General features: G+C 36.1%; 1 protein-coding gene and 1 non-coding gene across 2 annotated transcripts; one reads left to right on the top strand and one right to left on the bottom strand.

The window, feature by feature from the left end:
- The first annotated feature begins 1,730 nt into the window (after positions 1 to 1,730).
- Positions 1,731 to 76,651, top strand: LOC139971505 (EH domain-binding protein 1-like). The gene is made up of 21 exons (XM_071978049.1): positions 1,731 to 1,924; positions 17,751 to 17,972; positions 20,438 to 20,495; positions 21,583 to 21,678; positions 26,782 to 26,838; positions 28,974 to 29,155; positions 31,180 to 31,400; positions 32,852 to 33,182; positions 33,944 to 34,073; positions 35,650 to 35,828; positions 37,792 to 37,840; positions 38,320 to 38,916; positions 39,308 to 39,433; positions 40,721 to 40,853; positions 50,705 to 50,878; positions 52,441 to 52,565; positions 53,863 to 53,977; positions 60,212 to 60,311; positions 67,149 to 67,222; positions 68,032 to 68,146; positions 73,204 to 76,651. Exons 2-21 carry the CDS (start codon positions 17,869 to 17,871, stop codon positions 73,283 to 73,285), a joined length of 3,048 nt encoding a protein of 1,015 aa, XP_071834150.1. The 5' UTR covers positions 1,731 to 1,924; positions 17,751 to 17,868; the 3' UTR covers positions 73,286 to 76,651.
- A 25,704-nt stretch (positions 76,652 to 102,355) lies between these two features.
- Positions 102,356 to 102,437, bottom strand: Trnal-uag (transfer RNA leucine (anticodon UAG)). The gene has a single exon. It is a non-coding gene; the product is annotated as a tRNA-Leu (tRNA).
- Between the last annotated feature and the right edge of the window lie 1,043 nt (positions 102,438 to 103,480).

Genomic DNA, 103,480 nt, shown 5'->3' on the forward strand with positions numbered 1-103,480 from the left:
CCACATTTGAGTTAAAATGTTGAATTGGAAGCCACCCGTCGTGTAAGTTGTAATACATGGGCCCTTGCGGGTTTCTCCCACATTTGTGGTCGCTTAAAGGCATTGAAGACTCGCGCACAAAGAAACGTCTCATGCCGGTTAATCTGACCTAATTTTAAATAAGGTGTAACAGAAGTGTTAGACACCACCATCGATCCCAGAAAATACACACACAGCTTGCTACCGTCGGTAATTAGACACTAGTGCACAGTCAATACATGCAGCTACCGTCAATACCCATAACACAGTGAACATAACAGCGATGGACATCTTAGGTCTAGATAAAAGATAACAAGGTATCACGTTTCATTACTGTGTGCATTTTGTAGCCACACGATAAAACTTGCAAGAAACGGAAAGTTAACCTTTTCAGATGGCGGCACCCGGTTTGTGGCGAGTCTTCAATGCCTTTAAGCGTCGTAACTTAAGTTAGGAGTTAACACATCTTCTGTAAATCGCATATTTTGGACAATGCCGACCACCCTTTAAATGGTGTCTTTGCATGACCAGAAATTTAGTGTTGGTATCTCATATATTTAGTCAAGCAAAGCTGTAAATTTTCAGTGCAACTTAAATATTTCCTTATTCCTATTTACAAGATATCCACCATTAGAAGATGCTAAACCCATTGAAAGCTCTTTAATAAAGGCTATATATGATAAAGCCTGCTAGTCTGCTACTAAGTAAAACTGCAACCTTTTTGATGGAGGACTTGACGTAACGATCTGTGTGGCACTTTGTATAAGTATAGGCCAGCCATGTGATGAATGATGAACCACTATAATGTTTAATGGCTCGTTTCACAAAAAGTGGTTAACAAATACTAGCCTATTCTATATACATAGATGGATTGTGTGCGTGGTGTTTGCTAACGGTCTACAATATATCAAATCAATGTAGATAAAATGAATTTGTAAAAATAGAAACCTTGTCCAAATACTGGAATCTTTAGGCACGTACGCCACTGTGCGTGTTTTATCGCCACTGGTTATACAAGCGAACGGGGTCCTCAGTCCGGTTGTAACACTTTATAGTCGGATTGGGAAGCCAACATATGTTATCATACAATACTATCATTGCAGTGATGACATTTCGTAACATAAATAAGAAACAAGGAATAAAAATGAAATTATTCAGAATTAATGGCACTCATTAATTCTTGAGATAAGATGCATCGATCATTTTAAATGTAATATACATTTTAAGGTATAATGCAGTTAAAGTTCACCATCGATCACCATTGAAACTTATGAACCTTCAACTCCGAATTAATTATTCAGATTTGTTATCAACATATAATGCTTTAACTGTGTAAAGCCTTTCATATTTCGTTTTCCATTGTCATTATATCATGCATTCGTCTGGACCTGCCAGCTGGTCGTTTGACTAGGAAAATTACCGAGCGTCGCTACCAGTCGTTCCCTGCTTTTGTATCCCATTCAACATGAAATTATTGAATATAGAATATATTTTTACAAAATAGCTAAGTTCTGTGTTTCGTTGCCCTGGTTACCCTGTATCATATACAATAGTTAGGACATTGAACTGATCCGTTAACTAAATTTTTAAATGAAGTCATAAATGCGTTTAGGCAATGAATGTATATACCGCCACCTAAAGGCTACCGTTATATTTACAAGGTGAATGTACTTCGTGGAATTGCCGACTACGATGAGTCGTTGTTTATCATACACGATTTCAAAGTATACTGTATTGAGTACGGGTACTGCGGGCCAAACCTAGGCCTAATGTTATTTCCAATAGTTACAGTATTTCGTAATGGTCTAAGGTTTTGAAACTCCCTGTCTTTCAGTTTGATATACATCAGGATATTACACACGTCACAGAAGCCCCATTCAAGTTAAACAGTTCTGCAAAGGAAGCGGTAAGTAGACCGGATTTTGTTGGAAGGTTGTGAAAGACCATAGGCCTATAATTCACAACGCTCAATTCTTTCATTCGCTATTTTACTTCGGGCTTGATAATACTGTTACTGTGTTAATGTTAGGAGAGCCTCTCTCTCAACCATAGCATATGCATAGGCCCGACACAATAACATTTGGCCTGTACCTTATAACCACACTGCATTGTTTAGGCCTATACTACTTAAAGTTAAAGAATCTCAGTACAAGATTAACATTAGGTATATAATTACATTACATACTAGGAGGTAGTTTTCATAGCAGCTACTGTAGCTAGCTTTAAACTGTCATTACATGCTACGAAACAAGTAGGCCTAGGGCCTACATACAGTATCATAAATTTTCAGTTGGTGACGTCTTACCATAAGTAATTCCTATCTGTCACGTTATTGTTATAATATTCAATAGGTAAGTAACTTAGTCTATGGTTAAGATTCGGCCCAAGTTTGGATTTAAATCTTTTTATGTAGCGTAACATTATTCTTGTCAATGTTAAAGTTATGCACAAAGCCAGCACAGAGTTTCCAAAAATTGATAGTGCAATTCAGGTGCTATGGTGGTGTATAGAACTTGTGTTTCCTACTGTAACTTTGCTTACTTGTGTTACACATATGTATCTGCACTGATACACACAGTGTAACCACTCTTCAATCACAATTTTAATCCACAAAACCTTAAAACAGCCAAAATTGCTGTGCATTGAAACAAGGCAATATCATTTTTGCATTTTGAGGCATTTTTGTGGATTTTTCCTATCATACTATGAACTAAATGCATGCTCAAAGCTAGAAAACCTTTCCTTGCTTCAAACAGTTTGACTACCTGCATTTACAAGTATAATTCTTTCTATTTCTGGTGGAATCTGGTTAACCCATCGATGGAATCAAATCGGTGGAACTAAACCACTAAGAAGATCAGAGAGATCATCATCAGAACTATCCCTTAAAAGAGCATTAATACCCTTACTATCACAAATTTTTGGTACTGTACACCATCATGCAGATTTAATAAACTAAAGCTTAACTTGACTAAAGTGTTTCTAATAGTAATACTGTACAATAATGTTAATAATATCACTAGTTTATATCAAGTGATGGCTCTTTAGTCAAATTTACTCCATTGCATTTTCATTTAGCATCTGTCAATTATAAGCTATGCAACCCATTAAGTTATAAGACATTATAAGGCATTCTGTGCAACATACTGTATTAGCATTATGATTGATGCATGTTGGTGTACAAGGGTGGCTTTTAAAAGCACAGGCGCTCCCAACATATGCCACACAATACATGTATAAAGGAAAGGCAAGAATCTCTCAAATTTGCATAAGTCCAGCACGAAAAATTTGAGCGAATTGCATGATATAAAAGATGCAATATCATGAGTATTGCATTCCATCAGAGTTGTATCTGATATACATGTGTTTTTGCGATTTCAAATTTTGTGGATGGGTCATATGAAAAAACAACGAAAGACAAAGACAGTTTGATGTGTTGTGCATAAATTACATCTCAAATTATTGTGCAATGTACTCATCCAAATAAAAATTCAAATTTTATATGTCAACAACATTTATACTTTTTTTCTTCTTTTTTTTTTTACTTCTACAATATGTTCATTTTGTAAACTGTTTGATATGAACAGCATAACACCCAGGTTGCATGCCATTCAACCATCATGTATATAATTGGGGGGATGCTGATTATAAGGTCACAACTGAAAGAGCGATGACAGGTTTTGGTTTGTGTGTGTTTGTGATAGAGTGCGTAAAGAGAATGAAGGGCACAAAAATTAAAATGTTCTACTTGTTATGAACTGGTGCAAAAGTCTTGTATTCTTTGTAAATAACTGAGTATGTGTGTCGAGCTAAGGCTTTGACTTTTTTTCTCTTTCTTAGTTTGATCAATTGCCATTTAATTCTGAAAACTTGAAAAATACTTGAACGGTTTGATGAAATTGTCAATGTAGAGCAAACTACTTCCATTGCCACGGTGTTTGACAGTACTTCAAGTTGAACTAAGTATGCCATAAGGAAGAAATTCCCTTTTATCAATAAATGTAAATTAACAAAAGTGAAAAACTTTCAAAAAAGAGGAAAACAACAGGTGAAGAAACTAAGACATTTAGACTGTGCTAAAGGTGTACATATGGTACAGTAGGTCAACATAAAAGTTCAGCAACCCAGAAATTATGTATTATAATATTAAAAATTATATATTGAGAATTAAAGAAAAACTGTACAATGGTAGGTCATCATAAAAATGCAGTTACCCCAGAAAGTTGAAAATATATGCACACTGTTCTGTAAAAGATTGAATAAAGGACATTGAACTATGACCACTTATCACACATTCCTTGACTGAATTCTTTGCAACAAGATTTGTTCAAGTCAACAGGGATCAAAGTCTGAAAGTTTGTCAACACAAGAAACCCAGAAATTACTGTACCACTCAGTTAGACTTGATACACATGACAGTAGAATAGATCACCTTTGATCAGCACATTAATGCTATTGAGATTGAAAGTTAGATTAGGGTCACCTATAGCTCAAAGTTCAACAAGGATTTTATTGCCATTCTCAAAGTAGTTTTCCACACTGAGATATTTAATTATCTATTTTAATAATCCTCAAATGGCTATTGTAGGACTATTTTGGAGGATCAGAGCCTCTAGGCAATCCCTTTTGAAAACTAACTAGTAATTTTTTGCATGCTAAAATCAGGGGCCAGCAGTGATGACCTTTTAACTTTAGTTTTGCTTTGAAGAGAGCAGTGGCATCGCCAGACATTTCAATCTTGCGGGCCACAGGGGGGAGGGGGCACAGCACTTAATACTGTATGGGGGGCACAATGTTTATTTGTGAATGCCATCCTGGGGTAGGGGTCTAAGGGGAGGAGGTGTGAGAACTGTATGATTAATTTAGGGTCCTTAGATGCAATATCGTACAATATTTTGCAACTTGACGTAACTTTATTTTCAAGAATTTTCGGGCTTAGTTTGTCCGATATTTTTGTTTTTAATTGAGGCAGACAAAAAAGTTATAAAAAATGGAAATTAACCCTTTTGCTTTTATAATGTTTTTAAATAATTAAGGGTCATGACATGCAATTTGGTGCTATCTGGTGATTATGAGAGAACAAACAGATGTTTTCCGCTTGAAAAGTTGAGGGGGGGGAGCATACTTGAGCTCCCTCGGGTTTTGAGAAAGTTTACAACGTGAAGAAGAGAGTTGAAAATTGAATTGAAATTCATGTTGGGTAGTGAAGTTTAAACACTAGCGGTTCACGCGGGGGCCTCTGTGACCTTGTTAGTGAGAAAACAACTGGTTATTGTGATAGTGGGTGGAAAGAAGTTTTACTGATGAACATTAAAGGTTTCGTCCTTGTAAAGAATATTTTGTTTGAGTATTTTTGTAACACTTCAAATCGCATCGGGGGGGCACAATGTTTGTGGGAGGGCCCGTGCTCCCCCAGGCCACCCCTTGGCAACGCCACAGGAAGAGAGGAAGCTGTTGGGCAGGTTATGCAGTTCATTTAGCCACTGGATTGACTGGCCCGTTTTCATCCTTGGGTTTGTATAAGGATATTGGATCATGCTTTGTCTGTTACTGTGTGTTACAGAATCTGAATGAAGTGTCTTTCAAACTAGTCTTGTAGACTCTTGTTTGCTTCTTTAATTTGTCTCATTTATAATAACATCCTGCGTTCTAAACGCTGTTCTTCCTGGTAGGAGGTCATTTGAGCAAACATATCTTTGTTGTCAACAACTGTAACTAACCGAGATTTGACTCCACCCAAAACTATATACAGTATATACCTGTATAGTAGTGTAGAAGAAAACTGATAGGCCTGCATATATGGAAAAACTACATGCACAAATACTGTATCTCCATAACCAAAATCCTTTAATAAATTGTGAAGAGAACTCCTTGTGGATTGGGTTACTTGTGACTCAAAATTTTACATGTTTGATATTGTTGCCATTGGAAGGTAGGTTTAGTGACAAAACACAGGCATCTTATGTTTGTTGCTGGTTTTCTTATTTAACGATATATGTGCATATTTGTGGTCACAGAAGGTTATACACTGGTACAGTATATATGAGAAACAGTTTTTGAAAATTGTTTAATCATAATGTTCAACCTCCAGATTATCTTGTTCGATACTCCATTAAACTCTATGAAGGTAATCTTTTCAGTCAAAGTGATGCGACTAGCTCATTAATATTAGAACCTTTAAGAGCTAATGAGTATTATGTTGACTTGTTAATAGTTGGTGCATGTGCTATGTACTGAAAGTACCAAGAGAGAAGTTGTACTTAAAACACATCTGACCGCCCAGTAGCAGCTTTGTATGCATAATTTGGACGCCATTTGTAGAGAAAGTCACCATACTGCTATTAACAAATAATTTGGTAATCTGTACATGATTTAGCTGAAGATGATATTGCCTAAGTTATAAACTCTCATGCCCCATTTTTAGAACATAATCCCTTTCAAGTTGTGCTTACATTCCTCTCACAGACACGTTAGTGTCCATGCATAAAATATTATTTTATATTTAAATTATCATATATAGAGTTTTCTTCCACTCATATTATAACTGTCAAAGCCGTACTGTACAAGTACTGTAGCGTTGCGAAAATGCACACCTCAAACGAATGCTGCTAGTACTGAGGTGACAGTGCAGTTAGATTGCATGATGGGATATATATTGCATCGTGAAAGTTCAAGTCACTTTTCACGTGTTTACCTTTGTCTATAATAATCGCCGTTTACACAGTATGTTGATCAATTTCTTTTTTTTTACTACAGAGACATCCCTTTCATTGTAACAGCAGTCAAATTAAAACTTCTACAACAGGGAAACCAGCTATATATATATTATTAGCGTATATGGTATCCAGAGCGAGTCAATAATCTGAGCCATCAATGGTTGGCATTAAATTGCATTAGCAGATATTGATCTGATTGATTTCCAAGGTGAAAAAAAATAAATAGTAAAGTAAATTTTGGATTCTATGCCAGTGAGTATGAGGAATATGACAAAAGTTTTTTCCTCATGCTTTTATCCACATTCCCAGAGGAGCTTATATAAGAGCTCCAAATTCATTTCATTTCTGGGGGCTGTTTGAGAGGATATTTATTCACTTTTCCATTTCTCTGCAATCTCTGTTGAAGGAGATGTTCATCTGGGAAACACTTCTTGTGACCTTGTCTGCAGTATTAATTAAATCTCTTTAAAGAAGCAAAGGGATTTAGAGAGTTAAGAAAAATCTATTAATGAAAATATTGGACATTGTTGATGGTTGAACTGCCAAAAAAGTAAAATCACTATAAAACTTTATTATAAAGTAATGGCACTTTACTGTAGACGTAGAGTAAGACAGTAATATTCCTGTATTCCTTTACTGTTCTGAAGTTGCGTAGATTATAAGCCATCCACTTTAAGATGTTTGAAGGAACTGGAGTTGTCTTTGTCACTTGTTGTTTTCATTTCATTTGGACCAAAGAAGTAAAGAATTGACTCAAAACTTGCCAGAAATGTAGGTTATTGACCGCAACTGACAGTAATTGCATCTGATCAAGTAGGAATCATGTATTACACAAACACTTCTTTAGATAGAACAAAGGTTTACCATACAGTTGAGTACGTGTGTTACTTCATTGTGGTCTCATTTAACATTTTCTTTATTTGTTCATTTGATTGTGATGGACTAAGTTTGTTTTGTTTAGCGTCTTGTGCAGAGCTCTACTTCTTGTTTCTGATTTAGCTCTATACATATCCACTTTATTATGATGTATTATCTGTACAGTGTAGCTATACTCTGTTTGATTGGGAGGGGTGGAAATGGATAGGAATGGGGATGGGTAGGTGATGGGGATAGGTAGGGGATGGGGATGAGATGGGGATGGGGATGGGTAGGGGATGGGTAGAGGATAGGGATGGGTAGGGGGTGGGGATAGGGAGGGATGCGGAGGGGTAAAGGATGGGGATGGGTAGGGTATGGTAGGGGATGGGTATGGGTAGGGGATGGGTATTGTAGAGGAAGGATTGGGAGGCAACAAATGAAACAGGCTTGCATAATTTATAATTGCTACCAAAGCACAGTACTTTTTAATTATTTGGAAGGGCCAAGGTGTGCTGAAGAAATCAAATTTTCAAGATGTTATTGACATCCATGGTTAACCTGTAGGCTTATATATATACTGTAGGTATGATCAATTGTTTTGTGTACTCTGTAGGTATAGCCTCAAAGTTTGTTAAATCAGGTGTCTTAGTCACAGTTATAATCTGTCAAATTCATATAAGATTTGTATTTTTATTACTTTCTTGACAGCACTCTGCAAAACACATTCGAAAATGGGTTCGTGTGACATTTCCACTCAGCAGTGTGCTTTATCAAGAACTATAAATCATATAATATTAATTTACATCTGTATTATCTGGGTGAACAGTTTGTCAGATCTACATGTAGTCATTAATTATTCCCTAAAAGTCTGTGAGTGAAAAGTGTTTTAGTCATGAATAAAATCTTGTTTGAACAATCCTAAGTTCATGGACAAAAATATAGTAAACCAGCAACTAAACTCACAAATGCCTCAAAAAAGCATGTACCATCTAGTCAATCACCTTGATGTCCAATATTATTGTAAAATGTCTAGAATCAGTATAATATATCTTCTAGAGCTCTGACTCTATCTATACCGTATATTTTTGCTTTTTATGACCATTCTGACGTGTTTCTTTGTAAGTCTTTGCAGAGCTGGTATGTCACCGGACACTCTCCTTCAATTGTAATATGATTGTGTCTTCATTCAACACCGTTTAATTTTACGTAGGAGGGGAGATCTGTGCCGATATTTCTCTGCTCCATAATTGTGACTTTCCGCTACGAACAATCGCCAGGAAGTTGCAATCATTATCAATCAGCAGTGAGTTTGTCATATATATGCTAGCCCTCCTTAACAACATCTTCTTGCGAAGAAGAAGATTGGCCTAGGTAATACATCAGTCTGGGTATTTCAGATGTGTACCAAACATGAACATTGAAAAAAATAGAAAAATGTACAGTTACGCTGTAGAAAATACATGGGATTATGTGGGTGGAAAGTGACAGTGATGATGGATGTACTTAGATATTGCAATTTGAAAACTGTATCAAAAGGAGTAATGATAGTATGGCCAGTATGAATTTGATATAAATGAATGTAATAAAACATCATGACAGAATTCTGGTCCGTCACAACGTAACTGATTACATTTTGACGAGTTTGGTATATATTTGATGGATAAAACCAGATATGATATAAATTTGAGGAGAGTGAAATTTTTTGAAATGACGTCGAATAGATGCATAGTTTTGGAGTTGAGATTTGACTTTGAAGCGAAGTGTAGTGTGTTTTGATCAATCCTTGGTCGACAAATATTGAATGTTGAGCTTTTTTCTTGTTTGTTTGTTTGTATTTTTTGCAACAGTTTACCATGTTATAGAATGGAAAATATGGCCTTTTTGTGGAGATTAGGATATTCAATAAATGTAGTTCATTTAACAATACAGATCTCCCTTGATTACACAAGTTTTAAACCATTCAAGTTTATATAATTTCAGTAAACTTAGTGTGATGTAGTGGATTAAAATATGACATTGGGGGAGAGCATATTTAGAAAGAACAGCTTAGTGAATATTGTCTTTTTTTCAATCTGGTTTTAGTCGGATTAAGAATTATTCAGATAAAAGTTTCAGGAATGAAGCTGCTTCACACAGGTCTATGATTGTTAATTAAATAATAAGTGGCTTCCCCATTGACACCAGTACATAAGACTCATCATCCCAGTTTTCGACCAGAAACCTGTCTCTTTCCAAATTAAGGTTGATCTTTTATATATATATATATATATGCAGTATTAAATCCACCTCACCTCACCTGTGCTTCTGCACCAGTGGAAGACAACTTATTTCATTTAGTAAGATCAACAGTGAGTATAAAGCCATATATTGTAATCATTTGGCATTCTATCCAAAAGGCATTTAGCTCAAAGGAAAGATTTGGAGTTGAAGGTCGACTGGGAATTGACCCTGTGTTGACACCCCCACCAATATAAATCAGGTTCCCTGTGTAAAGCTACCAGCATCAAAGGAGCATTTATAAGGTACTTAACACAGACTCACAGAAGATAGGAGTATATTGTGTGTAAATTAAACATTCCTACATGTACAATGTATGGTGAACATACAGTATGTAGTCAGTATAGTTAGTGTTCAGTACCATCACCTACTGTACCACTTGTCAAAGATTGTGCTAAGCTATGCAGTCATAAGTTGTTGTTGTTGTAATTGGCTGTTTTTGTGACTTGGGTGGGGGTGGGGAGGGGGGGGGGTTGCATGATCAGTTAGCTTTAACTATATATCTTCATATCCAGGTTGCGATATGTGACATCCTGAATGTCTGTGTTTGTCATTACTCATTAGAGCTATCTTTGATACATATATAGCGGTGTTACTTTTATGAAAAGGAAGGAAAACACACAGTTAACTTCATTCCTCTCTACCTGTCTCCTATACTTGTATACACTCTGATCTTCCAAGCCAATCACAATTGGGGTAATATTATTGCACCGTACTCCCAATGACCCTTTCGGGGTCACAGCCCTCTTCTTCCAAATCTGCCATTCCATACGCTTATTAGACGGCGTTTTTCGAGCAGGATTTCAAACCATTTGATACAACATTCTACAGATTCCTACGTAAGAGTCTTTGAAATCGGAATCATTCATACTCTTACACCTTTCTCACCTACTACGAGCACTGCATCGATACATTTATACATCCTTGAAAGTTTCCATCATTCACATGTATTTATTTCAATCAGTTACCACGTGCCTTTTCTCTAATATTACTCGTTAGGGGTAAGTATCGCCAATTCATAAATGCCTAATCCAACTTTCTGTATACTGGACCAGTCTCGAATGCGATTTGAGACTGGTCGAGTGTATAGAGAGGAGAATTGCTTCAGGATCGAAATGTTAGACAAACACTGGTTTGTTGCCGTGGCAATCATGAAGTCATAATTAAAAGAAATGAAGACATGGTGTACATTGCCATGAGTATATGCAGATATGTTTATGGGCAAAGAAATTTTCAAATTGCAAAAGAATACTGTACAGTATATATAGCCTACTTGCAATTAATTACAGCAGTAGTACTGTATATGTTTTCACACACACCGAGTCTCAATACACACGGTACGTACTTCTTAAATCATCCAGCTAAATACTTAGAGTAACATGAAAGACTTAGGGATTAATTTTGAGCTTCATTTTGAGCTAGAGTCAATGTCAGCAACCTTATCGAGGTGCTTCAACGAAGAACCGAAGCGTAAAGCGTCCAATGTTGACACTATAACAGAGAAAACCTTGTCGCTAAGCCTAGCAATAACGTAAGCACTAGGCCTACTACTACTTATAGCAGTAACGACATGACTGACCAGGGACTAGGCCTAGCGATCTTTCATACTCGCAATAAAACTGCGGTTACTACAAGTCCAAACCTGTCGAACAATCATGCAATGGGGCTCGGAACCTCTTAAAAAACTGCTCATTCTCAGGCCCAGTAAACGTTTATTTGAACGGTTCATCTACCGACCAGGGATAGACGAGTTCTTCTCAAAAGAATGTTAGCAACAGGCAACGTTGCTAGCCTAACTGTTGTAGCGTTTACGGACTTTCCAGAACACACACAACTCAGCATCTGTTTATTGCGCAATTTGGCCTGGTAGGTCAAAAATAAGTTTTAAAATGTTATCTTTAGAAATTTGTTCATTTGTTCTTATTTAATTGACATTTCCCTCCATTTTTTAGTGTTTGCATTGATTAAAGTACCAAAATTTAAGACCAAACGATACTGTTTCATTCGTATTTTTTTCACTCTTAATGTTTGTCGGAAGAAAATGCTGTTTTACATGAGGTGACTATTACGTCATTCAGGAAAAAGATCAAGGGAGGCATAAGGAGAATTAAATACAGATCAGCAAAAATTATCGAAAAAATGCCGTTTTCTAACATTTGTGAGGGTCATTTATGAATGGGGATAAAAACGAGGGTACCCGGTCTTCAATTTGATTTGAGACCTCTGATGACGCTATCGCCTCGGTCCGCTCAGCCTCCTCGATGACGTCATCATCGGTCTCAAATCAAATTTAAGACGGGTTCCCCTCGTATTTATCCCCTAATTGATACCCAAACCAGTAAATGCTTAGATCATCATCTCACTGAAACGTGAACATCATAAGACGGTATTGTGTCCCTTCATAAATCGGAAGGTGGATAAGAAATGTCGGTGTGCTTATCTTTACTTTCATAGATAACGTACGATCGGTTTTAAAATACGGTATATTTCTGTTGTCGACTGAAGCCTCGCAGTTATTACAGCACACTTGTCACTTGTTAGCTGCATGTGTATTAGTTACAGTACACACAAATGGATAAACCTCAATGTCACTAAGAGACTTACTGTATAAATTTTCTTAATGGCCCTTTGGATGCTCGTACATTTAGCAAGTTATTGGATTCAAAACAGACAAAGTTGTAGTCCACGGTCTTCATAAGTTTAATATTTTCCGGTTTTAGTGGACTACAATGTACAGTAACAAGTATATTTTTCCACTTTCTAGGTTTCTGATATCTTTTCTTTTAGTGGTTGAATATATATACAGTACCTAGTAAAAGATTGTTAACACTCAACGCAAAGTCCAACCTGCGGATGATATGCTCACTAGTTTGAGGAAGAATGTTCATCACCCATAATACTTTTTACCTGGCAAGTTTATCCTCCATTCCTTCTCTCATCTTCATCTTCATCTGTCTACCACTTTCTCTTTCCTTATGAAATTTATCAACAATATGTCTATATGTAACAAGTGGTGGAAAACTACACAGCCATTGAGAACTATACTGTGGGAGATCTGACTTCTGGCATAATGCTAGACTCGGACTTGTTGTCAACATCGACGTTAATAATTTAATATACTGTAATCCTGTGTCTTTAATAGTCAAGTACAGTATGTCCTGCATAGTCAAGTATGGCTGACCCCAACCTCCTTTTCATCGTGCAGATATAAAGTGCAAAAACGTGACTGAAAATTTTAATGGAGGAATTAATTAAAGATGAATATTGAATGATATATGTTTGGCTGAATAAGAGATTTGGTTTTGTCATTGTTGTGTTATGGTTGTTGCAAAGGCAATGCCTTTATTGCATATAATGATAAGTGGAAAAATCTAGGTATTGATCGCAGCTGTATGTACTGACTGTACACTAGTGTCTAATTACCGACGGTAGCAAGCTGTGTGTGTATTTTCTGGTATCGATGGTGGTGTCTAACACTTCTGTTACACCTTATTCGAAACGAGGTCAGATTTCCAGCATTAGACGTTTCTTTTTGCGCGAGTCTTATCACCCTTTAAGCACCAAAACAATGATAGATCCTCAAAATTCAAAAATCCCACCCCAAGGTAACTCTCTGGCAGCATTATTTGCATATATACACATTATTGAAAAATTGAAATACTGCCATAGGTATTAGAAAGATTGATGTATAGCACCAAATCTGGGATATAATTCATCTTTGTTCAATATATTTTGTTGTTGTTATGCGTTACTGCAAAATTATGAAATGAAAAATGGCAATAAAAGAGGTGAATCAAATTGTAGTATCGTGCTTCCAAGAAAAGATTATGCTTAATTTGTCAAAGGGGGGGGGGGGGGGGAAAGGAAGTCCCAACTTTATTATAATCTTCTTGGTTTGTGTCCTTCTTAAACCAAAAAACAAGAAGCATCAACAATATTCCTGACCAACCATTGTATTTGTCAAATTAAGTGATATTATTGTAATTGTTTCTCAATATGTGACAAACATTTACAATAATATAATGTCCGTTGGATCATTGCGGAATAATTTCACCAAATTTTCAAATGTTTGAAGTCCAACTCAAGCTATGATACCCTATAGCTGTTAACAAACACATACATATATTTCTGCTCTTTATTAAAGCGACACCAGTAGTTTGTGGCAGTCATTAATTAAAGACAGCCCCATCTTCATGAATAATTACTGTACAACCTGTCACTTGCAAAATGAGATACCCAAATAAATCAGGCCTTTGAAATGATCTACTGTAGAAATCTATTTCCAGAGAGCTGTATAAATTATCACTGTCAATGGCAGATAAATTGCATGAGTGGTCTCATTTGATGTCAAATTGATGCTTTGTGTGTCAGATCTCTAGATGTTGGTAAACATTTGGTGAGAAAGTGCAAGTGGTCTGATATTGATTGAAATCGACAGTTCAGTTCAGAAAATAGCAAGGTATTGATTTTATTTGATTGTTGTTCTCACAGTTAATAATGTGTAAAACAACAAAACAACATCAGCTTGTCTCTTTGAGTTATTACAGTGATATTTTTTACTGTAGTTTGTTTTTATCTTTTGTTGTTGTCGTTGCTCTCTTTGCTTTGCTGCCTTGAGGAAGTGTATCTAAGTTTAGATACCCAGAAGAAAGAAGAAGGATCAGATAAACCTGAAGTCTATTACTATAGATAAGCCAACAGAATGAGTTTAAGTGCTTCACATTTTAACAGTTTCCATTCACAAATTGTTATGTTAACCTGTCTGTCTCTATACACTACTGTTTTGTACCCAAACTGACTAAAATTAAAATTAAAATGGAATACCAGAAGTTTGTTATTGTTCGATTCTGGTTAACTGTTTGTAATTGCATCGTACAGCTAAATGGCTGTCATTAAGAACCAAATTACTGAACCATGTACAGCGCATGTTTAGTAGAGTCTTTAGTCTATGAACCCCAACAGGCTAATTTGCTGATATTTCTCGGTGATTGAAGTTTTGAAATAATTAAAAATATATTAAAAATAAGATAAGAACACTGTGATATCGCTCTAATAGATTATCATTTGGATAAGAACATCTTGGAGTAGTTTGTGTGTCTTTGATCGATAGCCGTCTTGTTGTTTTTGTTTAAACACTGTATGGGTGGTAAAATAATTGTACTTTGGCGCCAAATGCAAAAAAAATGCTGCTTTGAGCAAGACGATACAGTCTACTGCACTGTTTATTGTATAAACTTGGCAAACTGTGAACAATTTTCATAGAAGAGCCAAAAAAAAAAGAAAAAGGGGGGGGGGGAAGATATGGTAAGGTCATATCAGAGTTTCATTCTGTGAATATTGCAGACAAAAAAGGAATTTTCATCTAAGAGCCAAATACTTTAAACATACGGTAACATACAGTGAGACCACTATATGAGTGGGACAAACTTAGTAAACATTGTCATTGTACCTGTACTCGTGGTCAAATAAGGTGAGATGATGTTACTGTACAGTCTCACTTATGAGTAGGACAAACTTACTAAGCATAATCGTTATGAATACCTGAACATGGTCACATAAGGTGAGACCATGTTATAGTTTCCCTGTATGAGTGGGACAGACTTATTAAGCATTGTTGTTACGGAATCAAAATACCTCTACATCGTCACATAAACATGAGACCATGTTAACAGTCCCTCTTAATGAACACAACAAATGATCAAGCATTGGGAATAAACATCACAACAAAACTTTAAACATGGTGATATGGTAACATCAAATTACAGTCTCATTCTAGATATGAACATTACAAACATTCTTATCTTATATACCAGTCCGAGTGGATAAAGACGGTGGCATTTGAAGCAATGAGGCTTAATAATCAGGAGGTTCCGGGTTAGATTCCCAACCGGGTCATAGTAAGGTGGGTTTTTCATCCAAGAGCAATCTATGGTTTTCCCACCTGAAATGACTTTCTAAATTGAAACAAAGATTCCAAATTTGAGTTTAAATGTTGAATTGGAAGCCACCCGATGTGTAAGTTGTAATCCAATTATGCCCTTGCAGGGTTCCTCCCACATTTGTGGTCGCTTAAACGTTATAAAAATAACTGCTGATTTATCAGGCAATAGTGCCAAAATATCTTTGTACACATGATCAATACAGTATGGTTACACCATGTTTAATACAGCCTACAGATTATCATGCAAGACACTACAGTAAGTAAGGCTCAAATTTCTTGAATCATGATAATACATTACACATTACACCCTAAGAAGTATGAACCTCCCAAACTACCAAATGACACATGAAATATTTGGTTCATCGGACTATTTGTTACATGATTTAGTTTCCCAGCCTATCCTAACCTCAAAGTCAGTCATTTTGACTGGACATAAATCTGCCGGCCTAGGAATTTCACTGGTCTCAATGTGTTATTCAAAGCCTCTTATTATAAGGAGGCACTTTCCATGAAGCTGTATTTCCACCGTCCTGCTGGGCCTGTTATCTAAATTGAAACCTTCTACAACCTAGAAAAAATTAATTTCCTTGAATTATTCACGGCAGTGAATATAATTGTTGTATTTTTCTTAGTACATATTTTATGTGTTTTAATATTTAGGCACTTGAGTAGTCCCTCCTCTGAGTTAGTTTTTGTTTCACAGAATGAAACAAGTATGACTCCCTGCCCATCTCTCCCCCCCCCCCCCCCGGAAAAAAAACAGGGTACCTCCTCCCATAAATAAATGAAGGAAATCTTGCATTACTGTATAGATAATTATTTATGCTAGTCTTTGGATATGATAAATAACAAACTTGACCAAAGCAATAAATTTGATCAATCAGAACAGAGTTGTTAATATTTTGCATTCATTAATGTCAGTTCCATAGTAAAAGAAAAGAAAAAAAAACCCTAAGCAATGTGATTTATAGATTTATAGAACCATTTTTGTCATCATTTTTTAACCTAATTTTGTACTCATTTTCCAAAGTATTTACGATATATTGACTGAATTCAGCAAGAGCTCTGTCTCTATCCAGTCATTAGCAGAATTACATATCTACAGAATCAAGTATTATGGAATAAGAAACAGTTTGAAGAAGAGCAGGGATGTGCTCAAGAATATATGAGTGCCGGGACGGATTGGTGCGATAGTATGATCCACGTCCTAGGGGAGGGGTCTAAGGTGTAGGAGTATAAAGGGTAGGGGTATACCGTATACCCCTACCCCTACCCTTTTGAAAGTTGTGCAAAATGAAGTATGCTTAGATGGCAATTGGTGCCATCTTTTTCCTAATCTGGAGCCAACTTCTGTGCCAATTATTCACTCATATTTTGGTAACAGTAAAATTTGTTCAATTAATCATCAAAAAATAGTGCCAGGCGGAAATGTTGAAATTACTGTTTGTGCTGGGTGGGATGCTGCCGTTTGCCGCGGCCCCGGCCCCCTGCGTGAGCACACATCCCTGGAAGAGTATCCCATGTCACACAACTCTCTCTCCTTGATCACAGTGTTGCATGACCCCGTTTATAGATGATTGTTTCAGCACTACAACTCGCATTGTTTCCAACCTGGTTCATAGCAACTTCTAGTTTCAATGTTACTCAGAGAGAGAAAGCGCTATTGTGTCCAACCTGGAAACCTACACTCGAACCCACTTGAAGTATGAGAGCACCAGATTGCACAATCACGAGTACGAGTAGTACTAGTGTTTACCGTATGAGTTTCACAATCTGGTAAAGTGCTCTTTTCGTTCTTCTCTTTTTGTCTTTGAACTCATTTTTTATGCAAAATACGTCAGCTGTTTCTAATGCACTACAATTGCTCAACATTGGATTTGAAACTAGTTTTAATTGTTCTTATATTCTTCTTCACTTCTTTGCTGTTTTTGTTTTTCCAGGGCTTTCTTCCTGTTTTTCCTTTGAGGTTCTTAGGACACCATCGACCTTGGCAGAGTCGGCAGTAAACATCCCTTGCCAGCGCATCCTCTGGGACTGCTTGTTTGGTAACCGTCTGAGATGGCCTTAGTCTGGAAGAAGCTGCAGAGGGTCGGCAAACGAGCAGCCAAATTCAAGTTCACTGCATCGTTTCATGAATTGACATTGGAAGCTACAAAGAAATGGTAAGGTTTCTCCAGAATTGCTCAAATATTTGCAGCTCAGGTAGAATAATTCAAGCTATATCAGTAGGAAAAAAAATGACATGGTAAGTTTGGAGGGCAGTTTGCAAATTCTCGCAGAATATTCACGGGGATTGTCTTCAATATTTCCTTTAATTCTGCATCAATTCTGATTTCAATAGAGTGAACGAAATTGAGGTCGTCCGCCTGTCAGTTGCGTCCTCGGTGTTGAGACAAGTTTCTCATCTATCTACTGCGTTACATTTGGGGAGAGGCAGGGTCAAATATCAATATGAAACACTTAATGAGGTGCTAATAATAACAATAATAATAACCTGAATGAAGACACACTGGCTCGCATAGTTACTTTGTCTCCGCACTTACCTGTCTCCTCGCAATTTTAGTAGCTGCACTCTAGAGTGATGTGGTAGCCATTTAGCAATGTTCTCCCTTAGTGACCTCTCACCACAGTTCAACACATCGACCTCTCATTCTACCCTCACAAATTGCCTGGACTTGTTTTGTTATTTTCCTTATGGTTAATAATAATCTTGTTCACTGGTAACCATCTGATATTGTGTTTGGAAATCTTCCAAGTTTTATTTAGAATTTTATAGGGATTAACTCATCTCATCCGCCTGGTATCATATTGTACTTGACATGCTGATGACCCATCCTGGTTTTATAGGTGTCAAAGTTCATTTGAGTTCAACAGAGTTCAAAATATGACAACCATGTGAAGCCCTATATGTATATCTAAATGATCTCATTAGGGTTGTGCGGGATCCTGGTAGTCAAGTGAATCCCGGTATCCCGATCCCGGTATTGACTAATCCCGATCACAAAGCAATGTGTAAATACTACCGGTAGTGGGAAAACAACCGGTTATTGCATTCGTTTCAGTATCATTCCCGGGAATCCCGGACATATTAAAAATATCTACGTGTTACTATTTGAAATAAAGAAAACAAAACACAATTTTTTCTGGTTTCTGTGTTCTTAGTTTGAATAATATCTGACCAATTTACGTACTGGCCTAGACCTATATATTAACAAATCAACTTTTCACGTAGTAATTTGCACCTAGGCTACACCAAATATCGAACGTTTCTTGCGCTCAGCATGTTACGGGACCTCAAAGTTATTCTGAAATTTTCGTTATTTATTCTTCCTTCAAACAATGATTGTCAAGGTTCCCATGTACAAAATCTTACTCTTATGCATTTCACCTCATTTTGTTATAATAATTATAACGATTTAATAAATTTTGAGCCAAAACCGCAGGGAGTATATCCAGTTTAAATCCATCTTCGCACGGGACTGTATATTATTATAGCCTAGGGTACGGTACAGGTACACACAGCAGTTCTTGAGATTTGATGATGTAATGAAATGGATTCGTTTATTAATGCGGGGGGTTCCACGATGTCATTTATATTTATTTTTCGCTACTTTTTTAATTTTCAAGATCTTTTGTACGAAAGATTGATATTGTACGTATTGAAAGTATATTTTCTGGAGTAAACAAAAGCCGATTAACGATATAAATAAATCTGTACTATTCTTATGTATGTAGTTTATAATCCCGTATTTACGTAGCCCCTATGTAACATTCTTATTGTCTGAAGTTCCAAACACGTGGTGACTTGTTGATAGTTAAAAACTTTTCATTGTGAACTTTTGAACTTGAAGGGGTTGCCCTATTCCAATATCATGGATTAGTGGGGAACTCCCAATTTATGTTTGTGTACGGATTACAAGTTTAATCCACGTGCGAACGTGTTAATCTAATATCGTACGTCGAGTATGAATGAAGGATGGTGTGGGTTGCTTTTTTCCAAGGTTTGTGCTTTTCTTTTTGGAAGTGTATGTTAAAAAACAAAGGCCCTAATATAGCGAGTTATTTTTTTTATTTTTTTTTATGAACGTGCGTGTAAGAGTATGTACATAACCTATATGCTATGTATATTGAATGTATGACATTGATAGTCTCGTAACTAAGTGCTTTGAACCGTAGATGAAAGTTGAAGAAAATACCGGTTGTAGTTACAATACCGGGATTCATGTTGCAACACTACCGGTTGTGTGAAATCCGACTACCGCACATTGCTAGATCTCATCATGTACAAATCTCATAAATAATTAGATGCACATGAATAAGTTGATCCAGCTCTGCAGATTTTGCCGGCGGTGAAATCATCTTTTTTCATACTCAGCACAGTCAAACTTTCAACACCATGTAAATATTATATAATTGATCAATATGGGATGGTCCTATTTTTGAAACTTCCATTAAAACGAAACAAAAAAACACCTTTTCTTTAAAAAGTTTCTGTGAACAGGTAACACTGAAGTGTGTGCTCATTCTTAGAGTAAGTTGTCCAAATGTAAGACAGTATATCTGCTTTGTTTTTTAATTAAAGGGTTCATTAGTATTCTTCATTAACTTCCTTGTTATTCTTTTCCAGGCAACCTGATAGGTTATCCGTGATATGGACTAGACGAGGAAGGAAGAGCTCTTCAGATGTACGTATACATCGTGTCAAATATGCCGTTGTTAAACGTGCATAACTTTCCACTATTAGTACTTACAGTAAATCATCAATGCATCTGTTATTTTGATGTGCTCTGCTCTTTTCATTGAGTGTTGTACTGTGTTAATATATACCTAATCAGTTTCCATTGGTGTTTTAGAAAAAGAGAAGAAAAAAAAACCTTGGGAGATGGTTTAGAAGGGTGTTAAATGCACGTGTAGCATTTTACTGTTGTTAATACTGTAGTTTGTGTTGCAAGCTGCCGTGGTTACATGTAATTTAAAATTTCCATCATTTCTGTCCTTGAATTGAATCTAACATTTTACTCTGATTGCATTTATGACAACAGGTTTGTTAAACTCTCTGTTAGCCTTGCAGGGGAATATGCCTGGGATGTGTGGGTGGGATGGGTGGGGGGGGGGGTGGGGTGGGGTTATTCATAAACTTAATATAGTTGAATTGACTGCAGCCTGGGCATATTTTGTAATATTACAACCTATGAAGTGACCGATAGGTTAAAATATTGGGGATTTTAAATTTTCTGATATTAAATGATAATTTATGATATTTATATGCAAATAATGCTGCCATTTTTGTTGGAAGGGGGGGGGCGGAGGTGGAAGGAATGACAGGTGCATGGTCTTCCCATAAAAATACAATATTTATGTTGTCATGAAAATGTTTGCCTTTATGGATGAAAGTAAAAACTTCAGACTTGCCCAAGTCACTCATTCAAGGTTTTAAGCAGCTGTAGCATTAAATTAACAGTTACATTTTTTATTTGAGGTATATTTTGTTGGAATGAGACAGTAATAATACACACACACTGCTGGTATCTCAAAAGGTAGATTCTTAAGTATCCTTGAATTAGTGAAGATTTTAAAACTGCATTTTGTGTTAAATTTGCTACAGTCTGATGGTACCATACAGGTCTGTAATGATTGAACAGGGACTTAAAAACATAATCTTAATCAACAATCTTAGTAAACAAACATTTAAAAACCATTGTTAGTATCTGTTTAGGCTCATCTAGACTGTTCTACATACTTTCTTATTTGATCATTTTTCTTGATTTTTAGCTCCATAAGTGGGTGCCTGGTATCAAGGATCCATTCAAAGGGTCTGTGGTCTGGTCTGTGCCTGAAAATGTAGAAATCACTGTTACTCTTTTTAAGGTAAGCTGATTCATTGTCTGCATGTAACGTAGTCAGTGCATGTGACTGTAATTGCAGCTCTTCTCACTTGCCTGTTGTAGTACCATAACCTGGTCCTTCGCCTTACAGGTTTCTTTACCTTTTTTTTTTCTTTATTTTATTTTATCTTTACCTTATTTATTCTGGCCATATAGCTTATCAGTCTGTTTCCATTTGCCTGTCACATCATCCTACCATTCACCTTACCTAACCTTACGTTTTCATGTCTCCTGTTATCTGACACAAGTCTCCCCTTACCTATGTCTCCTTACCTTTCTCCTCACTAGTCTCTCCTTATCTTGTCTGTATTCCCTCAGTTTACCTCTATCCTCTTGTCTTGTATCCCCTTACCTTACAAGTCTCTCCTAACCTTACCAGTCTCTCCTTACTTTACCAGTCCTCCTGTACCTTACCAGTCTCCCACTACCTTACAAGACTTTCCTTACCTCACCAGTCTCCCATTCCCTTACAAGTCTCTCCTTACATTACCAGTCTCCCATTACCTATACCTTACAAGCTTTTCCTTACCTCACCAGTCTCTCCTTATCTTACAAGTCTCATCCTACTTTACAAGACTCTTCCTTACCTTACTAGTTTCCCAGTACCTTTACCTTACAAGTTTATTCCTTACCTTACCAGTCTCCCATTACCTTATCAGTCTCTCCTTACCTTATCAGTCTCTCCTTACCTTACCAGTCTCCTATTACCTTTATCTTACAAATTTTTCCTTGAAACGTCACCAGTCTCCCATTACCTTACCAGCCTCTCCTTACCTTATCAGTCTCTCCTTACATTACGTCTCCCATTACCAATACAAATTTTTCCTTACGTCACCAGTCTCCCATTACCTTACCAGTCTCTCCTTACCTTACCAGTCTCCTATTACCTTCACTTCACAAGTTTTTCCTTACCTTTATTAGTCCTTATCCAACCTGTCTTTCATTATCTTGCATTTATCTTTCATTTCTATTTAACTCCCTCCCCCTTCCTTTAATCTTTTACAGTATTGATTGAAACATACAGTGTCAACCCCTTTAAGCAATCCCGAGCAAATGTACCCATGTGATGTAATATTCTGTATGTTCATGTTCATGTAATGTTCTCAGCAAATGTTGCAGATTTTTAATGAGAACTCATTATAATATTGATGTTCATGGGTCTGGTCTTGTTGTTATGCACAAGATGTGAAGATTACAACATATGGTTGTAATTAGATGAGGGAAACAAAAGATATGAATTGGTTACAATGATTGACTTTAACGACGACAGTAAGTTCATATGAAGGTCTTCATTTTATACTTCACAAGGTCTTATTCCCAGTGCGCCTTGTTTATTCTCATGTATCATAGGGCATGAAAGATTGATTTATACATTCCAATTTTTTTTCCTTTTCTTATTTTGGCAATGATGGTATCTGCCATTATTATTGCGCGTGAAAGTCATTTCACTTGGTTTTTTTTCCTCTCCTTTTCCAAGTTATTGGTTATGTTTGACTTTAACTTCATAATATAAAACAAAAATTGACTAGTCAGACTAATAAGCTAGATTGTGAAATTTTATGATTAAATTGGACAGCATTGGAAATTTGATCCAAATCAAATCAAGGTTTTGTTAAAGGTCCATCTTTGCTGCTATCATGTCTAGAGTACTTCAGAAATGATGTCATTTTTTTTTTGTATCTGACATTTGTGCTTCTATACCATGGCTTTGTATTAAACTTTTGCATGAAGAGTATATATCTTCTTAACTGTATACATTAATATGATTAACTAAATTTGTCATCCCATCATAGGCGTAGGAGGCGGGAGGGCTGGGGGGGCTGCAGCCCCCCCAACCAAATTTTTTGGTGAAAATTCGGGCAATATACTGAGAATTTTTCGGGCACCTACTGAAAGAAGAAAAGTTTGCAATAAATTTTTCAATTTTTTGGGGGTGAAAATTCGGGCAATATGCTGAGAATTTTTCGGGCACCTACGGAAAGAATAATAATTTGCAATGTGTTTTTCAATGGTTAAACTGAAATAAGTTTTATCGTTATTATTGTAACGACTTCCCCAATAATTATAACCAATATGGAAGGGTAATACCAGGGAAAATACAACCAAAATTTTTCGCGTTTACCATCTTATTGTGCATATCATATATGCGTTCATCGGTTATCGTCATGTGATATAATAACCGATGAATGCCTATATGATAGCACAACAGGATGTTGAATGCGCGCGTAGCGCGCGAAAAATTTTAGTTATATTTTTCGGGCAAGTCATTACAGCCCCCCCAAATCAAATCAGGCTCCTACGCCTATGCATCCCATTAGTAGTTTCATTAACCTTTTAATTTTTTTTTTGTGTTAATTTTAGCATCTCTATCCTCAGTACTTATAGACATTTTAATATTTGAATGTTACTGATTGGAAAAAAGTAAAAGACAACTGTCAGAGTGTATAAAAGAGGAAAAAATTAAAAATTGCACAAGAATGTAGTAGATTTTGGAAATTCTCTATGTAGACCTCTGACCACCAAGAAAAGAACATTAGATATCCAAACAAAATTCCTAAAATAGAAAGTGATAATTATAATAACTTTTATTCACTCATTTGAATGCTCTAGTAAATTCTTTATGTGGTACTGTAGTTAATTAATCAAACTAAATTTACATAAAAAATATCATGCATATGCAATACTCTTTAACACTTGTTTCCACCATATAACTCTTTAATCTATCTGGAACAGTATGGTTGAATGGCTTTATACTGTGCAACTTTACATCATAGCCTTTATCAGATTTCGCATTATTTTCTTTACTCCTTCCTTCGCTGTCTCCTCACAACAACTTCACTCCTCCCTCTACAATGTCGAAAGCACTCTTTAAGATTAGTAGATACTCTCCCGATGACCAACCCATTCTTGTCTACTGCCCTCATTCTCATTCTACCATCCAAAGTGTCTTTACCAGATTTCACACTATTTTCTTCACTCCTTCCTTCTCTGTCTCCTCACAACAACTTCACCGCTCCCTCTACAATGTCGAAAGCACTCTTTAAGACCAGTAGATACTCTCCCGATGACCAGCCCATTCTTTTCTACTACCCTCATTCTCATTCTACCATCCAAAGTGTCTTTATCAGATTTCACACTATTTTCTTCACTCCTTCCTTCCCTGTCTCCTCACAACAACTTCACCCCTCCCACTACAATGTCGAAAGCACTCTTAAAGTCAGTAGATACTCTCGCATTGACCAGCCCATTCTTGTCTACTGCCCTTATCTTTCTCATTCTACCATCCAAAGTGTCTTTACAAGATTTCACATTATTTTCTTCAATCCTTCCTTCCCTGTCTCCTCACAACAACTTCACCCCTCCCTCTACAATGTCGAAAGCACTCTTAAAGTCAGTAGATACTCTCGCAATGACCAGCCCATTCTTGTCTACTGCCCTCATCTTTCTCATTCTACCATCCAAAGTGTCTTTACCAGATTTCACATTATTTTCTTCACTCCTCCCCTTCCCTGTCTCCTCACAACATCTTCACCCCTCCCTCTACAATGTCAAAAGCACTATTTAAGATCAGTAGATACTCTCCCAATGACCAGCCCATTCTTGTCTACTGCCCTCATCTTTCTCATTCTACCATCCAAATTGTCTAGAGCTCTTACCAAGTGTTTCCGACACATTAAAGTGAGAGTGACTAGCCGTTGTTACAAGGACTCAGATAAGACGGTCCATTCATAAATATAGCTAAACCAGGGGTGTGTTTGGGGATATTTGTTTTAAAAGACTTGATGGGCAATTTATTTTACGACACTCATCGGTCACGTAGGTGTGTGTTAGGCCAAGCAGAATGGCTTGTAGGGGTACTTTTCTCATTACTCTGGGTAGAAATATCGTGAACAGGTTTAGCTCGTCATAGAATTTGTTACAATTTGAAAGACCATATCGTATGGGGAAACAAGGATGAAACATTTACTTAGCTGACTCAGGTAGAACCACCCATTATAATCCAGTTTCTAGGTTTCATTGCTTCCAATGTAGCGCTGCTGCTGTTATCCACTTGACGATAACGCCAGTGTCAATTTTACATAGCCCTCTTCCTTTAATGACGGAAATTTGGCCTCTAATTAGGTTAACAGGTTCCTTTGGCTTTAATAAGGCTTTCTTCACAATGTACACAGAGCAAAAAGGAAATCTTCTCTCCTATTTTTTTTTATACCCTTTTTCCTCTTTCTTTGTATTTTCTCAAAACGAAGGTGCAACCTTGTTTTATTATGATTTCATTTCTTTTTTGTCAGGTTACATCTCTCATTTCTTAAGATGTAAATGTTAATCTATGGTACATACGATCTGCAAGATTGCAGTACCAAAATATCCTGTTGTAAATGGGATGAAAATAAAATTTGTTATTAGTTATAATTTTATAGAAATGTTTTGCCCATGCAAGCTGTTTCCAAGGCAGGAACTTGGAAGCTATAAGTAAAATTTTATGCGTGCACAGCAGTAGTTATGTCTGCTTTTTTTCGATAGGTTAATTTTGTATTCTTTGCAAAAAAAATTCCAATGGTAATGCATTTTATGAGCCTGAGTAGTCAAGTTTCATTTGAAATAATGAAGAAAAAGGGCAAAATTTTTGAAAAATTTACAAAGATTAATACTACGGGTGAAGCACTCTCGAAGAAAGAATGTTTTTAAATCAAAGATAATCACTCATATGCCTATGGTTCATTTGTCTCTAACAATCAGCCAACTGCAATCCTATTTGGAGTATTGGTAATATGTAGATTTATCCTAAAACATTACCAAAAAGAATGAGTACGTCCAGACCTAAAACTCGAATCAACTTTTATTCGTCATCAATTTGCCCTAAAATAAAGACTTCTTATGGTTCTGTGAAATACGGTTTTGTTCTCCCGTAAATGTTAAAGAAGAGTAATCCTCAAGCATGGACAGGGTTGTCTCTTATTTATAACAAAAAAAAAAAAAAATTGGGAGCTATTTTCAAAGTGATCTCTCTCAGTCTCGCTTTCTAATGTTTTTATTTTGTATTTGTATATTTGTATTTATTTATTTTTTATTTCATTTTTCAAAACAGGAAAATAGACAAGACGCTGAATTCGAAGACAAAGAGTGGACTTTTGTGATTGAAGATGTAAGTAATGATTTCTGAGGAAAACAGGATATTCCCCCCTAAAATTCTATCTCCTGGGGCATGGAACATTCCACAAACCTTGACTTGTCCCAATTCCCCCAACGTGAATCATATATTTATGCAAAACAGGCGCACATACTGTACATTGTTGCATGTAATATAGAGTTGTCTATGTTGCAAGTAAAACTGAAATTTTCATTCATCATGGAACATTGTAATTTGTTCCAAATGTACTGCAAAGTCAAATAATGGTCACTTGTGTTTAAAATTATTATTATTTCATGGTCTAATTTTGGCCCTTTTTTTGATGCGTAAGAATAATCTGGAGGGTGTGACCCTCCAGGAAAGTAATTTTGGAAAACTGAAGATTAAAACATTAAAAAAAAAATGTTGATATTTTCTATAGATAACAAATTCTTACTTTTTGGTCAACATCCATTGCAATCAAAATGCTACACTAACTTTTGACCACGAATATATAGAAACCTGAAGATGAGCTCTTCCTGTTACTGTGAGAGGTGTTTTGTTTCGATAGAGAGGAAACAAAGAATATCCCTTTGTTGATATTTTCTATAGATAACAAATTCTTACTTTGTGGTCAACATCCATTGCAATCAAAATGCTACACTAACTTACAAATAGGCAGGGGAGAAAAAAAACTTGACTGTTTTTGACCACGAATATATAGAAACCTGAAGATGAGCTCTTCCTGTTACTGTGAGAGGTATTTTGTTTCGATAGAGAGGAAACAAAGAATATCCCTTTTGCCATTTCGCTGTGAATCTTCCTGTTATTGAGTGTAGGTCTATGCAATGGTTTGTTGCACAGTATCAGCTCCTGAAAAGTTTTTTTTTTTTCTTGCTCTTGTGGTTTCATTCTGTTGAACCTCTTCATGTCATATCTCAATGAATTCTTGGCAGATTTTGGACAGGTTACTTAGATCGTGTTACCCAAAACTGCTGAAAAAGTTTGACATTGAGGATGTCAAGCTAGGAAAGCCTGTATAACGTTCGTTTCTAATTTCCGCCTTCTGCTTTTATAATTGACTCGGGGGCCGTTGTTTCGACTTTTAGATGTTGCTGTTAGATTAGAATTACTATAATAGAGTACTTAAAGAAGCAGAGTATTGGGGTTATTTATTCTAAAACATTACGTTATCCATGTTCCATTTCTTACAAGATCTCTATGACGCACATGAAGGCTTATCCAGGAAGGTACACTCAGTACTAGTCATTTATCACTACAGCTTGTGTGAAGTTAAGTTTGTCTAGGACCAAGCTTGGGATATATTCTCTAGAAAGTGGCCCCTAATTTACAGGTTCTTTTTCAGTAGGGGCCTATCTTGTGTAAGCAGAGGCCATGTGACATTTTGAGATCCATCATTGATACTGTTGTTGATGGGTAAAGAACTATGCAACAAAGCCAAGTGTATGTGTAATTTATTGTTACTAACTTTTTGCTGTTTATTTTTCCTTTGAAAAAATTGAAAATTTGGTCCACGATTGGTTGATTGGCTTGACTCTACCAACCTTTGGAAAAAGAAAACCCTTGCTCCTGGCATATTTTTTCAGATATTACAGGAAGCTGTGTGCCAAGTTACTGGGGTGGGTGGGCCCTGGCTCCTGTGTATTTTCAGCCTTTGACTAACAGTGAACAACAATAACAGCTTCTACCCTTATTACAAGGTATAGGTATTTTTGGTAAAGCATTATAGCTCTAGGCTAAATGTGACCATTTATGACCCACTTTGAGTCGGGCGCAATGGTTTGGAGAGGGTCTACAACGAATTATTACTTACAACAGTATTGAAGGGGTTGGTTACCCATTTCCAATTACAATGTATTTTTCTGCCCAATATTTATTAATATGAGATGATAAACGAAGTTTCTAACTTCTATTTCTTCTCAAGTCATCTCTGCGAGGAAATCTTTATACTTCTCATTTTCCTTACAAGATTAATGTATCACAGAATACTATAAAATCTTGCCTGGAGATGAATGTACCAGCTTGAGACATTTTACATATATATGACAGTATTTTGCATATATCTCAGTAAAACTCTCCTTTCCCTACAGTCAGCCTTTGACGTACATAAATGAACTACTTACAAATGTTGAAAATCTGATTTTGTACAGGAGGACAAGAAAGGGCGGCGTAGGGCGTTAGCTCAGGGTAACGTCAACATGAAGGATTTTGCAAAGTCGTCGCCTACCCAAGGAGAGAGGATGATACAACTAAAGCCATGTAGTAAGAAATGCAACAGGGCTGTCTTAACATTCACCATAACCAGCGTATTACTGAGAGAGGGCGCTGCCACGTGAGTTCTTCAATTTCTTCGTTATTTTGTTTATATTTTTTTTTAAATAAATGACAAGGTTTAGTTTGATACAAATGATTTTTCTCTTATTTAGTTTAATCCAAACCCCTGTTCTTCAAACTGGGGTTGGGACCATTTTTGGGTCGCCCAAATATTTTTTGGGTGGGGTGGAGGGGGGGGGGGAGAAGGGAGATAAATCTTTAACGAAAATTGTTCAAGTTAAGAAAGTTGCAAAATATAAGTCCATTTTGCAACTAAGCATGCTTGAATGATATTAATATTTCTCAAAGAGGAAGGGGATACCTCCTACGCATAGACCCCTTCCCGCCAGGCCACAGCTCCCGCCACTGGAAGGTTGCCAAGGCGATGGAGGTCAAAATTGAGGTCATCAAGGAGAAACAGTTTGAGTACCATATGAACTTCATATTTGAGGACATATAGATGGGTTGAAGTTGTTCTATGTGAGCAAAGTAAATAAGGGAATATTTTTGTTCCTGGTTCGACATACTGATTTAATTGACAGGGCTTAAAGCAGTTGCTTTTGTTTCAGTTGGTAATAATTCAAAAATGTTTAATGTTATTAATGCCAAACTAAAATCAGTGTAATGAAGTGTGATATTGGTATGTTGCATATTTGACTGTGTGAAGTTTGGTCATTTTGGCTTTTGAAAAGGAAAAAAGAAAGAAAAGAAAACACAATTAAACCTAATATCCTGCTGACAATACCATGGCAGCTTGTGACAATACATCATAGAAAATTAAAACATGTTAAGTGTGTCTCTTTTGAAAGTGCGAGTTGAATTGAGAAAATTGGTCTAATTTGAATAGGAAATGTTGCATGTAGATAACCCTGCCAGACTACTGTGGTCAAGCTAACCAACTGGGCTATGTAGACTGCTGTTATGTCTGGAGGATTAAAACCAGTTAAAGGATTTGCTGATAGAGTATATATATATGCTTTCTTCAGTTCTAGAACTAAGAAAACTAACAGTTTATTAATACATTGTGCTCAAGCCAACACGTTTACGAAAATGTTCTGCAAAACATTATCACCTCCTTTAAGGTACGAGAGTAAAAAAAATTAATCTACAGATGTGTCGAGTTTCCACTCAACTGCTGTCAGTTTTCATTTGTGAAGTCAAGTGAGCTGACAATTTGATTCAATGAGTGCTTATTGGGTATTGTTGTGTAGCTAACAGTAATGCTGATGACACCAGTCTGCATCAGATTATTCGGAGCAGATCTGAAACAACAGCCTCCCTCTATTGTTATGTTATGGGTGACACTTAATGCATTCAAGATTCTGACCAAACAAAATTTGTGTGCACTTTAATATTTAGAAGTGTAGCACTCATGTACCCTCACTACATTGTGTTCAATTGTCGCTACCTCATTTAGGGATAAGTACCGTGTTGTCTTGACATGACCTTACTTGTATTACTGTTGATTCAGTTATGACTTTTTCTGTTTAATAACCTTCTTCTAATTAACCTGGAAGTCACAGAAGGTGTGTTTGGTGGGATCAATCAGAATCAATAAAACTCAGTTGTCTTTTCCTCTTATTAAACATTCAGCTCTTTAATTTTCGCACGATTGCAACAATTTTGTTAATTAAGATCATTTCAAACCACGAGATGTCTGTCTACACATCCAGTATTTTAGTGGCTTTGTTGGATATTGTGTTTTTGAAAGTCTGTGAGCAGAAAATGCAGGAAGTGTTTTAATAATTATTTGTTTGCAATAAAGGAGACAGGTGTGTTAACTTCTTTGTGAGTATATTGCTATTTTGACATATAATGATCAAACACAAAAAATCATTATATCGTTTCAAGTTTTTAATTAATGATTTAAAAGAAACGAAAAATGATAAACAGTTTTACCCTTCTCCCAAAACACTCTGCTTACCCAGTAAAGGCAGAAAGAAATTTGTGAGAATATTTTTGATTGACCTAAAAACGATCCACAGGATATCTTCGCAGTGGGACATAAAACAATAAATAACGTCCTCCCTTGTGTCTTAACAGAGATGACGATATGCAGTCTTTAGCGAGTATATTGAGCTACCATCAGCCAGATATTGCAAACCTGGACGACTTTGAAGAGGATGACGACGAAGACGATGAATTTGACAGAGAGCTCACCCCGGGAAAGATACACGAGCTGACCAGTCAGTACCACTTCTTGGTCCCGACCATCGAAGAAGAAGATCCCTTCAGCAAATTAGACGACGAACTCGCAGAAACAGGTACGATCATCCCGTCTTTGTGAAATTTCGTAATCGACAGTCAAGTTTGATGAGTTTGAATTTAGGCAGATATAGGGTTAACACGATTCGAATGACTTTTATTCCCCCCAAAAATTGATTTTTTAATTTTTAATATCGAAGCAGCCTGCTATGTTTCCTTGATTGCTGCATTACCAAGCCCGTTTTTACTTCACGTACCAGTTTCAGGCAGGTCACTTGTGCAATGTTTCATCTAAGACTGAAAACAAACAAAATTTTTCTCACATTAGAAATGGTTTTAATCACCTGGCAATTAGCCTCAGAAGTCAATAACAATAGACATTTTCAGCCCGATGTTTATAATTCTTAGATATATGTTATTAGTAAGCCAGGCCTTGGTACATCTAGGTCGCTGGAAGTCTTGTAGACCTTGGCTAATATTGTTTAAGGAATGGAAAGCCCTCTCTTTAAGGTATGATGCCAATTAAAGATTTGTTGTAACATTAATGAAACAGATGAATAGTAACTTGAATTATGCTTGAAGTATATCTCTTACTGAAAGAAATTACATTGCAAAACACATCCAGCCTCTTTGAAATGACTCTTTCAAAGCAGCCTAAAATATGATCAACGTTTTCTTGATGTTGTTCTTTTATAGATTGTCTTATCAATTCATTAGGATTTGGCTTATGTGAATAAATGTTGATGTCAATGCTCTGTAAAATGTGAGTAGCTCACAGCTAGCAGGGATAGATAACCTGAGAAGCTAAACTCCTCGTAGGAGGAGACACAAAGAATTCCATCGAATGTGACAAGCCATGTGTTAGTTTTGTGTCTCGTGGGAATATATTTGTGAATAATTTGAATTTCTCAGAAGATGGGTAGATTCTGCTTGATTAAACCTTGTCGGGTTTCATCGCTATCTCTCCTCTGCACATCTCGGCTCAATATTCTCGTGGAAAATTGGAAAAGGTTGCAAATTTGATATAAGCTCAAATTTTTACAGTTTTGGAGATTAAGGTATGTGTTTTGAAAGTTGTGGCTCTGTGTTCCTGACAGCTTGTAAAACTGTCGAGGTGAGCTAGCATATGCTACAGTCGTGACAATACGAACCTGTTGAGATAGGATCACATGACCAGTATTGGCAAGTTTTGTGTATTTCTCTGCAAGTTTTGGCAATTTAGGAAGGCAAAAACAGAGGCCCCTAACAGAAGGCCACAATTTATTCCCAGCGGTGTATCAGGTTCATTTCGGAGGTGATAAACATCTGTTGCAATTTGTATTTCTTTCCATAACAGGCTAGCTTAACAGAGTAGCTCTAACGAAGGAGGGAAAAGATTTTGGATTTTGCAATGTGTGTGCCTGTGATGAGGCTATAGTGTTATGAAAATACATGTTGAAGTCGGCTAGATGTAGTTCACCATTAACAACTGTCCGTTTTTTTACTATTTTATCTACATGTGTGTGATCAGATCCATTCGCAAAGTGTAACGCAGACAGGACGCTTTCGTTTGAAGGAAGTTTCCAGTCCGAGAGCCACAGTCCAGGGATAGAACCAGAGGACCCGTTCGCCATTCTGGAGGAGGAGAATACAGTCACCATAGACGAGAACGCATCTGGTAATCCATTTGAAGACGAATTGCAGAACCCATTCACCGAAGCAGAACCTACTGCCATGTCGACGCCGGAAACGAGGAAAACTTCAGAGCCCACAAATCCATTCGAGGAGGAGGAGGACGAGAAAATGTGCAATAAAGATGAAGAGAGCAATGTCCTAAAAGAATTGTTGTCAAAGTCTGATGAGTGAGTACCTCGGAATTGAGATTTTATTTTGGCACTTTTTTTTGGTTTCTTAGAAATGTCTGTTTTTGATCTCTTCTGTTTTGTGTAACATGTCCATAAGAGAACAGTGAACCTGTCAAAGTGTTTAAATTTTTGTAAAAAACTAGTCTTTGCCATTTTTTTTTGCACAATAGAAAGTATGTTCTGACATAATGTATAGTATGAGTACATAACTTCACAGGTGAATGTTAACATCACAAACCACTAGGACTGAAAAATTACAAAAATTCACATAACAAATTTTTGCCAAAGTATGTTTTCATTCATTCTGTTAATTCTGAGAATCTGTTTCAACCAACACAAAATAACAATAATTTTGAGAACAGGGATAGTTCACAACATTGATTTCCTGTTAGCCATTTGTGACAGTGACATTTTTTCGTGCAATCTGCAGGATGCTTTACTTCAGGATGTGCCAACTGCCACAACAAAATTGCAGTACTTCTCAATATGAGAAAGTGTTTCATGTTGCATCTGTTATGTTGAACTATTCTGTCACAATTAGGCCATATAAGTGTGTGGGGGTGGGAGGTGGGAAGGGGAAGGCATGTGATTCATTAGAGCCCCGGAAGAATGTTAGTCTGACAAACATGTACGTACATATTGTGCTCATGAATTTACAGTGTTAAGTCTTGTAGGCTACCATTTATAGATTGTATCAGCTCAGTTCAACTCAGTATATTCGGCATTTAATGATTAGAACATTTGATTTTCTTCCATAGGAACCGTAAGCGGAAGTCACCTTCTCCAGATGGTTTGAGGTCATCAGAGGACCAGGTTGTTCCTCAACAGAAACCAGCCTCTGTCACCCTCACACCGAAACAGAGAGACCATACCTCTAAACCTGCCATGGTAGTCATTACTTTTCTTTGCTAATTACTTTCTAATAGTTTGTATTGTTGGAATTGACTCTTTGACATACATGTCTAATCAAGTTTATAGGAAGTTTGCTGGTTGTACTTTGACTTTTTCCTGAGAGTGGTCCAAACTGGAAAGATGGTTGTCAGTTGCCCTCATGATTAATGTGTATTGTAAGGTGTGACTGAATGCTGAAAACCTGACTTGTTGTTTGGTTGTCTAACCAGAAATAAAGTCACCTTCCATCGCAGAATCAGCACTGCATTCTAAGAATTGTACTTGAAAGGTTGACAGACAAAAATGTGTATTGCATTGCATTGTAATGTATTGAATTGTAGTGTATTGTAGTGTATTGTATTGTATTACATTGTATTGTATTGCATTGTATTGTATTACATTGCATTGTATTGTATTGTAATGTACTTTATTGTATTGCATTGTACTGTATTGTACTGCATTGCATTACATTGCATTGTTTTATACTGCATTGCATTACAATGCACTGCATAGTATTGACATTGTATGACCTACATGTAGGTGAATATTTGCAAAAGGCACTCTGAAATGAAAATGCAGTTTATAGACATATGCAGTTTTGAAAACTATTTTTCCCTAGTTGACAAGAATAAACTCTTCATCACATCAAACCGGGCAGGTAGCTGCTCTGTTACTGTTGAATGTGATTTCAATCCATTGGTACTGTACGCACCAAAACATGACAATCCTGTATATGAAGTTCTCCCAGATTATAGGCAAATATGCGCGTCAAATACTTTCACTATCAAAAATCATTTTTAGCTTAGGTTATTTTAACCTTTTCTTTGTTTTTTATTCATTTCTTGATTTGTGTATGTTAACATGCTAATACTGTTTATGTTAAACAGAATGTCATCAGTGTTATGATTGAAGAATAAGAAACTGAAAATGTATATGGAAACATTTCCAATATAAACACATATATCTATTAAAGAGTATAATGCCTTTTTCTGTCATGCCTGATCTGCATGGGTGAACAAGGAGTGTCTTACTTTCATAATTGTTAATTAGAAAATTTATTGATTTTATGTAGTAGTGGAGTAGAAAGCCACCAAATGAGTCTGATCACATTGCAAGAATGAGACTAGTTTTGGATATTAAATTTCATATGGTGGATTTAATTAACACACAAAACAAGAACATTTTCACTCTCATGATCAGTTCCATAGCCTTGTACATCCTGTCACGTTTCAAATAAAACAATAAAACAACGACATATCTTTTCCAAATCAAGGACTATGGTTAACCTTAGAAGTGTTAGGTTCTATTCAGGTTAGCATGTTTCCATTTTCAACTTTACAAGTTGTCTAGGAAGTGAAAACATTCACCTTCACTAGGAATACATACTTTTTCAGATGAATGCATGTTGTGCAAGTCAGACTTTGTTCGTTAGATGTATCCAACAATTGTATTAATTTATATCTAATTCTCCTCAAAGTCCTTTTTGAAAACTTTTAAGCAACAACTGGTCCCTAAAAAAATACTCTGATTTATGATTTTTTTTTTCTCCTCCCCCCCCCTTCTTTCTATGAAGCCCCTTACAAGCGGTCCTCGAAAGAAAGCCGGCAAGAAAGCTCCCTCTCAGGATCTCTTGCAGTGGTGCAAGGAGGTAACAGATGGCTACAAAGGGGTCAAAGTCACCAATCTCACAACCTCCTGGCGGAACGGCCTCGCCTTTTGTTCCATCGTCCATCATTTCAAACCCGAGCTCATGTAAGTGTCGTTTCTTTTTAAAGGGAAGTCACATAAAAAATGAATTCAAGTTTGAAAACGGACAGACATAGACCAATGAAAATGTCGTCCCTTTTTAAAAACAGTTGCAAAATGGAATTTGGAAGTAAAATGAAAGTATGAATCAAACATATAAAAGTATGAGAAAATGTGAAAGTTTGTGAGGCAGCAGAAAAAGACAGTCAAATGAATAGAACCATGAAATAATAAAGGTTATGTTATACCAGCCAGCCAAAATGCTCTGGCAAAATTACATTACATACAAATTTAGCATCAGGACTTTTGTTTAATCTACAGAGGAGGGTGTTAAGTTAGTGTATGTTGCAACAAGGATTGTAGTTAACTAGTTTGTCAGTTACATTTAACTGGATAGATTAAATGCAAAACATAATTATTCAGTTTTTATTTTTATGCAAATCACTTTCAAAGGGGTACTCAATAGGTGACCCTTCCCTCTCATCTCCCCTCCCCCCCCTCCAAAAAAAAAAAGGAAGAAAAGAACTAATTTACCCACAATCTCGCACTCATTAGGTATTTGGACCTTTATAAAAAAGACCTTTAGCTTAAGCACTGTACTGGTCTTTCCGTCAAATTGGTTAAACTAGGTAAAAGTGAGATTTTTGTGTATATTTGTCACTATTGCTGTCTCTAACATGTGGAAATGATTGCTTGTACGCCATTTGTAAAAATTTAAATTAACTTTTAATGCATAGCCAACGACAAGCGTCTGGCATTATTTATTGTATAACTACCCATTGTAATCGAGAGTTGGCACCCCAAGAAGTGGACCGATGAATGTGTTTTTATATACACAATTTCCTAGTCGTATTTTTTCCTTCTTTGGAAAAACGAAAAAAACAACTTAAAATAAAGATTTGCCCATTGGGAAGTAAAGTTGGGCTAGGTTGCTTTCAAACCTACTTTTCATCATTCCGGAACATATCCACAAGCCTTTTAAGCAGTTTGTTAGTTCAGTCAAGATATTCAATAATGCCCAAGCCTGTTAAAGCCAATAGCTGTAAAACCTTAGACTAACAAAGTGACAGGTGTTCTTGACAAATCAAAAATGAGATTTTTAACATCCAGACATATCGCTTGGAATCATCGAAAACTTTCAAAGATCGTTGCATTGTAGAAAATGAGTTTGAATTTCAATTTGGTATCTTTGAAGGGATTTTTGCGACTTCTTTGGGGGGGGGGGGGGGAAGGAGTTATATAATATGTAGGTGTCTTTTCTACAAACATTTTGACATCATCATTGCAGTTGATGTGAAAAGATTTTGCTTCTTTTTTGCTAATTTACAAATCACATTTCCAAAGACTCACCATCACTGCAAATGAAATGTGGGGCCAAAAATATACAGACTTTGTAAATGGAACCACATATTAAGGAAATGCTGAATGAAAAATGAAATCAGAAAGTTATTGAAAAGCAGTATGAACATAATTTGTAGGACGTTTGTTCTGCTAACATCAAACTTTCCACTCAGTTGCTGTTCTGGGCATAACTGAAGCGTATCTCGCAAATCTTTGGCTACTTCAAGAACCATGTAAGGAGTTAAGAACAAGATACTTAGACAGGGTTTGTCAATAGTAGCATGGAATGTTTTGCCTGTGATCATTTCTGTTTAATGTTTTTTTTAGTGGATGAGATATTACATAGTTAAAAACAGGAGATTTGATAAAAACTTTATTTTACCTTCTTGCTAAGAACTTTTAACATTACTAAATGCTGTAAACCATGTCAGATATATACATGTCCTTTATGATGACTGAACGATTGCAGCAAAATGTCATGTTGTTATAAATTATTTCTGTTTTCAATACACATATGACTAAGTGGGATTTTTTTCAAGTTTCATCTAAGCAATTTTAAAACCATAAAGCTGATTGCTAACGGCACTTCTTCTTTTTTCTCTCCAAACTCTCTCATTTTCTGTTGCAGTGACTTTTCATCGCTTTCTCCACATGATATTAAAGGCAATAATAAAAAGGTAAGGTGTCATGTTCGAATGAGTCTGCGAATATATAAAAGTTTGCTTTTCAAATGAGACTCCTGTGTATTTCATAAAACAATATACCCTCTCCTCCATTTGCGTAATTATAGCCGGCGATGCTTTTTAAGGATATTAATTATCCTTTAATTGTTCCATCTAATTATGAAGTAGACTTTTATTTATCTGTGAGGCTGCTGGTTCATGTTGGAATGGCATTCTGGAATTCTGTGTGTTTAGGAAGTTTGTGTACAAGTTTGCAACTCAGTTTACTGTTTGTCCTGTCATTTAAAAAACAAGGAATACCAGAACATTTACCAAACCTATTCACTTGTTTACATTATAGTCACTGGTAGTTTGATTTTCTTAAAATTTCTTTCCAGTAAAACTTCTCCCATCTCTTTTTCCCCTTATTGATAGTAATTTGCTTTCTAAATGTTTTCAGTGAAACTTTCTCATGACCTTTCTAACCCATTTAGGCATTTGATGCTGCAGCAACTCTTGGTATTCCCAGATTATTGGATCCCAAAGATATGGCGATACTAGCCATGCCCGATAAACTAGCCGTCATGACGTATTTATTCCAACTGAGAGCTCACTTCACTGGACAACAGATGGAAGTGCAGACGATCGGCGACACCGAGAAAAAGAGCAGTTACATCGTCGGGAACTTCAGCTCCGACAAAACTGTCAGTGAAGCTATATTTGCTCAAGAGGCACAGGTTTTAGAGACGAACGATACCTCTCCCATGGAAGAGGCTCCATCGACCCCCTCCGCAGCAGGGACAGAACCACTAGAAAGAACTGCTATAGAAACGGAGGAGGTCGATTCCTCCACACCTGAAACGGTGGTGTCGGAAGAAGACAATGTAGGGGAGGGTAAAAGTGAAGTAGAAACTATAAACGAAAGAACTGGTGAAGAGAAAGATGTATCGATTGAGAAGGAGGAAAAGGGAGAAATCATTGTCCCAGAAACGACTGAAATAGCGGTGCAGGACGTCGGAGAGGCTCAGAAACAAGAAGCTGAAGAGAAAAAAGATGAGGCGGAGAAAAATGTCAAATTTGAAGAAATCAAGGTTTGAATGATCAATAAAATTTTGAAGTGGTGATGGTTTCGTAAAGTTAACTAGTTGGTTGGGAAGGTTAGACAGAGAAAAATGGGAAAAAATGGATATCTGAAATTGTCTAGGGGTGAAAGGAAGGTAAATATGATGAGGGTAAAATTGCATCCTTTTGGCCAACTATTGGTATCAAACTATTTCAAGTCTGTTATCAAGCAAATGGGTAGGGTTTCTCCTGGGATTTAGGGAAAAGAGTGGCAAAAGCAAGAATGGGGCGTCTGCTCATCGGTGGGGTCCAGTAGTAACTTTTATTTAAAACTTAACTAGGAATGAGATATATATTACTGTTTGAGTCTACTTGGCCTAACTTTTGAAATACTTTCATGTTTTTTTACTAATCATGTAGAGACCACTTTCAAGAAGTGAAGAATTAAAGGAACGAGCAAGAAAGTTATTAGAACAGGCCAAGAAAGAAGCAGCGACCAGACGACTAAACAGAATACAGAGCAAAACGGAGGACAGCCCAAAAGAGGTATATGACATTTGTGATTAGACATCAACAAAATAAACCCCCCCTCCCCCTCCCCCCCTCCCATAATGCCTTCCAAAGTCTTAATGTGTATATCTCTCAGAAAAAAATTCACGTCAACATAAGAAAAAAAATATCAATCTCATGTAGGGTTACTGTATAGTAGATTGTTTTGGAATTCTCTGTCACTTCTAAAAAGGCCCATAATTTTTATATTTATTTATGCTCTTTGATGGTACTTCTAAGAGAGAGAGCACATAATATTTTTGGTTCATTGGAACAGGATTTAAACCAATGAACTGATGATTATAAGTGTTGTGGTATGCCAACTAAGCTATCCAGCCCTCAGTTGGGTTGTTATCACTTTAAGCTCTACCATTTTAACCATATTATATATCATATGTGACATGCTGATGAATGTACTTGTAATGTCTTGACAAACAATGCATGCACCCATCATTGCATTTCCCAACATGGTCATAATATTTACATCATTCAATGTCAAAAGATAAATATAGTTTCCATCTTTCAAAAAAGATGGAAATCATTAGCTTTACACTTTCTAATTGAATCTCTCATTTCGAAAAAGTCATTTTGTAAAGGGACTGGAGACTTGGTTAATAATTTGAAGGCTTTGAAGGCTATTTATCCTTATTACATATCTCCCAGACTCACCTGAAATATGCAACTCCGCTGGTGATGTAAACAGAATTTTCGAGATATCGAAAGACTAAAAAAAAAATTAATAATTTGGCTAGTGCTTGGATAGTTTGATGATGGTCGGAGCATATTTTATAAATTTTCCTCAGGTGTTTGGAGATAAACTTGAGACTAATGTATTTTATAACTTGTTTTTTTTCTCTCGATATTGTTACAGATTGTTCTATAGACTTGAAACTACTGAAAATTAGTTGGTTTATTGATACACAGGTATAAAAGAAAAATACATCAGCAAATACATTCAGAAAAATTTATTTTGAAGCATACATATTTCATAATGCAGGTTATAACTTTGTAAAAAGTAAAAGTTAGTAAATTAACTCTAAGCAGGTTGAATACAAAATGCTCATGTTCTACTACAGAAGTAGTTAGAATGTTCTAGATTGTGCCTCTCTCATCCTCCACCCACCCTTTCCACACTCCCTCTCTCTCTCTCTCTTTCCAGAGAGAGAAGTAGAAATATGAAAACAAGCATATTTCCAATTTGTTTGATGTAGTTTTTTGGTAAGGTCGAGAAGGTGTTATATGTTTCATATATCCTCATTCTTTCTCCACACTTTCAATCTATAGGAAGATAAGAAAAAGGAAGATTTGAAACAGAGAGCCCAGAGGTTGATCGCTCAGGCAAGACAAGGCATCAACAAACCTGAAATTGAGGGCATCGAGGAAATGGCAGAGGCAGCCAGATCGCAGAACGTTGACGGTAAGCTTACCGAATGGTTTTCGTTTGTTGTCAAAGTATTTACCTGGCGATTCTCATCGTATAAAATATTCCCAGTCCCGTAGGAGATGATAAAATATGGAAAAAAAAAAAAAAGTTGGATAATTAGAATAACCAAGTGAGGTGACAAGATTTGAAAGTGGCAGTAAAATGCTGTTTGAGCTTGAGTGACCACTTTTGGGGGTTTTCTAGCATTATTTTAGGGCGATACTTCCGACCTGTAAGAATACCCCAAACACTTGGGGACCTGTTTTAGGAGCTTGTTATATTTTAAAAATTTGCCCATTTTAATTTCTGCTTTATAGTCCCTGGAGACCTAAGATGCATCCCATTAAAGTTCCTGTACTCCCATAAGGTTTGATTTCTCTCATTATTTGTAAAGAGGGTTTAAAGGGCTTGCAGGGGAAAAAAAGAAGTACCTCACCGTGAAATATCAGTCGTAGGGCACCTGTAAGTGCTGAAGGAGATGATCAGATGTCAGGATAGGTTTGTGTGGAATACATAATGGAATATTTTGCGTGTACTGTAAATGTTTTGTTGTTTTTTTGTGTCATGAAATCATCCTGCTGCATCTTCTTAGAATTCATTTTAGGAAGAAACAGCCTGGAACACTAGTCTACAAAATATGTGATTAAGTATATGGTCTCCGTTCTGTAAGCTTGATATAAGATTGATAGTTTGTCAGGTTTCCAGTTATGAAGGTCAGTTGGACGTTCCTATTATAGCACATGAATGGAATGATGAAAAATTTTGAACACAAAACTGCAACATTAAAAGATCCTTGGCATGCATTCAACTTCCGACGACTTTGAGTGGACATTTGTATATTTTGTGTATGATGTGGTTTAACATCCAAGCACCAATACAATTTTCTTCCCCCAGTGAATTTATTGTGGAAGTATATTTCCTTCTCTACAGAATGCAGACATGATACTTAGATTTAATAATGAAATGGAGGGTGGGGGTGGAGCCAGGGGGGAGGAGTGGAGCAGGAGGTAGGGGGGCATAGTTGGGAAAGTTGCAAGAGACGAATGGGCCATTAAAGGCTTACCATTTCGGTAAATGGGTAATTGCATGAAATCCTCCCCCAGCTGTGAGTTTTTCAATTCTGTCCAATACTTGCTGCCTGAATAGAATATTGATTTGTTTGCTGGGTATAGGTGAGCAGTGGTCCTTAGAGAGGGTTGATTTAAAGTGGCATGCCCCCTGTGAGTACTTATTGATTGTTTTCTTGGAGAAAGTTCTGATAGATGAAAAGGGGATAAAATAATGGGAGGAAGGAAGGTTATAATTGAATGGGTGAGATGGGTTTTTTTTCTTTTCTTTTTTTTGTTGGGGGGGGGGGTTTCTCAGTGAATACAGCTTCCACCATCAGAACTATTGTAAACAGGTTTCTTTTCATTCTGACAGAAAGAAACTTGACCGAAGTTGTTATTGATTTTTTCTTTCCGTTTATATTTTGTACCCTGTTATTTTGCAGAAGAAAAGAAAAAGGAGCTAATGTACAGAGATTTGTTTGAACTGATTGAATATAGAGACACAATTAGAGTCTGAGAGGAGAATTGCCCTCTTTGAATAGCTGACCCAAGTATAGAGGTTATCGTATCTATTGACAGAGAAAGTTCCTAATTAGAATTGTCTTGTTCAAGACCAGGCTTGTACTGGTTTGGGTGTTGACATCAAATAACATAGGGATGTATTATGGTGACATTCTACAGTTACAAGAGAAACAAGGTTCCTGCAAAATGAAACATGTTAATACCTTAGCCAAATTCAAGTGGAACAGGAACAGTTTTTGGCATGGGGCACGAGAGGTTTGCCAATGAAAAATCTAGAACAATACATGACATTTGTGAGACACAAAATCTTTACTAGTGGTATGATTGATGAATAACTCAAATATATAAGTTGCAGAGCTGTTGATTGTAACAACCCATACTCAACCCTGATCCATTTCACTCCCTTTCATTCAACCACATCACCTCCCATGTCAAGCCCAACATCATCCTTACACCAAACTAACTCGCCCTTTATCAATCACCCACTATATCACACTGATTTCACCCCACTTACTTGACCCCAGTACCATTGCCCCCTCCTGCTCTCACCCCAACTCCCACCCACTCCATCCTCGACCTACTCTGACTCCGATCCCCTCTTACACCCACCCACTCAAATACTGAGCCATTCAAACTGTAGGAAATCTCCCAGGAACCCATTCAGCAATGTTTCTCAATATCATGACAATAGTAGCTTTGAACAATTTATAGTGGACTCTCCCTAGCTACAGTAGTAGGTCAGATGGGAGAAGAGCAACCACCTCGAGGCAAAGTTAGTCCATGGAAGCAAATTTATACAGGACGGGGCTGTTTGGAAAGCTGATCCCAAAATAGGAGAGATTCCCTGTTAACCACTTCTTTGCTTTGGTTACATTTTCTTTGGACACTGCATTATTCTAGTTTCTAAAGGACGAAATAAAACATAGTTATGAATTATTCATTTTTACTTATATTTGTAAGGTCTAATGGGTTGAAGATACTGCAGTTGAAAGTCTGGTTTTATGTCCACCCTCCCCCCTTCCAACACTAAGATCCATCCAAACGGCAAATAGCAATGCAAATACAAAAAGAAATACAAAGAAATGAAATTACCTTAAATGTTCTCACTAAAAGAATTTAATAATCATTTCAGTATGTTAAAGCAGAAATCACCTGCTAAAGTCAATGATAAAATACAATCAGTTGAGAATCAGTTAACATTCAGATTTGATTCCTTTGTAAAAGCAGAAAGAAGAAGTGCATCGATTGTCGCAGCATTGTAATCAATTATATAAAATCACACATCTTTATCAAACAAAAAAGGAGGGCTTCTTTGACTTGCCCCAGGTTAAGGTTAATATTCAATGTCTCGTATCAAACTGTAAAAGATCCAGGGATCTCAAAATCCCTCTCATTGACTCCACAGTCATACAATCCTATTGTCAATCATCCATATCTCTCCCTTTCTCAATCGAGTCCTACGTCAGTTTGATGGTCGTAGATGGATTTGGCAGATGTAGTTGTGGCTCGCACGATTCACCTTTTGTCAGAAGACAATTACCTCTTAAACCTGAAAGGGGGTTCTGTCTTTCACTTTGAATTGTTCTATTCGGAGAGGGTACTACTTGTGACCGATATGATAGATTTATGAAACGCTTCTCCGTCCATTGTCAACAAAAGGGGGGGAAAAAGAGAGAGAGAAAGAAATCCTTAAACAATGCTAGTAATCCTACTCGGTTGACTTATTATCCTATTGTCTACTGAGTTTTAAGCTTTTCAAGTCTTCACGCTTGAGTAAACTTTCCAGACCAGTTTTAGAAAGTGATATGATTTATAGAATCGCCCGTTCCTTGAACGACAGGAGGATTCCGTTTTTTTTTTTTTGCATGGTCTTCCATGGTTAATGAAAGGATGATTGCAAATTATGAACAATTTTATGGCAAAATGAAGTTATTTTGGATCATCAGCCTTTGATTAAGACATGATAAAACTGTGTTCTAAATTAAAATCTGCCATGATTTGAGTGTTTCGAGATAAGCTAAATGGTCCCCCCACACTAACTCCATTTGACCTTTTAGCAAAGCTTGAAAAGCAACTGTTGACGTTATATATTTCTTTGGGAGTTGTTGGACTTACGTGTGGCACTTATTTAAAAACTGGATTTGAGTTTACTCTGTCAGAAACTGGTTTTATAATAGATGGTGTGGTAGAAGAAATGTTATCAGTATAATGAAGGAAAGATATTATCATAATGTAGGAAAGATATGTGCATAATGTAGGAAAGATATTAGCATAATGTAGGAAGATATTAGCATAATGTAGGAAAGATATTAGCATAATGTAGGAAAGATGTAAGCATAATGTAGGAAAGATGTAAGCATAATGTAGGAAAGATATTGTCATTTATAATGTAGGAAAGATATAAGCAAAATGTAACTGGAACTGTCGTATGTCACATTAACCTACCAAAATCACACCGGAAAAGCTTAAATTAGGCAAAAAACATCAAACAGGCAAAGAGGAGATTAAAAATTGACACAGAACATTAAATGTGTGTGATCACACACAGTTACAAAAAGGTCAGCATCATATTGTTCTCAGGGGAAAATTTATACAAAATGCTAAAAATGTTCAAATTGCTACACAAAATGAAAGTTGTAGCAGTTTTTTGTACACAGAACCAAGTTCAGAAGAGATTGTAGTCGAGAGAGCCTTGAAAACTGCTATGCCAGTGTAATGCAAATGTTTGAATGATTCAATTATTAAATCATTATTAAACAAAGTTTAAACACTAAATGATTCTACGACTCTTCTTGTTAAGTAAAGCCCTGTAGGATTTCCTCCCGTCAATCGTGGTAGGCTAGAGATCCTATCCAATGTCATTTATTGTGGTATATCATCCGTCAGGCGCGGCGGAACGGAAAAATTATTGGGGGGGCTAATGTGTGGAGACTATCTAAGCGGAGCGCCACCATCGGTTGGCGCGGAGCGTACAAGAAAATTTTGGGTTTTTTCAAACCCCCAGATGGCCGGAAACGGCACTTCCCGAGTGTTTTATGCTGCGAATACCTGGCCCTAAAATATGGGTCTCAAGTCTGCAATTTCTCAGATTGCACGTAAGGTCTGTAAAAACATTGTAATTTGTATATTCGATGGTGTTTTAAGAGAGTAGCTATTACTCGTAGTGTACTCGCAAAGACGTTTTTGAGTGTAGTAAGAGCAGTGGCGGGGCTAGGGGTATTGGTCGGGGGGGCAAGAATGGTCTGTAGGGGCGCTTTCGACACTATCTAAGCGGAGCGCCACCACAGGTTGGCGCGGAGCGTACAGAAAATTTTTGAGTAAAGATACTCCCGAGATTGCAGGAAATGACCCTTTCCGGGGCCTTGCTAATTTGCAGATAAACGGAGAAAAAATAGGTGTCGTCGCCATTTTGTCGGAAAATACACCGACAGAATATGACAAATGTCAATAGGTATATGAGAGCGCAATAAAATAGTCAAAAATCGCGAATAAGTAAAAAGTAGTGAAAAGCTGAAAAGGGCGCCAGCAGTCCATTTGAGTCCGTAAGGGGGGGGGATCCGCCCCTGACTGTATATATGGACGCTCGATCCGCCACTAAGTAAGGGGATGTTGGAGAACTGGCTGAAATGAGGCAAGTCATTGGCCTAAGACGAAGTTGTGTTACGCTTACCGGTACTCACACTCACTGCTTCCACTTTTCACGGGGCGTGAAGACGCGGTTGGGATGACAATGTGGTCTATAGCCAAGGGACGGGCCGAGGGTCCCCCAGCAATTACTAAAATTATTACACCTATAGAGTATACGTGTGCATCGGACAGATCGACAAGTATGCATTGAAAAATGGGCAGATGTACGTTTCGGAGCCTTGGTAAATATTGGGGGGGCTAATCAAGCTTTTGCCCCCTCAACTTTTTTATTGGGGGGGCTGAGCCCCCCCAAGCCCCCCCGGTTCCGCCGCCACTGTCATCCGTGGTACTATTTCACAAGGAACCACTACCAGCACTGAAAGCTTAAACATAGACCACTGCTTTAATAGATTATCGTTTTCACGCCGTAACTATGCTTAAGTAGAGCATCCTGAAAATATGTTGCAAATTGCTTAAAACTGGTGGCAATTGGTAGTTAAAAAATAGTCTGAAATTGTAGGTTCTCGTAAAATTATATTTTGGAAGCCTATGGGATAGCAGACAAATTGATCATACCCTTATACATGATATTAGTTGTGCTAATATAGAAGTTGTCCCAAAAATACCTGTCAATTTATGGAACAAGCAATAAAAACATTAAAATTTCATTTTTCAAATCAGCTGCATTAGTCTCTGGTTGTTTTCTGATCTGCAGTGTTATTTACAAGGAGATACTTTTCACAGATCAGAGTTTCAAATATATACAATTTGTTTTCCTACTCTTCTTGCGCATCAGTTTTGGGGTTACCCAAACATTTTTGCTATCTGTCATCGTGCCAGGCATCCCCCTTTCTTTTTTCCTTTTTTTTTCTTTCTTATTTTCATCCAGGTGCCTCAGTGTGAAATACAAAAGACATGATCTTAAAAGCTTTATTCCCTCCTCGATGTAATACTATTGTAACTCCTAGGTTACGTTTCTTTTTGTTTGCTGATAAACTGTGCTAGGGAACTGAAAAGAAGATTAAAGTTTTATTGAAATTAGTAGGTTGTGCTACTATTGTACTGTATGATGAGTCATCCCTTAGGAATGCGTTTGATTGCTACTCTCCCATTGTTCCTACATGTATCCCTGTGATGAGGTACAAGATGGAGCTTTCAACCCCCCTATGTTCATCCCTCTTCAATATGGTACAGATTATCCTCTCAAGAAGCTGAGAGATTGAAACTAAGCACTAAAAAAAAAAGAAGGAAAAAGAAAAAAGGCAAGGCCTTCATTCTCTTCTCACTGGCTTATTACTGGAAAGGAATTTACAGTTGGGAACATAACTCTATTAACAGAAATCTTTACAAACTCTATTCAACGTGGCTTTGTACCTCTTCCAGAGTAATCTGTTAATATTTCAAATAGTTCCTTCTTCATCTTCTTCTTTTTTGATCTCTTTACCCTAATCATACTTTTTACCCAGTTGTTCCCTCTTTAAAAACCTTAGAGGATAACACAATGCCCATGAATAGAATGGACGAAACACTGGGACACTCTAGACAATTTATAGAGATCCGTCAGAAAATCAGATTTTCAAAGATTGACGCACCTGATTCCCAAAGTTTTTTTCTCTCTTTTGCTTTTTCCTATGTCACCGATCTGATTATATCTCTTTTAAAAAAAGACAACGAAAAAGAAAAAACCTCTTTTTTTTCTCATACGAGCAATTGTTGTCACTATAAGGAGAAAGAATTTGTCTCTTCTGAAAGGAAAAATAAAAGGTTAGAAATTGAAAGATGCCTAATATCCCCGGGGCTTTTTGAGAATTGAGAGATCCAGATGCACCTTGGATGATTCTGTCCCCGTTGCGGTTGTAATGACCAGGAGCCTCAGTCTGAGCGGATAACGTCCATTTATTTTATTTTTTAATAGCGAGCAATAATTTTTCATGTTTTTGTTTTCTGTCATAATTTAATAATGAGGAGATTGTTAGTCGGGATCTTGATAGTCAGATTCCATGAGGACGGTTCAGATTCGGGAATAATTTATCAGTTTTTGTCAGTTTTCCCAAGTTTTTGGTAGTGATTTGTCATCACAAGTATTTCTGTCCCACAGGGTATGGTTGATCTTCTAAAATAAAGTGACATGCATTTTGTTTTTCTTTTACATTTTTGTGGAAAAACCACCGTTACCATGTAGCAATTGGCATTCTGTTATCATGTTTTAAAACAAAAATTCTGTCATGCATGCCAAAAATAATCTTTGTTAGATTTGAGAATTTTTAAGATTACATCTACTGGTAAGGTGGTCTTGACAGTCCTTATAAATAAAATTAGTTTTCCCCACGGCCCTTTTTGGGACATGAACATTTGAGAGTTTTGATTTGAATTCCAGCCGAGTCAAAAGTATTGTCCTGTCCTTTCATCGTTATTTTATAAATATTCAAAGATTTTGCTAAATTACAAAATTTGCTACGTTTTAGAGTTTGCGACAGAGCTGTCCATGGAAGGGTTCTGGGCCAAAGTAATACTTTGTATGCAATCTGGAGGAAACAACACCTATTAAGGGATGAAACAACATCTAAGAATAAACAACACTAAAGGATTTACCTACTCCAGTGAAATGGGATGAGAAAGTTCTAATTATGCGGCATTGTCCTTCTTTTATGTTAAAATATCAATATAAACTAGAACTATACAAAATCCCAACTTTTACATATTTCATGGTTTTCCCTCTCATGAGAAAATTTTCCCGAGTGCTCCATGGGACCACACTTTACCAACATGTGGTTTAAAGTATTAACAAAATTTCCAAATTTGTTACAAAATTTACATTTTTGCAATTTGTTGATATATAATATTTTTTAAAACTGTTAGAACATTTCCATGTTTTACAGCATTTAAAATGTGAGATAATATTCAGTTTTCAGTATTTACAATGTTTACATTATGAATAATGTTTACAGTGTTTTAGAGCATTTTTTTTCAGTTTTCACAATTATGTCCAGTTTATGATCTTTACAATGTTAAACTTTACATACGGTACTTGTAATGTCTACAGTGTTATATGATATTTTGCAATATTGACAAAATTAACACAGTATCTACTTAATTACATTTACAATATATATTTTACACCCTTCGTCTACAAAATTGTTAATTACCTGAAATCTATGCTTTCACCACTTCCTGTGCAATACCTTACCTCTTCGTGTTTGGTATCGGAGTCATTAATTTATAGAATGCGATATTCCAATTTTTTTTATTTTTTTATTTTTTTATTATGTATATAGTTTACTACATTGAGTTTGACATAATTTACAAAAGGGAATTTTTTTATTTTTATTTTTCAGTTTGAGTTTATTTCTCTTTTATCTCTTTATATCCTCATAGAGGTGTAAGAGACTGGTATAAACATAAATTTACACAAAACACAAAAAATCAAACTGATGGCATTGTTTAATATATATTACTTAAGTAAACACAGAAGGAGAAAGGGAAGGAAAGAAAGCAATTAAAGTAGAAAATCTTTCATTCATGGAAATAATTAGATGTTAACAAAACTTTGTATAAACAAGACTTTGTTGACATTTAAATCACTTTGTTTATTCATAAAATGGTGACATTTTACGCAGGTCTCGAAGCATCGTAACAACATCGTAACAATTCATAATTACCATTTGTCATTCACATAGAGCTTTCGTCTGGGGCCCTAGAAGAAACTATTCCTTATTCCGTCATTTTTATTGTTCTTCAGTATTTAATCAAAGAGTTCTTACAAACCAATCGCAAGCTAAAAATAGTTCTGTAGAATAGTTTAAGATACTGTATATATATCTCAGATGTTTTATAAATTTGTAAAATACTCCGCAATTTTTACGTTGATTATGCAGAATCCCATTATCGGTTCGTGGTCATATAATATTATGACTATCGTACGCATTCCTGGACGCATGGGACAATAAAACCATGTGACGTCCACGTCTGCATTATTTTTTGTTGTGTAATCATAAATTATTCTGGGGCGCAAAGATAGAAACGTCAGGAATGATTTGCAAGCTTGAGTTCTGTAACACATTCAAGAAGGTGGGCAATGTAAAATCAAGGTTCAGCCTTTTATTTTTGTGAAGCCTATATCAAGAGCTATTTTACTAGTTTAGAAACAAAAATTTCTTCCTTTATGTGCATATAACAGTCTTTCTGTGCTCTTACAGTTTTGTAACAAAACTTGATGTTGAACTGTGGAGTTGTTTATCAGTTAAGTCACGCTATGGTAGAGGGTGGGGGAGGGGACAGGGTTTTATTGAAATGAACGCATGACTCATCTGATGAGATTTGGAGGCTGTATCATACCCTTGCTAGTCTTCCACTGTCAGTGTGAACATTGAACAATATTCATTAAAATATTTAAATGTTTTCTAATGTCAAGTTATTCAATTTCTACAAATATTGTAAGCCTTTATGTGGATTTTTGGGTGTTTATTTATCAGTGGAAAACAACTTTCGAATTTAGTCACAAACGTTTCAAAATATTGCAGCATTGTCATGTTGTAACTGGCTGACGGTTGCAAGGTGTGCGGTATCGCGTAACGGGGGGTTCTCAAAGTATTCGAAGAAGTCAAAATGAAGACATATCTCTCTCTTCTCCTTTCCGTTGAACTCCAGAACAAGATGACGTCACATCGGACGATAACACGTTAACTCCAAGCAATTTATCTGGCGAAGTGCAGCAGGCTGGTGACACTAAGCCGACAAAGCCCAGCTTAGCCGTAACCAAAACACCATCTTTACAATCCTTCTCCGATCTGGTAAACCCTCCTGATGAAAGATTCAAAGAAGGTAAGAGAAAAGGCACAAAGTCATCGAGGTTCAACATTTGTTTCATTTAGGTACATACATGTGTGCAGAGTTAAAAATCGTACATTTCCCCCGGAAAATAATTTTCTGCTGCGAGATCCTCTATGAAATCCCTTCCACTATCATCGACTAAAACTGATGAGAGTAAAAGAAAGAGAGATAGAGAGAGAGTTTAAGAGCAGAGTAGATTAAATAAGAGAAATCTACTTATGGGGTTTATGAGCTTCTTAACTGAAATAGTAAGATCCTTAACAAGTATTAAATCCCTAAGTACATGGTCATATAGAAATTTAGCCATCAACGTAAGTTGCAGTATTTTGGCACACATATAGTTGTAGAGGTATTTAAGGGATTTTAATTTTTTAAATCGTCTTCGTAGGTAAAGTAGGATTGTGGGCTCTAAGCGTTCTGTAAATAATCAGGTTTTTCTCAGCTGTATGTATTTATAAGGGTGTATGGTGATGGGGCCAAATTCACAGTATATTCAATATCAGTGGAGAGAAGGTCGGACATATATATGTGTGTGTACCTATGTTGTCATGAGAGCACACAGGAAATTTATCCGCCAAGTTCGTGCTGAGTGACTATTTTGGAAGGTTTTCTTAATTTTGTTTCAACTGGTATGTTATTATTTTTTGATTAGTAGTGTATTACACTTAAAGAATTTATGTACAAGTAAAGAACACAGTCTCTTTAGGACGGTAAATTTGCATGTGTTAGAGGGATATATCATATAACGTTGTCTGACCAAATCTGAACTTTGACCTTTCAGGGGTGAAAATTGCAAAAGAGTATGGATGAAGGTTTAATTATTACTCATATATAAGTTATGAAACTGCTGACTTGTTAAACTAAAGAGGTAGACTAAAGAGGTATAGGGCAACAGGATGTGGGGGTGGAGGGGGGGGTGAGGTGGGTGTGGAGGGGTAGGAAAGTATTCAAGAGCAGGCAGCTATTAGTTTTGAAAGGGGCCAGGTCAGGCGATTATCCCATACGTGGAGTTCTAAAAAATGTTTTCAAAGATTTTAAAGTATAAGAATGAAATCAGTGGTTTGTATGACATCATCAGAAAAATCATTGTTGGTAATGAAATCATTTAAAAGTTTTATTAAGAAGTAGTCCAAAGGCAAAACCAGTAGAATTTCAGACAATCCCAAATATATCTGCAATTATGGTAACTTCCTCTGATATCATTATGGCGAATAAGTGCATATTTCTTTATGAAGCAGCTTGGAGTGTCTTGAGTTTTGGCGGTGCTTAGTTTTTTTTATTTCCTAATTCCAAATGACATGATATTGCTTTTTTTTTTTGGCTTAGCAATTTGCATTCTACATGTGATTGATACCACATGGTGAAAACTTGTCTTGGCAACAAAATGTCACCACATTGAAGTAGAGAAACTTTCTTTGACATTTTTCGTTCACTGAAACCTTCATTTGCTGATACTAAAAAAGGAGGTAGGGTGTCTTAAATTTGATGAAATTAAAGTTTGTTCTGAATACTACTGTACCTGGTATATTTCCCCTGTTTACCATCTTCATCAGGGAAAGCCGATGGCCTGGGTGCTCCTTCGGATTTGGGGGTTTCCCCCACGCCCAAAGAAGCAGAACAGAAAGAAATTGAGATTGTGGATGCTCATCCGGAGATAAAGGAAATCCTTAATAATGAGGTTTGTCAACAATTTAATCTTTGTGCCATCACATGGCTTTCCTCTTTGGCAGAGATTATCTTACTCTTTAAGACCAAAATGTTAGAAACTCTCCTGTGAACCTATTAAACTTCATATAATTTTTTTTCTGATAAATAACTTCTAAATTATATTATATGATCCAGGACTTAGTTAGTATATAAGAAACTATTTAAGAAACAGTCACATTTATATTTATTTATTTCCACTGCACATGAACAACTGAGAAATACATATTTTAACACATGTACAACATATATATGGGTGATGCAGCACAGCTGGTCACCCATACTTCATTTTCTCTGGTGGCAGAAGTGTTAGCTGAATTTTATTCAATTTTGTTCAAGTCTTTTGTAGCTGATGAAAGCCAGCATCTCTACTGTATAAAAACTCCCGACTTAGCTCTTAAACCAGTCAGGGCTTTTAAGTGCAACCCTGAAGCGGTTAGACTTTACTACCTTTTGCACCCGTAACAGTAATTTACATATCGCCAGAACCTCTACCCGCTCAGCTATAGCGTCTTTAACATATTCGGCCTGCCGTGCTAAGATTCATGTCCATAGTCCCGTGTTTCTTACTGGTTGCCTAGGTAACAAAGATTTGTCATTTTGATTTAAAATGTTGTGAAAGTAGTCAAATTTGTTCACAATCATGTTCATTATTCAGCTATGGAATCCGGAAGCAATTCGCATTTGAGTCAATTTGCATATTCACTATAGTATGGCATTACAGTTCTAACCATTCCATGTGTAGTTATTCATCTCACTACCCGAGAATATTTTTATATCACTTTCTGTCGCAAAATTTACACAATTTGATCAAATTACTGCATTTCTATCGCTGAACCCTGGAAATGTTGCATACAAAGTGATTCTAGATACTTGGATGACTACTCACAAATTTTGAGGGCAAATAGGGGGCCATACAAAAAAGTTTTTCATTTAAGAATGATTTCTTGATGAATAAATAGCCTGTATATAGGTAAATTCGAGAAAAGAGCATATACTCTGGGTATATTGTACAACAGAAGAACTCACAATACTTTGAAAAGAAACTGTTAAACAATAATGTGTTAATTTAAACTCTGATTTCTTGATAAATATATATAGTTTGCATACAGGCAAACTTGAGAGAAGGACAATAAAGACAACTTTCTTTAGCAGATCTTGAAGCAAGGAAAGACAGAGGAGGAAACTCTTTAGTGGCCTATATTTATGGTATACGTCCAAAATTATTTTGCGATTTTATTCACATTTTACTTATCTTTTTTTAATTTCAGGAGGAGACGAGCGACTATATTCTAGGAGAATACGCAGCGCTAGAGAGGGAGGAAGGCCAAATCGACAACAGGGCGGGATTTGTTGAAAAAGAATTACGAAAAGTCATGGAAAAAGGTAATATATTGTTCATTTCATTCTTTTCTCCCCACCTCAAACGTAAAACATATAGTATGAAAAGTGGCCCATATTATTTTGGATGACAGGGCTGTGATGTATATCAGACAGTTACAAATGGTAACATATTTACGCAGTGCCTTCTCTCCATACCCCATGATCTTCCCCTCCCGCCCTCCCCCCTTCCCTCTCCCAAACACCTTTCATTCTTGTCCTGCTCAACTTGTTGGAGAATCCAAATTAAAGTTATTGTTAAATAGGGGTTAAAATAAAGATAACATGGCAATTGGATACACTGTATAATTCATATAAATCTCCCTACATATGTTCGTTTTATTCTTTCTCAACAAGTAATATTACTAATTTCTTTTCATCAGCATCTTCATTTATTTTTATGTGTGTGTTCGGAAATGGATTCCCAGTTGGAATTGTTGAGACACTCAATTGTTACATGTTTACACTCTTTCAAAAAACGTTGTAAACACACAACCAAAATTGTATTGTAGTTTGCTGGTGTGAATTGTGACCAAAACTCTGGGAAGGGGAAGAGAGATTGGTTGGGGGTGGGGGCTGGGGGGTTGTTGGCAGCCTGTATAAATGCAATAAACTGACATAATTTGTTGAAATACCTTATTGTTAAATATGCAGAAATAAGTCTCCTGGTTTGAAGTTTTGTCAATTACTTATTTTAGTTGGAACAGTATGAGACCCTCAGCATCCAAATAATTTGAGATTTACTGAATTTGATCCAAAATAATTGAAGACAAGAAATCTTAAAGCCGTTTGTCACATAGGTTTGATTTGATTAGAGCATCTCGTTGTTTTCATATGTGGTAAATAAAGAACACAAAAACTGAGAGGGAAGTTAAAAACAATATCTTAATGAGCACAGAAATTAAAATTTGGCTGGCATAGGACTCAAACAAGTGTTTTCAGATTACCAGACATGCTATAATGATCAGTCCTGCATCCATTGCAAATCCTATTAACCGTTCATTTGCTTAAAAAAAAACAGTCAGAAGTGAGTATCGCAGGAAGTTAATTATGCATGGCTTCACCAATAAAATGCTTTTTTCACTGATTGATGTCAGTGATCACAGCTATAGTCTTTTCTTAATATGTTTCCTATTCTCTGTGCACAGTGAGGGAAATGTAGCTGCAATTGTTTCATTTGACTTTAAATTTTATTTATAATTTTTTTTTTTTTTTTAAATTGAAAGAAATGGTTTTACAACATGTCTAGTTTTGTAACCACGATGGCATCTCAATTTGATGGAAATATTTAAAGATTGAATAAATAAATAAAATTAATGAATTCATCATTCAATGAATGAATTAATATATTTTTGAAAGTGCTGTTGCTTCCAACTGTTTAGTTGAACCGGTTCTGTAGATGAACTCATCTTGAGTGAAAAAGCTACACAATCTTATCGTCTTCCCAAATGATCTGTTTGTGATAACGGAAAGTGTAAAGAGCAACTTTCTACGAAAGCCCACATTTTGCTTTACTGCCTTCCACTGTGTTAAAGTGCATTTTACAAAACCCTCGTTCCAAACATTACTGCCACCTCCCCTTCCTCCCCAATCCCCCCCCCCCCATTCCTTGGGATTATACCAAATGCTCTTCAGTTTGTTGGAGGTAAAAAAATCAGTGATTCGAAGATGAAAGTTTAGCTTAGATATTATTTTTCCAATCTTTCCTTCAAATTTGGAAAACAAACCTTGTCAGTTGGTCAGCTTTCTTTGACTTCTTCTTTGACTGAGCGAGACTCAGGACCCCAATAAACCTTAATTTGGTACTAAATAAATTATAAACTTTTGTTTGCTTCAGTGGATACTTTTGTCCAAACCACGTTTTTGACACAGCCTCACCATTCTTAACCATAGCTACAGTTACCTCTGAGTAACACTGTTTTCTCAGCCTAGGCTACTTACTGTAGTTCCATGACAAACCTCGGACTGAAAAAAAAGGTTGTTGTTATGATGGCGGGCGGGTGTGGGACAACTACCAGCTGACTGCGCCATTTCAAGGTATAAGGAAAACTTGATACTTACGTTGTAAGCAACAGTGTACTAAATTAGTTGATTGAAAAACAAATGACTGAATCTATTAATAAATGTGACATTTAATTAATTAATCTCTGCTTCTGCCAGAATTTGGAAACCCTTGCAAACCAGGCTTCTGGGAAATTCATCGTACTGGCAGGAATTTACTTTGCCAACAAATGTTAATATAAATATAAATAAGAGAAACCAGCCGAGAGGTGTGAAAAAAGGAAAAATTAAATAGCATCACGGGCGTTTTTGACATTTCCTTTTCATTGTAAATTACCCTCTTGTCTCAGGAGTGCTCGGCTATCCCCTTCTTCATGAAAAATTGAGGGAAATTGTCCATATTATTAAACATGTTTGCAGGAACTTCTGCAAGGTTCTTTAGTCCTGGACATTACAATGGGCAATTTTTTTCATGTAAATGCAGAGTCAGATGTTTGTATTAGATTGTCATGTTCATCTGATTCACCCCACCAGATATGTTGGAAAACCACGGCAAAAGAAACGTTTTCGTTATTTTGCTAAGCAACCACGCACACTTAAATCCTATGCAGATAACACGTGTCTAGCCCTGCAGTAGCTTAATTTGCATAAGGAAGTAATGCAGAGTGTTTTGATTTTTAATTTGTCATTAAGTACCTCTTAAGGCTTATTGGCAGATGTGTGAGAGTATTCTTGATTAAAAACAAGTGCTCCCCCCGTAGCAGTCGCATTTTTCACTTCCATCAAATTTAGCGCCAAGTTGAACTTGATTTACAATGCCATGTTCAAATTGAATGAACTCACGTGAATTAAGAGAATTGTTTTAAGTTTTTTGGATTGCTCCCCTCTGCCTCCCCTTCCTCCCTCCCAACCCCCCCCTTCCCCACCTACGAGCATTTAGTAGTATGGAATCAGTTATTTCACCAGCACCGTAGACTATGTCAGTTGGAATTTTGGTATGCTTCTATGTACCCATTCTTTTTTTTTATCTTTCTAGTCATTGCTAAATTATTTTCATTCTTTTTTCACTCTGTCATTTGAGTTCACCCTCAATGTGTGTGTACTGTTACGTCTCCCCCGAAATGTAATTCCTAAAAAGTGCTTAAAAGTAAATTTTTGACAATATTAGCAATTCTGCTTGGATTTAATCTTGATTGATTGAAGTCCTTGAGCTCTGTAAGAAGCTTACCGGCATTCAATCCCTCCGATCTTCTTCATCATTAGGCAAAAAAAAACGCAAAAGAGTTTTATCTCTCAACTTTTTCCTCTTTTTTGGGGGGGAACTTATCAAAGTCCTTTTTATAGGAGATTGCAACGAGTTAAATAAAAAAAAAATAGGTGAAAATGGAACTGTGATAGACTTTAACACTATCAATCATTTAACGAAGACTCTTTGCTGTTTACTCCGATCGAACAAGAGTATCATGTGCGAGAATCTTAAGATTAACATCGTTATGAAGTTTAAAATTAAGCAAAAATAAAGAGAGAGAGAGAAAGAAAAAAGACAGAGAACAAGATTAAGATGATATATGGGAAAATTGGGGAGGAGTAAAATATTTGTTTAAGTGAGATATTTAAAAGCTATTTTGAATAATGGACAGCAAATATGCAATCGATAAATTTATAAACTAGTAAAGCAGACAAGTTTTTGAAGGAAATATAAATATTGTATTAATGGTGGATTATTTAGACGGTTGCAGGGCGAAAAAGATATCACGGAAAGGAAAAGCAAAAGAAAAATGTATGTCATTACATAAGTAATTTAACACTCTTACAAAGTTGAAGTCATCAATTTTTTATTTTTTCCTTATATTTCTTGACTTTTACAGAACTCATGTATTTGTTTCTTAAGCCCTGATTTTGAATAAGGTGGAGGTTTTTTCCTTTCTTTTAGTTAATCTGGACGACAATGAAAATAGTAAAAATAAATGCAGAAAAAAGTAAAAGAGGGTATTTGTTGTTATAAATTTATAGTCTACAATACAACTTAGAAAGATTTAAGGCACACTCATTGAAAGGGGATCAACATTTAACATCTTTTACCTACTTTTGTGAATTTAAGTAATCTGGTCGTAACAATTGCATCGATTTATGTGTCAAGAACGCGAGTGGAAATAAAGTGAAAGAAGCTTATGAAATAACAAAAGAGGTTTATTTAGGATCTTATCTCCCAGTTATGTTCAGGATCACTTTTTTTTTGGGGGGGGGGGAAGATTCACAATAGTATAAGTAACCATGACATTGTGGATAAATTTCTGTAGAGGGCTTAGTGTAATGATCTTGACTTTTGGTCGAGATAGACTCATTTTCCAGCCACTTTCTCTGACAGCAACCCTTGTACACTTCAACAGATCTTCCTGAAAGGGAATGAACATAATTTTCTAGCAAAATTCCTTCCAGAAAATCAAAAGTATTTTGGTCAATGAGATCCTATGCATTATTATATAGGTAGCTTTTGGTTTTTCTTTTCATTTAACACAAAAGCCATAAAAGAACTAGCAAAGTTTTATGTATTTCCTGTCAAACCAATCTTTGCCCTACATACAATAACCTCCCTCACCCCAGCAGAAGAATCCACTTTGTGACATCAGCGTAGTCAAATGCTATTAGAGGGAACTTCAGTGATATAGTTACGATCAAAGAGGAGGGAGGGAGGGGTGGGGGAAGAGAGATAAAGGGGTGGGGGGTTCTATCAATTATGCAAATTCAAGGGTTTCCTTTTTGTCTTCAAAATATAATGCTATGAGCCATAAACAGGGCTTGAAAATGTCAGATAATAATATGATTTTTTTTTCGATTTAAAATATAATATAAATGAGAATTTGTAGCCTTTCTTTTTATAAGAAGCCATTTTGCATTTATCTGTTTGTGGATGGTCTCATCTTCTGCCAGCACAATTGTGAATTGCTGAAATGGAGAGCTCTGTGCCAAGTCATTGCTAACATTCACCTTTGAACTCTTGATCCTTCTTGTTTGGTTCTTGCATATATTGGTTGTTGTTAATATTCACATGGTAAACATTCTTTTTTACACTTAACTGCTTGGTGGTAAATTTATACTCAGAAGGAATCATCCAGTTATCTTCAAAGTTTCATTTTTGGCATTAGATTTTCATCTTGGACAAAATTATTGTTTCTAGGTGGGGTGTTCTTAACTTGGAGATTTAACCATGATCATTGAAATATAGGAGGCTGGAGCACCAAAACACTCAGATGCCATCAAAAATACCCATCCCTCCATGTAAATGTTCAGTGCCAGTAAACTGCCCCTTCATGTAAACATTACTGTCATATTCTCGGATTTCCTGAATATAAATATAGTTACCTAAAAGTACAGGTCAAAATCAAATCTAAGACTTTCTTTGATGGAATGAAAAAAGGGTGGTTAAAAAAAACAACAAAAAAAACAGCCTGAATAGGATTCTCTTGATCTCTGGGAGGAAAACCCCAACAACATTACCCATAAAATAAAAAACCTGTACTGGAAAATGATTAAAGGATAATCTGAATGATGCTTAATTAATATTGTCATATAAATATGATAAGCATGCTTGTCATAGTTGTAGCAGATTAGCAAAGAGGGATGATCCAATTTGTCTTGTTCCATTTTTCAATGTTTGATATATATTATATACAATCATATATCACCCAAGCAAGTGTAAGAATACCTAGGTCAAAAGGTGAGGTCAAAGGTGAGGCCAAAAAATGAGGTCTAAAGGTGAGCAGGTGGCAAAATATATATTTCAGTTAATGTCCTTATAAGGCACTTGATGGAGTTAGGCTGTGGGGGGGGGGAAGTATGTTATTGTGGTGAGCAGAATTTCACAACCTGAAATAATTAAGGCTATGTATGTAATTCATACTAAACATGAATTGGCTCAGGAACCTGGTTGTTCATATCAATTAGCAAATGGCCAAAACGTAGAAAATCCTCAGTCTAAAATAATTTCTCTCTTTTTTTTATTATATATAACACTTTTTTGTAAAGGACTCTGTTGCAAGATGTCCACCATTCAAGAATCTCTCCAACGTTAATATCCCGCCACCTGTTTTACAATCACCGTTCCAAAAATGTCCAATCTCGGACGAATCTTCTCCCCTCCTAAAATGCATATTTTGCTCTTGATTTTATTTTTTCCTGAATTCTCTGTTGATGATTCAGTCTTGAATTTTCATTTTTATGGTCTTGTTTTGGTCGTAGATCCAGGGTCTGATTCGGAGGTTCATCTGATGCAGGAATGGTTTGAGCTGGTCAACAAAAAGAACGCCTTGATCAGACGACAGGAGCAACTTAACGTCATGTGAGTAGATATCAGATGGTTTCCTCATTTCATTGTCCGTGGGATGCCAACGGAACAGCTGGTTTTGCATTCAGGGGTAAATTATGTATATTACGGATTTCAGATCAGAGCTATAGCAAGTATAGTTCTTCAAACAAATAGATTGCCTAAAATTATTTACAATTATTTTAATTTTTTTTTTTTTCTTAATAAAGGATATATTTTAAATGATTCCATTATTAGACATAAAGACAAAATCTGTTCTTAACGTTGAAATTGGAAGTGACAAACACGTAGTTAATATATGTGAGTCGTTTCCCATTGTATGTGTGTGATTGGGGGGGGGGTGGGAGGGTCGGTAGGGAAGGGGAAGCAAACATATTATTGATTTCTTTGTATAGAACAGTATAAAAAGTTTCCAAAACCAACTCTTAAGCTAGGGAATAATTTTACCTGGTATTGCATAATGCAGTGGTATACAGGTAGGCAATTAAATTTAAATATTGTAAGATATATCATATTGCAATCTGTAAATTTGAAGAGTTTTGTCTGGCCCATCTTCTAGTAGCCTCCTAGCATGTGAGAATGTGTCATATGATTCTGTGCTAAGATGAAGTGTTGTTATTGGAATCGATGCTAAGATGGAAATCAGGTCAATGCACCCCATTGCAGTTCTATTGTGATAAATACATATTACTTTCTAGTAATACTTTGTTTTTATTTTCGTTCTTTGTAATTTGTGTGGTGAGGAGATGGCCAAAAAAAATGATCTTCTTTAATAAATGTGTTATTTATTTTTAAATAATAAAATATATATAAAAAGAGCTTTTGAATTATTTTGACAGGAATCTTACATTCCAGTGGTAAAAATAAATATTGAAACACCAAAAGATTTAACATATATTAATATGTACAGTATGTTAATATAAAAAAAAAACTATCATAAAGTTGATACAAACAGTATAGCAATCAAACTTTAATTCAGTAATCGATAAAAGTCTTAACAATCTAACAGCTTCTATTTGATAGTGTATGTACATGATATTGATATGCTACATGTTCCCATACAGTGAAACAGTAAACATATCATGTATATATATTGATATTTCTGTAATATATATAAACTTATATTGTAACTTTGTAGTCTGTACTCCATTCGCCTCTGTTCCTTTTTCTAAATATTGACCTTTCATAACATTTTACTTAACAGAATTCATGTGTTTAATATTAATTATATACTTATTTAATTACTTATTAATTATTAATTACTTATTAATTATATATGAGATATGTCTTTTAATACTGAATTTTGGTAGCATCAATACACAAACATGTATTTTTTTCTTGATTCACTTTTATAGTAAAAAATAAAAAAATAACATGAAGGATGCTTGAGTAAGTCTGTTACTAGGGCATGTTTGACAATGCTGTTCTGTCATGTGACCCTCCTTTTTGAAGTTTGAGAACCAACAGAGTGCTACAAATTTCTCCGCTGGTTAATTACTTTACGATACTTGTATAAATGTATTTGGAAGTTATGTGGAGCACACCGGCGGATACAATTTACACATGATGACCAATTTCAAGTTCTGTAGTAAAAATATTGTCATAGTGTTATTTGACACTCGAGTAAGTCTTTTACACGAGCACGTGCGGCCTAGTTTGGACAATTGCTCTATTTAGGAAGGGCCTTTATTCGACGAGGACACTAAAGAGGAAATAAAAACCCTGGTTGGTTGCAGTTACAATCTGTGTGATTTGTATGGTGTGAAATACTCCAGACATGACTCTTTCTTTTTTTGTGAATGCCGAAAGAAGAATTAAAAAAAAATGGTCGAAGAAGCAAAAGAAATACCACCGATTGTGGAGGGAAATGTCGAGCTGCTAAAAAAGTCAGCATTGCATTCAATTTTCTTACGACAGCAGGGTGCGAGAGCGGAAGCAACATATTTTATTAAACGGAACACCTGCAAAAGAAGAAGAAAATAATCTAATGCGATTGTTATTGGCAAGAAAATCTCTCCAAGAAGAATGTTTCTCGGAGAGTAATTAGGGGGTTCCCTGCGGTGGGATATGGATGAAACCTCATGCTGTAGAAAATTAGTTTGGAAGTAGAAAGTAACGTCATGAAGTCAATACCAGAGGGTGCCAGATGTAAGATGAAACTGTCCTCAGGGGTCCAAATTTTTGCAAAGAAAGACCCCCATTTTTTTTACCTTCATATTTCATGTTCCCTCTTTTGGTGGTCTTTCTTTCTTCTCTCTCTCTCTCTGTCCTTGTTTATTGGTTTTTTGTTTTTTGTTTTTTTGGAGAACATTAGATGACATTAGCTTATTTTGTTGTAGGTAACTGTTTCCCCACATATGGCTCTTTTTAATTTCAAATTCATAACTATTCTATGTGCCATCTGTTGGGCAGAGTACAGTAGCTTCACAGAAGGTAGCTTGCAAGACTCAAAAGATTTGAAAAACTATAACTATTTTGGTTAAATGTACCTCATAAGTTAGGATAGCAAGGTACCAGGAACTTATTTCTGTCTAGTATGTATGTACGTTGTCATAATAGTTTTGGTCAATTCTCTTAATCACAAAATTGTCTACAACTTTTGTTTGAAACACTGGTAACAAATGTGCTCTGTTACAGCTCCCTTTTGTTCATTTCTCTTTGTTTTGGTGGGGGTGGGGTGGGGGTGGGGTGGATTAGGCAGAGTTATACCCCTGTGTTTATTTACCCCAAAAGAAACTGGATAACACTTTTAAATAGATGTGTTTTTTTGGTTTTTTTGGTATGTATGTTGATTATTTTACCTATGAAGCTCTAAACAGATTAGATCAGTAGTGGCCCCAAACTTTGACATACTCAAAACTGCTAGAAGTCATTCTGTTCATGAGATAATGTTGTTTTTTATGATAACTTTAGAAAACTCCCCCATTTCAGGGGAAGTGATTAGAATTCATATTGTGAATGCTAAATTTTGAACATTTGAGATAAGATTAAATATCAATTTGTAATTATTACATGTATTCAAGCTGCGGGATATCTAATAGTGAAATTGTATTAAAACTTTCAAGCAGGATAAATACATGAGTGGCGAGAATGCATGATGAATATACCTATGACTCATAATTTATGAGTCCTACTTTCTTTGTCATGAATGGTAGATTGCAGAGTTGTAATATGAGTACAACTGAAATGAGATATTAAGTACAAGTTAGATTTTCCCTTGGTATGATGAGTACAAGGATCTTAAACTGGGAGTAGTCATTATTGGTATCTATACTATGTATGTAGTAGTACAAGTAGAGTTGTTATATGAGTACAACTTAAACAAGTACAATATGAAGTACAAGTTAGATTGTCCATTGGTATGATGAGTATAAGGATCTTAAACTGGGAGTACTAGCATTTAGTCATTATTGGTATATATACTATGTATGTAGTAGTACAAGAAGAGTTGTTATAAGAGTACAACTTAAACAAGTACAATATGAAGTACAAGTTAGATTGTCCCTTGGTATGATGAGTACAAGGATCTTAAACTGGGAGTACTAGCATTTAGTCATTATTGGTATCTATACTATGTATGTCCATGAGTGGTACAAGTACTGGAACTGTTTGATGTGGGCGAGGTATTAGACATCTGTGGCAACAATAATGCAATGAAATGAACAATAAACATAATATATTTTGTGTTTGTGAATTCATTTGCAGGGGACTTTGGGGGTGGGGGTTGGAAACGTGTAAGCTTCCACATTGTCAGAGAACAATTTAATGTTGAATAGGGAATGCAATGTTACAACACTATCTATTAACTTGTGATCAAGTGGTGTTTGTATAATAATGTCACATTCTAAAAGTAAGCAGTATTTTAAATTAAAATTTTCAAGTTTATGGAATGTAACATCCTGGATATATTTTTGTGTGCGTGTGTGTGTGTGCGTGCATGCATGCGTGTTTCTAACTCTCTGATAGTGCAGTAAATCATACCCCAGTGGTACAACATTATTTTTACCTTGTCGTTGTTCACCTGGGAAAGATTCACTTGTAAATTCAGATGCATATCTAAGCGAGGCTGAGTTTGTCAAAATATTCATGACTCCTTTGAGTATGTCATAAAAACTGGACTGACCTGCTGTTGGTCACAGCTTGGTGCATTCCTACCTGCGATGAGGTTAAAAATGTATTTATATGGATAGACCGATCCATATCTAACCACGCCTCTGGTTTGTGTGAACCTCTGATGCTATCTGTAGTTATGCAAGCATTTGGGTGGATTTCATCCTTTTTCTTTCTTTTCTAAAAATAAAATATAAGAAGTTGTATTTGCTGATATTTGTAGTAATAAGCAGTATATACTTAATAAAGCCCTCTTTTCTCTTTTGTTGTTTACAGAAATCATAGAGATTCTTTTATTGACGATTGTTAAATGACTTATCATGTGATTAAGTTCTTTATGTCTACTGGCAGAAATCTGCCAGTTTTTGTATACTGGCAAATGGCAAAATCTACTGGCATTTTAATGTAAATTGCCTGAATTTCAAAGCCTTGCTAATTGTATGGAATAAGGAAATTTCTACCAAATGTTTTGTTTTTCCCTGTACCTTGTACCTTTCCTCCTCCTTCATGAAGTGGCCATACTATGTTAAACAGAAAGACCTTCAGTACATACATGTATGTCTTTGCTTAGATCCTACACTATCCTATCATTCAATAAGGCGTTCTCATGTATGGACTGTATTAGGCAAATTGACTTCAGTGGTCGGTATGGTTACTATGCCCAGAATGTCACAATTTTAGCCACTTGCAAAAAGTGCCGGTGCTTAAATAATCTACTGGTATTTTCTTGAATTACAATTCTTTTGAGAGGAGCCTAGTCATATTTGCCGATAATATGCAGTAATAAGCCCTTTTTGGTTAGTGCAGACGCCATAGAGATTCTTTTACTGACGATTGTAAACTGTCTTACTGTGTGTTTAAATTCTTAATATCTACTGGCAGAAAATTGCCAGTGCCCTTGTTTTGTTTACTACTGGCAAATGGCAAAATCATTGAGCCTGAATTTTGAGGCCTGGTGACAGCCCCATAGTAATTTCAGTATTTCACAATCTGAATAAAAGTTCATAAACATTTTAATCGCTACACAAAATTTCCCGGTAGAAGTCTTTTTTTAATTTCATCTTTATTACATTTCACTCATTTTTTCACCATTATAAATCTGAAAATATTGATAAACAGCAAAAAAGTACCACATATACAAAGACTAAGAAGCATAAAATTACATACATTTAATATATTAGCTTATAAAGATAAGATTAAGTAAATGGTTTAATAAATGGCAAAAGTCTTTAAGTTACAACAACTAGTCTACAACAAAAGGTTCAAGTGCTTCTGTTTAAATAAAATAAACTTCTGAATGCTCATATTCTATATTTTGATAGGATATGAGAATTTTGCATAAATTTCTATTGGCATTTAAAACTAAAAGACTCTCAAGTGCAGGATACAACGAATGTCTTTCAGCGTTATTGATCAACTCTGCTCTTAGCAGCGGTATTTATGACTTCATAGCTACAGATAAAACAGATCTATATTAAGTATATTGTCCAATACCCAAGCTATTTTAGTCTCTAACTTTGTGTCTAACTTTTTGCAACATATAATGATACCATATGTACAGTGTACTGTATAGATGATGTGAGGGTATAAATAACAGAATTAGAAACATTCTTTGCACCTTGATTAAAGAATGGAACAACGTAGGCTAAGCTCAACACAATGTAATATTCTTTATTCAATACTCAATATATGTGGCATGAAAAAATTGTCGGATTCTCGATGTATTCTTCGACAGTGGAAGATTAAGAAAGAATTTCTTAAGGAATAATGAATTTAAAAAATTAGATAATTTTTTTTTTGTCCTGTCAACAAAGTTAGAGAGGAATTTCCATATCATTTATTTCCTGTTCTACCTCCCTAGTTAAAGATTCTTTATTTATTTTTTTTCTCTTCTTTTTTGGTTCACTATATTTTTGTCTGGTCTCTTGTGCTGTAGGGTGGGTGGGGGTGTATGGTAAGGTGTGGGTTCATAGTCTCTTTGTCATTTAAAAAAAATTTTTTTTTTAGGTTCTTTGGCTAGGACACCTGTTTGTTACTCTGTTTCCCTGTTTCAACTACTTCCTTGTATTTTTTCAAGGGGTCTTTTTTTCCCCCAAGAGGACTTAAAACACAACTAAGTCACATTTTATACTTCATCTGCAGTTTCCTTGACCATTTTTTTTCGGCATTAGCTTTGTTTGCTACCTCTTTTTGTATACATTTATATTTAGTTCTAGCTCTTCTATTATTCCCCAAACAGCTAAAGAAATGAAATTAGAATAAAAGTCTCAGATTTCAAAGAATATATACACCAAGAAACAAGACCGGCTCTGGTCTGACTCCCATGTTGATAGCTTGTCTTTGCTAAGATATAATGTTTGGAATTGATTCATTTCATTTCATTACATGTCTAGGATATCTTTACATTGTGCAATTCATTGGTGATCATGTCATACATCATGGACAATGAATCAGGCTCTATGCCTTTCATTGTTTTTTGGCTGATTTAATAAGGACTAATTTACATCACATTCTAATTTTGATGGGGATACTTGATTGATAAGTAACCGTAATACCGAAAGCAATCATCGATATATCGGGACAAAAGCCTCTCCACTTTTACATCTTCTTCATCAGTCCAATAGCCTTTATTTTATTAATGTAGAAAGTTTTTTTAAAAAACAATGTGACTTTTGTCTAAAGTAAAGGTTTTCCTTTATATATCTCATATTTTCCTTTTCCCTTTCCACTTTTGCTTTTTAGGGAGAAGGAACAAGATTTAGAAAGAAAATATGAGTTGTTAAAGAGGGAACTCACGATAATGATGGCCATTGAAGGTAAGCACAACAAGCCCAAAGATCATTATTGATATATGTGGTAGAGATAACTGACGTGAAAAGTTTCTGAAACAGCTAAGAAATATCTTATACCATTTGGAAGATATGGTCATGAAGTGTTATTATACCTATTTTAAGTTCCTATCAAACTCCTGCAAGGTCTTTAACCCTTTGCTCATTTGACCTTCAAGTTTTCCCCTCTTAATATATAAAAATTTAAAAAGGTATGCTTCCCTCCTCCCCCCCCCTCTCAAACTTAAAAAAATTAAAGAAGAAAAACAAAGCAAAATCACTTTAGATTGCTCTGGAATACAAAACCCAACTTTCTTTGGGCCTGCTGAGATAAAGAATTTCAAACGTAACTGCTTTTCATGTTTTCCCGGTCAGCTGTAAGCACTATGGTTTATATGTATTCTTTTGATATCCGTGAATTTATATGTTTAATGTTATTGAAAAAGATCTGTTTACAAGAATTTGACTATGTTGAGGTATTTTGCATATTGTTTTACCAAATGAAATTGAATGTAAAGATCATTTGCAATAATTGTCCAATTCATAAAAATAAAATGCAAACCATCCTCCCCCCCTACCATCCCAGTCAACTGTACACTATGGGTACATGTTTTCTTCTGACATACATTTATTATTTTCTGTTATAAACTTGGAAAATCTACTCACAGTAATTTCAATACAACGAGGCATTTTAAAATGTATTTAAGTAACTGAACGTGTATGTTTGATTAGTCTATTCCAATTATTGTTCCCATTAATCAAAATTGTATTGTTTCTTTTCTGCATCTTAACTACAGACTGGCAAAAAACCGAACAGGAACGACATAGAGAACAGCTTCTACTGGATGAAATGGTTATCATGGTTGATAAGAGGAACGAACTAGTAGAGCAGCTTGATGCTCAAGAAAGAGAGTAAGCATATACACCCCTCATCATACCTTTGTCCCCCACCCCCCCCCCCCCATTAGAGAACAGCTTCTACTTGAGGAAATGGTTATCATGGTTGATAAGAGGAACGAATTAGTAGAGCAGCTTGATGCTTAAGAGAGAGAGTAAGTATATTTACCCCTCACCATACCATTGGCCCCACCCCCCCTATCCCTCCCTTTTGACCCTACCCTCCCCTCCCCTCCTCCACCATACAGGACCTTGTCAGAGTCAACAGAAAGTTTTTTCATTTTGATTTTCAAGACTGAAACCTTCACCGCATTGTTTTCAAGTTCTAGTTGTAGTAGATTTTGTTATTGTTATTTAAGATGTAGTGTTCAGCAATAATATGCAAAACAGAAGCTTGAAGATCTCCTTTTACGGTCGATAAGTGTTTATGCTTCATTTGCATAAGTGAAAAAGGAAAAAAAATTCCTCCGATCAAATCTTCCATATAAAGTCATGTCTAGTTGCTCTTCATAGTCCTCTCGGGAAGTTTTGTAAACATTTTATTTTTATCAAAACATTTTTATCTTGCTGGGGTTTTGGGGAGGCAGTTGGAAGTTTTAGGGAACACTTGTGAATATTAAACTTTTATGAAAATTCATATCTAAATAAAAACATGTTTACAAAGATGTTTTTCCCCTTTCCCTAGTTCTGGAGAAATATTACAGCAGGTTTAATACGCTACCCAGACTACTATTTATGGTTTTTCATTATACAAATGTATATCTGTGCAAGTCTATTCCATTTTGTTGGTAAATTTTATTAATACTGTTATTAAGGCTTCTTAACTCACCAGCTCTTTCTTTACAGTCTTTCTTTCATCGTTGATACTCTCTGAAATTTATTTTTCAGCTCTCTTCTTTGGTAACCATATCAATGAATCATACAATATTGCCCACCCTCCCCTCCCTAACTCTGTTACAACCCACCCCACCACCCTCCCCAAATCTGCTATAACCCACCCCACCGCCCTCCCCAACTCTGTTACAACCCACCCCACCACCCTCCCCAACTCTGTTACAACCCACCCCACGACCCTCCCCAACTCTGTTACAACCCACCCCACCAACCGCCCCAACTCTGTTATAACCCACCCCACCAACCTCCCCAACTCTGTTATAACCCACCCCACCAACCTCCCCAACTCTGTTATAACCCACCCCACCACCCTCCCCAACTCTGTTACAACCCACCCCACCACCCTCCCCAACTCTGTTTTAACCCCCCCCACTACCCTCTGTAACTCTGTTATAACCCCCACCACCACCCTCCCCAACTCTGTTACAACCCACCACACCAACCTCCCCAACTCTGTTATAACCCACCCCACCACCCTTCCCAACTCTGTTACAACCCACCCCACCTTCCTCCCCAACTCTGGTATAACCCCCCACCACCCTCCCCAACTCTGTTACAACCCACCCCACCAACCTCCCCAACTCTGTTATAACCCACCCCACCACCCTTCCCTACTTTGTTACAACCCACCCCACCTTCCTCCCCAACTCTGGTATAACCCCCCACCACCCTCCCCAACTCTGTTACAACCCACCCCACCTTCCCCCCACCACCCTCCCCAACTCTGTTATAACCCACCCCACCAACCTCCCCAATCTGTTATAACCCACCCCACCACCCTCCCAAACTCTGTTACAACCCACCCCACCTTCCTCCCCAACTCTGTTATAACCCCCTCCCCCCACCACCCTCCCCAACTCTGTTATAACCCATGCCACCACCCTCCCCAACTCTGTTATAACCCACCCCACCACCCTCCCCAACTCTGTTATAACCCACCCCACCACTCTCCCCAAATCTGTTACAACCCACCCCACCTTCCTTCCCAACTCTGTTATAACCCCCCCACCACCCTCCCCAACTCTGTTACAACCCATCCCACCTTCCTCCCCAACTCTGTTATAACCCCCCCACCACCCTCCCCAACTCTGTTATAACCCACCCCACCAACCTCCCCAACTCTGTTATAGCCCCCCCACCACCCTCCCCAACTCTGGTATAACCCACCCCACCACCCTCCCCAAGTCTTGTTTTATTCCCTAATTCTGTACATCAGCATTGAAGGAGTAAAGGCGAGTGGTGGCTGATTTTAAGACACTGATTTATTCTGTGATAATGACAAATGTTGAAAATCGTAACAAATTATGACCATGAACAAACAACATCGACCAAATCTTTAGAATTACCATTTTTTTTTTTTCGTGGGCTCTCCATAAATTTAACAACATGTTAGAAGGAAAGTTCTCTCAACTTAGAAAAAGTGCAGACAAATCGTCACAAGTTTCAGTTTTCTGAAATTTTCTGTCTCGTTCTTCTTTCTCTTCCCCTTTCTTCCCCTCTTAGATATTTATTTCGGCTTAAGGACAACTTGGCCTCAAATTGCTTTGTGCAACAGGGGGTCCGTACTTTTGACTAAAAGTTGCCGACATGACTTGTTAAAATATTAAAATTTTTGTCTTTGGAAAAGATATGCCTTCTTCATTTTAATCACATAAGAATGCAAATATACGAGCAGAAAAGAGCTGAAAATTTACATCCACTTTCACTCATCAATATACAAAAAGTGTCGGAATTTCTCACTCTCCACGACTCGTGCTCTTAACTTGAAACATTATGTTAGATTGTTTTTTCATTTTGCCCAGAATCAATACTATTATCAGGACGTCCGCGTGGTCGATTGATTGCGCTTAAATCTGAGCCGAAGTTCTCTAAAAGCTGGTGGTGGCCTTGTCGTTCCTATTAAATAACTCATGAAATATTTATCTCCACCTAACAATAGGGCTTGATATCTACCCAGGTTGTATTTCAGCAATGCTCTCAAAGCATCTATATATATCTATATATATATATCTTTTACCCTTTTTTTTTTTTTTTTTTTTTTTTGGTAAATTTTATGCAGAGAAGTAATTTTACAAAAAAGAAATTATGAAATATTCATAAAGGAGGACAGGTTTCTTGAACATGCATTATCTTTGCCAAGTGTGTGAGTGCTTGTTTTTTTTTTATTTTGTTTTTTTATGCAATGTTGTTTAAGTGAGGATTTTATGTATTGTTTTCCTTAGTATAGTTAAACAGATATCTGTTTGTTAAAAACTTTGATAAGAAAAAGAAAAGAGACAGGTTAGGAAGAAAGGATATTTCAATGTTAGCAGTTGATAGTGGAGTCAAGCAGATGTTACCAAGGGAACAAGGTTATATGAAAACCCATTAGCATGACACATGTAAATTAAGAAGAAAGGATATTTCAGTGTTAGCAGTTGATAGTGGAGTCAAGCAGATGTTACCATGGGAACAAGGTTATATGCAAACCCATTAGCATGACACATGTAAATTAAGAAGAAAGGATATCTCAGTGTTAGCAGTTGATAGTGGAGTTAAGCAGATGTTACCAAGGGAACAAGGTTTTGAAATCCCATTAGCATAACACATGTAAATTAAGAAGAAAGGATATTTCAGTGTTAGCAGTTGATAGTGGAGTCAAGCAGATGTTACCATGGGAACAAGGTTATATGCAAACCCATTAGCATGACACATGTAAATTAAGAAGAAAGGATATCTCAGTGTTAGCAGTTGATAGTGGAGTTAAGCAGATGTTACCAAGGGAACAAGGTTTTGAAATCCCATTAGCATGACACATGTAAATTAAGAAGAAAAGGATATTTCAATGTTAGCAGTTGATAGTAAAGCAGATGTTACCAAGGGAACACAGGTATGAAATCCCATTAGCATGACACATGTAAATTAAGAAGAAAGAATATTTCAGTGTTAGCAGTTGATAGTGGAGTTAATCAGATGTTACCAAGGGAACAAGGTTTTGAAATCCCATTAGCATGACACATGTAAATTAAGAAGAAAAGGATATTTCAATGTTAGCAGTTGATAGTAAAGCAGATGTTACCAAGGGAACACAGGTATGAAATCCCATTAGCATGATACATGTAAATTAAGAAGAAAGGATATTTCAATGTTAGCAGTTGATAGTAAAGCAGATGTTACCAAGGGAACAAGGTTTTGAAATCCCATTAGCATGACACATGTACATTTTTGTCTTGGAAGAGAACATTTACTCAAACCCTTGGGAAAAGCACTCTTGAGGTTTTTTGTTTTGGCTTCAAGGTTTACTTGAAATATTTTTGGCAAAATTTACCAATTGCCTATTTCCTCTACTACCAGAGCTTATTAGAATGACTGAGTATTCAGTTTATTAAGTAATTGGCTTCATAAGTCACTAAATAATTAATAGTAATATCTTCTTAAAGTTCTAAAACTCAATTCTTATACAAGATGGCACAGTTAGAAACAGTCAGAAATAGTAAGCCTTATGTCAAGCAAAGGTGTATTTACTTCAGTGTGTTAAACTTTTGTTTCCTCTTGGAAACCATTGAACTTGATGCAAAATAATATTAAAGCTTCTTGTGTGATTTTGCTGGACTACATTAGCATGACATATATTATAAACCTGGGTTCCTCATTGTTCCCTTATGGGGTGTAGTATGGTGCGACCAGAAAACAATAAGCCTTTAAACACCGTCATCAGCTTAATCTTGAGCGGAGAGGTCGATATTCAAATTAAGTGTACTTTGATGTCAATATGTGTCTGGAAGTAGTAAACATCTGTTGGTGACATTAATGTGTCATACATATGTGAATGATATTAATATGTCAAACATATGTGAATGATATTAATATGTCAAACATGTAAATGATATTAATGTGTCAAACATATGTCAATGATATTAATGTGACACACATGTTAGTGACATCTAAGGTTGCGATGTGTCATAAGAAGATGTTGGGGAAATTTTGGGGAATTTGTTAATGTTTTTGCTTTCTGATTCGTGTTAACAAAGGGGTCTTACAATTTGCTGTATGTTAATAGTGATAGTAGTAATAATAATAGAAAAAAATAATAATAATAATAAAATATTCATAATTTACAAAAATATCCATTCAAGTCATTTTCCAGTTGATGTTGTTGTATTATCCTTTTTTCTACTTTTTTGTCTCTTCTCTTAAAGATTTGAGGAAGAAGCCAACTATTTTGATAAAGTCTTACAAAGAAGAAGACAGAAGTCGGAGGAAAAATGTTGCATCCAGTGAAGAAAGCTCCAGATGGTGGGAGGATGACAGCAGCAGCTACGAGAGGATAAACTTGACCTCATCCAGCTACTCTTAGTGTCGCCATGACGATGACTGACCTCGTGTCTGGCATCTCTGGTCCATCTTAAACGCTTTTCAAATATATTTACTGCAAAAATAAAACAGATGCACTCCAGAAATGGGGGGAAAATAGACAGCGCAAAAAAGCTCCTTTGATCGCTTAGTGAAAAGGAAAAACGCTAAATAATTCATTTGCTATCATTTATCACCGTTTAAGTTCAAAGCTTCGGACTGGGATATTTGTCCGATCGCATATTTAGCTAAAATATCTATAAACTGTCACTTATTCACAATAACTGCTCTCTGTACATGAAAGACCAACGTTTCTGCATATTATGGTATTGGTTTCATATCAAGTTTTGGGTATAACTTGGAGCTTGAATGTGATTGTGGTGGGGGAAAAGTCGTTCAAACTTAAAAAGAAAGTTAAAGATTTGATGTAAACAAAAGAATTTGAGTAAATAACATTGATTACATGACTACTGTTGAACATGGCTGCCTATCAGTAAATGTAACCTCGTCTGGATATGTCCATCTATTAGGGATAGATCCACCTAGTGACATCTTTGATGTCCCAGTAACAGTATATGCGACTACACAGTGCAGTATATAGTACTATGGGGTGTATTGGTACAGTACATTACTGCACTGTACCACTATACAGTACAGGGAGAGTTCCCACAATGGAACAACATTGAAGATTCCACCAAATTCATCAAGCAGTCACTCATTAACCTACATTTGGTGAAAACAATAGGTGTCTTAGTTTGATCTCTTGCCATTATCATTTTGAGTAAAAAAAAAAATGCGAACCATACTCTGCTCTAAACAGAAACTTTTTCTTACAAATTTTTCAACATAACGTATCATTTTGTCTTTGATATCAATTCTGTGAAGTAAAGTATGGCGCCATGTCATTCTAGATGGTAGCATGTTACAAACTAGCCTAGCGTGTCAGCTATCATGTGGTATGTCAGGCATGCTAGATGCTAGCGTGTTACAAACTAGCCTAGTGTGTCAGCTATCATGTGGTATGTCAGGCATGCTAGATGCTAGCGTGTTACAAACTAGCCTAGTGTGTCAGCTATCATGTGGTATGTCAGGCATGCTAGATGCTAGCGTGTTACAAACTAGCCTAGTGTGTCAGCTATCATGTGGTATGTCAGGCATGCTAGATGCTAGCGTGTTACAAACTAGCCTAGTGTGTCAGCTATCATGTGGTATGTCAGGCATGCTAGATGCTAGCGTGTTACAAACTAGCCTAGTGTGTCAGCTATCATGTGGTATGTCAGGCATGCTAGATGCTAGCGTGTTACAAACTAGCCTAGTGTGCCAGCTATAATGTGGTTTGTCAGCATGCTAGATGGTAGCAGCTATCATGCTAAGATATGAAAATGGTCATCTACAGTACAAATGACTTTCATAACTAGGACACTGCAGTAATGTATGGCTTACTGTCATCCCGGATGCTAGCGTGTTACAAACTAGCTATTATAGTATCTGTCCTGCCAACTACCATGGTAGATACTACCATACTAGATGCCAGCAAACATTTTAAGATAGCTAGCTATAATAAAAAAAAGAAAAAAAGGATAATCAAAAGTGCAAATGACTTCCATAACTAGAACACTGCAAAATAGTGAAACAGGAGGTTGGTTCTGGGGGACGGGGAGGGTGGAGGCAGGGAAAGGGGAGGGGAGGGGAGTTGTCATGATAAATTACATAATTTAATCAACTATAGTTCTAGCCACAATATTGATCTTTCTTTAAAAGGATTAAAATGTTAAATCGTTTCAGCCATCAAATCACAGATACAGTTTCAATCCTTACCAAACTATTATAGCTCTAATCCGAGAGGATAAGAGATAATCCCGCCATCTTTATTAGATAATGCCTCTCTTTATATTAAATAATCTGCTTCCATATTAAATTTGTATCATTTCTCTTGAGCGTTGACTCCAACAGAATTGGTTTTCATTGACTAAAAGGACTGCCTTTGGAAACTCTAGAATATGTTTCATCATCCAGAAAGATGTGCGTTAAGAATTTAAAATAACATTATGTCCCATAGTGGCTGATCCTTTGGGAGAACAGCCAACCTACAAAAGGAGAAGCTCTCTGAAAGCTATCGAATATGACAACGACGATGAGGAGATTGATCATGGAATATTTACTCTGCAGAAAATGAAACTGTGTTAGACAGTGACTTGAAACTTTGAAGCGACGATTGTATACATTGATAGTTACAGGGTGCATAGCAGTAATTATATCTCTGTTAGTCTCCAGTGACTGTGGATCAATGCTTCATGGAAAACTTGCAGTTCTTAAGTATGAATTTACAGAGATACCAGCAACCAGTGTCCAGTTTCGCTAACGTTGGCTGAAAAGAAATTGATTTTTTAAGTAGTACAGCCAAAAAGTTTCCAAGAAAGTAGAGACTTTGGTTAGAATAAATAAGTTACCAGAGGTAGCAAAGGAGGAGGGTTAATTAAGGAGGGGTATAAACATCAAGGGGTAGAGGAACATGACCGCAAAAGTTACCTGAAAACTTTCCAAACTGGATCCTCTCTGCTATTCGTACTAAACTTTCAGTATTTGAATGTGCATTTGAATGAACATTATAAAAGTTACTCCTAGTTGGGGTGTAAGTGTATTCATAACCAGGATTAAATTGCTTGGTTTTCTCCAACACTGTTTAAATATTTGTAAGCAAGACATTTTTCATTGCCAGCGTAATGACTGTCTCACAAACTAAAGGAGTTGCTCTTGTCCTTCATTAACAAGAGTAACGTTGGTTCACTTTTAATTTACTTTTGAGTGTGCCTAACTTCCGACACAGTCCTTGTCACATGTGATTTGGTACAAACTACAGTTGCAGTGTATAGTGGAATTGTAATCACCCATTTGTTCAGTCGTAATTTTATAATCATTTTTTAAATGGTTACAACTACTACAATCAAATCAAGGATAAAATCCGATTGTAAATTGGAGCTGTTCCACAGTTGTTGCACGTTTCTGTTTGTGTCACTTCCCAGAATTCGATGGCTTTTCGAGGTTTGAACACCCATACACCGTTGCTATGGGAGACGTACTAGCTAAAAAGTATACTGTTTTTACAGATCGAAATTGGTTTGAATATTTAATGACCTGTTCTTTTTCGTGTTATTTGGTACATTTATTTTTGTTGATTTAAAGTGAAGTTTTGAAAATGTTTTTGTTGAAATATTGAAAATTTAACAATGTCTTATACTGTAAGGATGATGACAGTATTTACCAGCAATATTTGCTGTTACCATGGAAATATGATTTTTTTTAAATAATAATTCACTTCTTGGTTGGCACTATGACAAAAATTATTTCGACAAACATGCCAGGGATAGCTTGAAAGGTAAACGAAACAAGATTTTTTTTTGTTAGTGGGTGGGGCTGGGGGCGGGGGTGGGTCGAAGGTGGGAATGAGGTACTGGGACTTCTTCGTAAGCGTCTCTCCCGTATAGGCCAGAGTCGGTTGTTACATTAATGTCTCTTTTAGCAAAACCATTTTTGTCATTTAGAATGTTAGTTCTCCTTTCTGCTGTTGCATTCTGCTAATAATCTAAAAGGATAAAAAATCTTCATAACAATTTTCCTTCATGTTTGAACATTAATTTTGGTTGAGGGGAATAACATTCATGATATATATATATAATAGTCTAGCATATTAATACCCTGTTCACGTACATTTTAAAGTCACATTGACTGGTGCTGTGTACAAAAAAATTGAAGCTCAAAAATTATGGCATTTTGAAAAGAGAATTGTTTTCTTTTCTGTTACCATGGGAAATGGTACTTATACGTTTTGTAAATTCTAATTATAATACAAAAGGCTATGTTTTCATAATAAGTATTGCGATAAATGAAAAAATGATAATAATAATAATAGAAGAAGAAGAAGAAGAAGAAGAAGAAGAAGAAGAAGAAGAAGAAACTTTGTAACTGAACTGCAGGTATAATACATTCACAATACGCTTTTTGTTAAGTATGGCATGCACCAACTCATAAACTAAATAGACATTGAAATGAACGAATAAATAAAATTAAAAAAACATAAAGAACATATATAGTAATCCAAACTTCATTTTCATCTCTTTGAGTTTTGAGTTTCAGAAGAATTTTTTTTGCCCCCAAAGATATTTCGATTTTCATCAAGCTACAGTTTAATTTCTTTTCCTGCCTCCGACCAGATCATCAAGCTGTTGTACCTCTCATCTGGTCATCAAACCTGACCATGTTCCTGACAAAAGGCCAAAGCTATATTAATATCTTCTTATACCTCTGCATACTGGCTGTCAAACTATCTCATCAACTTTGTCAATCATTTAGTATGTGTGCACCTCTCCCTCACCCCTCCACCTCTGTGAAAATAGAAGCGCTCTCCTGTCAAACTAGTGGTCATGTTCTGTACCTTTCCATCTCCGTTTGGCTCGCCCCCTCCCCTTCCCCTCCCGACACATACAAACACAGACAGTGGTTCATCCCATCTACTTGCCCTTTTCCCTGTATTTCCATAACTTTAAGCCATATCGTAATGCAGGGGTTTAAACAGGCTTAAACAAATTCCGGCCCGTGAAGGATTTCAATCTGAAATGCGAAAATATGGGCCCACGATTTTGTACGATTCTGTCATTAGGGCCCTGATGGCTTAGACTTTAGCACCCTATCGGCGTACCCTGCCCATTGCTCAAATGTAGATGTCATTAAATGATGGTACCATCCGGCACTTTGGTAGAGTTTGTTTACCTCTGACACTCTGGTAGAGTTTGTTTACCTCTGACACTCTGGTAGAGTTTGGTTACCTCTGGCACTCTGGTAGAGTTTGGTTACCTCCGGCACTCTGGTACAGTTTGGTTACCTCTGGCACGTTGATATATTTTGGTTACCTCGTGCACTCTGCTCTATCTCAGAGTTCTCTCTTGCAATCGTAGCAAATTTACTGAGAATTCCTGTCGTAGTCTCACTTCTGTATCAGCCAAGTCCACAGTTAATTAATGGTTCATTTTCGCCTATAAAACTCCTCTGTATGTGAGACGTTAAACTAGCTCTCGCCACCCTCCCCAACATTTACCTTCAGCACCAGCCCCCCCCCCCCCCACATACCTACCTGGCTATACGTCTGTAATGTCGCCACCGCTCCTGGCCCTCCCGCTTTCCATTTTTTTTCTGGGTATTCAGAGCACATTAACAGCCAAGCAAAACATTCGGAATGCTGCATCACATTGCCACGAAAAATGACAAATTTATTACTGCTTATCTACTGCAAGAAAAGCCTGTGTAGGTAAAAGTATTAGTAAGAGCCTAGGGGAACTGGCGTTTCGATCCTACAGCAGGATTTTTTTGATAGTCAAGAAAAAAATGTTAAACAGGAAATGTATAACACCTATCGATCAGTATGTATACGTTTGGTAAAATTAATAAGTGAAGCCGTACCTGAAATAAGGAATAAGTTTGTTGAGATGAAAGTACCAACTAGCCGTACCAACATATATATTCTCCCATCAATGCCACTGCAACCTTAAAGCATTCCTTTTGCGTCAAATTTCATGCGGCACATTTCTGCCTGTTCAATCACAAATGTTCATGATGTGCTCTCTAGAAACCCTAGGGATCCTTCTGGTTAATTTGATCATTTTGGGAATATTAAAGCCAATGAAAATCCCTAGACATCCCTGAGAGAAGGAAGGTAAAGAGGGGGGGGGGGGGCAAGAACGCCATTCATCAATTAAGACAAAATTACCAACGGCGACAAAAAGTAATCATAAAAATGAAAATAAAATATTTTCTTTAAATTTATCCGTTTTTGAAATGAACAGGAAGCGACAGTGTTAACATTGAGTAATAAAATGATGGCGTCGTGAATTAGAAAATCAATCGATTTTTTTTTCTGATTAAGTTTTGCGTTTTTTTCATGTTATGATAGACGGACCAGTTGTGATAACATGAGGCATTAATAAAAAAAAATAGATATAATTAAATCAATGAATAAAATGATTTTATTTTTATGAAACATGCAAATTATAAGTCCTGGTTGCTTGTGATAATCGAGTTTCACTTCTCTCAAAATGTACTCCCAGTCAAATGTATCGTATGCTAAGAGACAGTTTCAAAATTTTATAGTTTCCTTTTTGTTCTTGTTTACGTACAAACCTGTTAGCTTTTAACCTCAACAATTGATGCCAAAAAAAAAATATTCAGCCCGTTTGTTCCTACATGGCAAAAGAAAATATAACGATTAAGTTTGTGTTTGCAGCTGGTTGGATTGATGTTGATAAACCGTTTCGATGAGTCTATTTTAAGATACAATCCCATTTCAAGGTAGATAAATGCTATGAATAGTCAATTATTTTCTTCTTTTAATTTTTTTTTTCAAATTATGAAGTAACATTGATTTTGCATCTAATTACTACTAATTATAAAACATATCTAGTCGCCGAAATGATGAAAACGGAATCAAATTCATTTCTCCCTATTCATAACCCTCATTCGGTGAAACAAAATCATAGAAGGGGGTGCCTTAGTCTAGTCAATTCCGACCTTTCTTTGAATAATATTTGGTGTATTTGCTAAGAATTATTGACTAAAACCTCCCCCCTCCCTTCCAATCCCCACTCTCCCAACCCCAAACCAAAAAAAAAATTGACTCCATGAGATTTTATGCTGCAGATGTAATCAGCTGATTAAATACCTCAAAATGTTAACTCTTTTTTTTGTTAATTCTGCGCAACAAAGGTTTTACTTCATCAGTTTAAATATTATTACCGTGACAACAATCCTCCAGTGTTGAGGTTCTGAAAGATCGGCTTTATCCAAAATCCTGGCAGTAGGATTACAAGAGATTTAAGCGGATTTCATTTACTTCAACTGAAATACCTTCTGATGCAAGATGCAAAGAGAGACCGTTGTATCATTGTTGTTATTGTTATTATTATTATTAATCATTTTCTTTTTTTATTAAATTGAATTTATTTCCCCCATAAAAATTGTTTCAGTGCAAAATCCCTTAATTTGATGTTAACTTTTTTACTCCAAGCAACATTTCAACAACATTTTCCACCAAAAGGCAACTCATACATTGCATAACCCCCCCCCCCCCATTTCTACCCTCCCAATCCATTCTCAAGAGAGAGAGAAAAAAGGGGAAAAAACGTTTATATAGACGCCGACCGTTATTGACTTAGAGTGACGTCAATTTCTCATCTTTATGCCTCATAAATCTTCCCAAAAAATATGGAATTGATAACCCGAATTTGCACTTATACGAATAATATTTATCAAATAAATCTTCTCGTAGCCTTCCTTACACCCCTTTGTAATCTTTCCAACCCCCTTAAGCTCCCTCGCTCAACCAAAAGTGGCTGGTATGACTATTGCGTTATCAATTCCTTCGGTTGAGGAGTAATCAAATTTAAGAGAGAGGGAGAAAACCCCACTAAATATCAGAAGTGCAATGCACCCATTGCAACGTATATATCTCTCTCTAAATTTCCCAAATATTCATCCCTATACAACCTTCCTCTTTTTCAATTTAATTTCTCTTTAACTTTCTAATTGCAGACCCATTTATGCATGGAAGTAATTAAATACGACAGGTAAAAAAAAATTCAATCATCTCTGAGGAAGCTCATCGTTGGGCTAGACGCGGGGTGTGAATGATCAGTTTTTCCCCTTTCCCTTTTTGTTATGGTTTAATACCATAATGATATATCTCATCCAATTCGATGCGAATTTAATCTTTGTCTCCGCAAACAGCAGTTAACATCCATTTGATGAGTTTAGATCCCGCGGGACTGCCGGCGGGAAGGTATGGCTATACGTCGCATGACGTTCACTCGTAATAGAATCAATTCAGCTACACTGTCGACCACCATTTACTTATTTTGCCTCTCTTTTTTTTTCGTTTTGGACTTTTCTTTTTCTTTTTCTAGATATATCGCGGGGAAAAGATACATATGCAAAATACACTTCAATTCCCTCCTGCTTGTCAAAACAATTCATCTTCTAAAGAAGATACTCGATTTAACGAAGAGTTGTGGAAATTTCAATTTTTCCTAAGCTTAGTTCCAAAAGGTCAAACGTATAGGATATATATATAATATATTAAGAATTTTTTTTTTTCCATCGCGATATTTGATTTCTTTTATAACTTTGTGGATTATTTTTGTAGAAAATTAATGTTCCATATTGAGACGAGATAAGACAAATAAAACACCATGCCTGGTGGAGGTACAAGGTCTTGGCAAACGAAGAGATCATGTATAAAGAAACACGTGACCTTAATTATATATATATATATATATATATATATATATTTATATAGATATATATAGATATATATATATATATTTATATGTATATATATATATCTATATATATATACATCTATATAATTATATATAGTTGTTATTAGTAACAAAGATTTAGTGGGATTCTCACGGCCTTAGATTCTTATTCCCCTCCCCAAATAAAATCCTTTCATTTCACCTTCGTTTTGTCTTCTTAGTTCTTTATTGAAAACTCCGTGTTTGGCTTTCTTCTTTTGTGTTCGATCTTCAATGCTCACACATGCAGAGAACTAACGAATGAAATAACGGAGTTTGAACGAACCAAAATGAGTACGGTGGGGGGTGGGGGGTGGGGGTGGGGGGTGGGGGTGGGAAGGGAGGGCGATGGGGATGTGGTTGGAGTAAAAAGCTCATGCCAAACCCATCTGGGTTACGGGGTTAGCGATACTTTGAAATATAACACAAGGTAAAGAAAGTGCAAAGTATATTTTTTTGGGGGGGGGGGGGGGTGGAGATCCAACGGGAAAATGGTTAAAACAGCATTTTAATTCATTTTGTTATGCATTTCATGCTACTTAATTAAAAGAAAATCATAGCCAAGGTGCCGACCATATATAGCTTGCTTAACGTGAAGCTATTGATCAAACCTCAATTTCACTAGAAACAACTCAGAAATCGACAGAGACGAGATTTGCAGAGAAAATCAGCTTTAAATATAATATTGTTAATTAAAGTCACTAACTGAAGGGAATATTCTAAAAACAGTTACAATAGATCAATAAATTGTTTGGTTGATTTTTACATTTCTTTTTCTCGCCTTATACTGCGAGTGCACAAAACTCACTTTAGACCACTCCACAAATTTTCTTTATATCCTTTGTTCCCAATTATCAACTTTCAGGTTAAATTTTGTAATCATACTTCATTTGCATTTTTAAAACAAAAGTCAAGTTCATTGTCAAAGTTAAAGTATAAAACTGATTGCTAACTGATAAATACCAATCACCGTATTAATATGATACAAAAGAGTTCTCTGTAAGAAGGTTTCCTTGACGCACCTCCCCCTCCCTGTGGGGGAGGGGAGGTGTAGTCTTTCCCCCTAGTTTATCTAAATGTTGTCAACCCGTGCTTGAAAAGAAAGAAAAAAACCTCACTACATTAATTTTGTTTAAATCACCCGCACTTAAAACATCTCTCGCATGTAGCATATAAACTTGAGTGTTAAATCATAAATGACGGATATACTGATTAAAGATGATTCCATAATTGTCCCTCAGACTATACATTTTGAAAGTGGTGTATTAATGACACACAAAGCACGCCTCCATTAGACATCTTATACGATGCTATAAAATCTTTGAAACAGAATAATTTGAAATGGAAATCTCCCAGTAAAACTATAATTAACTGCACTGTTATGAGAGCTCAAATAGAGTCGAGACGATATCGGAAGAAATAATACAACAGGCTTTACATTAAGTTATATAAATTATACATCCAAAAATGAGTGACTGATTACGTAATAGTTTCACCATCAAAAATTTTCATCAAACGGAACAAATTAAAAAATATATATTTGACAAGAAAGAGAGTTAATTTTGAAAAGCAATACTTGCTAAAAGTAGACAATTATTATTACTATGAATTTCTTTTTTATCTTTTTGCTGTTTTTCAAACTAAACTTGTAAGTTGTAAATGAAACACTTGTCGAAACGAGATGAAAATTATACAAATGGAACGATACAAAGTTATTAATAATATTGTTTGAGAGGGGGGGGGGGCATGGACCAGGTTGTGTTTCATCGATTCAAAAATATATATATATACTGTGTCAGAAACACAATCTCAACGCCCTTAATCGCCACCCTGTATGCAGCTTGAAGTCTTAAACTTGCTTTGACCACAGGGTATCCTTGGATTGAAACTCTTACATTCATAGACCTTTGCTTACAAAAACAACTGCTTAAATACATCAATTCATTCAGAAAATGTCCTAAAAAAAAATTAGAAAAGTCGCCACTATTTGGTCTCTTTTGTTGTCAACGTCCTATAGCATTCATATACTGCAGATTGAAGCATTTGTTAGTCGTACTTGGCTAACTTACTCCCGTATCTTTTTCCTCTTTATCAAATCGACCGCTTATTTTCGCCTCCTTTCTCTCCAAAGCCAAAGAACAACTAGTCATGTTTATATTTCTTTCAATCTTTGAAATTAAGCCTATTTTGCCAATAGTTGTGATATGGTATCTATATCTCTTATACTGGTGAACGCCATTGACAAAAAAAATTGCCCCTGGCCCTCCGTATATACTCACCGAAGAAAAGAAAGGTAGAGAGAAAGAAATAAACTTTTAACTTTGCCATTCGGTTATTCATCTACGTTTTTTTGCCTCAGTCGAATCTACCTATATGTCCTTTGAAAAGTAAAATCGAACGAAATATTGAATTGCAATATTATGTTTCTGGCGGGGTCTTGAAAAAAACCGAAGTAAAAAAAGAGTGTTGTTGTGAAAAATTGCTTGCACGTGAATACTACTATACCGACCTGTAGTCTGACGGCTGTTAATTGGCTGTTTGTTAAGATCCACGGCGCGCGTTCACTCAAACGACTTGTCGCCCTCTCTTTTCAGTCTTTCCGTAAAAGGCGAGAAAAGTCAAGAGACTAACTATTTATTTGTGGTCTGTAGTGACTTGTGCAGTCGAGTGCATTTTCATTACAAGACCACCCGGTGTTTCCCCCACACCCGTATGTATACCGACCCTAAAACGCCCCATTTTACCTTCGATACTTTACGCCCTGTGATTTCACCTCCCTCCCTCTTTTCTTTCTTTCCTTGGGACCACGAACTCGCGTTTCCTTTGCAAAGTATGTAGAGAAAGCAAGTGTGAATATTGACAGATTGTTCATTGCCAAGTACAATAGTCATTAACTGGTTCAATGCGAATCTTATGTGCCCTCAGGGGTACCTCTGTATAATTACCCAGTGGGCTGCTGCAGTACTTTGTGGCTGCTGTTTCCTCTCCTCTTGTTGTCCTTTGTAATTACTGATTATAAAAATTATTAGTCAAAGTGCTGTTGTCAAAAGAAAGACCCTTGCGTGGAGTCTATAGAAGCAACAACAACATCAAGAAAAATTAAAATAGAAAATGGTTCCTGTCACACAAAAAAAAACACATTTGTTTGATTCCAAAATTGTCGGTTCTTTTTATGATTTCTAAATGTGAAGTTGTGTGTTTCTTCCAGAAGATTGCGATGCTCCATATGGTATATGCATAGGACATATGATATAAAGTAAAATAACATTCATCAATATAATTAGTTGAATTTTGAAAACATTCAAGAAAAAAAAGACAAAATTTATAAATAAAATTTAGAATCTCGCAGTATATCAGAAACAATAAGTTTCTTTAAACTATAAATGATTTAAAGAAAAAAATAAAGCAATTATAGCCTAAAATTATTTTATAATATCATTCAAATGTATTTTAAGATAAGCCTATAGTCACACCCTAAGATATGGAAGAGGAAAGATTTAAATTAGAGCGCATTACAAGAAACATTATTGTCTTTCTACTAAATAAAGGGTAAAACACCGGGCTTTACCTCGCTTAGTTTACAACTTCTTTCAAATGTATGGGGGGGGGGGGGTGGTTGGGGTGGGGTGGGCAGCTGAGAGTAGAGGATTGGGGATTTGGGTTTGTGGTGGGAGAGAGGGAAGCTAACAATGAACTGGGTCCAAAAAAAAAACGCCATTGGAGGGGGGGGGGTACATTAAATTAGTGGAATGATTCGAAAATGTGCGAAAAAGGCTTTTTTATGTAGGTTAATGAAGAAATGGCGGCATGTATATCACAGGAGCTCGTGTCAGTGATAGCTCGAACTATCATACAAAGAAGATATATCTATCGTAAATGAAATATTCTCTAACTTCTCTGCAACTCTGGAAAATAACGTTTTCAATCACCTTTGCTATTTAGACCTGCCATTTTCAACCATCATGTGTCTGTTTCAACCATCATCTGCCATTTTCAACCACCATTTTCAACCATCATTTTCAACTATCATCCTTACATCTTTCATAGTTTTTCTCATCTTTGGGCGTATAATGTACAGGGGAGGGAATTTCCCAAAGACAGTGAACGTTTTAGCAACAGGCTGAGTTGTCTGTGTCACAGAGTTGCCTTAGTTCGGTGTTCCGTACCCTGGGGTTATATATTCCCCTAGGGTGCATACATTCCCCTGGGTGCATGCATTCCCCTGGGGTTCGAGACAGGACTCCATGGAGCGTGCGAAGCTATAATGGCTCCCACAGAGGTATTGTAGGCGACAACATGAATGGATCCCCGTGCCTAATTCTCAAATCGTAACGAAGTTGGAAACGTTTTTTGCAGTTACTTAATAAAAAACAAGTAGTGGCAAGAAGAAATATCTAACGTAATAACAATAATAATAATAATAATAATACCAAACACTTATAAGGCGCTAATTATAAGCAAATGCAAATCACATCAAAAACAAACCCCCCCCCCCCAAAAAAAAACAAAAAAAAACAGCAACACTACCTCGTGAAGAGGTACGTTTTTAGCTTAGCAATGAACAATGATTTATCGGTTATGTATTTTAGATAATTGGGAAGGGAATTCCATGACTTTGGACCAGAGATACAAAAAGCACGCTTACTATAAGTAAGACCAACAGTTTGAGGAACAGGTAAAGTAACAAAAAGAAATTGACGGGTATGGCGTTTGAGTTGCTTAATGCCAATAATTTCACAGAGATAGGCCTATTTTGGTGAGAAACCGTAAATGCAGCCATGTACTAAATTAAAAACTTTGAAGTGTATTCTTGCTTCAATTGGTAACCAGTGCAACGATATAAGAAGTAGGGGGGGGGGGGGTTACCGAGGGTGCATTTTGATTGCTTAAACAGTAGTTTAGCAGCCCAGTTTTGAACTTTGTGCAGACGTTTCGTGAAGGTTTTTGGAAGACCAATAAAATGGAGTTACAGAAGTCGAGACGAGATGTCACAAAGCATAAAATAAACGTTCACTTAGTTCACGAGACAGATAGTGCCTTATGTAGATCTTAGTAAAATCCCGTAAGTAAAATACATCGGAAGAGATTCTTAAACTCTTTAAATTTTGCAACTCAGGATATTAAAACAAATATCTCAATTAATTTGACAATTTAGATCAGTAATTTGCAAACAATTTATAAGTAGTGTTGCATGGTATTGGAAACATAGTCACGATTGATATGCTAGGATTGAAGATTAAAGGGAAATAATTGTATTTATTGTTGTTCGTAAACATAAACATAACTACTGATTATTATTAAACCTGATTATTTTTTTAAATTATTATTATTATTTGTATTATTATTATTACAATTATTATTATTATTATTTCCAATCCGAATAACATCTACCCTAATCATGAGTCAGGTAGGGTATTGACCCAACTTAAACACAAGTAAATAATAAAATATATATATATATAAATAAAGCGATAAGAAACATTTAAAATGATGATCGCAGTTTTTCATGCTAGAATATATTCTGTATTCCCTTGACAGAAATTATACAAAATACATGAAATATTCAGGAATGTTTAGTCGAAACAATCTAGTATGTTATAATACTATTCACTTTTCTGGAGTCGCAAATAAATTCAAAAAGTGGGTGGGTATTATCTTCCCATGTATATCTCACCCTCACCCCACCCCCACCCCCAAATAAGAGAGAGAAAGGGAAAGGAAAAAATTGCTGTGAAATGAAAGATACAGGTATATCATCACGTGTTTATATTATTGATATTTTTTATAATATGACTAAATCAGAAAGGTTGCAATATTATCTGAAATTGGAAATGGATGTTTTTTGTTTGGCGTGATACCCGAGTTCCTTATTTTAATTCTTTTTGCCGTGATACCTGAGTTCCTTGTAATAATTCCTTTTCATGTTCGTTTTTATATATTTTTTTGCTTGTTGATTATTGCTATCCCAAACTAAAATACAACACTGCAATTACTTGAGTTTCAACCCAAATAATGACAAAAATTCGATAGGATTGAAGATTTTTTTTTCAGTGACAAATTGGCGAATGAGTTAATTATGTTTCATATAACTCCTTATTCTAGAGCGAATAAATGTCTTCTAACTTCGATTCAGTTTCGGTTCTATAGACTTACGCCGTGTGACTCTATAAAAGAGTGAAAGTACTCACGAAATCGACCAGTCAAAATAAAGGATTTTCCGGTTTGTCGATCGCATGGTACTATCCCGGTGCATGAATCGCGCGCGCAAAAGTTCATCTACAAATGATTCTTATTACAAATTGGTAATTTTCACGATTTATCAGTGGATAAAGTACAACAAGTCTTCTTAGGAAATGAAGGAAATATTTTTGAAGACAGTTAAACAATTGATGCATCGATTTTATAAACAATTTCATTTAAGCTACATGAATTATTCAAGATTATGGATAATTGTAAAATATGACGTCATTTGACTAAGTTATTATAATACCGTACTGAGTAAATTCTAAGACCTACTGGAATAGCTACTTTCAAATTCCATAACGTTTAGATTTATCACTAAATTAACTGATGTGATATCACAGGTGCACACTGAAAAAGAAAAACGCTGAGCCCATATCCTTGCTATCCAAGGTCAAACCAGCCTAAGAGAAAAAGGGCAAAAACAAACACTACACATTTGGCTGTCAGTGTGCAACTATGACATAACATTTACTTGCTTCGTAATTTAGGAACTGAATGCAAATTTCACCAGGGTGCTCAATTCAATATATTCTTCTTTTCAGTAACCAAAAATAACTTACCCTCTGGAATATCCTGTTAATGTTTCTTGCTTCTGTAACCTCCCGACGGCAACACTGTACGGTGATTGTTATATATAGTGCCAACAACACGGTGAATATTACTCTATATATGAGTATTTATGATCATAATCAAACTAACATGCGAGCTTATACTCAGCAATATCCATTATTATTATTATTAATATCACGTTATCAGTCGAACGTGTTTGTTTACAAAGAGTAGATCGAGACAGGATATTTAAATGCATCATTACACGGACAACACTTTCAATTTTTCTTTTCTCTTTTTCACTTCTCTATTAAGGTTAGTGACCTGCGTTTTCTATCAAAAAAAAAAAGGAAAGAAAGAATGTAGTTGGTTTCAGACATCGTAAAAGAAAAACCATTCTTACGTCATTCTTTTGTTCATTGATATAATAAAAAAAAGCTAAGAGTGATTGAGCACTGAGCTACCATGTGGGCAGAAAGACCGTTCCTTCCCGATGCGTCAGAGGGTTGTAGTATTTAGTTTTCTTGTATATACTACGTCTATTCATTGTTATATATTTTTTTTCACGTGGATTCTACTCCTCTGTATACACATCCCTGGGGATATCCCTATTGTTTTCTTTCAATTTCGAGAGAATGGTCCCGAGCAAGAACCCTCTGTTTAAACTGTCACTCATCTATGATCGAGGGCGTCCTCCATTCATAGTGTTCCTCCATCCGTGACTGCGTCTGACGAGTTGTACAGAACATTTGCAGTGTATATAGTGCGCCAACAGTTCTTTTCGATATCTCCACATCTTTCTCATTTCTCGTTTAAAGCTGCAGCCGCTTGCTTGCTTGCATTTCACAATTATAGAACCGTATATCGTCACGTTCCATGTAAGTTCTCTTGTGTGTACGTATGTGTGTACGTATGCAGGTGTACGCGTGTGTGTTTGTGCGTAGGATAGGGAAGGGTTAGATAAAGAGATAATATTTAAAATAGCTGACATAAACGCTATCAACTGCCTCGTTTCTCCCCCAAATGGTGCAGTTAACCGTTAGTACTATATAGTCGTCGGTATTTGCCCACAAAATATGACAGAAAGTCAGATGAATGGTCACACTTGCTCTCATTTCAACAAGCAGTTTTAATGTCAATTTTAAGCAATATAGACGCTTCTTTATCCTCCATTTTAATAATCTTCATAATCCGCAATGCTTGAGAATAATTTGGAGGATCAAAGCCGTTAATAGGAAAGTACTTTTGAAATATTCTAAAAAATTTCAGCTAAACATTTGTGGCGAATACTGATGATCCAGTTAAAATGGACTATAAGATTAAGACTATAGACTATAAGACAGTCGTTTTCTCCACTAAATGAATTTTAAAAGGGTAAGTAATTCATATTTCCACATAAGTTCTCAATATTTCTTTGCTCAGACACTTATAATTTCGATCACCCTATAGTATTTACCCCATTTACATGGTAAACTACAAAAATTCGGAATATTTTGCCACAGTTAGTTCATTATCTGACTATTAGCTATAAATACTAGCTATATATCCATTGGTAGAATATTTGTGTGGTTTCGAATATCATCGAAAACTTGAAACGAAACACTAACTCAACATGTTGCTTTAAGATCTGTAATTCGCGTAACCGTTTCTCTTACCGGTTTCTGCGGTTCATTGTATTATATTAGATACAAATCGTGTATAGATGTGTATACATGGTCCTCAATCTTGTTATGCCTGATTAAAGGACCCGCAAAGAACAGGAAACTGTTTCGTCTTCTTATTCTCCTCATCCGCCCCACCCCTATCTCCACCCCACCCCCATCCCCACCCCACCCCACTCCAACAATCAGTATAAAGTTGATCCTAGATTTTAATCACTTGGGTAATTAGAATTGATTTTCCTCTTACGGATGGATTATTTAAGGAGGATACAACTACTGACGTAAATGAGGAGGTTTTCAACCACTTCAATTTACGAACAAACTGTGTAATCTACGTACGGTATGATGCAAAAATAGGGGTTGGGTGGGTTGGTGATTACCCCTGGTTGCTGTTGGTCAATCGAATATTTATGTCCTGTCTGTGTAAATCTTCAGCAAACCTAAATATTGAATATCTCATATTTGTATGCCACAGAAGCCCTTAAAATATTATTGTTTTCTTTCAACAGCTTGAGAATGATCACATGACCCTTATTCCCAGCAGCACCAGCAGTAGGGGAACAGCCCCCCTCCTCAGCCCTAAGCAATTATTCCTTATGTACCTCTTTCGCCTTTTCCCGATTACAGATACAATATGCCGATAATAATATTAAGAGATCTACTGATTGAGAGAATAGTAAACCTCACTACACCATTCTTAAAAACCATAAATACTCTTGGGCGCCGATTATTGGTTCCGTCTTTGTTCCTAACGAAACCAGTACTGGGTTACGTGGTGGGACTACAGTTTAGTGAGTACATATATGTACGATACCGTGATCACGACAACAATACTGTGGTATTAAACTAAAGGGAGCGGGGGGGGGGGAGGTGGGCGGGGGCATATATATAATTGTTTCCCTGTTTCAGATCCCCTTTCTCCATTACACTTTTCCATATCTCTCTCCTCTACACCTTCAACGGATTCATATGAGATGTAACTGAGGTTGCGCCACTGTGTGGTTCTGATTGACATTTCACACAACTGAACTTTTGCAGTTCACATCTATAAAGATTCCGCCTTGCGGTGGTTCAGTGTGTTGTGTTGCAATGTCAATTGTACCGGCTAAAACTAACCCCATATTGACTTTTCTCGTAACGACCACATTTCTTGTTTGGAATGCTGACACTATGTGGATTCTGTATATCTTAATCCGTAAACAACATCTGTATGTATGTACCTCGCGTTTTATCATTACAGAAGTATATAGCGTACGACACTGCAGTATTCCCACGTATTGCTTGGCTTCAGTGTGTCCAAGGAATAAAAAAGATAAAATTAGTTAATGCATGTAAGAGGCTATCTAATCAAGATGATAAATTGAAACGTCAGCGACAAACAATAAACGAACAGGTTTAGGATCCATAGGGGCAAGAAAAGATCTGCAGTGGTCTGTAAGATAAACCTGCCGAAGCTTACCGAAACTTGCCGAATGGTACGAACCTCAAGAAGCCGGAGGGAATTGGACTGCTGAACACCGCTGGTTATAATATAAGTTTACTTTTCAGTTTTATTTTTTTGTGACTTGAGATCTGAAAAAAATGGTCCCTATTGCTCAAACTTCGACTATAGCAATAATTAGATTCCACTATCAAATCAGCTTCACTCCTTGATATTTTTAATCGTGTGATATTGTACTACTTAATTACAGTTTGAGCATTTCTTGATTAAAAGGAAGGGGGTGGGGTGGGAGGTTGGCTTGGGGTTTGAACTTCTATAATAATACTTTTCCAAATTTGTGAAATTGTTAACATGATAAAATTTAGGGGCAATACTGATGATCGGAAATCAATAACTTTACCTGGGGATTTTTCGGTTACTCAATGGGCTGACAGGGCGCAACATTGGCTGACAGGAGCGCAACCTCGTGTATTTCCGAGGAAGCCAACGCCACCTCGCCCTCTCCTCCCACTGGTGGGAGTACAAAAAGGAAATCCTTGTGTAGATTTAATAAATATATACTCTAACATGTATATGCTGTACAACCTAACCAGTCGACAATTCTTCAATATTGTTTAAAAGGTTTCAAAATATATCACAAGTTACGCATCTTTGCACCCTTCAATTTACCAACATTTCTCAAAGGGTAGGGACCAACCCTCCCCTTACACCCCTTTTTTGAGCTGTTACCTGATAAGTATACCAAAAACCCCTCTACAGAGATTCATAGCTGGTTTCCCAATTGTTTTATCCTCTTTTATACCTTTTGCTGGTTTACACCCTTAACAATAAAAAGATACCGGTGTCTTGATGGGGATCAGTTAGCTATTTTTATCACTTAATTACTCCTTTTTACATTACATAAATTTAAATTATGCAAATATTCTCATATTTATTTCTCGTCACTGAAGCATATCCCTGTGTTACTCAACAATAATCGCGTTAAAAGTATTAAATGCGGCCAAAAAAAATCTGTAATTACATTATGATATCCATAATCTGTTCGAAGCTATTTAAACGCGTTAACCGTTACCTCTTAGTAGTCAAATCACTGAACCTGCCAAGCACAAAAGTCAATTTTCCTACTTTACCGTTGTATACCGAATAAAATGTAAATTGATATCTCATCTCATTCCCGGTTTTCACTTCTTTCAAAGCTTATATAATCTTCCCAACTAATTTTATTGTAAATACTTTTTGAATCAACTGTAAATAAAGGCGTCATCTCAATTCACTGCTGGTGCTAATATGTAAACGATAGATTTTCTTTGTGACAAATTTGCCCATCGGTTATTTTTTTGTTGTTACTTTCTATGTCAAGTTTTGTTCTTTTCCATATCAACCCGATTCGATAATCTTTTCTGAGCCGCAAAACTTTTAAGTATTTTGAACTAAAAGTTCACCCTTATCCTCATGACTTTTGATTTTCTTCCTATCTGAAAGCTTTTTTTTTTTTGTCATTTGAGAACATCTTCTCAATGTACACCCATAGTTTCCTCCATATCTCTCCTCTTATTTCCCTCTACTGGATCAATTTACAAACAGCCAACAACAACGACAGAAAAAAAAGGAAGGGAAAACTGATTGATAATCATTTTTTATTCATTTAATCCAAGTGATAGAAGCAAAAAATATTTGTCATTTTTCTTGAAAATAAATCTTGGGGACTGGCATATTTTTTCCGTTCTTGATTGATGCAATGCGCTCTGGAAGCTGAGTATCATACCTGCTGTTCTTCCTCTCAAAAGCTTTTAAAGTATTAATTATTAACGTCTTCTGTTAAAACGGCTGTCGTGATTCTGAGGCTCTTGAGGCTCTTGGGTTAGCGATATGGCATCTGCCCCCTTATCACTTAGTCAATTCCGAGAGATGTATGTATGTGTGTGTGTGTGAATGGTTACGTAACAGTAATCACGACATTGTACCGACTTTGTGGTGGTTTCTTCTAATTAAACAAGAAGCAAAAGATGTGAGGTTATCAATGTAAACTTCGTTGTTTTTGTAATTATCTTTCTTTTTCTTTTTCAATTCTTTATATTTCGACCTAAACTGTGAAACGCAGGTGCAAAGAGAGAGAGAGAGAGGTAGGGAAAAAGGCCAAAACACAACATTGATTTTAAAACACGATTATTTTAAGTGAGGATAGGATTAATTCTGGTAAATTCATTAACCAATTTTGTTAATTACTCGCTAAGTGGTAGAGAACAACTGCAGTGGGTTTTTTTCCCTCTCGTGTATATGTTTGTGTAAAAGATTTCAGCAATCATTGACGCGTAACGAGTGTTATGTTATAACCATATGCAGGATACGCAACGTAAAAATGTACATTTGACACACTTTGTGCCAAACTTATGAACAAAAATGGTTCATTCTGGAGGGTGGGGGTGGGTGGGTGCTGGCACGCAGTGGGACATGTGAAATTCTAAAAAGGGGGGGCGTCACAACATCAAATTGAAACTTAATGACAATGTGGATTACCTATATGTGCATTCCGTTCCACTATAATTCAAGTATATTTGAATGTGTTTCGGCATAACGAAACTTTTTAATTGTAACATTGTTGTTTAATTTCTCAACAAAAGTTTCTCTTGTCAATAAAAAGGGGCACTTCTAAGTTTATCGTGAAAAAAGGGCCGAACGTAGCCCGCCCGACCCCGCCGCTCATGATTGTAAGCACGAACAAACATTATTGTTACTGTATATAGGCTAATTGAACATATATACTTATATTATATATCTTTAATAAATAAAAGAGACAAAAACAGTCGCAAACAATCACGTCCACTAACGGATTAAATATTTACATAGTTTTGTTAAATAATATTGACCTCTTACATCTACATAAACGCATTCGAAATGCTTGTTCACTCCGTACTTCCTTCCTTCCGATTAAATTGGCATATTAAAAAAAAAACACGGCTTTTTATTTATTAAAGCTTGTCATATTTAACACTTACAAGCGACAACAAAAAGCGAATTCTTATCACTTTTCTATTATATATGTGTTCTCTCGAGCTTTCTATAAATTATAGAACAAAATTCTCTCTCTTTTTTTTCTCTAATTTTTGTTTGAATTCTTCTTGAACCTTTTTACTCACAAATTCCTCAATTATTGTCATTCGTTTCCACTTTTCATGTTTTTTTCTTTTCTTGCCTCTCTCGCTCTCTCTTTCAGTTTTCGCCGTTTGACATATTTTCGGGAGTGGATGGAATCCCTTAGGTACATTTGCGTTATACTACACGTCCAACAACCGACAGTGCTCCATTCTTCTACATGTGAAGAAGAAGAAGAAAAAAATCAAAATAATAGTAAAAGGGAAAATGAAAAGAAACAGAAAAAAAACCTTGCCATAGTTATAAATTTGTGATGAACTTACCCATTTACCATACGAGGACAACTTTATACTTACCGCTCTCCGAAACGAGGAGAAACTTCTGCTCCTGTAATGATCTGTTTAAAATGCACCGTCAGCCAATTGAAAATAATGAAGAAACAAAAAAAATAATAGCAAAAGATAAAAAATTAAAAAAAAGACAAATTTTTTGGGTTGTAAAAGCGTGCTCGTTTGTACTTTTACCTCAAGTGGGTACTGTTTTCCCGTGAGAGCGAGTATAGCTTTTTGCTGGTTTTATGTGGAGGCATGGTAGTACAATTGAATATAGATATATATAATAAAAAAAATTAAAGTGTGTCAATTAAAAATTACCAATAACCTTCGTAAATAATAGGATGGTTTCACCTATCAGCTGACTTTATAGCTTTGTGAAAATTTACAGGTCCGTTTTTACAATGAAAAATTCAATTTTAACGACGTACAGAAGACATTTAATAACTGAACTATTTTTTTTTATTAAAAACAAATCAGCAGAAATAAGAAAAAAGATATGTAAAAGGAAAAGAGAATTGGTCAGGTCTTTACTTAAAAGGTTTTTTGTTACCCTGTCTTCTCCGTTTTAAAACTGTGTCGAATTTTAGGAGGAAATGCAGATCCGAAGGTCAATTTTGTTATATTTTTACAAAAGCTTATTCTCATAGCATATGATAAATTTCAATTTATAATTCTTTCCTTGTTTTTATGGAAAGTGGGTGGCATCTTCTTCTTCTTCATCTTTTTTCAATATTATCAGTACATAGTTTTAAATAGCAATAAAAAAAATAAGAAAAACTCACTAAACACACCAAAACCCACCCAATAAAAAATTCAATATTTTTTCTAAAGAGATTAATCTAATTCTCTATTTGGAATCAATTTGGAATAATTACTGAAAACTTTTATTCTACAAAATTTGTCAATCGGACGTGTGCCACTCACGAACTTAAACCCCCACCCCACCCCTTATATACCCTTCACCACCCCACCCACCTACCTCCCCAAGTTACAGGTGATACCTAAAATTGTTACAGTTTGGAAGGTGATATTAAAGGACCCGGAAATATATGATGAAGAGAGATCGTTGAGCTGAATGAGCTTAATTCATTTGAAATTAATTTGCTCAGTTTAATTATTAATCATATTTCCCTTCGGTGTGTCTGATTTACTTCATCTCCTAACTTCTTTTCTGTATGGACAGACTCGTACATATGTGGGGGGGTGGGGGTTGGGGTGGGAACGTACGCACCCCTCCCCGATTTTCAGAAGTTATACGAATTAAAGGAATATGCTGATTTATCCTTGTTTGAAATAGTTTTGCAATTATTTTTCCTGTCGAGACTTGTTAACGACTAAACGTGTATAATATGGTTGGTTTAAAGGAGGTTCGAATTGCATCGATGAATTTTTGACATCTAAATGAATTAAATTTAATATTAAAGAGACCAACCCAGCCCCACCCTGGTTTGAGGATATTATTAAGAAATATCGACCAATCGTAGGCAATACTTAAGTTGCATTCATTTCATCTTGATTTCTGGAAATGTTGACGACAGAAAGGAAACGACATCTTTTATTCGATCTTAACAAAAAACTGAAGAAACCGTTACATATTTGGGAGTCGTGAATGAAATCTTTGGCAAATCATCTAATACCGATCGATATAAGATGTTATTATATATATCTACAAACACCACCGCAATCACATAGAACAGTAGCAATCACATATAACAGACAGCAATCACATATAACAGTATAGCAATCACATATAACAGTATAGCAATCACATATGACAGTAGCAATCACATATAACAGACAGCAATCACATATAACAGTATAGCAATCACATATAACAGTAGCAATCACATATAACAGTAGCAATCACATATAACAATAGCAATCACATATAACAGTATAGCAATCACATATAACAGTATAGCAATCACATATAACAGTAGCAATCACATATAACAGTAGCAATCACATATAACAGTAGCAATCACATATAACAGTAGCAATCACATATAACAATAGCAATCACATATAACAGACAGCAGTGTACGGTAACCTGGTAACAATGTCACAATTTTTAGCAAATTTGCTTAAGAAATGTAAACACTTTATTGATCTAATCTAATCATTTACACAGTGGGTAGGGGTATATTTTCTGGGTTACTATTGTGGAACATTAGGATATGTAACATACATCTTTATATCGTGATAGACTACGGGATGAAGAATTTTGTAATATTACTTATATTTTGTATGATTCACTTAGCTTGCAGAAAAAAACATAACGTATTAAGAAAATGGAAACATGCAAGATATGTTTAAATTGAAGTTAACGTGTGGGCACTGCTAAACTATGGGTTTGATTGAAAGGTTCATTTCTATCATAGATTGTTTTGTGAGTCTGTGACGTCAAAACTAATATCGATGTTCAGTATAATATCAAAATGTGTCAAGCCAACGGCTCCGTATCGATAGAGATTACTAACTCGTTTGAAATATGTATGGTACAACCATAACGGTAACAAAAATTAAAACTTTCAATAGTAATTTTAGATCGGATTTCAAAATGATTCGACTTTGAATTCGACATCTCGACTGTATTGTCAATGTCAGTAAAAAAATTTTCTCTACATTCAGTATTTCATGTTCATACAAATGAAAGTTTTGTTTCACTGACCCTATACACGGCTGTCACCATGCATTTGGTGCATGATGGGACAACTCCCTCTCCTCACACCCCATCTTCGACAGCAACGGAATTTGTGATAGCCATGCATGTGTGAGCGAAAATCCTGTCGATTTGGTACATGAAGGGACGCCCCTTCTCACCACACCCTCCCCACCTCGTACTAGACATCACCGGTGTCTGTGAAGTACGGGCCCTACTAAACGACTTACGTTAAGTCACTTACAAGTAATATAGCATCTGTTTACACAGAGAATCTTGAACACAGAAAGCACACGCAAAATGTCACCGTCACCAAAAGTTTCAGGTGATTCATTGGCTTTTGGGGTTTGTGGTTTGATGAAATCAAACGGAAGCAAAGATGAATAGTGACTGGGTAAGTGACTGAGTATTAGCTCATACTAACCTAAATCCCATGTTTTATACCATATCAACCGAGGATATAGGTCCTTCTAAACGGCTGAACAAGGTGTAAGAGAAAACCCTAAAGTAACGGTTTCTAAACCATCTTTTATTCGATTCGACGACTCACTTTTTTTGTCGCCCATGTACAACAATCTTTATTGTAAAGAGAAGCCATGGCGTAAAAAAAAAACTTTCTTATTGATACTCCCAAAAGAACTATTGAAGGGAAACAAGTTAAAAGCAAACAAGATGAAACAGTTTGTTTTTGAGAATTCGGAAAATCATGACAAAGTGTCAGTGAAGGCTTAAACATCGGGGTTTCTTCAAAACAAGAAACTTTTATACACACAGACACACAAAAGCAACTTGTGGGAAATCTTTCAACAAACTCACTCAAATTGAAAGGTTTTTCTACACAAACACTCTTGAAAGTGTTGAAGGGGATAGCCTTCAGCTTATCAACTTCTTTAAGATTTTTGTCCCAACCATGTTCTTTTTCTTGACAATCTCGTTCTTTTTGTATTGGACGAATCATGTTTAAAGAAGATGTAGAAGGGCATATAAACATGTCTTTAAATACTGGAATGTGCTTTGGTGTCTTTATAAATATCTCTCTCCCTCTCTCGATATATCAACTTTGAGGAGGCTTTTTCTTCTTCTTCTTCTTCAATTCCAGTAATCCTGTCGTAAGCTGTTGGGAGAATCGCTAATACGGATGGTAATTTGATAAATCCGATTTTGTTGTAAATTGGTCTAGTTTATTTTGGTTAAGTGTGTATGGCACGCGTATTGGAGTTGTTTTGATGTGTTTGTTGGGGAGATAAATAATACATCGTACTAAACCCTCACTTTGGTCCTGCGCACGACCAGTGAAGCGATAATGTTATTAAAAAGTTATCGTCTGTTACTATGTCCCCCTATCTGCACCCACAATTTTTATTGGGACTCAGTTCAGCATATGGTGGCACTTTCTCATAGTTTACTTATATGTTTTTATGTATGTATGTTAAAAATCGTATGTTATACAGCATTTCACCCCACTCTGGTATTATTTCCATGATGCATCCACCCGATGTACATTGCTTGATCAGTTTTTACTGCAGTGAATAAGAGACAAACGTTCATCAGTATAAACTGAAGTGTGTTATAACACCGAAACACGGAATGTTAGACCTGTCAGTAGATGCTACTGTGGTAAATTAACTAACAGACGAATTCGTTACTCAAAGGTTGTATCAATTAATGACTGATTAGGAGTCTAAACAACTGTCCCTATGTTTGACTAATGCGTAAACCTCGTAAAGATGTTTCAAATTGCAGATTTTAAGTTCTGTGCAGTAAAGTGTCATCCACTTTCTGTTATAAAATGTGTACGAAAACTTATTGGCGAAACCTTTCAGGTATAGTCTGCATATTGCAGTCAATCACTATGCATTGGATTGCATGTATTTTCTGTTTGTAAGCCTTTCTCAGTAGCAACTGGTCATAAATGTAATATATGTTGTGGAATAGCTACACACAACAGTTTTAACTGATTAACGGCTACTCACCTTTACCAGTTTTAACTGATAAAGCCATGAAAATCGGCTGTTGCATCAAATGCAACCGTTTTACATGATTCGCCGATGAGGTGATGTGCGACTTCTGGCTGGTTCTCCATATGTAGAAGAGGTCATCTACATGACCCGAAATCGGCTAGAAGGACCTACTTGAAATGGTCACATAACATGGTCGATCTGACATTGCCACATCCAACAGATCTTGCATCATTGGGACCAGACTTAATCAACTGTATTCTCTTCGTCACCTTTGGAATCATTTGGAAATATAAACAATGCTTAGCAAACTAACATTAGGAACAATACTAATGAGTTTATGTAGGGTCACTTCGCACTGACGTCATATCATAAAGGGAACAAGAATGATGGGAGGGGAGGGATGGGAAGGAGACTATATAGACCCGGGGCCGCCCGAGGTCAATATGGGGGAAACGGGTAACCCGATTTGAGGAGTAAAGATATTGACCCGGGATCATGCTTTTTCTGGTTTAAATCCTCATAGGTCTAGAACATCATTCTTCATAATTTCATATAAATTTCGATATAAAATATAAATATCAATTGATAAATTTCACAATGCAGCAGTTTTAGTATAGAATAATATCGAAAAATTACCCAGATCCAAGCGGCTCTGATCTTATCGATGACATTTGACTAGTAATAACCGTTGAAATTAGTTAGTCCTATAAACCGACTACTAAGATTTACACCTCAATGGTTAACGTGGATCATTCACTATTGTTATATATCTGGTCAGTATATACAACGTACAAAACATAGTCAGCCCTTTTATATTTGGGGTTGCGAGTATAAGAAATAGCATGCAGTTTTACAATGTAAACCTATCATGTTAAATGGTCTTATTGAGGGATGCTGCAGAAGGGATGGTGGAGAAGGGGGGGGGGTGGGGTGCTGGTTCCCAGATCGATATTTGTAACGTTACATTCCTCATTTCTGTCTCCAATCCGCAGGTACGCCGCTAAGCTTCTATTTATTCTTGCAAGCTCCCTGCTAACAGTCGGTTTATATATGTATGCACACTTCACTCTCAACTTGATATACACAGCAAAGGTGATATCGTCAAATGTTTAACCCGATTATGCACGTGTGTGTAGATGTTCAATCAACTTGCCGGGAATTTCCCATTTCCACTTTCCCCAGAGTTAGACACCTTCTTATCGACGAACAATTACGAAGCTATTCTTCTCTCCTGCAAAATCCTCGCGGTACGGAATATCTATACTCTCAACTAGAAAATCCCGTTATAGCTTAGGCTCCCCCTGCGCCGTATATAATTGGTATACTATTACAACACGATGTCATTCAAAGATGCTTTTACTAACAGCCCATTGGTTTGTGTTGGTTTTAGTACGCGTGCCTCCTAGTTTTGATCCCCTTATGTGTGTTATACGTCCCATAAATAGCATGGCTATCCAAGAACTCACTGGCCATAAGCTTCTTATCCTAATGTCACTATAACGTAATCCCAGTTTAAGTTTATAAATGTCGCGTGAGTTTCTAATCTCTCAAATCCCTAGTTTAAAAATCATATCAAGTCTAAGCCCCTTGCAAAACCTCCTTTTTTCTCTTTCTCCCATGACAAGTCTTCCACAATCCCATAGCTCGATAGAAAAAGAAGAAGAAGAAGTAAAAAAAAATAGTGTTTCGCTTGTCAATTCTGCTTAGCAACAATCCTGCGGCCTCGAACTTGCAAAGTGTGAAGAGAGAGGGGAAAAAAACCCGTTTTTTTTTGTATATATGTATTTTTCTTTTTTTTTTTTCTTTTTCTCTTTAACTTATTCTCCAAACAAGAGTGGCAAAAATTCCAAGGAGTCGAAAGAAATAATAGGAAAAAGCATTCTATAAGCCTATCTTTTGTCCCTATTGTCATGGCAGACTGTGCCCCTCAGCCACATTATGAATACCCCTCTTCAGTTTCATTTGGTTATGGCCGTAGGCTGTTGTCTTTGGGTTCACTCAAACAGGGTAAAGAAAAACTCCCGAGGGTTTTGCTTTTCTATTTCTCTATACACCTGGAAAAGAGAAATTTATAGTTTCTTAACATTCTCCATCGAGCGAATCATATTCTCGGTTTGTAAAAGGTTAATGGTGGTGATACCGGGAACGTCAAAATACCAAGCATTCGTCGGTCCTCGTCAATGTATAGGTTTGTCTCATTCTTTCCCACACTCGCCGCCACATACCAATTGTATGCACACAAACAAACACACACCCACATATATATATATATATATATATATATATATATATATATATATATATATATATATATATATATATATATATATATATATATATATATATATATATATATATATATATATAATATATATATATAGACGATTTTCATTTATATATATATATATATATATAGACGATTTTCATTTATATATATATATATATATATAAAATATATATGAAAACTTACACACTTTACAAAGCGAAATTAAAAATAAAATAGAAGAGCAAATTTAACGTTATATGACTTAATAGACATAACGCCCACATATAACTGTGTGCAGTAAGAAGCAACTTCATCTTACTTTCAGTCTATTAATAACGTCATTGTAGAAAACATTTATAACATACGAATTATACAATATTAATAATTTAACATATATTAGATCATAAGCACCACACACCCTTCGTTTCCGCGTAAAAAAAAAATATGGCAGCGATGGGATTCGAACCCACGCCATCGAAATGACTGGTGCCTAAAACCAGCGCCTTAGACCACTCGGCCACGCTACCTTGTTACATCAAATAGAGTACACGATCAATTTGAGGATACATTGTCATTGCCATTGCATCATTGTGCAACTCACCGTAAAGTCAGCGGCAACATTTCATTGCGTGGTATAACTTGCAACCTATTTCTGAGGTTTGTTCGTTTCTTAAAATAAAAAAATATTTATATTTTGATGAATTTATTTCCTCATACTTATATGTTATATGCACTTATATACTGGCATGAAATATAATCAAAATGGACCGTGGATGTCAAAACTATTATCAAGCTACAATTGCAGTTTATTTTTATTCTTTATTTTTTTATTCAAACAGTTCGGTTTGGTTTCCAACGTAAGGTCTACCTACACCGAAAAGTACACGAACATGAGCCGCTAAATAAGATTTGAAACATTCCACTTCCTTTAAATCAATGCTTAACTGGTAGTATCTGGCATTGATAAAATTGTTTCAAAAAGGATCAAACTTTTGTCAAAAGAGGGTGTCTCTGCCGTGATGAAGTATTATTTCATATTATTATTATAATATTAAACGCTCTCCTTGCGTCAAAAAAGAAAAAAAAAAGAAAAAAAGGAGAAGTATCCAAGATTGTTTAAAGTTGGCCATTCGGATTTTCAAAGGCACAATACATTCTAAAATGCTTTCACTGTTCATTGTTTGCATATGTGGCACCAAAAAATCTAACTTATAGATAAATATTTGGCAATTACGCCTAGTTCACCAGTTCATTAATTTGCAAACAGGGGATTTTGTGTCCCACAAATTTAACGCATTACGTCGCTCAGGATAGAAAGAGCAACTATAAGCAGAAAACTGAAAAAACAATCATGACCTCACCATTGGTAATCTAACCGTTTCAACTCTCCCCTCCCACGCCAAATTAATCACCGTTTAATCCCGATATTGTTACCGACAATTTTAATTTTTATCAATTGGAAACTTTAGGCCAAGTTTGACACTTTCTGTTGCGGTTTTTGGTGAAAAAAATAACAAAAAGTGGTACAAAATTAGGTTCACATGTATAGGCTACCTTGTGTATAAACACG

Source organism: Apostichopus japonicus, chromosome 8, assembly GCF_037975245.1.
Source record: "Apostichopus japonicus isolate 1M-3 chromosome 8, ASM3797524v1, whole genome shotgun sequence".
Classification (NCBI taxonomy): domain Eukaryota; kingdom Metazoa; phylum Echinodermata; class Holothuroidea; order Aspidochirotida; family Stichopodidae; genus Apostichopus; species Apostichopus japonicus.

Bases quoted from the DNA above. Each gene is read 5' to 3' on its own strand.
- LOC139971505 (XM_071978049.1), top strand. From the start codon at position 17,869: ATGGCCTTAGTCTGGAAGAAGCTGCAGAGGGTCGGCAAACGAGCAGCC. The intron at 20,496-21,582 runs GTACGTATACAT...CTTGATTTTTAG, and splicing joins GAAGGAAGAGCTCTTCAGAT to CTCCATAAGTGGGTGCCTGG. The intron at 35,829-37,791 runs GTAAGTGTCGTT...TTTCTGTTGCAG, and splicing joins CATTTCAAACCCGAGCTCAT to TGACTTTTCATCGCTTTCTC.